The 107,299-nt window shown below is 37.5% G+C and overlaps 1 protein-coding gene across 5 annotated transcripts; it reads right to left on the bottom strand.

Moving 5' to 3' along the window:
• Positions 1 to 13,192: 13,192 nt before the first annotated feature.
• RGS12 (regulator of G protein signaling 12) lies at positions 13,193 to 102,454 on the bottom strand. Of its 5 annotated transcripts, none has more exons than XM_005148514.4 (18): positions 102,394 to 102,454; positions 94,423 to 96,369; positions 78,267 to 78,386; positions 57,901 to 57,922; positions 49,897 to 50,066; positions 46,517 to 46,609; positions 45,209 to 45,352; positions 41,253 to 41,432; positions 39,858 to 40,011; positions 38,790 to 38,866; positions 36,733 to 36,933; positions 35,679 to 35,752; positions 32,801 to 32,927; positions 31,762 to 31,858; positions 30,212 to 30,288; positions 29,542 to 29,695; positions 26,783 to 27,400; positions 13,193 to 15,628 (listed from the first exon to the last, which is right to left on the bottom strand). In XM_005148514.4, the coding sequence occupies exons 2-18, from the start codon at positions 96,277 to 96,279 to the stop codon at positions 15,267 to 15,269; spliced, it is 4,527 nt and encodes a 1,508-aa protein (XP_005148571.1). In that variant the 5' UTR covers positions 96,280 to 96,369; positions 102,394 to 102,454; the 3' UTR covers positions 13,193 to 15,266. The 5 variants fall into 5 exon arrangements, with proteins under 5 accessions (XP_005148571.1, XP_030904229.1, XP_030904231.1 ...); XM_031048369.2 differs by having other exon boundaries at positions 26,822 to 27,400; XM_031048370.2 differs by lacking the exon at positions 13,193 to 15,628 and having other exon boundaries at positions 25,276 to 28,962.
• Positions 102,455 to 107,299: the final 4,845 nt, after the last annotated feature.

Raw genomic sequence — 107,299 nt, 5'->3', positions numbered from 1 at the left:
TTTTCTTCCTGGAATCAGGCAGAGAGAAACAAGCAGAAAGAAAATTCTTTGCCTCTATGCATTGTTTGTTGCCTGAAGATTTGAAGTAAATAAAGCTTCAGAATAGACTCTTTGAATAGATCTGCCTATTTTCATTTATTTTAAACATAGAAATAAGATGTACAGACATTCTGATCTGGCTGGGGACACCTGGCAAAGATGGAACATAGATTTCTACTTCTTACCCTCATTATTGACTTTGACCATTGGGCTTCAAGCTAGCAATGCCTGTATGATGGCTTGTGTACATCTGCTTATCCTACAGGCTACTGAAATTGTGCAAAGAAAGCAAAACAATCCATCAGCTGTTATTCCATTCAGAGTTCCCAAAAGTTCTGCAGAACGAGAGGAATGGGGGATTGAGGACTTGACAAAGAGAAGACAGAGATACTTCTTTAAGAGCTGCAGAAATACCCTCTTCTACCCATTTCCAAAGTAAAACCCATCCACTTCCATGACCAGAAACATATTTCTGTGGTGACCAAGGCAGGTTGTAGGAGAGCATTTTCCCATACCTTAAAGTAAGAGAGGAAAAGCAAGAATTCATTCTTTGTTCATGTGTCTGCTCCTGGTTGCTGTAGTTCGTAGTCATTGAACTACAAGCAGGAGTTGCAGAATGTCTTTCTGAGGAGTCACAACTCTTAAGCATTTAGCTCAAACCAATTCCTCAACATAAGAAAAAGGAAACACCAGTACCAGGAGTTGCTGCAGCAGAAAGCTGTCTTTGTGCTGTCACAAAGCAAAAGCAAAACACATCAAGGCCTGGAGTTGCAACAGCTGCCAGTGATGCACCACCATGCAATGGGAATTACTTCTGAGTAAAGTCTGAATAATGACAGAACAGTGATTTCAGGGCTCAGACAGATATGAATCATTAAAAAACCCTAACCACTACATGTAGACTGCCTGCATTGGGTCAGCAGAGAGGTGCCTGAACAGGTCATGGAGAGGAGATAGAATCTGAGGTGTGTTTTTTTGTAAACTATGTTAAGTGATCAGTGATTCAGTTATTTAGAACCAGGAAAAAGTCTGCCTGCCTTCATCAGGCTTTTCTTAGAATCACTAATTACAAAGTATGCCACATATTTTTTTGAAAAACATCACGTCTCATTGGCAAGAAACTACTCAGAAAAACAAAGATTCAGTTTTGATACTAAGGTCTTTTAAAATTCACAGAATTTCAGGCATTTGAGAGTTCATAGATGTGAAGAATAAGGTCTTGGCTACAGATATTTGTGTTTCATTGTTAAGTTTTTGACTATGAGCAGCACAAGGAGTGTGCGTGGGGAACAAACCTGGGCAAAGAGAGCTGAGATGCAAGAATCATGTGCACTGGTGCCACAGTTACTGCTGCTCAGATGCCTAACAGAAATCACACCTGACTTCAGAAATGGACTAACCAGAGACAAAGGCAAAACCACTGCAGGCAGCCAGCCACCTCCTCAGCACACAGAGGTCCCTCCTCAGCACACAGAGCATCCATGGTCCATGCCTGCAGCAGCCCTCTACAAAGGCCAAAGAACTACCCTCACATTCAAGATATCACTGGATTACATGCTGTTAAGACCTCTGGTGATGCCTACCGTGAGAGAAACGACTTCTGCTGTAAAGAGATGCTGTTTGGTTTGTATTGCTGCAGCAAAGAACCCAACAGCCTGAGAGACCCAGGACACTGCCAAAGCCATCATCCCACAGGTTGAGTCAATAAGGCCACAGAACTTCTCCCCTTAACCTCCTCAAATCAATCCACCTGTGGCCCATTATTTCCTGACTACTAAAAGAAACTTTCCATAGAGGGGGAAGAGAGTCAGGGGTATATGGAGCAAATACTATAACAAGAAAAATAATGAAGATATGGGAACAATCCACATGGCATTCAAAATAAAGTCCCTAGCTTTAGATTTTAAACTTCATTTAGTGCCCATTTCAAATGAGGATATGTAAAATATTAAATAAAAAATAAATGTGTATATATACATATATATATGTGTGTGTATATATATAAGAGAGGAACTCTGGAAATAGGAGCTAGAGGAAAGACCTGGCCTTGGGGTGATGAATATTTGGCAGCTATAAGGCCTGGACCCTGTGCCACAATTCATCTCACCAGTGAAACTGCAGCTAGAGTCTGGGTCTTGTTTTCCAAGAAAATTCCCTTTTCCTTTCAAAGCAAGGCACATTTTGATTCTTAACTTTGCTGCACACAATATTAAACATTTCCTATGGAGCGCACATAATCCAAATGCAGTGGAAGCCAGATTCTGCTACTGCTGAAGTCAATGAAAGGTTTCAAAATAAGACTAGGAAGTCTTCAGTGTGTTTACAGGCTCTAATCCTTATGTATCAAAGACTAAACCCCCTCAATTTCAGCCATCATTTTTCCTTCTATATTGACATCAACATGGGAAAATGAGAAGGAAAATAAACGCACAACAAATGATGAGAAAGAAACAGGAATTTTGCTTCAGGGAATGCTGCCTTTTCCTCGCTTCCCACATTTAATTTCTTTAAACTTAACAATAATTAATAAAGGCACAGACTGAGCCCAGACTCTGAGCTACTTAATAGTAATGAAACAATATTAACAACCAACCTGAATCATTAAATATCAACAAAAACTAAATTAACTGTCAGCCACAAATATGAAATAATAAAATTGCTTTTTTTTTCATCAATTAATTTACTAGACAGAAATGGAAAAGACAAGTTTAAACACACATATATCCATTTGTATTCATTGCTATGTACCAGCTACCAAGCAGCCAGGGGGAGGGCTGTCCCATGACTGCATGTTCATGTGTTTTCCATTTTTACATTTCCTGACCATTGTAAATGTTCCTGAGAAATCTACAGCTCAGATACCACAAAACTGAAGAAAACTTCAATAATGATTTATTCTCCCATGTATTTTTGCAAACTTTTAGGCTTTAACATGGTAATAAGGTTTGCTTCTTTCAAAGCCAGGTTCTTCCTTTGTGAATGTTACATATGTGAATGTAACGTATGACAGCCAAAAACAGGGTGCTTTTGCCTCCTGAGATGATCAGATTTCCAGGCTCCAGTTGCCATTATAGTTATGAAGCCCAAACCATGCTTCCTGGATAAAAGAGAAATGCAGGCTACAGCATCATTGGCACAAGGGACTAACACTAGATCTGAAGTTTCTGCAAGTGTTCAGTGACTAAGGCATTTATACCAACTGATGAGTGCACCTCAATTAAAAGTAATTAGAAGTATTTCTAGCGTGAAAAAGAAAACAGTTTATTTATCTCTCGGGAAGGGGTATGACACAAGTGATCATGTGTGGCAATTCCACTCCTGGTGTACTAGCAAGGAACTCAGTGTCAGCATGAGACTGACACACAGATCCTCCCATATCTTTTCTTCTGGGGGACCTGGAAATGATGCTGAAGACCTTGTTGTCACTGTCAGGTGGGATTGTCTTCATCTCTGTTGCCTGAGATCATTCCCGTTGCCTGGTCCAAGGAGCTGTTACCAAACCTCAGCTGTCTCCATTGCCTAATGACTATCCTAATCAGCAGAACTGAGGCTAATACTAGTGGGCTCCAAGTCTAATGACAGGCATGGAGTCCATGAGGAACTTTTCTCCTTCACTCTAACACCTATTGCTCAGGGCTGTCCTGACACTGGAGGACACAGCTCACACCTGTCTCTGGAAATGGTGCAAACAGAATCTGGTCACTCACATCCGAAACCAGAGTATTCACCACTGGCCAAGAAGTGAGCCTTCCACTTCCTTTTGTCTGTTCTGAAGTGGTGCCTAGAGAAAAGCCATTGCATTCCTATTGCTAAAGCTGCATGCAAAGGAAAAAAGTTGAGACAATTTCACTTGTTTGCTTATTTCAGCAAGAAAAAAGAAAACCCTTGGCTCAAACCAAACTGAAAAGTGGAGTTATTCATATGGGCCTTAAACACTGTAGCACACAGCTTTCCACATAGCCACACTGCAACTGCAAACACCCCCTCCTCTCTGTGGTAGCTTCAGAAATCCCAGGGGAAAAAAATCAACATGGGTTTGGCTTCCCTGTCTGGATCGGGGTGCCGGTCCCTCCCCTCCTGCACCAGACTTTGCTGATAATCTTGGCAGTCCCCAAGCTGCACATAACCTCTGCCACACCATAGCAGAGCAAATAAATCCCTCTACAAACCATCCTCTGCTCTCCTGGAGGCAGCGAGGCTGGAGAAGTGCAGCTGCAGGAGGCTGGTTGCTGGGATCCAGCAAACATGGGTTTGGGGCTGCTGTGCTTAGCAGATAATCCTGGAACAGAAAGAAACGCCTTCACCCAAATGTTTACTCCTCCTCCTCACTCCTCTCACCTCCCACACTCCCTCAACACCTCCAGCAGCTCTCCTGGCTTCCCTCACCCGCAAGCTCACAGCTCTGGGGGTTTCTGCACTGATTTCCTTTCTCTTGTCTCCAGGGACTGAAAGTGTTCTTAGATCTATCACGTTATTCTTTTCATTTCAATCCCTCATTGCCTCCATCACTCCCTCCTCCCCTGATATGTTGGCTGTGGATGCCCCATCCTGGCTCACAGCCTTGCTAGCAGCCTCCACTGCCTCACTACTGCAGAGCAGCAAAGTGAATGTCTTCCTTTCGAGCATGGGGCAGTGTGGCTTTATTGGGTCTTCCTCTTCCCTCTGCCTTCTGCAGGGTTCAAGGCCTTCCTTTGACAGCTCTGCAAACCTCCATGTTACCATCACAGCTCCACATGGAGATGGATCTGACCCTGGACTCCTGGAATTTCTCCTCCTTGGTGTTAAACATCCTTCTTCACCAAACCCCACATTCTGGTGCTTATCTGCCACTTCTACTCTCTTATCTCACTGCTGCCCCCCAGACAGGACCTCTTTGGTCTTGCATCTTTCCACACCACCACGTCCACACTCAGACTAACCTGAAAGTATCAGACCTTGTCAGTCCCCCCCTGCTCAGAGGGTTGCTGTACTCATCTCCCTTCCCTGACCTAGAGCTTCACAGCCTGTCCTCATGGTCAGTGCCCTGCAGGTGTGGGCACAGGACCCTCAGTAGTACAGCACCCAGAAGGTGCAGCCTTTCAAACAGGCTCTGCAAAAGCAGCAAACCCCTGAGGCATCCCCCCTCTGATATCAGCACTCTTAGGAGGACTTCCCACATTTTTTGAGGACTTTCCCCATTTTTTCTGCACTTTCCATGCAGGTGTAATTCCATTTCATGCACTCCTGCACCAGTCTTTCCTGCTAACATTTATGTTATACGTTCAAGAGGAATGTAACATACTGATGAGGCTGCAACTCTGTGAGCATGACCTCTTGTATACTTCTTCCCATTGGTATGGGTGGCTTTGCCCTATCAGGATGCAGTATCAGACAATATCCTGCCTGTCATTTTACTCTTTTCAATTTACCACTATTGTGTGCACTGATTTTGTAATGGCTTCATGCTTTCTTCCTGTGAAATCACATTTTTAGCCCCATTCAGCCACTGCAGTTACAGGTATATACCTGCAGCTGTGCTTACAAATATTTCTTTCATGCATCCAGAGAACTTTAGTTCTGATCTGAAAAATCAAATTGTATAAAAGTAGCAATGGAAGAGCTGGGCTTGAGCTACAGAAACAAAGACAGATTGTGATTTTATACCCCTAATCACACAAATCTGTGAGTGGTTTAAAGCTGCCACAATGCGCAGAACCTTCATGTACACACCTCAGACATTGATCTAGTTGCAAAAACTACCTGAGATTTTAGAAGTCCATTTCAAGATTGCACTTAGTTCATATGCCCAGATGTCATGACATATCTAGAATACTATGCCTGCAACCAGTCTAGGATGTGTTTCCATGAAGAGACTGTTCCTCCTACCGTACGAATAAGAGTGGGAAGTAGGTAACTGCATTTCTCAGGCTTGGGTATAAACCCTTACCGATAACCCTGGCTGAAACAGTAGGCCCATATACAGAGGCGTATGACTTCTTTTTTAGCTGTGTACTCACTGAAAACTGACAAGAAGAGGTGTAGAGGCACCCACCTTCCACTGCTGCCAACCCATTTAGGTAACTTCAGCACAAGCTGATTTGCAATTGTTAGGCATGTACATTTTTAGCTGTGCTCAAATTCCTGCTATTCCACCCACTTTCTTCATTAGCATATTAGACGCCCCCATGGCTTACTTTAAAATGGTCTGTAAGTCAGGCAGGTGTGAGGGAAGGTGGCTCCACTGCTGCAGCTGAAGGCAGCTGAAGTCTTCCTTTTTGAAGTGGGAAAAAGCACTAACAGGGAAGAGACATCCCCAGAGGAAGGACAACAGCCCCACGGCCTGCCTTGACTTCACGGTTATTTCCAGGGTGGAGAGCAGAGTTTGCAAACAGTGATGTAATTATTCCGATTGCAGCCCTAATAATATCCTGTTTGGAAACCTATATATATATATATATGTATATATATAAACACATACATATACCTTTTTCTTTTTTTCATGCATATATATGTATGGGAACCAGATGTCTCATTAAACATTCACTTTCTGCTTCACAGGTAACCCATATGCCACGGATTGAAGTGCCAAGTGACACCCATTGATCAGGCTTTTGACTATGGTGACCAGGAGAAGATGCACAATGAGGTGACCTCTGCTAAACATGCACCTTGCACAGGGAGCACTCCCATCACTTTGTGTCACTGCAGCAGCTGCCCGGGGCAGGCAGGGATGCTTGGACACTGGATGCTGCAATATCATCATAAGGATACTCACCTGGCATTTATCAATCTGTATTGTCAACCTGTTAATCTAGTGCAGTGTCTGCCTAGGCTTTCCCTGGGGTTTTTGCATTACAAATCTGGTGACAAATCTCTAAGGGACTCCTCGGGTTTCTCCTCTCTATCTCCCTGCTGAAGCAGAAGCAGAACCCTTGGAGCTCAGTCCAGTGCCCTGGAGGTGTTTGAGAAAGCTGGTAAGGTGAACAGTAGGCAGAGAAATAAGTTTGTCTCCCGGATGCAGGAACATGGATGACCTTTACCAGGGCTCCCCTCTCATTGCGTACAAAAGCCCCGCTACTGATGGCCTCCCCCTCTCTGTTACCTCCCTCTGCTCTCATCTGTCCATGGTCTCATCCTGTTGGACACCGCTGCACATTTTTTCAGCAAATCAATAGGAATTCTGTCCCTGACAAAATCTAAAGGCCCTTTTCCCCACACTCCCAACAGTTAGGCAGGCAGAGATGTCCCAGGAAGAACCTGAGTCCATCCTGGTGAGCAGCCCTCTCCCCACTGCACAAATCCTGGCTTCAGAAGTGACCTGTGTACCACTCACTACCTCACTGCTGGCCTCAAGAGGAGGCTTAGGCTGAAGATTGCACAGTGTGGCCAATTGTATTTCCTTCTCTTTCTTGCCTCCCCATTCCCCTGTACCTCCTTGCAACTGCTGCAGAAATGTAATTGCTGCTCTGTGTAATTGCTGCAGAAACAATCTGAGCTGTCATTGACTTGCATTGTTCACACATCAGGAGAAACTGGCAGATCAGAGTCACCCCACCTAACTTCAGGGACCTCCTGCATTATGTATTTACATCTGAGGCAGGTATCAGGGCTCTCAGTGTAATTAATGGAGATGTAGACAACATTGAAGAGTGAAATCCAAGGCGTGAGCTGCCTGTCCAAAAGTATGTTTCAACTCACGGATGAAGCAAATCATTCTTTATATGTATGGACAATATTAAACAATTAACTCTTTATATCCATAGACACTATTAACTATATCTAACATATATATAGAGTAATACCTGTGTTTAGAACACAAAGGCAGCTTTGGAATAGACACCTAAAGTTAAGTAAGAAGATCCAAACTGGGTTCTCCTAAAAGAAAAATCATGATTTTCAGATCAGTTCTGTTAAATATATTTTGAATTAAAGCAGACTTTCTTTTGCTCACTTGAGAACCAATCCTGTTAATTTCACAGCTATCTAGCAAGGAAAAGTACATCTTATTGCACTGCAGAGTAAGTCCTTTCATGGTATAAGCTGATATTATTGCAATGAATAACAGCAGAATCTCATCCCTCTGTATCTGTCCCTTTCCCACAGGAGCATAGAAAATACCCAGGCAAGATGCAATGAGAGAACCAGCATTCTCCAGGAGACTGAAGCAGTGCAGTGTGCTACCCATCAACACCTTCCAACAGGAGGATGAACATCTGCCTGCATGTGCTTTCCCCTCCTCACCATGGAGTGAAGCTGCAGCATGTGTTGCTCTGGTTTTTCCAATACACACACATTTTACTCAACACTCAAGTGAGCAAGCACAAGATCACAGATACGTGCCCACCATCACTGATTATCTCCCTGTTGCAAACAAGTTTCAGCTAACTGCTTTGCATACAGAGGGCTGATCTCAGCCAGGCATTGCCTCATCCTGGCCATAGAATTGACTGGAAATTTTTAAAGCATGGAAGAGGTTGCAGCTGCATAGATATTATTGATATTTGAGTTCATGCTGTTTGTATACTGGTGAATACCAGAAAATAGCTACAGAAAAGGATATATGTACATGTCTATAAATGAGGGACAATAATAATTAAAGGGTAGTTTCCACTCATCACGTGTTTTCATCTTTCCAGGAAAGACTCAAATCATCAAGATAGACCCCAGTTACTTCTCTCAGGAATGGGGAGAGACATTAGTTTCATTTTTGTGCCCTGGTTGAAGACTGTGCAACTCCAAGCCTTTAATAAAATGAATTTCTAGCCGGTCTTTCCTTTCTTTATCTGCCTGATCTGGAATAGAGGCTTAAAGATGTACAGCAACGAAGTCATCTACAGTTTTGAGATTGTGAGCAAATCTTTTCAGGCAGAAAATCAAACAAGGCACAGGTTGATGCATTCTGCCAAAGCAGACACAAAGTATTCAAGAATCCATTTCCAAAATCAGGATTTCTTGGCCTTCTCCAGTGAGGTGGGTGAATGGTCATTACAGTACTCAGAATCAGAATAGTTAGGGTTGGAAAGGACCTTAAGATCATCCAGTTCCAACCCCCCTGCCATGGGGCAGGGACACATCACACTAAACCATATCACCCAAGGCTCTGTCCAACCTGGCCTTGAACACCACCAGGGATGGAGCATTCACAGCTTCCCTGGGCAACCCATTCCAGTGCCTCACCACCCTTACAGTAAAGAATTTCTTCCTTATATCCAATCTAAACTTCCCCTGTTTAAGATTTAACCCATCACCCCTTGTCCTATCATTACAGCCCCTGATGAAGAGGGCCACCCCACCATCCTTATAGGCCCCCTAATTGCCCTGACACTTGCTGCAGACTATGTCACTTGGAAAAGTTCTGGAGTACCTGCAGAAGTGGAATTCAGCATTACCACTGGGAACTGGTACAAGATTATCATGGGGAGCAATACAGTGTTGGCAGGGACTTAGAAAAGTTATGTTTCATCCCATTCCCATCAGTAGCTACTTTCTACTATTGGCACTTAAACTTCTGAATGCCCCTTTGCTCTGGCTCAGAGCATTCAAAGAATAGACAACAGGATGGTGAATGAGAAGGGAACGGTTTCAGGACCATTGTGTTATTGTATTCTGGTTAGCACCCACAGACACTGAACCACGGGGCCCCCCACTTTTTTCCATTCTCTCTCTCTGTTAGAGCATTTGTATATTTCACCAGTGCCTGCTGCAAAAGCAGAGTAGTTCTGATGCATTTGTCCACCCAGAAACCACAGAACTGGACAACCCACCAAGACTCTGCAGAAGGGGAGCCAGAGAGGATTATACTGTACCTGGAAAACATTCAGCTACTGCCTTACCTCAGGTTTGCAGTCCCTTTGTGTTGCTAGAATAGAACAAAATGAATTAAAGGCTAAAACCCTAACCCACTATTATTAAATTCCAGAGGATAAGCTATTTATGGGTATACAAATATTTGGCAGAAATTCTTAACAATCTTCTTTTTAAAGGAATTTCTTTATGTAAGCTAGGTTTAAGGAGACATCTTCGCAAAATCTAATAAAATGCAGGCAAGATTCACACTGTCTCATACTTCCATTGAAGCTGTAATGTCCACATGGCAGCAGGTTCATAGAATGGCAGAATCATATAATAGTTAGGGTTGGAAAGGACCTTAAGATTATCTAGTTCCAACCCCCCTGCCATGGGCAGGGATGTCTCAATCTAGACCACATCTTTTCCCTACATTGAAATCAGATATCAATGAAACTTCATCAGTTCCTGTTGTATAAATTATTACTTACTACATACACAATTAACATTCTAAATGAGTTTAACACACTTAAGATACTATAAACATTATTGTGCAGTACAGGATTTCTCAATCAAGGCATGAGAAATAAACCCAATGTGCATTTTCATATTAGAAAAATTGTCTAAAGACAAAACCACAAATAAAGCAAGAATACAAATAAAATTCTGTACAAGAACATTTTAAACTATACAATAGAATGATCCCTTGAGATGAAAAAATATAAAGTATTTTCTTTCCTTATCTTCCACACAAACAACTCAGAAAACATGTTGGGTCATGTGTAACGGATTGGATTTGCTAACATTCAGTGTCATGCAGGCAACATTTGCAGACACCTTACCATCCATCACTTCTCAGAAGATAAAGGTCTTCTGAAAGAAATCAAGAGTAACCTGGTTAAAAGTGACAATTGGTCTACAGTAAGGAAACATTTCAGTAAGATCAATGAAAGTTTTTCCTGTGTTTTAATTGGCATTGGATTAGGGTTCAGTACCCTATGATGCTAAGCTGGGATGCTGTTCCAAGAGCATAGGCAGAGAGAAGTTGAATGTGCCACTTGTTTTTTGCTGCAGGGTAAACACCCACATTATCCACAGAGCAACACCCTTGTTACACGGGCTTGCTACAATCGCACAGAGCTTGGAAACCTGCCTGTTGATGCAGAACATAGGGTTGTTTCCAAACCAAACACAATGAGCTGCGGTTGGGAGTTAGAAGTGCCTTGGACCACAAATGGTTTTGGCTTCTCACACCATTTGATAAGGACCTGCCATTGGGCCCTGGCCTTTGCTTTTGTCTAATTAAGCCCTTGGAATCTTTTCAAAACCTTTGAGAAACTGTGAAAAGATGCCTCTGGGTGTTCACATCACAGATGCTACAGCACCTTACTGCACATCACCAGGCCTCCCAGGTACCAACTACCTCAGGGGAGACCGATTTAGATGACAACGTTCACTGTGCTGGAGAGGTCTGGGATGAGCAGTAGCACCACCGCTGAGAAACAACTACTGGTTTTGTGGTGTAAAACAGGCTACTTCCCAAAAATCCAAATAAGGAAGTCCTGGTTATCTCTGCTACAGTGAACGAGACTACAGGCTGAGCCACATCTTTTAACAGTTTTATGTTGGGAGCAGTGCATTCCAGCATCAGAGGAGAAGGAACAATAAAGCGACACATAGAGCAGCAAAGGCGAGAGGCCAAAACTTTCAGGCAGAGAAGTTGTATGTGAAGGATCCAGCATCCTTGAATGATGCTAGATATCCCCCAGAAGACTTCGGGGGCATGAGAAAGGACATGGCACAGCCAGGTATTGGCTGATTCCCACAGAGCAGTAAATCTCTTGCAAAGTCTCTTTGCAAAGCTTGTTTATGTGATTTCAAAAAACACTGGTTATCTGTCACACAGTCCCCTAGAGCTAAATTGCACAGTGGTTTATTTTGCATGTGTGTAATATCACAGGTTTGTTGACAAGGCACACTGCTAAAGTAACACTAAGGGGGAAGTCCCATTGCAAGTTGGCCTATATGCATATTTTCTGTTCTTCACAGAGTCTTTAAAACCAAAACAACAACAAAACTGCAACTTGTGTTCTGTAGCCCATGGAGCTGACACCACTACCATGTGAAAACCAGATACCATGACAAGTGAAATACAAGACAACCGGTACATTCAGTAAGATTTAGAATGCTGTAGGGTTTTCTAAGTGTAGGGGTTGGGGTTTTTGTACCACTGGTTGTTACAGTTTCAGGTTTCAGTACTGATACAGGTCAGTGGATCCTCCTCTTCCACATAAAAGGATGGGGAGACTGAATTGACCTTCTATTTATCATGATGCAATTAAGGAAGCATAACAGTAATTCTCAATACAATCAGAGTTTTAACAGGGGGAAACTGGGAAAAGTAAAAGAGAAAGTCACATAAAATCTTGTTCTATTTAGGAGCTAGCTGGCGAGCTAAAGGATTAAGCTATTGAGCAGCACTTCAATTGGGCTGGTTTTTTAATTGCAAGTAGATTTTATTAGTAGTGGCAATCACAGTATAATGAGGCAACTTAAAATCATATTACGATGTTGAAGTCACACAGTGATTAAAACTGGACAGCATCCTTAGTAAAATCTTGGAAAACATCAGCCAGAGACAGGCTGTCCACATTCAGCTTTCTTAACTCGATGATCTGTGACAACTGATTCCCACAGGTTTAGATATTATATTCTGCCAGATACTGAATAGAAGAGCTAATATTATTAATTATTTCTAGGTCTAGGAAATTAATCTCCATAAGTCCTCGTTAAGAAGTTATTCTTTCAAACAATATGCCAATAACTGCCATGGCAGTGCAGTGGGGAAGGGAACAGCTTTTCCCATGTCCCTTTGTTTACAGGATTTCCAGGCATTGTGCCAAGATTTTTCCCCATGTTAAAGAAAACTCCATTCTTTCACATCCTTCATTTTCCTGCACACAGCTTGACTCTCCCATTCTGTCAAATTCCCTTTGAATCCTTGAAACAGTCAGATCCAGTTTGCTGCACCCAGAAACTAAAACCCAACATTTTTGTATGCTTTTCTTTCCTGAGCACCACAGCTTGTGGAAAGAAAACAGATGGTGAAGATCCAGCTCTTTGATTTGAACCTGACTTTTACTAGCTTCACCTGATGGCCCCCAGTTCTTGTATTGGAAAAGAATGTGACAGTCAGTCCCTATCCACCTTTTCCATGGCACTCAAGGTTGTCCAGCCTTTATTTTATCTCCCCCTCAGCTGTCCCTTTTTCCAGCTGAAGAACTCTGTATTGCTCACTAAAAGTCTTTTAAGTGCATTTGCACAATATAAGACAAGCAACCTCATTTCATCTCAAAGACTCATCAGAGATTAACAGAGACTGCAATGATTGTATTTGAATTTCAAGCTTTTATCTGTATGTTAGGATTTTATTCTCCAAGACACACAAAAAATGCAAAGAGCATCTATCACAGGTCCAAAAGCCCACTCTTAGTTTGACTGACGTAATGTTGGTCTTGATTAGAACAAAGCTATTGATTTTCCAGAAGATAGGAAAAGATTGTGGCCATTTATTTGTGCAAACAAATACCCTTTTATGGGCAAAATACTACACAAAAAAATAAAAAGTTGGGAAAAGCATTTTAAAAATACACAGATACTTAAATATTTTCATGTTGCTGGGCAATGACTGTTTTGCTACGTTGTGTCCCGCACGAATGATGTATAGGACAATACAAAACAACATATCTTATGGATCCGTATAGAAGCTTTCTCCCTTTATCCTCACCACAGGAAGTCAGAGTGCAGGGGTATACTAGGACTGTATTTTAACAGTGCAGTCCCTTACAGCATGTTAAGCAGCTACATCAGTCTCCATGTCTGTTTACTCATCCCTAGTTCTGCCCAGTTGCTAGTATCATCACACCTCTTGATTCTAGCATGACTGTCAAATTAGTTTTAATCTTGCAAGTTTTAGGAAGAACAGTTATTTTCACATCATACATCCTCATTCAGTCACACATTGAGTTGAGCCTAATGTTAACAAGGATTTTCCTTAATATTAAGAGCAAAATCATGTATCTGTAGGAAAGAATTAAAGTATTAAAACTAATAGATCTTGGGTCCATTTACATCACTGGTATATTGGATGTATAATGCTCAAGCTTTAGGAATCTTACTTTAGTGCTATAAAATCATGTAACTTTCGTGTACTTTTCTCTCATCTTACAGATTTGAGTTAAAGAAACTGAGTGACCACCTCTGCTATCCTCAGTTATTTAGGAAATTCATGATTCTTGGTGTGCTTGAGGAACAAAAAAGAGAAGTTAATGAATAGTTACTGTGATGCTTTAAACTTACTGCCTGTGTGGATCTGCAGTCTAGGATCTAGGATGTTTTAATTATTTCAAAGGAGCGAACCACGAGAAGGTCTCAATATATACACTCAGTACTGTTTCACATTGCTAAGCAGAGGTCCAGTGCTCTCATTCCTTCATGTCCCCTTTTGCATGTCCAGACCCATAACCTCTTCTGAAGAAATGGGAATGGAGGAAAAGAGCAGATAGCAAAAGCAACATGTTCAATAGTCTTAAGTGTCTTTTCTTTCTCAAAACTCCCCCAGGGCTAGAAGATTAACTGAAACTAGAACTGACAACAAGAATGAGGTGTGCTTAACCACTTATCAAAAGAGCAACGTCAAAATCCACCTTTCTCCAAAGCTCAAAGACACCAAGAGCAGTGATGAGGAGGGAACCGGTGACCCTCCCACCACTGTGTAATTAGTATATGCATTTCTGGTATGGGAATGTCACCAGTGCTGGCTACAAAAGCAGCTATTATTTCCAGCAGAGGAAATTCACAGGGGTTTTTTTGCTTCTTACTGCTTGTATAACAATGGTCTTATTGCACATATCCACCCAGGCAGTAAGTAAGACAAGACTGAATTCCACCTGGACCTCTTCCCAAATGTGATGAAACAGAGAGGAAGATAGTAAGAAAGTAATCCCAATCTTTTTAGACCAGTAACTGATTTTACTTCAAAAGCCTATGGACACACAGGGAATCCTGCAGACAAGGAAAAAAAGCATTAGAAGATTAAAGTGAAATTATCTTAAATAAAAGTTTTGGATAGGGGAATTTAAAGTTAGTTTGCCTTTATTAAAGACAAGAAGGGTACAGGTGGAAATCATAATTTTAATTGCACTGTGCAGTGGAATCATCCCCAGGAAAATCATATAGGAACCATAAGAGAACAAAACCAAACAACTCAACACTTTCCTAGAAACATTATTTGTTCGTTCTATGTGTTCTGACTCATATCAGAAGAGATGGTCTGGCAGGCTCATTGAAGGCAACTGGGTACTGAAAACCACTTATAACTTGCAGAAACACGTCTCTAAGGCATATCTCTGTTGCTGCCAATGCCAAGGAAAATACCAGAACTCTTAATTAAAACCAGAGATTTAAACAAAAGTAGCTTTATACTGATTCTCAGTGCTCTTATTCTTCTCACTCTTGACAGTAATCAGAGAGGGAAGGTCTGAGGTCCTATAAACTCCAGTCCTCATCCTCCCTTGGCAAGACCTCAGTTCAGAGATGTAACCTTCAAAGCTGAGGTTCCCTTCGGAATCATCACAGGAGCGTGTGCCAGTGTCTTCCAGTTTGACTCCATCCACATCTATTATTCTGTTCACAGGGAGCTCCGTTCCAGGGCTGTCTCTTACAGCAGGACTAAAGCTTCTGCTGGACTTCGCTTTGTGAGATGTCTGCTCACAAGAGTTTCCTGAAGTCCCCTGTGAATCTTTCTTCTTTCTGTGGTTTGCACCTAACAGAAGAATCAAGAACAAAAAACACAAAACAGAAGTGTTATGTACCCTTTGGTTTTAGCAGTTTTCAATATTGCAACCTCCTCTGAGGTCCCAATGGTAGATAGTCAGCTGGGATATTCCTCCACTCCATCAAGCAGTCTTACTGATGTACAAAGCAGGTAAATAGAGTTGACCTCAAAGATAAATGTAAAACATTACTTTGTATCTGTCTTAATTTAGCATTTTTCAGAGGTTTCTAAAAAACTGCATTAAAAATAGCAACTTAGTAAGAATTTGTACATCTCTAGAACAAAAACCCTCCCACCAGCAAACCCAAAGGTGAACAAGGACAATATAGGGCTTCCACCGGGGCAAAACAAGACATGTTCCTTCACTTGAACTGGCCTCTGACTCCTGCTGAGATCTTATTTTTATGTGGCTAGAGATTAATTCTCCATAAGACTAAGAAAGGATAATTTGAAGTTGCAGTTCACTGTCCTGAATCTCAGCCAAGAAATTATGGGCCATGATTTATAGGACAAAAAGAAAAAACTTGATCTGCTGAAGGATGTTGAATATTAAAGAAATACCAAATTTATGCATGACCTTTTTAACCTTTAGATTTTTTCTTGATACAGTGCTTCTAAAATCACAGTTGTTAGGATTTGGGCAGTCTATTCTTTAGAACTACTCATGCAAACTCATTATGATCCCAAGTTAAACCTACATTAAAACTTTGAGCTCCACAAAAGCTCGTGTTGCATTAGGTGTGATGCTGCAAACTGCTAGACACTTGTTAAAGCAAATGCGCTGTTGAAGCAAATGAAGCTGGTTTGCCTGTTCCAACAGGCAACACGACAAGAAGACTGAAGCACGAACCGATGCCATGATTCACACCAGGCTATCAACATGATTTCTGTAGCTGAGGTACCCCCTCAACTATATACATTTATATAATGATATAAAAGGGGGCAAAATTTTCAGGGAGAGAGAACTGCTTTTATTAGGCCGATATCCAAGAAGAAAGAGGGGTTTTCAAGGCACAAAGGCAGACCTGAGTAAGGGCTTCCATTTAATCCCCTTTTTCCATGTATATCAGCTAGTCTTTTAAAAGACACCATCTTATCCAATGTGCCTGACTTGCACATTTAGCCACACGAATCCCTTGTGTGGTTAAATGCCGTAGCTGGCTTTGAAATATTTTACTTGCATTTGTTCCACAGAGTGATGTGTACAGATTTTTTTTCAAGAAAAATAAATTCCAGTGTGCAATCATCATAATCAAGAACTTTTTGATGCAGAGAAGGGGAAAAAATGCAAATGAAAGGACAAAAAAGCAATTTCAAACTGTTTCAATCAAATCACTCCAGGGTCCTCTCAAGGGTTAAAGCTTTCTATCTAATGAAAACAAGTTAAAATTTTAAGTAGTGCAATATTATTTTAGTGCTCTGGTTAGAATGCAGCCCCATATTAATAATGTGGATGTTCCACATCAGTAATGCTTGCCTTTTTTCACATCCATGGGAATTAGATCAAACTCCAAACCAATCAGCTGAGCAATAGCAGAGAGAAGGCAGAAAGCCCTGCTGGCCCAGCACGACTCCAACCCACTAAATTACAGCTAACATTTAATGGAGCTATATTATGCTTCATGTTTACATCTTCCTCCTGCAGCTGAACATTGGATTAACTTTAACTGCTGTTTGCATGGCTGAAGTGTAAAATGCTATTTTTCTATTCCAAATTGTTTATCTTAACATGAATGTACAGAATTATACTCTTGATCTTTTTAATCTACTATTCTATGCCCTTTGAAGACCAGTGAATCTCTCTCAAGTTGTTTTAAAAGAGATACTGATTTCTAAACAACCAAACTAATGATAAATTACAACAAATAGTTTGCACTGATAGAGTACGAGTTATCCAACTGTGCTGGTATTGAGAACACGTCCTTCTACTAAATGCAGTGTAAAGAAACAACTTTGCTGGTGGTGTCACGTCTCATAGCTCTGTTGACTTGAACTAAGTTGAAACACTTTCCACAGACAAAAGATACAGCCTGCATTAACAGGCTATGACAGATGAAAGAGGTGGAAACTCCTACTAAGGAACGCTATGGAAGGTGTAAGTATTGCTGGTTTTATTTGACTGCTAAGTCTTTCTACAGCTAAATATAAGAAATGCCATTAAGACTTGGAGTTATGGTGCCACTGAGTCATGCCATGAAGCATCTGGGCTTGCAAGTTTTCTAATAAGACCAAAGCAAAAATAAAGCCAATGTCAGCTCTAAGGCTTCACAAGGCACAAGCCCATCTGAAGTCGAATAAATCCATTTTATTTTCTACTAATGCTGTTTTCAGGAGCAATCCCTCTGAAGCAACTTAATAAATAACTACTAGAGGCAACACAGCAACAGAGAATGTCTTACCTAAGATTCTGGTTCAAAAGACTATGGAATTACTAAGGGATGATACCATGAAAATGATTTCTCCTTTCCTGGCAGAGTAGAAAAGATCTTGGCTCATTTACACCAAACAGGAAGATGATTTAAGAGTAGCACTACATTGAAAAAATACTTCAATGTGCCTTTTTTCCCTCATTTTTGAAAACAAAGCATTTATGAAGCAAGGCTGTTTATCACAAGCAATAGTAGAGATTACCCCAAATAACTTGTGTATAAATGTATCCCACAAGATTTAAAATAGGCTCAAGGTTTGCATGTACTCAGTGCAGCTTTATGAGGCTTAAATGCTGGTTACACTTCTGCACTGGTTTCTTTCTCATATTCTCTTTTTGAGTAACACTTGAATAAACTCAGCTACACAGCGCACCGTCTAACATGCTGAGCTTGCACTGATAAAATTTCCCTTCACATATTTATGCACTGAAGTGATGAAAACCTCCACAGATATCTCTGTGGATTGCTTTGCCTTGCACAAATCATGTCAGAAACTACATTTTCCCAAATCTAATCTGTTAAATGTCCTACCTAACTCCAGAAGGGAAAGGAAACCAGTGCTAAGAGCACTAGTTGCCCAGATTAACTTTCAGACTGGAATAGCATCATCATGCCTATTGGTAACCTTCATCTCCCCTGCTCAGCATTCCACAGAGCTCTAAGGGAATTTTCCTGTGCATCTGATTCCATTAATATGTTCCAGCTGGTTTAAAGAAGGGATGATGCATCTCGTCTTCTGTCTTTAAACCGGAGTGGCTAAATGATAGCTTAGGAAGCTGAGTACACTGGTCTGCATCTTTCATAATGTTAATGATCAGGCACAGTTTTGGCTCATCTCCTGACTTGCTTTACCAATATTTCTCTTTTTCTGATATTTTGCTTTTATATATTATTTTAAAGGTTGTTGAATTTAACATTATAGTTATGCAAAAGTGTCTTCACAGAGGAAGACAAAGAGGTTTTTTCTGCTTTGGTATAAAATATTCCTCAAGCTCTAAGTAAGATCTGAGCATGAGATCAGAAGACATTGCCTATTTAGGACCAAGGGAGCATTTGGCCATATTCCAGGTAAAGACAAAGTCACCTGAAAATTTCAGGAGGAGCAGTAACTGTCAAATTTTGATGACAGGATCAAATAAACATAACTCTAATGCAGATGTTTGGGATTTAAAGGTCCACCCACCATATCTTGCAATGTTAATGTTTCTGTACTGTAATAGATACTGGATCTAATTGATTAATTTTCAATGTGCCAAATCTTAGTTATAACTAACTTCTTAATGCATAGTTTAAATCTGATCTGAAACTTGGCACCTGTAGATTTAAATCATCAATACCCAATATAGCTCCATTCACCATATTTACCATTTTTTTAATCAAAGCAAGTAGATGCTTTTTAACTATCCCTGTAAGAGGGGAGCTCTATATTTCAAAGGCCGTAGTCAGTGGATTTCATATATGACAAAATGTTAAATTTTATTGTATCATTTCCCAAACACAATATCATATGGACAGATACCTCTTCCATATAGATTCAGCGCTTCACTGAGCATTCTACCTTTGCTAAAATCCTACTTTTCTGGTCAAAACCATTTACTGTTTAGGTGGTGCTCAGTTCTACTGAAAGATAACAAGAATGCCCTGCTGACTTCTATACCACTGAACCCAGGCATTCAATTTCCTATGTCAGAAAGGTTCAGTTAAAAAGAATGAGCAAAAGTTAAATCTTTTTGTGCTGACTTACAGCAGGTAGGAATCTGAAGTACCCCTGGCAGTGTTCAAGGCCAGGTTGGACAGGACTTAGACAAGCCTTGTTTAGTGAAAGGTGTACCTGCCTGTGGCAGTGGTGTTGGAAAGACATGATCTTTAAGGTTCCCTCCAACCCAAACTATTCTATGATCCTATGATTCCATTATTTCATATTACTTAAAATTCTTGTGAAAGAAATCACCAAAGTTTTCATCAGTTCCTAAAATTTATTTACACCCCCAAATATAACCAGTCATTTTTGGTGTCAAAATTAAGACTCCGGTGCATACCGTAATGCGGGATACTGGGCAGACAGTTCTCATCTCTGATTCCATACAACATATTCTAAGATGATAATATGCTGCCTGAGAGACCATTTGTTCACATGAGACTTAAAACAGAGCTTTGCTACGGTCACTTCTGCAGTGGGTGTTCAATATCCTGGAAATACTTCAGTACAAATATTTTTTTTTGCTTAAGATACATCTACTCTGGCAGTTTCACTCTGGAAAAGACACTTCTCCCTTCCTCTCCTAAACTATTGGGAAACGGTACTGCAAAATCTAAACCTTCTCAGATGTGGATCCTTTAAAGTGGTGGATGAGTTCCACACTGGCTGATATACTGTTAATACTGTTAATCTGCAAGTTTGTAAACTGATTTATGCTTCCGAAGGGAAAATGATGCTTTACATTTCAGATTTCGAATTCTGCAGGTTAAATTTCTTTTAATAGTTTTCTTCCTTTTATCTCTCAACTGATACAACACTGAGGAGAAACAGGATTGAATTAAAGATTCCTACCTACAGTTTATGCTAAATCTTTTCAAAGGAAATTTTACTTTATAAGCTGTATTTCACTTGCATGATGAAACATCAACTGCAGCATATGCTCTGTGCCTTGAAATCTGACTCAGTGACAGTGAAGACATCAAGCTAGGACACAAATTATTCTACAAAGCAGCAACACTCAGCATTACCAGCCTGTTTACTTTTGTCCTGGAAATTTCTGGAATACATTTGCAGCATTAACTTTAGAAAGACAGGGTGGGTAGAAATTCTCTCATCGCACTCATCTCAAAAGCATTCGTAAGAACACAGCACAAAATGTTATTCAGAAAGACAAATTCTGAATATTACATAGGAGAGGAAGCTGGTAGGACTACTGCTGCTCACCAGTGGCTTGTATAGTCAAAATCAGAAATGCTGCAAACTGTGTTTGCTGAGGGCAGTGACCTTTCCTATACACTGCAACAGCTGCTGAAGGGAGCTGCACACAACCTCATTGAAAACCAGGAACAGTCTGAGAATAGATAAAATGCAAAGGCCTGAATTCTGATCCGGACGCACACGCACACCCTCAAGAACACCAGGCAATTTGCTTAAACTTTGTTTCCCCACTGCTAAAATTGAAACAATTTTTAGACTGCTTTCCAAGCACTGACGTGACATCTCTGCAAGTCTACAAGTATTCAGCCCTCAGTGTGATCTTCCAGCAGCTCTTGTTAACATTCATTTTGTTTTTCCATCAGTAGTTGGTAACAACAGGTTTAATTATCCCAGAGAGCAGTATGTTGGGAAATAGAGGATTGGATTACTCGAATCAGTTTTAATTTAATCTGCCTTTCGTTATGCTATTTTTCAATTGAGAAATTTGAAAATGCGGTTTAGCAGGGCTATCGGTTACATTTCAACCAACAATTTAACTAAGTTAATTTCATCATCCAAATGCAAGTCATGTGTTCGCATAGATCTGGTTTTAGCCCATATGCATTTGGTTCAAAGAGCAGCTGTAATTTTTCTAACATTTTATCTAGTTGGTGATAATAGTTGTTATTCTTTCTACAACACATATCTGACTGACTGAAGGCACCTTACACTTCAAATAATCATCCCTCAAGGCCTTCCTTGCTTCCCAGCTGTCTACTCTTCACATAACTCTCCTTCTCCTTTGTTTATTGTTGATCTCCATCATGTCCTACATGTAATTTTCCCATTTAACCATGCTCTGATTAAAAGAGGATTAACAGATTCCAGCCTCAGCATTACTGAATCCCCACGAGGACTTCTCTATATTGATCTAGAATCCAATTATCTTCCATAAAATTACACAGCGCCAGTAAGGATGTAATGAAGTGCAGGACAACAGCCTTGTTAAAAAACAATAATTTGTATTATTTTTACGTCTTTTAAGTCATAATCCCTTCTTTTTCTTAACATTTCAGTTGTGTTTTCCTTTCTGTTGTTATCTTGATTTATATTGGAAACACCACAGCACTGTCTCTAAAATATGTTTTATGTCTGTTTTGTTTTTTTTAATATCTACACATGATTATTTTTAATCTCCTTAACTATAACATAGTTTATTGTATTTGGAATTCATTACCCTGATAAATGAAAAGTATGGCAGCTAAAAAGTGGAAGTCACAGAAATACAACTGATATTATGTGCTCTCTATTCCTCGCCTGTAGCGTACTGCATCCTCTCCCTGAATAATGGAAAAGAGCAGTTGGGAAATGATTTTCTTGTCTTTGGTAACAATAGGCAGCCCCAGGCTCTGGGAGTCCACCCTGCCTTTTATTTCTGCACAATTTCTCTCTCAAAGCAAAACCACCCTAGCACTGGTACTAACTATCCCATTTCTGAAAGGATTCTTTCCAATAAGAAAGGAAGCAAGTTTATTTTGAGGATACAATTGTACTTCTATTTCAGAAACAAATTGGTGGCTTCAGAAAAAGTTATGTAACTTTAAGTAGTCTAAATTCACCCTTTATCTTCCACAGCCATACTATTGAAGTATAATTCCAGAGGTTTCACCAGGCTTTTATTTTCCCTAGCTGGCTCTCTATTTAACCAATACCATTATAAACCTATTAGAAAAGAGATTTGAATAAACTCTTTGACTGAATTGCTGTATCTGGTCTATACATCTACTCAAAAAAATACATTACTTGGCACACAATAACTCCATGGACTGTCATTGTACTTTCATTTTAAGAACATTTCTCATCCTAAATGTTTTTAAAAAAAAAAAAGAGGGGGGAGTGGGGGGACTTTATTTTTTTTTTATATAATGGAATAACTGTTTAATGGAACCAAATTACTGTCTGTGTGTTTCAGGCTGGATTGCTGCAATTGCCCTGTCTAAGGCTGAAATGGTACTCCAATTGCTGGCAAGCCTAAATGCCCACCTAGTTTGTAGTAAAGGTAACAATCACAGTGAACAACTCACAGGCCCCAGTAGAATATCACTGAATAAATAACTTGGTGCAAAGCCCCTGGCTTGATATTCACAGCTCTTGATTGGAGTAAAGGTTTGAAAGACTGCCTCTCCCCCTCACAGCTAATTTACACTTGGGTAATGAACCTACCTAACCCCCTAAGAAAAACTGGACAACATTCAAATTACCTAGACTGTACCGTGCAATTAAAAAAAAAGCATAAACCCAGAGATTAAATCAATATTTTAACACTTTCAAAAAGGAATCCATCACTTCAGGCAAATTACACCACAAAATAATTAGGTTATTTCTTTCACAGATGGGTACCAGCAGCATTATCTGTAGAGACATGAAGAAAGTGCGTTTCAGAATTAGTCTTTAGATTCCAGAAACCCCTGATTTTTTAAAGTGGGAAGTTTGCCAGAACTAGCAGGCTTAAAATAAAGACATTTTCTGTTGATGAGAAACACAACCAGAATCGGTAATGATTCTTGTGTTGCAAGCTGATTTAATATTTAGTTCATGACCAACTATTACTACACCATAAACACATTTGACTTAAGAAAGTTATGATCCATGTTTGAAAAACTGTTCTCAATAGCTCTGAGCGATGCAAACCTCATTTTGCTGGTTTCCATTATTCGTATTTTGCTTTCTAGACCTTTAAATGAAAAAACAAAAACCTCAAGAATCACCCATTACAAGGATGGCTATTGGCCTGGCTTTGCTACACCAAATTGTGGTTAGCAAATTGTCCCCTGCAGCTACATCACTCCCCCACCCCTTTTCCCAGCATATATAAACCCAATGTATAAAAGCCTCATGCATAGTGAAAGCCTACATGTCATTTGCTTCTATACCAATTTGAAACCAAGACCATAGACCACTTCAAATTATACAGTCATTAATGTTTTTATCCAAACCTTTCAATTCAAGAAACCATTGATAGGAGATTATGAATGGACAACCATTAAAGCACTTAAAAAAGCAACCAGTATTAATGATTTAGTCCTTTGAAATATTGATTCTTGACTGGAGATTGCTGCCAGCAGTCTTTATTATAATTATTGCACATCTCTGAATAGTTTTTCCATGCAAACTCCATGAAATCGTGGAAAAAGAAAAGTTTTGCTTCAGCCCACACTTTTTCCATAAATCACTGGTCTTTTGTAGAATAAAGTCCCCATAAAATAGTGTATTGTGAGAGGAATGTAGAATAGTTACTGTATGCAATAAGGTTGTAGCAAAACAGGAAGGTGATTTACATTGTTATTTTAGACTTCTGTTATTCCACAAAAAAAAACATAAAAAAGAAAAAACCCAAAGATTTAAGGGTTTTAGTTCTGAAAAATCATTTTGTTTGATTACTTAAAGGTCTTTCATAGGTGATTATGACAGAGAAATAAAACACAATCACCAGTGAAAGCAGAGAAGACCAGTTGGAATACATAAAAATTAGTAACTGTAAAAACATGAAAGTATGCAGGGTATTAGTTATCTGCCATGGAAAAGTCTGAATAATTTGAAAGGGAACTGCTACAGGTCTTTCAACTGCTTCATTTTCTTTCATGATGGTCCATGACCATGTGAGAACACAGTGACTTTTGGAAAAACTAGTTTTAGCCCCCAGAGCACAATGAGACCTAGGTAACAGCATGACAAGCCTCTGTAATGCTTTCATTTTAGTTCTTTGATATGGCTTCACAGTACTGTTATGTAGGACCCATTTCTGAGAACGGAAAGGGTAATGCAGTCTCCAGCACCCATCCAACCCTTAATTTCTTACCCAAGATTACCAGAGAGGCTGTTATATTGGTTACTTCACATCAAATGAACAGAGATCACCAGCTCATTTCTCAAAGATGAGGGAAGAATTGCTTTAGATTAAAATAAGAAGGAAAGTAATGAATGTAAAGTTTAGCCCAAGAACCCAAAGACAGAAGAGATTCTCCTTTCAGGAGTTCCTGTTATGACCCGTTAGAAAGAAATCCCCTGTCTTATCTGCCTCGTCAATGCCATGGATTTCACATGTGACCCATCAGCATCTCAAGACAGCATTTGCCCTTTGATATCTAAGTCATTAATAAACACAATGTTTGTCAACTTTGTCTCACAGTAATTACTAGTTCATATCTATTAATCTCTTTGTTATTAGAAGATAATTTCAATCAGAATTCTTCATCCAAGACTGAAAGGACTGTTTTTAAATAAGGAAGAAAATCAGAGCTTAAAACCAGTTTGTGTAACTAGGTCTAGAATTTATTACTCCTGAGAGAACAAAGATACAAAATACATGTGAAAGCTACACAAAGATTTCTACAAAGTAAAAAGTAGAAAGTGGGAAAAGGGAAAGCTACAGTTCAGTGGTTACACAGAAATGTATGGCATGCATTAAAATACTGCAAATTCATGAAGTTTTTTTTAAGTGCAAATGGTTTTTTTAACAGTTCTCACTGAAAAATATGCAAATTTATACCTATGTTGTACACTTGTCATATTATTAGAAAGATACCAACACAAATCTATGCATTTACACATCAATATGTCTGAAATACATTTTGTGGTTTTGTTATTCATAGGCACTGGTTACAAGTCTGTTCAATACTCAGCCTCAGAAATTAAGTGGTAGCGCTTATAGAACATTTCTCAAATACTACTAATAATTTGCATTGCCATTTATAAGCATCCAACAACCAAAGAAGTATTTACAAATCATCAACCATACAGATAAAGAACAGTATCAAATACTCTGTGTAAAAAGATAAATAATTAAAATGTATATTCCCACATCACAAAGAAATGTGATCATACAAATTATGGCACCATATGTTTGTGAAACATCAAAAATAAATGTATAGCACATAGATACCTCTTCTTATATTTTACATTAAAATGTACAGTACAGTGACTGTAAAATGTCAATGTCATAACACCCATTGTCTTCAAACTCTTGTTTCTGGCAACAGCAATTATTATTAGAGTCCGTGTTTATAAAGGAATTCCATACTTCAGCCTCGGGCTAATATTGCTCTGTGATATTGCTAGACCATGAAACTTACATCCTAAAAAATGTTACACATTTTCTTTAAAATTATCTAATAGAAAGAGCTGTTTCATATGTGAATATTCTGGGAGAAAGTGTGATAGAAGCAATTTCTCTGTGTAGAAAAGGATGGGTTAAAAAAATCCTGCAACGTTTTTATTTTTAGTCACAAATACCTTATTTATTAGAGAGCTATTTTTTAAATTAAGGTTTATCCATTTCCAATTTCAATCATAAACAGTACTGCAATTTTCAACACATAATTAGGGTTCCTGCTAAAGCACTTAAACTTCCAAACCCCAATCATGTATCTCATTATGACCAATGGATCAGAAAATCTGGAATGCAACAGTTGCGATAGAGCTCAAAGCACTGATCTCCTGTTTTGTGCTCCGAGGGTAAAGAAGGAGATATTGATAGTGTATGGATGTATTTGAAAGGTTTGCCTGCATGTGTCCATTTCTGGCCACATGCCAAATCCAAACAAACATACTTAGTTAAAGGCAACCAGAAATATTACAGTTAGCACAGACTAAGGCAATGAAAATATTTTTCTTTTTTTTCCTTTTTTTCTTTTTGTAAAAAAATTAAGGTGCAGAGAGAATTTCCCTTCTTGTTTTAACGGGTGCCAAATACTGATTAAGAGTGCCAAGGAAAAGTAGTTTTACAGAAAAGAAAAGACTATTAAAATCTAGAAATACCTGAATTGGATCTTTGATATCCAGACTTTTCCTGATTACCTGCAAAAGGAGTTGGGGGTGGGTAGTTGGCTTCTGTGAGTTTACTGATGTCTGACGGTGGTGTTGGTGGTGGCGGTGGTAGCAAAGTGCTGTTAGGGCTACTAATATCTCCTTCAGCCACAAGAGTCAAGTCTGCCACATTCTCATCATCTACCATCTGTATGCCTTCAGCTTGTAACTCTCTTGACTGCCTTTTCCATATTGCTGCATTGTTTTCCTGTGCATGCGGAATTGGAGACAATGCAGTATTAAAAGGAACACTGAAAGTCTTCTGACTGTGGAGTGCTGTCAAAGCAGATTTATGTTTATTTTCTGAGTAACCCTTTTTCTTAACTGAATTTTCATTAAAGTTTTGTACGGACTCCTGTTTTCCACTTGGTGATGTACACCCATCCTTGCCATCATTTTTTGAAACTCGCCTGTTGAGGCCTCTAGGGCCTATGGGAGTAGATGAGGATGGTTCTGGTCCAGTGGGCGGTAAACGAAGGAAGTCAGGAAGAATAAGATCTTCTTTCCTTAGCAGTCCACGTTGGTCATCTGCTCTGTTACTTTGAGCTTTGGATATGAGTTCAAAAAATTCTATTGGGGAAAAACCCAAAATTGACAAGTTTTTGTCAGAAAGTGCAATGTCATTAAAACACAAATTTTCAGCACATTTATTTTCCATGAAGATCTTCAATTCTTTCAATGCTGCCTTGAAATAAGATCCCATGTTAATTAGGAACTTTTTCAATTGCAGCAATGTTCGCTAGCATCACTATAATTAAGACCATCAGGATTGCTATTGTAAGAGGTTTGCAGTTTAAAACAGCTGCAATTCACTGAGCCTTGAACACATCTTCTATTTTACTCAGTTAATAAATCTGCACACACACGCACACACACAGAGGATTTTTTAATTCTTAATACAAAAGGCAGCTCTGGTCTCACTGACAATGGGTGCACATTTTTATATTCTGGATTGTTGTTATCCCATCTTAACTCAAAAATAGCCATGCCATTTGAAAGTTCAATGATCCAGAATGTTGTAAACTTCCTAGTTATATTGACTTTCTCTCAGTTTAATAGTATGTATCACAGTTTAAATTCAATTCACGGTGTAGATTTGATGCAGGATGTTATCATCACAGGACATGATCAGATGATGATTTAAGTACCCCCATTTCATTTTGTGTTGCAATGAATCAGTAGCATATAGGTAGTCAATAACCATTACAGAAGCCATTACTAAAAGCAATGGGGCAGCTTTTTAATAGAATTTTTAACACAATTACAAGGAATTTTCTGATCATGTCCTTAATGATGTCCCATGGTTTAATATGTTTCTATATATAAATAATACCCATAGTAAATCACCACTGTTCTAGAAAGTCTCAAAACTTGGCAACAAGAAACTTATCAATCATAAGCCAGGAATTATACCACTCCTTAAGAAAGAAGCATCACAACAATTAACAAACTCTTTGTTGCAAAACATATAAATATAAAAATATGTAATTCTTAATACAGGGTCTCTGCATGTCCTAATTTTTCAAGAGAGCATCGAAACTACAGAATATTAAAGATGCTTAAAAGGCCATCTCCAACAGATGCATTAAAATCAATAGCTTCAACCAAGCTTATAAATACTGTTTGAAGCCGAAGCCATTACAAAATAAAGCACAGACTATTAGTATCAGTTTTAACTTAGCACAATATGAAGTCATACGCTTGCACTTGTATGACCTTATTCCTATCCTCTATTCATATTTGTCAGGCTTTGCAATGTATTCATAAAAATGACGTTTTAACATGCTTTGTCAAATGCCATAAAACCTGAACGTAGCCAAGATGGAAGCTTCAAAATGCTTCTTATTGCCAAAGTTTTGCAAAAATGGCAGTATGCATATTAAAACATGCAACATTTCTAATATGCGTCATACAAAAATGTTCCTTTCTGAAATAGCAAACTTCATAGAACAGTTGTCTTTTTTTTGGTTTTGGGTTTTGTTTTTCTCTTTTTTTGTTAGTTTTCCATTAAATACGCTCTACAACATTTGATACGCATTTTCCAAACTTGGACAAATTGCACAAAAAAATCAAAATAAAATGTGAAAGCCTCGAATTCTGAAGTTTTCAAATTATGTTACTTTTACTCAGCCCTAGGAAGAAAAATGAAAATATTAAAATATTGAAAACAAGTTAACAAAATAATAAACAACAGAAAATAAGTTAAAATGCACTAAGGTTTTGTAATAACATTTATATTAACAAACATCTATCCTACAATAAAAGTTTCAGCCACAGCTTTTTGTTTTAATCCTAGTCAGTGGACATTTATTCACAGCTGAACATTCATTCACTATATAACTGTGCATAACCATGCTTCGGATATGCACACTATGTAACTTCAGCAGTAAATTTTAATCTATGTGGCTTGCAAAGGGTATCAAATGGGATATTGAACTGCAACTGAGTAATTCCTCTGGATTTGAGCTGCATTAGGTAACTTTCACTGTTGAAAATCCCACTAGGCACCTACATCTACATTTAGGTATTCTTAAAATCTTACCTGCAGCTTCAAAAAGTTCACATTTCAAACACAATATCAAACAAAAACGTAAGCATCACGACTATGATTTCCACAATACAGTATTAAACACATGACATGTTTTGCTACACGTACACAAAATTCTAATTTTTCTAAGACTACTTATGTTAGTACTGTAAAGTTCACATACCCTCTGCTTCATCCAAATTTATTTTCTGACATTTTTTTTTCCCAATCTTTGCAATAGAGTCTTCTCTCTTTGACAGCCGGACTTCCCTAGCATTTTTTCCATTTTCGCCTTTCATTTTGATAGAATTAGACTTTCCTAGACTTCTTCCCTCTCCCTGCATTAGAAGGAAAGTTAAGGTACTACTTACATTTAGACTATATCATTGTATACATAATACGTTCTAAGTGAATAAAAAGATGAGTTTGAAAATACATTTCTCTTTCACCACAACAAATGTTTTAATTTAATCTCGATTGTCGTAAAGAACTTTGCCATAGTAGTACCCAAAAAGTATAAATAAACATAATATGATTTACTCTGAAGAATTCACATAACAGGAAGGGCCTTTGAATTTCCAAGTAATTCATAACTTCAAATATAGATAAGCCAATGAAACACAAAACAACAAACACAACACAGTGAAAGAACTACTTGATTCATCATGAAGACAAAGTTCTCACAAATAAATGCTGCTGACAGTGGGGAAAATATCAAATGAATTACAGCTATACTCAAGCTAGTTACAGAATTTGGCAGATTCAGAATCATGGATGAATGCAGCTTTGAGTATAGAATTCCAGAAGGAAGCAAAAGATGACCTAAAGGACAAAAATCATTGCAGAAGACTTACAGTAAATACTTGATTCCTTGAAGTAGTTACAGTTGCAGTCTGTTTTACTGATGCACCTTTTTGTTTATCTGTAAACACTGAACATAAACATACCTTCTGTAACTACAAATATAACTTCCCAATTAAGAAATATTTAAGTGACAATGATGCACGAAACCGATTTTTTTGCTTTAAAATTTCCCAAAGATGTACTCAGAAAATAAAAAGTGAGCAGAGTTGACATCCCTCATATTTTTCAGTCAAAACCTAACAGAATCTTCCTTTCACCTTCATAGTTTCCTAACATTGGCTATACTTTTAAATTTGAAGATGACATTTCTTTAAAGTTATCCTTAATGTTCAGCTGATTTAGACCAAATAGCTTTTAAAATCTTAGCAAATAATTCAGTTTGCAATTCTCAAATTTAGAATTTAAACAATCAGTCGCAAAGACCATCTAAAGTTCACGTTGAATCTTTTCCAACCTGTTTCATGCATTGTTTTCCAAATGTTGCCGTATCCTCCTCATCTACTTCTAAGTAATTAAATGTCTCCTTCAAATTACATCTGCCTACAACAAATATACTGTTGCAGAGTGAGCTACAAACAGAACCATGGCCCTTTTCCACTGGCATATGCCAAAGAAACAGCCTACTGCTGGAATGATCCTCTATAATTTAGGCTTTTATAGAAATTGACAGCACATAGGATGGCAGTTTTACCTGTAATCCTTAAACTAAATATCTGCAAGAGTATTTAGATTGGTATCTTTTATCAAAATGACAACTGGTTCTGTTTCCTAGAAAAATGACAAATCTGATTCTCTTCAATAAATACTTCCATCTTCATTCTCCTATTTATTTCTCAAAGAGAATTTCTGCTCTAAGTCAATGTAGTTTCATCACATTGCATTTCATTTTTAAAACTAAGCATTCTATGTCCATAAAAAGGTCTCCTAATGAAAGCAAATCTTCACTCTCAAGGCTTCTTACATTAATCTAGCAAAAAGACTGTTAGCTCTTATGCTGATCAAATACTGTTTTTCAAAGTATTTTGTATAGGGAAATCACAAATTATATCCTTTCTAACATTATCTCCAGAAATCACTATTTAAAACTGGAGATGCAGACTCTGCTACTTTATCATGTTAGAGTTTTGCCATAGCAGTACATGCAGCTGGTGCAAAAACTGCATCTGTTTTACTTATAGAGAATGCTTCTCATTGCCAAATTCACAGAAGCTATATGGCATTTTATTCCCATCATTATTACTAGGTTCTGTGTCCCTAAATGGCTGTGTGTAGCTATGGCTGAGTGCCAATAAAACATTCAAGTATTGCTAGTGCAAAATTTCACATAGCAACAGTGAAGGACTTGCTATCAACAGATGAATTTAATCTTCCATCTTTAGAAACTGCACTCCATTTTAGTTAAAAAGAATATATGCTAGATGTGACATATCTAAATTTAATCATATTTACCTCATCTGTGCATCAACAGAAGAACCTAACCAAAGTCAGGGTTTATGAAACTCAATTGACATGATAAATAGAAGCTTTTATGCCAACTTACCTTTACCCTTCGACGGTTCTTTTTCATCTAGAACAACCCGCTGACCATCCAGATTAGAAATAGGGACACCAAGATCAAGTGGTTCCTGCTCACCATTCTAAAGTCGGATCACAGTTTGTATATAATAGAGAAAAAGCTGTTTTCAGAGCAAATTTATGCAGTCCGACATTTTTTGAAGGAAAATATCAAAGCATTTTTAGGTTTCAGTATTATCTCAATAAATCTTTTTATTACCATTCCAAAAATGCTTATTCTGTTTGTGCAAAACTGCCTTGATTACAATGAGTGTAACCCATTTATGTGAGGAGAATGGTATTTGGGGGAAAGAATATACAAGTAGAAAAAAAACATCCAATTTGCAAGATGGCACAAATATCCTAGGATCATCAGTATGTTCAGGAAAACATATCTTTCAGAGGAATTCTGAGATTATTTTATATTCTAAATTACTTGTAATTTGTAATTTAGCTAACTTTATACCGACAAGTTTTTCAGCTGTTTTTAAAACATGGACTGGTTCAGCCAAGACAGTATGCAGCCCAGAAATACCACAAAAGTAACTTTACACTTTTTGAATTTCCAAAATAATAGAATAAAGAAAATGCTGGTCATGTTTATTAGCAGAGAAGTTGAATCAGTTGGATTCTACAAAAATTTTCTGCAAGGGAATTTGAGGCAACTTCCATGATTCCCAGCATAATGGAACAATAGCTTGTTAAAGCTATTAATCTCCATCAACTAACTTACCCTGGCTAATAATGGGAAAAGTTGAGCTTTGGAATAAGCTAAATTCATGCTCTATTATTTAGGATGTTGAATTTATTCTGAAAGAGAATATGAAACAAATGCAGACTGAAGCTTTGAGGTAATTACTATTAAGCATAATGGTTATGACTACTACGCATTTCCATCTCAACATGTAGTTATAAATACAGATTTTAATATCTAATTATAAGGATAGGAATAATTTCAGGGACTACTTTCTGATCTTCTCCAGACAAAAGATATTGCAGCTTGAATTACATCAAAAGATACTTACTAGTCTTGCCACAAGTTCATTAAGATTTAAACCATATTTTGCAACCACAGGCCTTAAGACCTCTGTCACTGGTTTAGTGGGTTTAGCCTTCAAACCAACTGATCGATTGATTGGAACAAGATCCAGGCTGAAACACATCAATTGTAATATGAATATGTAATATGAAATATTCCAATAAACAAAAGGTACAAAATATAAAAAATTCAATCTACAGCAAAGTTGTACTAGTTTACAGCTAGTGACCCTGAACATTCATTAGCACAAATCTATCCTAACCTGAAGGTATAAAGCATTTCTAATACAAATAAGACTTCCACCATTTCTCTCGCCAGAGCTGAGTGAAGGCATGAGCCAGCCTAACTGCAAGGTGATCTTCATACCAACTGGATCCATTCCATACCACTTTCATTTTTATGGTGAGATTGCTCTATTTTGGTCCAGAAGTGCTTCCAACATGATTCCATGACTGTACTATACCTTAGATGCAAGAAAGATATTTCTTTCTATTCCCAGAAGAGACTCACAATGTCCTATTTAATTTCTTGAGGTGAGGTTAGACAGTAATTTTTGGGTTTACTTTAAGCATAGGAACAGATACAAAAGAATTCCAGGTAGTGCTGATTTCTGGCTAGATGACATATCACAAAAATTGTAAGAGAATCTTTCATGCAAAATGCTGTAAAATCATTCAGTTGGAATTTGAAGGATAAAGACTCTTCAGACTCTATTCTGTAATTTTATCTCATCAAAATAGAAAAAAAAAGTCAAATAAGAAGAAAATCTTTAAGCCCAAACAACTATTACATTTCTGTTTATTTCCCTGCACAAATCTGTGGCTAGCTTTGGGCTTGGTTTTCTTTAAATGCTCCTCATCTGTGCCCTGATTCCTCCATAACAGACACATTTGAGTAAAACAGCATTATAGCATGAAAACAAGGGAAGCCTTATTGCTAACAAAAATCTATCAGAAAAAAAAAATAAATATACATTATCAGGAGAAATCAAAACTATTACTGATTTTGTCCAACACAATTCAATGTAAACCCCATCTTTTCTTTTACACAAATTACTTAAATAGGAGATGTTTAGTCTTATTGACTTTTCCTTGCAACAAGGGACCTGGACAACTGAAACTCTGTCTTTCATATTTTCTTTAAATACAACAGCTACTAAATAGAAGTGATCAATTTTAATCATGAACTGGTGTTAGCACAGAAGTGGCAGACATTCAGGTAACCAAATATACCCACATAATACTTCTCTTATGTCTGAAAATATTACAAATATCGGAGTATTTTTGTTTACATAGTGTCTACCCACAGAAGGAAATAATGTAGAACATTTCTACATTTTAATTAGCACACAAGTAACATATGGTGCTGCCTACTTACTGTTTCTTTTTAGTTTGGAAACTCAACAAACTCACACCTAATAAAAGACTGCTCAATCTCCATTTCAAAATTGAATATGCTATGCCATATTCATTAACCTGAAGTACCCACACATAGAAAGAGCCCTGCTTCCTAAAGAAAAGTTATATAAAGGCAAAATGAAGAATGCCTGAAAAAATGCATTTTGTTAACTTCAAAAGCACAACTCAATAATGTAACAAACATTCTACTTCATGACCTTTCCCTCAAATATTTAGTTCAGGTGTTTTCATCGGACTAGTTTGGGGTTTTAGAATCTAGAAACATTAAAACCTTTTCTGGCATTTTGGAAAAAAATAGATTACTGGCAAAAACTGCGTACTATAAACTATTACATAATACAACTATATAATATACTGAATTATATTATATGCATATCAATAATAATAACATTGATTTAAGATTCAGGGTTACAAAACTTTACTCAGATGAATTTTTATACAATTAGTCTTACTGTAATCTGCCAGACACATCATTACAAATGTAACTGCATGGGAGTATGTAATCAATCCATATATCCATTTAGTATCAGAGCCCTGTTCTTTTATTGTTGCATTTAGGATTAGACTAGGAGACTGGCAGTTCAATTTCCCTTTCATTCTTGTGCTGCTTCAAACTACTAAACATGTCTCTTCCTAATGTGGAAGGTCCCTCTGGGCCTCAGATCTGTCCTTAATGCTTGCTCACAACTGCTTCATCTTGAGACATTGTAATAATAATTTAAATATCCCTATAGTGGAATGCTGGCATCAAAATCCCACTTGTATCCAAGACAGCAATCCAGAAAGCTTCCATTTGCATCATTTTAAAACTCACCATATGTTTCTCTACTCAGTTTGAAAGGTTCCTGTAGGACCACATTTCTCCTATTGATCCTTACCCCAGTTGCCCTCATCTGCTGAACTACCTTTTAGAGGTATCCTAATCTCACCATTACCTGTACAGGAAGCATTTAATAGTTGGCTCTAAAACTAAGCAAATCTCAGGGATATCAGTGCCTAAATGTAGGCAAAAAACTTAAGCACTTGTGTAACTCAGAGAATCCCCATGCTAAATGCATCTCTTATATGTGTGTTATAGCAATCTTAAGTAAAAATGGACTTCAACAGAAACTCAAACTGTGAGTTAACAGTGGAAGTCAATCATTTTCAGTAACAAACATTAGGTCACCTTCTTTATTCACATGGGACATTTTGCTTGATATTAAGACCTATTTCTTCTAATATCTCTGTACAATGAATAAGAACCTTAGATCCCTTAATGCTGGATTACAATCTAAAATGCTGCATTACATGACTAATTGGATTCTTTTACTGGATTCAGACAACTTCTTTTCTGCATTAACTACTGCTTTGTTGCACAGGTAAATGACAATATACTTCAGTGCACTTAAAAAGAGTAAAATGGAATGGAAAATGACAGAGGAAGACAGTAATTTTGACTTTTACCGAAATAAAGTGCGTTTTTCTAAACGTAGGTCCCGAGACTCCAGGATGCTACTGTCTTGGTGCAATACAAGTGGCTAAAGTACATGTCAGGAACAAAAGGAGAGAGAGCAAAATTATGTTAAAATACGTTAAGCAAGAACAGCTAAGTGGTTAAAAATTTATTTCAAATAACTCTGAAAATTATTAACATAGGCTGTATGCATTCTAGTGGATATTCATTTACAATATGCAACCTAATTAAAGTGTATTTCACTTTATTTCATATAGTTGTGAGACAATGAGCAAACTTGAATTTCCACTGGAGTCAGCAGGTATGCAGGAGCTCAGTGTTTTAAAACAAACCTAAGTCCTTCAACTTAAATAAATTATTGCATAGAATGATGCATTAGAAAATGTGGCAAGTTAACAATCTTTAAGAGATTTAAAAGAACAGGCACATAACTATGCACATTCATTGATTTATGCGATTGCAATAATCTAGATTGACCATAAGCACAAATTTAAATTCATAAATATTTCATGTCCACAGCTTCTCTTTTAATTGGAGATACTTCTGTTGGCATAAGAACTATCACACACCACCTTCCCCAACACAGACTGCTGTCTTGGAAAATTTCCTCAATATTAAAAAACATACCTTACTTCTAGCATGAATTCCTCTCATTCAGCTTTGAACTACTCAATTTCATTATGTTTCTTTGCTTTAATACAGTTTCATCTACCATGACACATTTGTTTTCTTCGTGGATACTTTCAATTAAGTACAAGCTAACCATTCCCCTGGAGAAACCACATGGGCTAGATTCCTAAATTAACTTCTTATTATAAGGAAATCTTTGTCATCAGCTCCCTTCTGCTTTCTGCAATGTAAACACCACAACCAATCACAACGACCCACCAGTTCTAGTTTTACTAAAGTTCTTCTTCAATTAACTAGGATTGCCAATGTGATAGGTAGACCCATGAGATGTGTATTACAATTGAGAGAACAGACTTCCTTATTTGTAGAATAAGTATGGAAGCAATTTCAAAAAAGCACAGGAATATGTGATACCTTATCACCTCCAACTAAAAAGAGGTCCACTGCAGCTATGTTAATGCCATGTTTCTCACAGACCCCAGAGAGCATCTCTTTGATAGAGAATCCAGATTTAACAGCCATTTTGCTAGATGAACCATCTGGAAGGTTTACACAGCAGTATTTGGGAGATTTCTCTTTATCTGGTACAAATGCTGGCACTCTTGAGGGTTCAGACTGAACAGGAAAAGAAAAAAAAATGTCAGTGCCCAATGGGAAATTTAGGCATATGCATAAACCTTAAGAGTCTGTACAAAGCAACCAAGCCAAGAAGCATACTTTATACTATGTATATCGTTTAGAAATCCTTCTAAATATCTCAAATATGAGATAAATTTAAATTCTGGAGGAAAAAATATTTAGGTAAAAGTAACAGCACTACAAAAGTCTAAATTTATTTTAAAAGAGATGAAGTTTTAGACAAAGTGTGTAAAACAGGTTAGAAGACTCGCGAACTATAGAACAGAACTCTTAATCTAAAAGTGCAAGTAAAGAAGATCGTATTTAGATTCCAACAGTGAAGTTTCTATACTTAATAATGACCTTCTGGTATAAAAATTACTATTGGCACATCACGAATCAACATTTAAGGAGATGAGGAACACCTTTAAACATCAGGATCCCCAAACAAATTTCCTCTTCAACTTAATCTGAATGCTACACATACAAATACACCACAGACAAATTAAAATATTAAAACAATTTACTTCATGACCATGTGCCTTTTTTATTAAAGGGAATAAGAAGCACAATGTTATGGGTAAAGATTAAAGATCGCAGCATTAACCTGTACTCTAGAGTAACACTAGAACAATAACACTACTACAAAATATCAAAAGTATCTCTGAAGTGAATTTCTGTTCCATTTTTTATAACTTAAAAGGACGCTACAGGTTAGATATAAGGAAGAAAATCTTTACTATAAGGGCCATGAGGAACTGGAACAGGTTGCCCAGAGAAGTTGTGGCTGCCCCATCACTGTCAATCTTCAAGGCCAGGCTGGACAGGTCTTGAAGCAACCTGGTCTAGTGGAAGGTGTCCCTGTCCATGGCAGGGGGGTTGGAACTGGCTGATGTTTAAGGTCACTTCTAACACAAACCATTCTATTATTCTATGACTGTTGCTTTAGGGAGGCTTCCCATTTTTTGCAACAGAAATAAACATCACTTTGTCATGCTTGCTTCCCTCATCAATATTTGTAGCATAGGCAAAATGACATAGTTGCTAAAATCTAGTTTATTAGAGGGATATCAAGACTAAGAAAAAACTTTTAAAAATTCCCATTTTATAGCCTTTCTCTATATCAACACAGATAATTTTTTTAATTTTGCACTTATGTTCTACTTTTAATGTTTTAATTTCGCATTTCATTAATTTTACACTGTAAATTTAGAACTCAATGGTTAGAGATCATGTTATACTGCTTAGAAATGGTTAGTGTCTTTCACCCATTATTTTCCTACCCATTATGACAAAATCAGTGTTTGCAATGAAATCCCCTACTTCTCTTTTCTCAAATTTTAGGAACAGAGTTAAGTTATAACTACAAGAATTAAAATTCACAACTTTAAAAGAAACAGAGGGCAAAGAAGCACAACATACACTAGTACCACAGAAATGAGCCTAATATGACTTTTTTTACAGGCAAAGTAGAGGAAAAGCTTTAACATGTTGTTCAGAAAGAAACTCAAAGCTCTAGTAGGTGGAAGAAACTGTTTATAAAGGGCTACAGTAGCTCCCATTGAACAGCAAAGTTTTATTCTGGAAATCTACCAGTGCCCAAAGCTAAGACAAACAAGATGCAACGGATACCTTTTGTTACAAGCACACAATAAGAAGCGGTATATAAATACAACCTCTGTTACATTTCTAGTATTCTGAAATTGCTTAATATTAAACCTTTCCCTCCACCTGTATCACTTAAAAATCCTTTCCAAAGTATTACTTCAAAAAAATCACTTCACACTACTTAAAGAATAAGTAATTAACTGTTTTCACTACTTCCCCCCATCTTTTTAAGAGCCAGCCATTACCAAGTCAAGACTAGCAGTTGATGACATGGAGCCTTGTGATTCCCGTCTGTATGATAATCCATTGGACTGAAGGGAATCTGTGGAAAGAATCAGCAATCAGTAAAAAGGCCTGTTTTTATTATTCATTATAATACAGAAAGCTATTTCAAATATGCTCCTCTGCTCAGAAAAATAATGCTTTCATTAAAGGAAATATTACCCAATCTTCATGCTGTGCAATAAAACAAATGCCTCTGATATCTTTTCACATGTGAGTATAACGAGAACACTTAAACTATCCCTACTATCAAAGGTATCTTGTGGGTCTGGGCCTGTACTAGAAAATAGAGAAGAAGAAACCACAGTAACAATATGGTCCAAATCTAATGTTTCAGTGGAATTTCTCTATTATTTTTAACTCAATGGAAAGAGTATATGCAAAACTTTCAGTTCTTCCTTTAGAGGCCATGTACAGGTGCTTTCACAGAGGAACTCTTCCTTAAACTCTCACAAACAAATGAGTAACAAACCAGCAGATTACAAGGGTTTTCCCAACTCTGATTCTTTGATCATTTTAATCAGGAAAGGTGGAAACAGGTAGTGAGTGTGTTCAAAGTGAATATACCAGTGAGGTACTAATGAAAGAAAGAAACAGAGGGTAATGAAGATGGAGGAATTTTCAAATAGCTGTAACTATGGCACTATTTACATATAGATCTCCTCAACTTCTCTGTAAAGAGCTGAAATTATCCTACTATGAAAACAGTAGCTCTCTGCTTGAAAAAGCATTTTCCACCACAGAGAAAAGCAGAGTCTACTGAAAAGCAGTGAAAAAAGCCAAACAAAAAAAAGACTCTTGAAAGTCAATAAAAATTAATTTAAATATTTTCATACTTTTATCTATTTATTTGTACAACTGCTTCCGCAAAACTTCCAGTGATACTATGGCCACACTATGGCCTCTGACTTGACAGTTTCTTTTCCCTGTGTCACACCCTAGGATACACTTAGACTGAAACTAACCATGATGAGATTAGTCACATCTACTGCTGAAACACCTTTGAAACAAAGTGGAACATGATTACTCACCATTTGGATAATCACCGTTTTCTCTCCTCTTCTGTGATTTCCCCAAACTCTTACTTCTTGACCATGAGAAAAATGTTCCCCTTTTTTTCTTCTCAGTGTCCTCCTCTCCTGACTCTTCATTTAAAGATCTTCCTGACTTCGATTTACCGCTTAACTATCACCAAAACAAAATTAAATCATTGGTTGGATCACAGTTGTAAGTATATTATCTAAAATAAACCTTCCCACGCTTCTTCCCAAAAGAAGAGTGTGATGGTCAGGTTAGCTGTCGTCTTTACCCCACTCACAAGCGTATGTGCCAGCAACCCACTCAGCAGCAAAAAAACAAAGCTCAAAAAAACCCTCAGTGGAAATACAAGGAAATACATAGATGGAAATGTGCTACTTGGTAGGGAGCAGAAAACAGTAGCTGGAAACAAGCCATTGAAAGCTCCTGCACATATGAAAGAGCTCTCCATAGCTCACCAGAATGTCTAAGTTAATGTGGAAAGACCATTTGCCTTGCTTTTAAAACAAAGCATTTCATTTCAGTATTTCAGATGGTTTTCTTAGGCTGGGCTTGAACATGAACTGTATTTAAAGGCAATGAAAAAATTTTGTTTAACATTTACATGTATAGTCTAAGTATTTATTAGTGCTGAAGAATACAAATGTCAGGAATGTTTGATATTAGAGTAAACTTGCTTTTAGCAAGCTATTCCTGTGAGATTATACAAGTATTCCTTAAAATACTACTTTTAAAAAGGTTCCTAGTCATAAAAATACGTGATAGCAGATGGGCTAATGTGTAGTGATTGACATGAAAAATGCAAAGTTATAATTTACCCATGCAGTTATGTAATACTATGGTGGTATTATCTACATGAAGAAAAACTAATCTCTAAATAACTTCAGGAGATCAGTAATACTGCTTGTCTAATTTTAAGCAACTGCATCTGGTTTACACAGAATTATCTTAGTGCAGTGGAGGCTAAGAAATTAAAAAACTATCCTTTGCAAAGGTGAGTTAGATTAGGTTAAGCCTTTCCCCAATACCTTCTGATAAAATACCTGCTCTCAGCAAAGGTTAAAATATTACATCTTAAGCCCACTGTTCAATCAAAATTATCTGCTAAACTGATGTATTAAAAATAATCCTCGTTTTTTATTTTATTTAAATAATAACAAAGATCTAAAATTATATTCAGGAAGTCCATAGCTAGAAATCCAATTCAAAAGTGTGGATTAAAAGACCTAAATATTTTCCTAAATACAGAAAGGTTTTCTAATTCTGTTTGCCAGCACCACTAAACTAACATTCTTAATGGGTTTTATACATTATCTTTGATCTTCCAAAGAACTTTAAAAACATTACTTAAGAACATAGTTTTCAGGTAAGAACAATAAAAAGGTAACCTTTTTTGGTGTTGTGACACTGGACTTCTCTGAACTGATGCTGTGTTTAGAGGTGGGGCTGCTGGGAACATGCTGCGGATCTGGAAGAGGACGACCTTCGACTTCAGCTAAGATGCATTCTTGGTAAAGCGGGGATTTGAGAAAGCGAGTATAGCTATCAAACTTCATCAGGTTAAATATCTGAAATGAAAATGCAGTGGATAATGGTTACATAAGCTAACCTAACATCAAGAAAAATAAGCTATTTCGCAACAGCAAACTCCCACAAAATTAGGACATAACCATACTGTTGTAAACAGCAGTAGGTGTGACTTTGTTTAGACCTGGTTAAATACACCGCACCAGTTTAAAGTGAAATATAATTTGATCTATTCCCTTAGCACAGGTTCAGAAAAATATTATGTTTAGTGCAAAGTGCATGGGAAGCTGAGAGCTGTATCCATGCAAAGTTCATGTGCCCAATCATAAGGAAAACAAGATGAACATCTTTGGAAGATTCAATAATCAAGGTGCTGTCAAATCAAAACCCTGAAAAAGAACAGTATAAATGGCTGCTCTGGGCAAGACCAACATTTGTCTTCAACTACATAGGAAGGAAGCAGCTCTGTACCTGGAGCAAATGTATGAATGCCACCTTCTTTAGACATGACAAATTCCCTAAAATCTAATAAAGGTGTAGGCCACAGAACTCTTTATGGCATTCCCAAGAGTCTACAGGGAAGTCACAGTAGCCCAGTTGCTGATGGAAATCATTCTTCAGATTGTGCAAAGACACCGTTCTCAACAAGCATTAGCCCAAAACTTTTCTGGCAAACAGCAAGATGGCACAGAGATAATTTGATCCTGCAGCATCACAGAAACATTATTCAAACTGAATGCTGACTTCCACAATCTTGCCTTTGCCCCGTATATTCCCATTTCCTGTCATGTTTGTTGGGCTTTTCAATGCACTGTTTTCTGCATGATAAGCTATGGAAAAAACACTTCTGTAGGGTTAGTTTTACCAGCATAACCTACTGGAACAGCTCGGCACAGTCTGATGTGTCCTCAATGAAGTGTCAAATTGATAATCCAGTGTCAAGATGTCCCACTTAAAAAACTGCTCACAAAGGGGAATTTCTCTCTCATGCTATGAAAAATGAGATCTTTCTCTGACTACAGGTACATTGGCAGAACTGAAAAAGGCAACTACAGAACACAAGTAGTCTTCAGGCCATGGCGCAACAAATCACTCAGTACACAACACATAAAGATTTGAAAAATTCCTTGTGTTCTGCTGAGCTCAAAGAATAATACTGCAGTGTACCGCCAAAACAACATTAAATACAGAGGGGCAACTACACGATATCAAAATGCTTCGATCTCAAGGACCCACAGGTGAACGGCAGATGCAAGGTTATTGGGTAAAAATGACACGAAAAATACAAACACTAACACAGATGCAAATCCAGGGTAACTGAAGAATACAAAAGACTTCACCTTTTTTGAGGTTTTAAGAAAATTAAACTTACAGAGGTTACACTCCTTGACAAATAATTGTATTTTAAGCCAAATACAATTTGTGACCTGAAAATATGACATGATTCCACAGTACAGCTGTGGAACAAATACCTTAAATTAAATACAACTTCAGGATGAAAACCAAATCATTTCAGAGTTGCTTCCTGTCACAGAATCTAGCACCAGAAGATGATAAAATTACCATTCTATGTTAGGTCAGAAGAATAAAGGAAAACAATTGCAGAGAACTGAGAGACAGTTACTGCAGAGATGAAGTCTGCAAAGCATACTTAATACAGTAAAAACATTCCAACCTTTGAACTTTCCTGGATGGATTGATGACTATGTTACCTTGAGCTGATCATCATCTGCCCTAGTACGTTGCTAACCCACACTACATCCCCAATTTCCTATATTTAGCATGATTATTAGGATTATTTGGGGGGGAAAAAAAAACTAGCAGATGCTATTTCTTGTTCTTAGAAATGAGAAAAAGAAATATATCTTAAAAAATCATTATTTGAACTTTATACATAAGTAAAGGTAGAAAAGCATACACATGCACCTATGCAACTCTACATGAAGTAAATAATTTTTATTCTTATTTCAGTATCTTCCAGTGGCCTACACTGCCTTGCATCTGGAAACACTCAAAACGTTTGCTCTTGTCCTCAGAAACAGTGAAATCCTAACCAGGTGTTTTGGCTGCATCCACACAGTCATATTACAACACTGCTGATAGGATCAAGGGCAAATTTGTCGGGCTATGGACAGAAAGCAGCTTGTAGCAACATTTCCAACAGGCAGAGTTTGAAAGATAACAGCCTCAGCAATGCTTTCCAAAGCACTTTCCCACACACACTTCTGTAAATCCACAACAGCGTTAGAGCAACACTCCCTATTCTCAAGCATCATAAACACCCAATGGCCACCGCAGATCACTCTATGCTCACTGCTGAAATCTAAAAGCTCTTGTCAGAGATGACAAATGCAGAGCTTTTGCATTATGAAGATGGTGTCGCCACGATGACTTTTTCCCCTTAGTGAAACCAAGATATTAAGGGCTATCAAGACTCCTGATGACTCAGCACTGACCTCAGCCAGGCAACACACCACTAGTAAATCAGCTGTAAATCCAAGTCCACTTTGGCAGAAATAACTCTAATTCTGCTTCACCTAATTTTACACTGTGAGGAACAGGTTTGACTGAGGGTTCTGATGGGAGAACTACAGAGGCATTGACAACTTGAGATAAGCAGGTCAGGTCCACATGGCTGGGATTAGGCTCACAGCAGCACTTCACATCAGCATTTTTGCCCACCACATGAACCTTCAAACCTAAGGACAAGGTGTTTCCAAAGAAGGAAGAAAATGTGCCTCAGCCCAGCCACCATGCTCATAAGAATACCTTCTGCTCCACCAAACAATTCAGGTACGGGCTCCACAAAACCAAGATGAAGAGCGCACAAAAAAATATCTGTGAAGATTGTGGCTGGTAATTCACAGAGAAGCCTCAGGCCTTGGTAGGCGAACTGGGGGTAGCTGTAGTGCTAGAAGCTACTAAACTAGCAATTAGACCTACCTTTCTATCTCCACTTCACAGATGTAGGGAGGTACCATACCCACCTGCTCAGATTGCCTCAAAAGCATGTGATCTGATGCTGCACAAAGACTAAGATTGTGACCTGCTTCATTTATGCAGATTTTTCTGCATAACTGAATTATAATTTATAGATTTATATAATCTATAATTATAAAATTATAGATTTATGCAGTAAAATGTATATTCTAGATGTCTAAATAATATGATCTCAAAATTATTTCTACTAATAAAATGTTAGGGTGGGAGAGTTACCAAAGAGATTATTTAGGAGAATAAAGAAGAAACTTAAATTCTACAGAAAATGTACAATTTATCCTGTTGTTACATAACTGTTCTCTTCTGAACATTAATATACATCCATTTCAGAGGTCTTTAGACACCAGCAGTTTTAACAAGCTCTTTGCCTAACAGTTCTATTAAAGCTTAAGGGAAGGACTCCCTTAACACAACAGACATATTTTACAAACCACTTTAACCAAAATTAGACACTATTTGTGTAAACAACTGTCCGCTACAGAAAAGAATAAGCAACCATATGCAAACACCATATGCAATGGTGTTGCAACACATGGAATTATTTACTTGCACTAAACCTTCATTTCAATAAAAGCATTTTTCATATTATTTTTTAGTTAACAGCAATTTTCTACACATATACAAAAACAAGTCAAGCAGCCTTCCATTGTACAACCTTTTTCTACTCTGCTAACGGGATCTATATTGTCTTTGCTACAATGGCTTTTTATACACAGTAAAACATACAGCATCTGAAACTACTTTTATTGATTTTAAAGTATTTCAAAGGAAAAGATAATTGACATAACTGTACAGCAGTCATGTTTTGTATGGTTACCTGAAGTTGCTGTTCCTTGAACATATCAGGATGTGGAGAATTGAGAATATCATCTGCCAACTGTGCCTGGCTATCGATATTAACAGGGGTTGTAGCTTTGCTACACAAGAATTTACTGAAGATCTCCCGAGCCCTGTAGGAAAGCTACAGAAAAGAAACGTAAAATGTGTGTTTGCTTTAAAACCATATTGTTAGACAGGCATTTCTTACACTGATATATTCCACCCCAAACAGCCGTTCCAGTTTCCTTCACATATAAGCATTTTTTACTTGACAGCTTTTGTTAGTTTAGGCATACAAATAGGGCTTTCCCTTTAAAATTACAAGTATTCATTAAATATTTCTTAAGCAGTAAAAGTTGCCATCTAAATAAAAATTCAAATTATCAAACTATGAAAATAATAAAAGTGAAGCACATCAAATGCTGCCTGAGCAAGGAGAATAGATTTTTCTAGATTTTAGATCTGTTACATAACAGTTACTATTTAAATAAATTCTCTGAGCTTCAAATTCTTGAAGTTAGAGGTAAGTATACAGAAGAATATTTATGGTATAAAACATTCATGTTCTATCTTTACCTTGTTTACTTTGAAACACCCACATTCTGGATATAGTGAGAAAAAAAACACACCAAATCTAGCTCAGAGTCCTTAAGGATGGTGTTCAGAAAATACAGTTCGAAGACAGAAGATAGTAGGGGAAAAGCCTCAGTGGACCACAGTAGATCAAAGAGGGACATAGAAAATTTAAGTGTTTCCACAGTGTAAACCTGAATAGATTTGGCTGTGGTGTAGACAGAAGCTTTGCCAACCTGCACAGATACAAACTTTACTAAAACTGCCTGACCAATGTATGACTATCTTAAAAGGATAAGATGGAGATTCTCGTAACTTGTGAACAAATATGATTACACTTAAGACAGCAGATATAGCTGAGTTTAGTTATAAACGCAGTATCTTGGCTGTGCACAAGATACTGTACAAGAGGCTAATTTACACCTCTTTGAGACGTTAATTGCTTTGCAGTCCATTGCACTGGGCAACTGCAGCTAGCCATTTTTCAACACCCAGTAAACCTTAGCTCATTTTTACAGAGCTAACTCCACACTGCAGTGCAGTCTAATATCAAACATCTTCAACTTGGGACAGTACTCCCAGAGGATTGAGAACAGGAGGCTGAAGCTCCAACCCTATTTTAGTGAAGGTACAGTACAAAGACCAAGCAGAGCTCCAACAATTCCAATAATCTCAAAGAAGTAACAGTTTCTGAAGAAGCAACACCATGTACCGAGATACAACACTGACTTACCTCTTTTTTATCATGTGCAGGTACATGGTTAAAATATTCACAGGCCTGCCAAAATAAAATATTTTCTTCACTAAATTCTTTCCGTAGAAATTCCTAGAGTGAAAAAATGAACAAATAGATGTCTCAGAGGAAAGTTCCTTGGCATTTCAAGTGACATATTTATAATGCTTGGTAAGTTTGCATAAAAGTGCCATTTCAGTCAGTATCACACTCCAGTTTTCTTCTAAAGTAAAAGTTGATGCCTATTTGATATAAGTCTAGTGCCTCTCCTCTTTCTCATTTGCAAGTATAAAGACAAAGTTTGAAACTTTGTGTTAAATAGTATATAAACTATCATAGAATCATAGAATAGTTAGGGTTGGAAAGGACCTTAAGATCATCTAGTTCCAACCCCCAAACTAGTGAATGAACTTTTAATATAAATTTAAGTAACTTATAAAACATTTCAAAATTACACTATAAAACAGCTATCTTTAATAGCTGTCCTGCTAGTAAAATAGAGTAGATGTTTATCAAGCAGTGCCCATAATCAATCCTGTATTTATTAGTATCTTTCTGCATCACATGGCAACTACAAAAAAGTCTTGCATCACTGCTTGCTGATGTGGTTACATGGGTTCACTTTGGAGAATATACACTTAGAGGGGAAAAAAGTACACAATGCCCAGGACAACACAATAATCAGGACGTTTATACGGGACTCCATTCAGCTGGAAAATTGTATAACCACAAACTGCCCCAGTTCAGTTCTGTATAATATGATATTTTCTCATCATATGTTTCTTGAAAGTGTTTTAACCACTGGGGGCAAGAAGGTAAAGACATAAAAACTACAACTTAGTTGTCTAAAAATATTATCTAGGCACTCATATAATTGGAACAGAGCTTGTTTGTATTTCAGAGCTTTAGGTGTCAGTGCTTTATTGGAAATATTATTTTAAGTCAGCCTGCAAGGCACGACCTTGTTTCAGGTGTCACACCGGTATCACTCAAGCTTCCTTCACATCCAAGGAAGTCTCAGAATGCAGTGTGAGGGGAATCTTTGCAAAAATACTGAAAATTTATTTTAATTTATACTTTTAAGATTTGCATGGAGTCCAACTATTAGAATGCAACAAAGGAGCTACAACACCAGGTTTTAAATCTACTAGCGAGCTCTCAATTTAAACTAAAAGTACTTCATGTACCTAACCTGAGACACCAAACATATTAAAGACAACCCAGAGTAGTCAGAGGACATTTCTTCATTTTGCATAAAATTACAGATTAAAAGAGAATTAAATTAGTGAACAGGAACTGGAACTCAACTGCCTACCTCTTCACTCAGCGCCTTCACTATGAAACTACAATCTCCTGCTTGCTTTCTTTAAGGCCACATGATTTGAGCACAGCTGGCTGTACAATTCAGCTTCATCAAGAAGACTGAGTGGTGCCCCTGTTGGAACATTATGTAGTAGCCTAGCAGTTGTCACACATGGCTGGGAAGCTGGAGATGTTGTTCTGAGCCACTTGAGGAGGGAACTTGCAATCAGGTCTCTCACTTCCCAGATGACTGCTCTAATCACCAAACTATTATGCAAAATGTGACTATTTGCAAAACATGCAAAATCTCTTCTTCTTAGAGAGTATTTCCTGCTCTGTGACAAAGCTGTCCTCAGGAAAGGCCTATGCTGAATCCCAAATGCACCAAGATGCTTGCTATGCAATTGTGAATTAAATGCTGATGCTTCAATGTTCTTGAATATTGGCAGAAATCTGTAACTGCACAGTGTCACAATAGTCAGGTTGCAAGCGATTCTAAGCAATGGGTCTGGATTTCCCCCCAGCCTTAAGAAAATGGCGATGCACACAATAAATTTCAACATTCCCTAACTGTTCTTTAAATTGGGTATTTAACACATGCACTTTTGCAGTGTTTATAATATCTAGTTAGAATAAAATACGGTAAAAAAGTTAAACTTCCCAAATATCTGAGGTTGCCTTCTGCTGAAAAGAAATGTAACTTTAACCTTTCAGTACGAAAATTTAATCAAATGATATTAGCTAATTTCTCATTTTTTAATACAAGTTTTGAACTTTCATAGGACTGAAAAATTACTGCAGCTATTTCTAAAGTGCACATAAGTTTACTGATGGCTTAAAAGTAATGAGAAAAGACAACTAAATTTTCAGTACTGCTGCCACAAACTACATCATTTTTCAGATGGACTCTAACATCAGATCAGAATTGGAATTTTTCTTTCAGTCTGATGAGACATCTCAGTATCTAAGCAAAAATACTAATAATTCTTGGGCTACTCTGCTAAGAAAAATGAAGAGACAGGGAATATAATATCCAGGACATATTATTTGCTTTCATCATCTCTGTTTTCTCAAACAGATGTTCACTGTTAATGTGTTCTTTGGGTCCACACGCCAGCAATGATGGAAGTCTGCTTATTAATCATTTTTATATTGTAATACTTTTATATCAAGTAAAGGAGTCTTTCTGCAGTACTGCAGGTTCCAGTATTCTACATCTACACCACAGGTTTCTTTACATTTCTCTGTGTACAAATGTGTCGCACAAGGACAGGCTGTCCTTGTGCGACACATTTGGGACCCACAATATACTCTCAGTACATTTGCGCAAAAATATATGAACCTTAATTTCCTTACATATCATAGAATCATAGAATAGCTAGGGTTGGAAAGGACCTTAAGATCATCCAGTTCCAACCCCCCTCCTATGGGCAGGGACACCTCACACTAAACCATGCCACCCAATATAAAACAATCATGGTATTTACAACTTCATAAATGTGCTGTGAAGAAGCTTTATTTATACTTTGTTAATACTCAGCACTATCCTGCAAGCTGCAGCTTTAACAATGCTTTTAGCTACCACAATTGTTTCCAGAGAATATTTCTAAAAGCATTTTGCAGTAACACAAGCAACTGTATCACTGAAAAACATCTCCTGTCTGGCATCTGACATTTCAGTAGGTAAATGTGAATATATTGCCAATTCTTGGGAAACTACTGAAACTGCTGCCTTTTTTTTTTTTTTTGTACAAAGGCTATAGATACAAATACAATAAAATGTAATTGCGTTACAAAACAGGGAAGCTTTCTAACAGCTTAGGTACAAAGCAAAATATAGCTTCCATTTTCATCTGACTTTCACCATTCAGAAATATATGGCAATATGTGTATTGCTATGAACTCTTAGTTAACTGTGAACAAGTTCAAACTTCGAAACATGCTCAGATAACAACTATGCAAGGATGAATCTCTTGTCCTGTGTAAGGATGGTGCCATGAAAGAAGAAAGAATACAGGAAGATTACCGCAGCAGTATCAGATATTTTGAAAGGCATCTTACAGTCCCTCAGAACTTACCGAGAAATATTTAACACCAATAGGATCCTGAAGAAGACGCTCAAATGAAACAGCCCAGCTTGCAACTCTTCTTTCTTGAAGTCGTCGACAGCTCTGTACACTGGGAAGACTAGCATTGCTACTGAGGCTGTTTTCACTGATGCAGTCTTTTAGATCAGTACTATTCAGCTCTGTTAGAAAGAATGAACAAATCTGTCAATAAAGGATTACTCACTTTTACTCTTCAGCATTGTTTACTGGATTTATTACACCTCCTGCTCAAGCTCACAGTAGTGCTTTTTTATTAGGAGCATCAGCATAGAAAAAACAACCCCAAACATCTCTGAATTTTCGTCTGTTCCACTGCAAAGAAAATGAGTGTCTTCAAAGCAACCCTCTGCCAGAAACAAAAGGGGCAGGCACAAAAGGAGATCTTTTCTTCTTGCTTCGCAAAATAAAGTATTTTAGACAAAATTTTGTGCTTACATTCCTCACCCTGTGGACTGCACCAAGGAAGGTAGACCTTCCCTTAAACAGGAACTCTGAAGTTTTTCATGGAAATGAAAGACTTCTGTTAAATCCTGAAAATTTAGGAAAAGTCATCTATGGAAAAGGACACTACGTAATAGCTGTCTTCCTCATCCACAGCAAGTACATGCATCAATTTATTGTGGTTTTTGATAAAAATTGGAATCTGTGACTCCCTTCCAGACCCAAGTTAATATAGTGCAATGATCTAGGGGCTGGAAGCTGAGAAACAACCAGATTCTTTAGATCTTGACAAAAACAGAAGTGCTGTTTGTATTCTGAAAACAAATTAACAAGAACTCACAGAAAATTCAGGAAAAGACAACCTTGTGCAGCAGCCCAACTAATAATTTCAAGTGTTAACCCAAGATCGTCTTTATCACATACTAACAGACAGAATATGTACAACAATATTCTTAAAGTGACCACCTGCTCATGAAAGGGCAAAAGTGAAAGAAATGGCTGCTATAAGCAGAAGGATCTGTAGATAACAGGCTCCTATTCACAAATTTGCTACTTGTTTGTTGCATGACCTTTTACAAACCACCATTCACCCCATCTCTCAGTAAACACAAGTATAAAACTGCTATAGTTGTACACAGAGGTAAACTGAGGTTTAATTAATTGTGAAGACACAATTAAATAAAGCCCTGAGCTATCTACTGTAAGGGTGGTGAGGCACTGGAATGGGCTGTCCAGGGAAGCTGTGAATGTTCCACCCCTGGTGGTGTTCAAGGCCAGGTTGGACAGAGCATGGGGTGATATGGTTTAGTGTGAGGTGTCACTGCCCATGGCAGGCGGGTTGAAACTAGATGATCTTAAGGTCCTTTCCAACCCTAACCATTCTATGATTCTATGTTTTGATCTCCTAATGGACCCTGCTTGGAGCAGGAGAGGTTGCACTAGAGAGATGCCAAACTGGATGCGATTCTGTGATGATGGGGTAAAAAAATGCAGACATTAAATTATTTGAAAAATTAGTAGTAATTGATGTGAGAAAATAACATGTTCAAGTAAAATAGGTGGTATCTTCAGTTGTTCTATGCCAAATGGAAAAGCAAATGTATAGCTCGCTATAAATGTAAACTGATTGAGAAAGCTGAATTCACAACCAGTAAGAAATGGCCTGTTCTTCACAGGGGCATTTTTTATTGGTATTTATCTCCCTCAGTTAATTACCTGGACTAACTAAAGCAAGGAGTAATTTCACCAAAATTACTACTTTATAAAACCTCCTGAGATCTCATTTTCTTACATATATATATATATATAGTTACATACATATATATTCAAAGCACTTTGCATTTCCAATTTCTGTGTTACAAAGCATTACTGCATAGAATGTTTTGTATACCTCCCTGGAAGTATAAATTTTGATGAATGGACCATTCAAAGATATAAGATTAGAAAAAAAGTTATAAAATAGTTGTAAAAATAAGATATTTTTTAAAAAAGAAAGTTTTAAAGTTTCATTTTTAAATTTATCCCATAGCTCGGAAATATTTACTAAGATGTAAGAGTCAGCTACTGAGAATTTCTATGAGCAAAGCTGTTGTTTAAGACAAAGATACAGAATTAGACTAGGGAAGAATGAAAACGTAACTTTGTAGTTTCAATAATGATTAACATTTCAGGACCATAATAACACATAAGGTTTATAAACATTTTTCTTTGCCTGATTATCATATAAATTCAAACTAATTAAAAGCACTTGGCAAATAATGCCGAATTTTCTTATAGCAAATACTTTTTCCTTTAACACATATGAAAGACTATAACCAAATCAACTCTCAGCTTCATTAGAGAATACCTGTCACCACAGTGAAACTATTGTGAAAGAAGTTAATGTGAATCTGAAGAGAATGATATCTAAATTTATAATCTGAAGTATTTTGCGTTAACTCTGCAGGGGGATACATTTTATTTTACAGTCCAGGATATAAATAGACACCAACTTCTTGATAGATCTGTAACAGTTTCAGATACTGCTTCACTCCTAGAGGGTTCAATCCCAAGTGTTCTCCAATGATGAATGATGAACATTTCCTAGTTCCTCTCAGGCAAAATGAGAGGTAAACTCATCCCACAACCCAAACCATTTAAACCTACTTGGCTGACAGGGAAATTAGGGAGTAGCCACACAAAGTGGTCAATTGTAAATCCACAAGTGACAGCACCTTAGGACTCAGAAGGGATTTCAAAACAGTTGTATGCCCAGCAGTCATTAACAGGTCAACTTTGCCTTTCTCCTTCCCAGTGGTGGCTGTTCAATTTCCCTATGGCAGGCAGGAAGGCCAAACTGCAATTACAGTCTGAGTGTTGACACCAGTGGGTGACTGCTAACTACCTTTAACTGCCAGCAGCTGCTTGCTCTCTAGCTTGTCAGAGTTACACTTGCTCTTAACTACCTTGGGTTCTTATTCCTCTGTTACGCTGCCCACTATGGAGATCCCATGAAAACAAATGAACCAAAATCAGGCTACATTTTCGACAATTTTGAGAGCTACCAGCACAGGTCTTCCCAGTGTGTTACGGCAGCATTAAAGGATTACTCATTCACAGTAAATTGTCTCTGCTTGGGTGAATTTTATTCAGCTAATTCAGATTTTTTCAGAAAGAGCTGTTCAAGTTCATACTTAACCCTGACACTACTTTGTTTCCCCTTTAAGCAAAAATGCGATCAGTTTGCTTTTAAAATCTGTACAGATTTCTGCTGGGGTACCTGTCAACCTGAAAACAATGCAGAAAAAGGTTGTTTCCCAGGAAAGGCTTAGTTATCCTAGTTTCTTTTATGACACAGATAACTGTTGCAATTAAACCTAGTGCAGGTACACCAGTTAGAATCTGAGAAAAAGAAACGTCAGATAGGAAGAAAAACTCACCAACTATAACACTAATACAAAATTTATCTAATTTATGCTTAAATGAAGACTGTATAAGCTGTAACTCCTGCTCCACTCCTCTTGCAGAGGAATGTTTCCAGTGTAAGACTTCAGTATCAGGTTTCCTGACTCTCAACAACTCCCGCATTCCTAACCCTAACCCTATACACAGCCCACCTTGGAAAGCAGGAAAGGAGAAACTTTCCAACCGAGTCACATATTTTGTCTAATGAGCACTGTGATAATCATTAGAGGAAGCTAAGAGCTCTGATTCTCACATGCAAACGTTCTAACCACAAGGCTGCTGTGCAAAGCGACCTCCTGCTTCTTGTAAAGCATTTAAAAAGAGAAAAACAGCTATCAGGAACCACAGGATGCCAGAGAAGTTTACTGTAAAAATCCCAGCTTAAGTGCATGGACAACTTGGCAGTGTTGGGAAGTTTCCTAATGCCTGCCTTTCTTTCTCTTTGCTGTGGAGAAGCACCAACTGATCTTACAACACGTGTAAAAGGAGTCTCCATACTCAAGCATCCCAAATCCCAGGGACCTAAATTTATATCTCTTCTGTTTGAGAACCACCACACCTAGCAAGGAAGTACTACTTTCTGTGCTAACTTATTTGATTTAATTTATTGCCTTCTTCAAATACAGAATTGATGCAGAATGCTGCATAAAAATCCTCAAAACCCCATATTTTACACATTTTGTATTTACGTATTCAGTGCATAAATTATTACCTTTATTTTACAAAAATAGCACTAGGTAAGAAAATGTAGGCATTTAATCAACTAAATTCTTGAAAATATTCAGGATAAGATGGATCTGAAGGTTTTTATTTAAATCATATGAAGAAGCAAGTCCAAATATTAGATTAAGGATATAAGGATTAAGGATATTTTTGTATGGATTTGTTTATAATATCCATATATTTTTTCAACCCTCTAAGACCTTTTATTATTGTGAGAAGTTACACGTCTTGCTTGTAATCATGAGAACGTGTACATTCGTATAATTAAGATAATCCAGTTAATCACTCAATACATTACCTGGATAAAGCTGATAAGAACCACTGTGGTGCCACTTAATCAAATACTTCAAGGCATTCACTGAAAGCCATCTTTCTGAATCCATACCAAGTTCAGCTGTAACGTCCCGGAACCCATTGGGTGCAGATTAGCCTTATTGTACGGCTCATCGCTCCTCTGCAACTTTGGGATAAGGGAAGTTCATGCATTCCCCTTCAGCAATTCCTGGTAGCCTCTAACACCATTCTAAACAAATTGATTCTTTACCCTCATGGCTTCAAGCAGAAGAAAGCAATAGTATACTTAACACAAAGCATTATAAAATGCTACATGAATAATTTAAAGAAAAGACCTTTTGCCACTGCTGCTAAAGGAACTTGAATTATTTATGTTACGGTGGAACACAGCTACACAAGCATGTGCTGACAACATAACTGACAAATAAGTCATATACCTGTTGGAGGATACAATCCTGTATTTGTAGTGTACAAAAGTATAAACAGTGTTTTATTTTATTTTGGGCTTCATTGTGCGTATTTGCTCTACCTTCTCGAATTACTTTTCAGAATAGAGTTTTACATTATTTATTATTGTAAACATCAGATTCCTTTAAAAAAAAAATCTTAAAGCTTTTCCTTATGAAAATTCCTTCCAGGTGATGAACATTAAAAACAAAAGCAGCAGAAACTACAGCAAAGTAGTATCTTCAGAAAAAGACACATTTTGTAATGTGTCTGTTCTGCTTAAGCATTTGGAAATAATAGATCAGCATTGTGGAACTGATCTCTGTAGGGAATAGCAGGTAAGAGCAGACTTAGAAATTCTCAGTAGCTCAAATACCTCGCCACATGTCTATCTGGGATATGAACAATCAAATAGTTCTATCATATGTCCTTTGACCTTAAGGTTTCCCCTTAGGATCAATGTAAAGGTGCCATCCGGGCAAGATAAAGTGCCATCTAGTTATCAATAGCCAAAGTCAGACATTAACTGGGGACTACTGACCATCCCTGTGATGATTTAGATGGCACAGTGCTCAAAACATCAGCCACACAGCCACAGCCTGCATGCTGTGTATGCACTCACTATTACCACAGGAGCAGGAATGGACAGCTTCCAAAATGGGAAGTAGGAGAAATCAACTAATCAGAAGTTGTTTAGTAACAGAAAATGGTTTCTGTGATTCTGGAGCACAGGTGCTGCAGATTAATTGATCCATAGCAGTTATCCTGCACCTAAACAGTATCACAGCTTGCATTCTGACTTTCTGCAATTCATTAAGCAAATCAGTTACAGTTAAGAGTTGCTACTGGTCAGCATCTCTGGAAACAACACTAGTTCAAGAATCTGTATCTTTTACATGTTACCTATCTTGCAAAGCCCAAGCAAACAGTTTTGGCATCCCATGCTTGCGCAAACTGAATTACATGTAAAGTAAATGCATCAAGAGGTAGATGGTTCCCAGTGCCTGGCTCTAATGAAATAAAAGCCATATGTCATGAAGCTTTATTGACCTTCAAAATAAAATGTACAGGGAGCTGTCATGCCTCCTATTATACTGAAGGGATGTACACACAATAATTACTTTTTATGCATAAATTTCCCTTCCCAGACTAAAGCTTAACAACAGGATTTCTAGTACCTAGTTATGTATCAGCCTTACAGTATCTGAAGTGGGCCTACAAGGATGCTGGAGAGGGACTCACCAGGGGCTGTAGTGATAGGACAAGGAGTGATGGGTCTAAACAGGGGAAGTTGAGGTTAGGGGTGAGGAAGAAATTCTTTACTGTGACAGTGGTGAGGCACTGGAATAGGTTGCTCAGTAAGTTGTGGCTGCTCCATCCCTGCCAATGTTCAAGGGCCTTGAGCAACCTCGTCAATTGGAAGATGTCCCTGTCAATGGCAGGAGGTTAGAACAAGAGGACCTTAAGGTCCTTTCTAACCTAAACCACTCTATGATTCTATATGCACAAATACTAACATTAGCATTTAGTCTAGGAAGGAAATTATGGACTACTATACTAATAGTTGCACTAGTGAAAATTTCTCTAATCTAGACATGCCCTAACACATGTAAATCTGTGGATCCACTAATGAATTAGTGAGATTAGAGAAGATTGAAACAAATTCAGTGCTGTGACATATTCAATAAAAGTGAAAGCCTGAAAATGTAATTCAGAAATTAAACAGAGCTTTTCACTCAATGCAGCTTGAAGTGAAACTAGTAAGGATTTTATTTCATTTCACTTTCCCAGGTTGCAGTCTCTCTGGTTCTTATTTTGCAAATCCACTTTCTAGGTACTTAAGCATTGATTTAATATTACTCAGTATAGTTCAACTACCACTTTTTATACAAATTACACCCCCCCTATTTTATAGCATTTAACAATGAAGAGAGAGTCCATGTTAAACCTTCAATACTAGCTGACAAAATAGGTCATACAACTCAGCAGAAAAATGCATATAATTTATTGCCTGTTCTTTCACCTCTGTAACCTGCATGGCCTTCAGATTCATTACTTCACAAAACTATAAAATTTATTGTGAAAACATGGAAATGGAATTGGAATGACCTACAAAACTTGTATTGGAAGAACTGAAAATAAGTCAGTAAAAACTACAGGTTTTGTAGTTTAAGTTTTGCAAGGAATCAGAAATTAGGGCACAATGGAGTTTTGTGAATAGTATTTCTAATTTTGCATTTACATAGAAAAAAATTATCTTTACCTTTCAAAATATTTCATCAATTTCGTTGCACTGGGGCAACACAGATTGTCCCCTTTTTATACCATAAAACTGTCTTGTACTGTTGTGGAAGAATAGCAAACATAAAAATATGTATGTGAGTTTCTCTGCAGGATCTAGTAAACCAGCTCCTGCCAAGCAAGAAAAGTGAGAAAAGCCATCTCCTGTATACCCTAAACAGATTCCTTTATTCCATTAAGGAAGCATACTTAACTGTTTCAATTAACTTCAAAGGTTCAGAGAAATCATCTTCTAATGTTTAACAAAGAGTGAATGTCCTTTATAAAGCCATGTGAAAATCAAAACAAACAAGGTTAGGTGACATAAAGAGGTGTTTATTTAGAAGTACACCAGAACTGCAAAACCTCCATACTGGGATTTTCCAAGTATCAAATTACTTACCCCCTTCTCAAAATGCATCACTCTGCAAAGAAATTTCAACCTCATAACATGCACCAATACAGCTTATAACTTAGGAGCTAGAGCATTATCTCTTCAAAAGCAAACAGTATATGTAAAGGGCAATAAAATAGAGACCAAGATTCTATCTACCATCCTATTATACAATAGTCTACCTCTTTATTAGTATAAATGAAGAAGCCTAGTTACAATAAAAACATGCATATAGAGATGTGCCACCAAAAAATTATGCGAATAAATCAGTGAAAGGATGTGAACACAATCCTGCAGTATTTTCATTAGCACAATTCCCAAAGAAGGCACAGAGTTCTGCACCACTTTGGACAACTGTCTTGTAATATGTCACCTTATGTACCATATATTGTACTGTTTAATGTTGAAAATCGTTTTTTTCATTATAAAAGTAAAAATAAGCTTCAGCTTACCTCCATCAGAAACAGTTGCTGACTGCAATAAGAAAGAGAAAAATAAGTGTTACTTAAGTTTCATGGTATTAGAAATCTCTGAGCTTCACATAGCATTTGAAATGTTAGCCACTTTTATCATCTTATTAACAACAGACAACACAAGAGAGGAAAATCTAAAGAAACCAGCTGTTACTTTGTCATAGGTGTTTCCTCCCAACCATGAAATTCATCCCAGGCCTTTTAACCACTGTCCTGGAATTTGATCTCACTAGTATTTATTGCACAAAGTACTTCCTGCTGTGAATAGCCACACTGCTTCCAGCAGTCCTTCTTAGATGAATAGAGTCAATCAGTTGGCGTATGTGACAAAGCGGGTATCTTAAAACTGACCTGCAAAGACTTAAAATGAAAACACCTCATTAACTTTATTTTGCTGCAGATGGGAATCAAAACTAAAATTCAATATTTTGTCAGTCAGGTGACTCTGAAAACTTGCCCTACTGATCATTTCTGACTTCCACAGAGCCAGAAAGATGTTAAGAGTGTTTCCAATAAGCTAGGCAAGAGCTCCCCACCTCCTCTACTAGTACATCAGATTTTCAAGGACAAATAATGTCCTAGTGACATGCAAAAGGTTATGTGCTTATCTGCCCTAAAATTTTCATCTTTGATCACAAAATACCACCAGGCAGCTAGTATTTCTACACCACCATATAGGTGACCACTTCCCAAACATGTACCCCAGTGTTTATACCTTGACAGTCAGCTGAGTGAAAGACTGGAAGGACAGCTCATTCTTGGATTGATTTCTAATGGCTATTAAAAATTGCTATTTTCTATTTCACTGCAAGATCTCGCACTGTTGTTAACACTATCTGAAGAACATCACACATTATAAACTGTTGAGTCCTCACCGTTCACAGCAGCAGATCTATTTAATGCAAGTCTAAATTAGTCTCTATTGACATCATCTGTCTCACACTAATTGTTCATCTGAACACACATCTTTCATGGGTAAGATTAAAAAAATGATGGCTCTTCTTCTTTAACTACACAAAAATAAATGTTTCTGAATCTGTGAAGCATATTAATGTATTCAGAAGTGTATTCAGGCCTCTCACTGTTTTTAATAGCACTGTTTCAGGTATCAAAAAAGTGTTTCTGGTTTGGGTACCATTCTTCAGTGAGGCTTTGGACATCTTCCTACTTCTACTTTGCACCTAAGTCTAGTAAGCATACTGTGCATTCAGAAGCTGTAACTTAATTCATGTTTGTAATTTAGAAAATCTAATTTACATTACTGAAATCTGCATTATAAATGTGATTGTTTCCAATTTCTTATTCACGTACTGTACAGAAAAGCTGATGAATAAACAATCTCAATGTCATTACTCAAATAATGAAAAGAAGGATGACTCAAAGTCAAGTAATAGTATCAGTTTGCACATTAGACAGAAAAAAAGTAAAAATACTTTCAAACTATATACATTTCAGGAAGGTTCATTTACTTTTGCAGTTTGCATGAATCTATTCAAACATCAAGTATAATTCTTGTTGAAAGTTATGAAGTAAAAAGAATAGGATTGTCATGATGTAAAAATAAAAGTTACACTACTATTTTTCAAAACCTGGGAAGTTAACAATTGTGAAGTATCATTTTTAAAGGAAAAATGATGTGATTTCATGGAAAAGCTCAAACACTACACTAATAGTACTGCTTAATTAAGTTCTATGGACATGAGATACAGTTTTACCGCAATCCATTTGGCATCACTTAATACAGTGAGCTTTCTACACACCATGGGTTGGGTTTGCATGTTTGTGTTAAATGCTCCAGCTAATACGCATTACATTACATGTATCAACATCTTAAAATCTCTCCTCGCAAGGTCTAAGTAATATTACTTTTAAACCTTTTTTCATGTAGTACCCATATGAAGGAAAAAATTAGTATCAAAATATCAACCACCTACTTCAGTGCTATTTAGATATTTGAAATACTACACTTCTGTAGATCACAGAATAATTTAAGAACATTTCTTTAAATTCATCTATGTAATTGAATTAAATCCACTTAATTCAACAAAAGCAGCTAGAAACTAAAGTGTGATTACTGTGTAAAAATTCACAGTATTATGTTCACAATATGTTTGTGAGTACTTAGAAATCTTAGAACTATAAACCTGTCAGAAACTGTGTGCAATTCATAATTAGACAAAGCAGTTTCTATTCTAAACTCTTCAGCTGAAACTTGTCTAGATTTGTCCAAAGGTGTAAGTTGCAGGACCAGATTTTTTAAAATACTATGATGATCTCATTTTAAGAATTCACTGTGTGTTGGGGGCTGTTTTTGTTCTTCAGTACTCACGGCTTAACCACCACTGGAGGCTCTCCAGGATAAAATCTGAGCCACTATACATATAATGTCTGATTATTCGATGAAATTTAACACCACATACATACTAATAACTATCTATTAAAAACTATATGTATTAAAAAGCTATGAAATTAAACAGATCCTGTGTGTAGCCATTTCTGAAAGATAAGAAAGGACAGGGTATGACCCCATGACAGTTAGGGCTGATGTGAATGTTACAGAAAAAGTATTTTAGTATTTCATTCCAAATGACAGGACATGTATGTATTCACTTTATGAATGTACATGTGAACTATCACCCAGAGATAAAATCTAATCGCATTCCACGATCAAATCTTTCACAACCAGATAAGTACTGAAATTAATACTTCAAATTACCCTGACTTCCAAATTGGTTTAGGAAAGGGCCCATGGTAGATGTCTGATGGTAACAAATTACCAACATTTAAAAAATAAACCTAGTTTAGGAAGACTAAAATGTCTTCAAGTGTATCTCTTCAATGGAACTTTGCTTGCTCATCTAGCTGGATTAGCAACTGAGGCATACAGGCACACACACAGCCCCTGCAAGACTGGAGGATGCAACTTTCTCCCTCCAGACTTCAAGGCAAGATCGTGATCCCAGTGAGGAGCTCAGTGTCAGGGCCAGCAAGCTGAACAGTGGCTTCCCAGTTATCACACATCATAAAAGATGTCTCAGGTCTCTGTAAACTGGCAAATGCACCGGCATATATTAGATAACATAAAGTTCTGTTTAAGAGAAAACATGATAATTTATTTTTGTATCATCTCTTTGGTAGGTGGAAAAACCAGAAGGGCCCATGAGTTTTTTGATGTTGTGTTCAGAATCTGCTTGCAACAAATCTGAAAAGGTATTAGCTTACAATAATTAGCAAGAAGAAAACTACTTTGTGAGTACATTAATTCATCTTCCAGAATAGAAATAGACAACATAGTATCTTGCACCAACAACATGGTACAAAGGGAGATAGGACATAAAGAAGAATAATTCATAAGGTTGAAACAGCCTGTATCTTCCAGCTTTCATGGTATACAACCTGCTAGATGTTTACCCCACTGCACAAAACCAGTCTGATGACATCTTTCAGTTGACAGAAACTCTTATCCAGAAAATCCACTTAGCTCCATTTTACAGAGATCAGGTCCCAAGAAAGAAACTAAGTACTGTCAAAGTCTGCCATAATAACAGCACACAGAAAAAACAGAAAATACCCTACCTATATCCCAGATATTACACAGAGCAAATAAATCCATGTGTGCAGAATGCCCAGATAACACAATACAAAAATATCCTTTTTCTCCACCTCAAGATTTGTCATTCAAGTCAAAGTCATGCTCAAGTACTTGAGTAGAACAAAGAGAAATATGCGGACACTGGGAGGGGTGACACATACTAGGAAATGCCAGGCCTTAGCAATAAATGAAGCAACATGAAATCATCTGTGCTAATCGAATGTGGGCGAGTGCCTTCCTGAGGCAAAAAAGGCTTATCTATTTCCAACTCCTTCTGAGATGTGGAGGAATAAAATCTATTAGCCTAAGAATGACAGAATCACAAACTAAACAGAAACACCTATTTATTTCCTGGACATCCAAGAAGATACAGAGAAAAAGGGATTCAAAATGACCTTTCTCTGTGCCCTTTTAAAAGTACAGTTCCTTCTAATGCAGGCATCGACCTTTTGCTGCATGCAATGAATTCTCTGACTGCTGCCTTCCGAATCTGTTAGACTTGCCTTGCACAATATTATACTACACAGACTCTTTTACAAAATCCCCTCTAATTAAGTCTGTCCCCTTGGAATAGCATACCTCACTCCACCATCCTTCTAAACTGATTCTCCCATATGATTTCAACATATAGAATAAGTTTGGGAAACTTGTGTTCTATAAGGGATGAAGCACTGAATATTTACAGACTACAGAATAAAAATAGCCAACTTTCAAACATTCTGCCACTTAGCTCAGGAAAAGCCTATCACTCAGTCAACTGTCTGCTTGAATCCTACTGTGTTCAAACTCCTTATTAAATCACCTGAAGCAACTTCTCCTTTTGCCAAGGTATGAATTGTGAGCAGATCCCTAGATCTTCAGTTACATTACTCCAGGACTTACATTACATGCACGTATTTTTATCCTTTTAAATACATTGCAGCATGAGCATTGTACAAATGCCATGGACTCAAATGATCTCTGGGAGGGAGATCATGTCTCAAAATATGACAGGCACTGTTCTAACATTTTAAATAAAAAATAAAGCCATAAGACTTCTAAACTATTGCTAGATTTTCCTCCTAATCGATGTTCTCAGATGTACTTCTCACCAAAATCTTAGAGTAATATTATAGTATTTTATCCTCATTTCAAAATACTATTGTGATTAATTTCAGGACTTAGAATTCTACGAGAAGGATGTCCTTTCAGAGTGCCACTTCAAGGAGGGCTATTACATAATTTGCCTTTCCAATTCTCTACCACTAAAGAAGTGCATTTATAAGAATTAATACAAAAGTCTTATAGATGGAAGAATTCACAAGTTAAAAAGAAATACAGTACAACTACTGTACAAGAATTTTGCTGAATACATTCTTCTCTGAAGGTTACAGGTTTTGTCAAATATTTGAGTCTATAAAAACAATATATGAACTATAAACAATGAGACATTTGGAATTCCTTTAAGAAATAAATGTTCAACTTTCTACCCAAAACAAAACCAACCTTATCACACACAAGCATAGTGCCTTAAATACCAAATCCATTCCTAAAATGATCTGGAGAGAGACATATACAACACATATACAGTTTCACCTAAAGATATATTGATGTAATGGTACAGAAAGCATATACACAATACATTGCACAGAACTGAAAGACAGGCACAGATTATAAACATACTGATTATTTTAGCTTTACATATACTGGGCACAGTTCATAAATACATCTCAAAACCTGACTGCTGGTTGGTACAATAAGCTTCTCTTTTCTCTGACAATGAAACACAATGTTTGCATTTACAAAGGAATTTTAACTCAATTACTTTAAAGTTAAAAAGCTTAAAGGCTAAGCAAAAAGCATTCTGAAGCTGATAAGATTCTTCTCCGATTTCTTGCCAATAACAATAGTCTCTTCTAATATCTCACTACAACGATGCCTTGCTTTTGCTAAATATAATTCGTATCACTTACCCGCTCTTCATAAGAAACGGCAGTTATTTTTCCTAACAGTACTTTTCCTAAATTCATCTTCACTTAATAGGGAAAAAACATTTCCTCAACACAGCAGCTTCTCAAAGATTAAACTAAAAAATTCAGTCCTGTTCCATGCCTGTACATGCCAGTAAAGTTTAAAAGCATTTCGTATGAAGTTCTATTTTACTCCCTTTATGTTACCCATAGCAACAGGCCAATGCAGGAAGCTGTGGTTCGTCAGGGATTCAGATTAGATCTCAATTATCTCTCACTAGAAAATCTAGATCATTTTATATAAATCATTCCAATCGTATTTTAAAGCGTTTCCTATAACAAATCAGGAAAATAAAATGACGATGAATTGTGTGATAGTCCTGTATCCAATAAAACAGATTTCCAAGACAGTTTTCAGGAAAACATTAGTTAATCACCCTAACATTAGTTATAGAAATATTTACATAGTAAACCACTATTTTCAGAGGTTTACATAATGCAAGCCAGAAAAAAAGTAAGACCTCAAATGGTCTATTCTGCTTAACTTTTCAGTGGTTATCACTAGAAATTGCTTGTAAAAATCCACAGCACAAGGAAACCTGGCATATTTCGTTAAAGCCAGGAGCAGCCCATTGTCACTAAAGACAAAATTCTCCTTCCAGAAACCAAGTGATATTCTCCCTTCCTTCCTTGCTTCCTGAGCCTGTGCTCAACTGATGTTAAGGCAGTTCTGTGCACAGCCCCTTAGGAACAGAGAGCAAAATAGGCTACTTGTAATGCAAGAGGGAAGTGCTATTAACTTGCCTGTGACAGCAGTGTCTTCAAAAGACTGTATATGGAAAGTATAAGATTTCATGAAGTTTACTGCTATTCACAAGTAAGTAGCAACAGCATCTAAACCATTCTTTGCTGTTATTATTTTTAAGCAATCAGAATACAATTTTCTGCTAAAAATAAACACCAGAATTGCAAACTGGGAATGATTAGTGGGCATTTTTATGCTAGAGGGATCTCCTTGAAGCCAAGGTGGACTTACTAGTAGTAGTTTAGGAAAGAGGAATCTTCTCCCTTCCTCAGTGCAGCACTTCCATACAGTTCCTAAGTTGAGCCCCTAATATAAAAACAACCCTAAGAAGAAGGAATATATTACTCTGAACTTGTATAGAGAGAAATGAAGCAAAAAAAGTCAAGAACCTTTACTCCAGATCTCACATTAAGACTGGTTTGCAAAAGACAGTCCAAGTCTGCACACATTCCTACTTTTGGGCTTAGGATGAAGAGACTTAGTTAACAGAAAAATTCAATCTTCTCAATTTAATTTGGAGTGATGAGAGAAGAAATTTTAAGCTAATTGCATAAGCATACTTTAACAAGCATTCCGGAGACATAAGCAAATTGCTGCAGTGGACAAAGTTCATTTTATGATTGATGACTTGTTTGAGTAGGCACACCACTGCACTTTTGAATGCTGTTTTCAACAAGAATTTAATACAGTGAAGAAATGCAATGGAAACAAATGGGTGGTCAGACAGGAAGGAGTGTGTTTTACAAATTATACCCTCCATTATTTTACTACTTAAGAAGCTAATGCCCTGTGATATTTCCACACTGCAGAGAAGTATTCAAATTGTATAATTCTATAAAAGAAAAATGTCAAGGCTGTTTACATACTGCATTTTGCTGGACACCAAACAAGGGGGATGCAAAATGTATTTTCAGTGTCAATACCTTAGCTAAACAGCAACACCATTACAAATATGCAGGTAACCAGGTGAATAATAATTCTTCCATTGGGTAAGTGAAAAGCATAAATGGATCAGGAATGCCTGGAGAACTTCCCTGTGAACACCTCTTTGGGTAACACAAAAAAGGACTCATCTATAGTTTTTACTATTTGAACGTTAACTCAACCTAAATCCGCTAGGAATCACCTAGAAGGACCAAATGTACTACCAGAGTTTTAATAGGTGAATATGTCCACCATAAGAGCAAAAGAATGACTAGGAGGAAAAAACCCTCCTAAAAATGCAATGGGATGTAGCTGCAAGAGTAGCAGCTCACCGGAGCAACTGCAATGAACATTGCTAGGAACGCTGTGGGTGGGCAATGTTTTATACATTCTAGGCACATGCACTTGGCATTATAAACCTAATAATCCTTTCATTTAAACAGACCTTTCAAGTTGTTGATTTTATTCCATTGAACTAAGCATTGCACATCCACATTTTTTCCATACAGTGACTCTACCAGCACCACAAACAAGCTCTACCAATTAGACAGTAGCAGTTAATGGTAATGGCTACAAAATGTCATGTGACTCTGAAAGGCCTTCAAAAACCTCAGATCCCTCTATATTTTCATTTTCACAAGTCATTTCGGCAGCTGCCAAATTCAAAATCTTGTGATTTTGCGTACCATATTTGTAAACCAGGCAGACAACTCAAAGTTCAAAGGTCAAAAGCAGAAGGAATGTTAATTTGCAAAGTTATTAATGGAAAGTGTTAAAATATAACACAACAGCTTTAAAAGCCTTGTTCAGATATACCAAAGATGACATTTGTAAACCCACATCCATCTGCTTATAGAAGGTAAACTGCTGAAAGGGGTAGAGACCCCAGATACTGCTGATCTGTTTTTCTCTTCTACCCTCCCTCCACTTCCTGCTCATATTTTCTTTTCTACATTTGTTTTCAGAGCAGAAAAAAACTAAAGAGAAAGGCAGAGTGACAGGAAGCCTGGATAAGATTTAACTTGTCAAAAGATTAATAGGATTTCATCTATCCCTGACTCCTAAAGAAGAATACACACACCAAACCCATCAGGCAACTAGAAAGAGGCAATCCCTTTGACCAGCTCTCAGTCACACAGATTCCTACAGTAAATTTTACACTGGCAAAATGCACCATCAAAAACCTTGAATCTCAACAAGTATTTCTTTTCTTATCTCATATTAAAGAAAGTAACAACTATTTGCATGAAAGAAAGAGAAAAAATATATATGTTAAGAGTGTAATTTATCTCACTGACCTTAGGTATGGAAATAAAAAGCAGGAGTATCAAAAAGCCTAACACAAGAAAACTTTGCTATAAGATGGGAGGGGGAGATTTTCCTAATTCTCCAAATTTTCTATAATCTGTCTAGATATATTAGATATATTTTTGTCAATGGTTTGTCAGCTACTCAATAATAAACAGATCCCATATATGCTACTGATTAAGAGGGAAGATTCTGTTATTTACAATGCTGCAGTTTCTTTCCATGTATTTTAAAGATAAAAGCCTTTTCTATTCCAGGAATATTGTAATGAAAAATGTTTTCAAGACAAACCATTTGGAATCTGCTTGTGTATAAATAACCGGAATAGAAGCTTCCTTGTCAAACACTTAAGAATTCCCACAAAATAAATTCAGTGAAAGGAATGGAAGCAAACTGCTGTTCCGGGTGCCCCCTGCTGTCTGCCTGCACCTCTGAGAGTGATGGACACATTTTAAAGTGACGTTCAGGAAGATTTGCCATCCATAAATGTACTCTAAAACCAAGTATTTGGCTTTTAAAGCAGTATTGCAAACTTTGAAAAACGCTTCCATATATCCTGATTGTAAATGGATTATAAAAAAATACAACTTTTCCAAAATGTTTTTGAAATAATTACTATTTTTATCCTTCTGTTGATCAACATTTTAAGGCAAATGAATTTTCTCTACTAATAAAAACATGTAGAAACAGTATAACTTGCACATCCAGATGGAAGGTGATTTGCAGCCCAATAGTAAATTAAAATCAAATTACATATGGTTAAGTCACAGGTAACTGAAACACATTAAGCCACTTGTGAATTTCTTACTACTACAGGCAGAACCTTTAAGAATCAATAGTTTTGAAGGAAAGCAATGTAAAACTAAGCATATAGCCTACTAATGTTTAAGTAAATAATGCATATATATCTTCCTGAGCTTTTCAACTGTTTCTTTCCCTTTTCATTTTAAAAAATTATAGTTTTGCTGCTATACTTGTAGCATTAAAGACATTTATACTCTGAGGCATATGTACTTAAAGATAAGGACTATAATGTAAAAAACTGATAATACAGCCAGTAAGTACCTTTACTTAAAAAAAAAATAAAGGATTTCTGAGCAACAAAAAGCTAAAACTCATCTGAAGTTTTGTATCAAAAATTTTGTATTTTACACTTTTCATCTATTTTCAGTTATTTTAATAATTCCTACCATCTGGATCCTGGTTTATCGGATAAAAAAAAACAGCTGGAAGAAAATGAAAAAATCACTGCAACTGCACAACGTAGGAAACACTGTAACAATTAAAAGGTTAACATAGCTATAACCTGACACTCTTGCTTTACAGAAACACGTGCAAGTGTAGTGAAAATTATGTGAAAGATTAATAAGTCTTTGTTAGAGAAGTATCTGTATATCTACTATACTCATTCCACACTTAAAAACAATACAGTGCTAAATAAAGATTTAAAACATGTCTATAAAAATGGTGTGTTAATTTAATAATAAAGCTTATACAGAAAGTCAACTTAAATACTTATACTTACAAACTTTGTCTCTTTAAAACCTCATTGAATCCTTAGAAGCATTATTTATCACATTTCACTGCAAGATTTCTTAGCTCAGTAGACCACTCATAAACCATATTCCTGTTTTCTGTTCGCTTTAGACAAACAAAACTTTATACTTACAGACACTTGACTATCAGTAAAAGTTTTCTCCATGTATAAATAGTTTAACAGCTCATTGTTAAGAAACAGTCCCTTCAACTTTATTATTACGTTCCTTCTGAACACATATTTACTTCTTCCAGAGTCCAGTAAAAAATGAGGCTTCTCTGTCTGTTGCCCTATCACCACCTCTCCCATTCTCCTCCCTCCCCAGCATATTCTCCGCCCTCAATACTGGTTCTGTATCTTCTCATCAAAAGGAACAGGCAGCTTTTAAAATGGTGTTTAGGCAGGTCCTGTGTAACAATAAAGCTTCTGTGAAGACAACAGCATGCTGCTGAGGAATCTGCTAATGTAAAATGCATTCGCTAAGGGCCTAGAGGACTCTGCCTTAAACGTTTGTCCAAACTTGTTTTAAGCTTTGAGTCAACATCATTTACTCCTCCAAAGTATTCTGTTTCTTAGTACATTCCCCTTTGATGAGTATATTATCTGAATGAATTAGGTCATCAATCCGTATTAAAAATACTTACAATATAAACTAAAAATATCTTTCAAAAAATTGTTAAAACTTGTAAGACTCACAGAGAATTTCTTTCAGTTTCTGGCATGTAGGTACGTGTCTCGGTATGATTACAATCACATGCATGCATATTGTGCAATCTACCCCATCCTACCAAAACGCTCCGCGTTCCTTTGAGTAAGCAGGGCATTGGCATTTACAAGGATTGTATTTCAAGTGAAACACGATTCTCCTAATTTTCAGTACCACACCTACCCTCCAGACAGAGCAGCAAAAGCTGTGTATTCTCAGAAAGAAACACACACACTTTCTGCCCAACAGATAATGCTCAAATACCATCCTTGCGTAGCTCCTCAGACCAGATGGAAGTAGAGGAAGGAATTTTTACTGTATTTCTTTAAGTATCAGAAGAACAGATGAAATGTTCTGATGATTTAATACTGTAGAAGCTCCATAGGTGACTCGGTTTTTTAAACTTCACTGGACTGATAAATCCATGAAAATTAAATGGTAACAACTCATAGCCAAGATCACAGCGTTTTAAGCATAGATATGGGGTAGGAAACAATTCATGCAGAGCTACAGTGCTATCATTTGTGCCATATGCATTCTGTGATTATACCCGAGAAATACCAATTCACTTCATTCAATGGGTCCTTAATTCATTCCCTAACACTGACCAGGTCTCATAGAACAAAACTCTCTCCTTATCCCCCATTAACAGACGACACGACAAAAAGACATACCAGGTAACAGGAAGAACAGCCAAGGGAGGGCAGGAACAGCGAGGCATGAATCCAGTCACCCAGTTCCTCATTGCCATCAGGGAATCGCATGGGCACGCCGTGTTGCAGCAGAAGTTTTAACCCGGAAAGCTGCAGATGCCCTCTCTCTCCAACAGCTCTGGCACGAGCAGTAAATGCTCTCAGAGCCCACGGCAGTTACACTGCACTAGGAGGTATTATGGTCTGTGAGCCCTTTACTTTACAAGCAAACCAGTTTACACCAAGTGAAAGGTAACTCAGCTTCCTGTGCCGAGAGGATGATCCGTAATCCCACGGTTAAAGAGAAGCTATGTCCATCCTTGATTCTAAGAACATAATCAGTTCAGAACATGGGTTTATCAAACCCAGGATTATGTTTCCAGCAGTGGCCACACATGGATGTCTACCAACAAGTAGCACAGGGTAACATACAGAACATATCCCTGACTACATTCTCCCAGACTCCAGGTATCTTTAGTTCAGGAGATCTGCTGAACCCGGCATGGCTTGTCTCCTTAATGATCCCCAGTGGCTCTCTTTTCCAAATACCTGTCCACTTTCCCCCCAGGACATGCAAATTTCTTGCATCCACAGCACTCAGGGATGAGGCGTCCCACAGACCGACTCACTTCCGGCATGAACAATTGCGTTCCTCTGTTGTTTGTTTTGCTCCTGGCTCCAGCTACCTTTAATTAATGGGGCTGACTTCTTATCCCAAAGGAGACAGGGAGAAGTCAATCCCAACTCCTTTTCCATGCCATCCATGATTTTGTACTCTTTCTGACAACTTTCTGAACATTTTCTACCTCTAATATAGCATATTTGAACTAAAGAGAGCAGGTGTGGGCAAATCAGAGATGTTTACAATGAAATAATTATTGTTTATATCATTATTGTTTATATTGTTTATCATTTTATCTCTATTCCTTCCCTCGTAATTCATAACACAGGACTGTTTCACTGCTAGTGTACTAAGCTGATGTTTTCATGCAACTCTCCCTTATAACTCAAAGACCTCCCTTATGAGAAGAAGCAACTCAGAGACATACCTATCATTTGATATAGGAAGCTAGGGTTATTTTGCCTCATTTACATTGCTTTACATTTCTCTGCATATATTTTCATCTGCCATTTTGTTGTCCAGTCATTCAGTCTTAAAAGAGCAGCCTGCTCTCATCTTCAGAGAATGTTGTTGGCCTTATTACCTTGAGTAACTTCACCTCACTGTTCACCTTCTTGGGAGGAGCTTTAAAAGCAACAAGTGTAACATAAGGTACTGAAGCAAGGGCCAGCCTCAAAGGGCAAATAATGTTGTGTTTCAGTAACAGACCCCAGTGCAGTAAACTCCTATTCTGCCCTAACATCATGTGCCTCATGAATTAGACCCAGAAAAGCAAGCAGTTTCAGTTAAAAGAGAGTAAGCCTGATTTTAAAAGAATACTGGGTACCAAAGGTTACAGAGAAAGACACTCTTGAGATACTGCCCACCTACCAGAAGTCCCAGCTCTGTGAGCAGAACCAAAAGGTTAGAGCCAAAAGCAAGGTCTGATAATTATATTACTGAATTAATGGATATGAGCCCTCTGCAGCTTCAGGTAGTTACTTTGACTTGTTCAGTGTGGCTGATCCTTGTAGTTCCACAAAAGTAACTGCAGCAGAGATGTTGACAACTTAAGAATTCACCTGTATCCGTTTAATTGCACATCTTAAGAATGGCAGTACTGCTGCTGACAAGAAGTAATGCCTGGTGCCTGAAGATTTATGCAGAATACAAGTTCATGTCTAGTTCCTGAAAGCATATACTGTGCCTCTTGTTCTATAACAGAAATCTGCTTGCGTTAGAGAGCCAAGCCCAGAGGCTATAACGCTTGGACAGCACTTGAGTGGCAGGGTCAGACAATGTACTGACTGCTTCCTCAGGGAGAAATTTCTCCATACAGTGCCAACGGTCTTTTCACAAAGGGGGACTGAATTCCCTATGAAATCCATCCTAGACAACACTGTTGACTCCTTATCAGGCACCAAAGTAAAGGATGAGCACTGCCATATGCACCTCACAGAGAAAGCAGAGATCAGATCTAGCCCTCAGCACATTCTCTGACTGCTCCACATTTTACATGCATATTTGCATGACAGATTTCTCCAGAATCTGAAATAAAGAAAATAACCCAAAGGCAGAAGAAAAGACTAAACAGTAAAATTATCAAGTATGGTCATTTTACCAATTACAACAACAGAAAACAAATCTCATTATTCTCAGGGTCTGGAAAAAACCCACACACGTTAACATTCTGGATTGTATCTAGAAATAAGTATCTCCAATTCACAATAAAGAGGTTGCACACAACTGTACTCATCTGTTGATCAAACTACCTTTGTCAAATACTTTATAAATCAATGGGAAAAGCATAGGAACTTTACAGGAAAAAGTCTACAAATGCAAGGAAGACTTAGGAACATATATTGGTAATCTCTTAGAAATTATGGTACAGTACAGAATAACAGCAAAGGCCTAACATTATTTCTATTGCCTAATCTGTGGGAAAAATATATGTATACTGCTAATATTTTGTTTTCTTTTTTGGGAGTAACAATGGATATAACTAAAGTACCTGGTAAGATCACACATGCCAAAGTAAAAGCCTGATGATCCTCTAGAGTATGCTGAAGAGTTTGAAATTCTTAATAGAGCAGTCTAGAGAACCAAATGTGAATAAAATATGCTGTTGGAAGTCTTTAAGACATACTAAGAATGATGACACCAAATAAAAATTTCTAAGGGATAACACAGGCATCATCCAGAATGAGATGATGATAACCCACATAGTGGCTGCACCTGTATTTGTCACATAAACAGCACCATAAGCTACTGTTATAGTTCCAAAGACAGCTGGTACTTTCTGGCCCCTATCATACCACCAAGCCCTCCCAGTCTCCTATCAATCACGTTGTTTGCATCCAAACTGCCTGCTGGGCACAGTGATGCTAGCTATTAGAGACAACCTCTAAACTAGGTCTGAAAATACATACTGGCCCAGGACAAAGCCACATAAATTACAACCCTAACAGTGTGACAGTACAACCATTGCAATCCCCTGTCTGATCAGTGTCCTGGCACTACCAGCACGGAAGGTAAACGACTCCAGCAGGACTGTAACAGCCAAAGGTCTGAACAGAGCAGAATGCCTGGCAGAAACCACTGGATGCTTTCAAAACCTTATAGTTATCAGCTTCATGATCACATACACTACAGTAATTCAAGGTAAATTGTCATAACTAACTTTCATTATTTAAAGCTAGATATTACAGTTTAAAAGGGCTTGAGCTATTATAGGAAGTGGCTGTAAAATCATTAAGCACATATCTTACACTTTGTACTGCCAGAAAAGATGACCCGTGACAGCACTCTAAGAAGCACAATCTGTCATTCATTGCTACTGCACCCACCAACACCAGACAAGTTCTAGCAAAAGGAAAACAGAAACAAAGACCCCAGACTGTGGTCACAGATCCATAGGGCATCCAAATCAGCAGTGTTAGGAGCTTGACTTGAGAATATCCGTATAGGAGACAGGAGTAGCCCTTTAATAGCCCTATAATTAGCATGCTAGAAATACAGAACTACCTTTTGCATACAGAAATGGAGATGTCATTCTTGCACACAGTTTTATTCATACTTGGCCTTTTCTCCATGTTCATAAAAGCAGACAGCAAAACTGTCAATTCGTCAGTTACATCTTAGATAAAAAATAGAACAAAATACATGCAAAAGATCCAATGCTTAAAGGGAGTACATAGTAGAACCTGTGTATACTGGAAGCCCATGGCAAATTATCATGGCTTAAAAAAAACAATGAAGCCTAAGACAAAATAGATGTTTTTAAATTCACAATTATAAGCTGAGAACGAACAGGACTCCTGATTTAAATCACATAATTATACTGGCCAGTGGTGGCATTATGGCGTTGGAGATGATCTAAGGACATCAGCAAAGCAAGCTCTGCAGGGAGAGTTAAATAGATAAATAGTTTTTATCAGACCAACCAGGGTCAGAAAAGTTAGGAGCATGTTTAGCTCTTCTTATCAGATTCTCCCAGTATACTAGTTGGTCTAATGCAAGCTATTATCTCCCTGTGTAAGCTTTGTCTGATTATTTAAATCAGTCAAACAAAGACAGGTACCTACTTAAAAACACATTATTAAGTCAAATGAGCATTTAGGGGGTTTTGCCACCCACAGATGCCAAAGCTAATATCCAGCAGAGACATGTCATTCATTAGTATAAAGCCATCATACCAAAGAGATGTGTTGTGTGCTTTCAATTAGCAGATGAAATGTAAAAAAAAAAAAAAAAATGTTGTTTCAGTAAAATTAACAAAACAGGGGGAAAAAATCAAGCATTATCATCTGAAATAACAGCTAATAATACTACATTATTAATGGTATTATTAAGAGAGAACATTCTACCAAAACTCCTCACACTGATTTTTAAAATCTGCCAAACATTCCAACTTTGAAAATATCACTAAACTCTAAAAATTTGCTCCAACAAATGTTCTTTTTCATATAGGATATAGCTTTAAGGTTTCCAAAATAGGGTGAAGACAAGAAGAAAAGCATCAACAGCCATCTATTTTGTGCTGGTATTTAGTTAGAAGAATTAAATAGTCTTTAATTTTAAAAGGATCTCTACATTGAAAGAGTATTTAACAATATTCAAAGACCGTGACACTTGTTTGCTGAAGATATTATACCTCTCAAGATGCTATTCTGCCTTACTTTTAAGCACAGAGTAATACCAAATGTACAAGTGCCACAGAGATTTTCAGGAAAAACAGCAGCTTTGAATGTTCTCCTTGTCAAGGAGGAACCTAAATTTGTTGACTTTGTGGGAATACTGCAAAGGTCCCCTCTTTTTACAGACCTCAAGAAAAATTAAAATATGAACAGAATGACCTATAGCTGAAAGTGTTAAAGAATCTGGTTCCAAAATTGTTAAAGAATAAAAGGATTACTCAGTCTAATGTAATTTTTTTACAAAGGCAATGTCCTAGTCTCTGCAGTCTCACAGATTCACATATAATGTATTTATAAATCCATAAATAATGTCTTTGCCCAGATAGAATAATGCAAGAGGAGAGCATTGGCACTTACCTACAGGGAATAAAAGTAGGAAGAAAGATAGGATCGTGCTCAGACACTTAAATAATCCTAAATCATGGCAAGTTTCAATCAGATTAAGCTACACCTTGCAAATATGAACCAGCAAACATGCTATAAAGTAAAATTGGTGGAAATCACAGAATTTCAATGTGGCTATTAATAGACACTATTTCGTAACAACAAACAAGCCACATAAGAAAATGTATTACTACACAGGAAATAGGAATCTGTTCTTAATGAAACCAGATTTCTTGTAATCTAATAAAAAGTTTTTAATGCATTTCTTGGGAAAACAACATAATTAAGGTATATACTAGACATGTTGATTTTCTGATTTAAATTCCAACTTACAAGACAGTCGTATTCAGCCTAGTGTGAAAAAGCACAACTTCCACAGTTCAGAAATAAAATTGCATGTTTTCTGAGACATTTTCTGTACCATTTTCATAGTATAACTGCACCCACTGACTTTGCCCTCTCATCCTATTTCAATCAATGCAAATTTAAAACACTCTTGTATACAGGTTCTATTAGTAAAAACAGTACCTAGAGGTTAATCCTACAAACTTGTCTGTTTTCTTTTATGCATACTACAGCTTCTTACAGGTAAGAGGAAAATGCTTAAGGTGAAGGCAACTATCATCAGAGCTAATTCTAACCTGATAAGAATATTGTCTGGGAATGTATAGCCAGCCATAATCTAATAGTTTAAAAGAAAAATCAAATGTTTTCTTTCAATTATTTGTTTTATTTCTTAAAATAATATATATTAATGTGCTTTATTCTTGCATAGATTAAATAAACTGCAAAGAAATCACGCCACCTTATGGCAGAAGACAGCAGAACCGACGGCTGGTATTCCACACACCACAGCTCCCAGAATGAGAAGAGGAAGTTCATGCTTTCACAAAAAATCCAAATACAGCCTTCTTCAGACCCATAAGCAAATGCAAAGTGTTCAGCATATGCCCATAAAAGAAACTACATGGAACCTACTTATACTGCTCAATTTAGAAGACTAAGTTAGATGCCAGCAGGAATCAAACCCACAAGCTCAAAGAAGCATATTAATTTCCCAAGTTCACGTTTGGGTTAGTACTTTATCCATTCTGCTAAGATAACTAGGAAGAACACAAAAGCAAACAAGTAGCCTATATAATACGTTCATAATCATTATTCCAAAGGTGGAGTCTCTAAGAATTTCCTGGTATTGTTGTTTCTTCTTCCAGCAACTCTAAATAGATGGTCTGGAATAATCTAAACACGTACTAACAACATTGTGTTCTAGCACACTTAGTATAACAGTACTTTGGGAGAGTGCTGCAGTACCAATGTTGAAGTTAGAACCAAAATCAAAACAGCTTAAAACTGTTTGATTTATGGAGTTTTTTTAATTCTTCTCTCGATTGATATTTCTCCTGGTGGCTAGGATATCAGCCTCTTATGGCATGCAGAAGGAAAAAAGAGACTTCAAAGTCAAAAGAAGCTACTGACAGAGAGCAGTCCACACCCAAATAGTTACATGTAGTAAGGGCAATCATCCAAATACAAATTTTAATACAAATTGCTTCCTGTCCGATTCACATCCTGACCTAGAATGTAAGTTTCCCCATCCAAAGTAACAGCTCTAAGAGCTAGGACACTGCGTAACAGAGAGAGCCTCTCAATTCCTCTCGTTCATGTTCTTCAATTTATATACATTGCTGAATACCAACTAAAGCATAATGGAGAAAAATTGACTTTTTAGGCCAGTAACTATAACACATCTTTGAAATTAATGGAAAGTATCAAGTCCCTATTATAATGAATATTTATGTATGTAAAGCAGCTCCAACAACAGAAATTAAATTATATCCTTGGTGTTTAAAACACTTTCTCAAATACAACATGTGCACATAAATCTGTATGAAATTTTAATCTGGAAGAACATATTATGAACTGGTTTTCCTATTGCACATGAATTACTTGCACTAGGCTATTAGATATTCTGAGAGGATTCTCTCCTACTGTGATCAGAAATTCTGTCAAAACTAGTAATATATAGTAACAAGCTTTTTTAATTTAGAAGAATCACCATTTTCTGATTAAGAAAGATGTAACTAAACCGGTAGGTCCCAAACAGCTTTATCCAGAGGATCTTGCTCTGTTAAAGTTATGCACTTACTGCACTGAAGTTATGAGTGCAAAGAAAAGACAAAGTATTTTCCATTACTAGAAAAAAATGCAAGACACTTAAAAGCTTCAGACAAGAAGATAGAAATAGACCACAATGAAAAACACTCTTTAAAACATATGAGAAATAACTAATTACAGTTCTTACCTGCATTCCCTAAGCACACCAAAAGATCCTTCCATATATTGTCTTCCCTAAAAATCCAGTGCCCTGAGCTCCCCTTTAGTTCAGTGTCAGTGAAATGCCGTTCTTCCTACATTTTCCCACAGCAGGAAACTCAGAATATCTCCTTCTTCCCTCCACCCATCACAAACACTTTTTAAACACCTCCTTCCCATGTAGAGGACTTACTGTGCCACATTCCCTCCCATGCTGAAGAGAGGTATAATCTGTATTACATGGCTCCTATGCCAAGAGCTCTGCATATATTTTTGTTTCTCCCCAACCACAAACCTCCTTTCAAGATAAGCATGACAAAGGGGTAAGGGTAAAATTCCTCCATTCACCTTCACATCACTACAGGTCAGTTTTTTCCAAGGAAGCACACCAGAGAAGAAGATATAAAGAAGCCATATGCTTACAGCTGGTTGAACAAGGCTTTTAGCAGAGCAGCTTTTTAAATTCAGATGGTTTTTCATTCTTTGTTTTTACCAAAATTGACAAGGTTTGGCCATTAAGGCTCAGGCATCAGCTGATGTTATACCACATGTGAAACAGCATTATAATATTACATCAGAGGCCAAAAATCACCATACCCAATGACCAACACCAAGTAGATTAGAAATTCCCTTTTATTAACTGCTGACATATAAGAAGGAGAAACATATTTAAGTATTTTTAAAAACTTTTCCATACTCAGTAGATAACATTCTTAGGAAGTTATATGAAGAGCCTGGTCCAGAAACAAATTTAACCCCCCAAGATTTCCTTAATGTAATGATCATTAGCTGAACAAAAAACTAGAATATAATAAAGCATGAGCATTTGATTTTTTATATGATACCATGACATGATTTCTAGGATATTATGAACGTTTTGATCAGCAAAACTGTATTGTTTTGCTTTAAATGACCAGCTGTGATCACAGAATCATAGAATAGTTAGTGTTGGCAAGGACCCTTTCCAATGAAAGATCATCTAGTTCCAACCCCCCTGCCACGGGGATGGACACCTCACACTGGACCATGTCACCCAAGACTCCAACCAAACTGGCCTTGAACACTGCCAAGGATGGAGCATTTATCACTTCTTTGGTAAAATAAAGTCAAAGTTCCTCACAGAAAGAACGGCTGCTGCTGGCACTAAGTTAAACTACTAAAGAAACACTGGAAAAATCAGGTGATACATGAAACCTGTATTCCCCTCACCTAAATGCCATATGATGATTAGTAACTTTATTACACTACAGATAATACTTTCTCTCTTTAATGATCAGCATTAACTACTGCAGGTTCCTCTCTAAGACTTACTGTAAGTTTTAAGTGAAAGTTACTTACCTCAAGGTCATCCAGGGAGCGAGTAATACTAAATCGCTTAGATCTTCCAAATGATCTTCGAACAGAAGAACGTGGGGGAGGAGCCTGATTTAATCCCATTGGGTGTCCAAATTTTGCACCCTGAATTAAACAGAAAATATGTATTATTATTTTACTTATTCAGCTTTAGTACATTGCTGATCATAGTGACAGCACCTGAATTGTAAGCATTGATAGGTACAGAATTCCAAGGAGATGGATTGCAGACCTGTAAGAGGACCACAATTTCAACACAAGCTGGTCACTTCCCATGCCCCTGCAAAATCAGGTATTGACTTTTCCAGTATCAAGTCAAATATCATAAATATTCAGCATTCAGTTACTGTATAAACATGAGTCATCAATTAGGTTGCTAAAGTGTACATATGCTACATGTCAGTATTAATAGAGATGGCTTAATTAAAAACAAGACAATCCTAAGCTCTTCACTGTCTTAACTGAAAAACATGGACAATGACAAAATATGTGTCTTTCTATAGGAAATTACCATCCTAGAGATCATCTCACCCAGCTGCTGTTAGAATCTTTCTCCACACTTCTAAAAATCCTACTTTTGCTACTTTTTTTGTCTTTTAAAAACACTTGCTAGTGTGAAGTCCAACATTTTAAATCACACAGTACAAAATGCAGGAACTTTTATTCTGAAGAAAGAAACTGCCTCACTTGGATGTTCTATGACTAGAACTGGTGCTGCAATAATTACATCTAATGGCTTTCTCTTTTCCCCGTAATAATACTCTTCCTCTTTAAAGAGTCACCAGATGTCAGTTAAGTTATGACAGCTCAGCATGTACGTATTTGGCTTATGCCAAATGGCAAAACGTAAACTTAAACTGAAGAGTAGGCACATAGTGACTGGTGCTAAGCAGATGTACATAAACTCACTGCATTATGAAAACTTGTGATTATGTGCCTGAAATTTTGGATTCCTTTCACTGTAACTCTCAATGTAAAGAAAATTCCTTCCTGCCTTCTGATGCTTTTTTGCTTTAGAAAGTAAAGGTTTTTAATTCAGAGTAAATTTTCTTCTATTTCATTTCAGCATCTTTCTTCATCACAGTAAGCTTAAAAATGCATTTGTCCTTTTATAATTGCTTATTAAATTTTGTATTTGTGTTTTATTAAATTTTATATTTGTATTTATTTCTTCCTTTGGGCAGGTTGCTGTGCTCTCAATTCTGAAATACTTTAGTATCCCTTTGATCATTTGTTTGAAAGTCTATATACATCACAGTAACCAAAAGGACAATCATAAATTTCATATTCTTCTAATCTCATGCAAATGGTGAGTAGGGAAGAGCACTGAAAGTATTATAAAGCCTTCTTACTGCAATTTAAAAAAGGGATCCAGCAGAAGGTATCTGCTTGTTTGCTTATTCCCATGGAGTAAACACTACTCTTTAGCAACAGGGCTCTGACTGCCACCAGTATTCACAACACATTCTGTTTACAAGCTCTCAGAAATGTCAGGACATAACACAGCATAGAGGAATCTGGATCCCAAGTATGTAGCAGGGTTCAGCACTGCAACAGGCTGAGACTCAAACTTCATTCAGTATTAAAAGTGGTATATTTTTATATGAAATCTCAAAATCTCCTTCCCTCCCAATTTTCAATTTACTATGGGGTTTTATTAATTGGTTGAGAAGAAAACTGGGCAGTTTCTGAGATGAAAAACTCAGAATTTGGCAACTAGAGATTAGCTTCTGAGGTTTTAAGAAAATATTTATAAAGTACAGTATAAACAAGGAAAGATGGCTTTTGCTAAAATGATCAGCCACATGTGTGGTAAGGAAAGATGCTGTCAATGTTCACAGATAGCACCACAGGAATGAGGATAGTTCCTGGGTTTTTGAGCAACTTTTCAAAGTTCATCCAGGCGGATACCACTGAGGTGGCTCACACTTGGCTCAGACCTTATAGTCACAGAAGTCTTTCCTGTCTGAACTGAAAGCTTATAGCTAATGCAGTAATCTGTGTCCAACAGTGAACTCCACATTAACCCCTGACTAAATTCAGCAGTATCCATTACTATTACAGCATAACATACCAAAACACTAACACGGTTCCTCCTGGTTATATTCCTGTTAAAACAGCATTAATACATGTGTATTAATCACTAGATATCACTTGTCGAGTACGACCGCACTAGTTTTGCATTCTTTAAGTTTTTAATCTATGAATTAGTAAAAAAAAACCTATCAGACTGCAAACAGCTCAGCAAATTCTAAGACAGGTGAAATTAATGGCATCGTTAGTGCAAGTACAACTGCTATTTTGAAACTAATAAACTGGTGTAACTATTACTGGCTTGATGGTCTTTCATGTATTTCTCAAAATAAGATGCATCCCTCAGAGGACTTCATCTTTCATAAAAGAAAAATGGTGAAAGGAAACAAAGGCAAAACACTATCAATAACAGTCAGATCTATTTTGAATAACAAATAGACTTTCACTTTTCTTTCTCATTCAGCTCAAAAAGAATACAAACCCTCCAGTGTATGTTTGAATACTGGAGATTGCTGTATACAATTCTGGAAGATTAAAACATACAATCAGAGAACACACACTCAAAAAAAATCTTGAAACAGTAACATTACAAATTGGAGGAAGAGGAGCAAATTGCCTGAAGACAAATCTAATTAGATTCCACTGAGAAGCAGATTTTACATAAGATTAATTATCACCAGATGCCCCATTTTAGAAGCAAATGCTGCTTACCTATTTATAGTCAGAAACATAACAAAGAGAAAGAGTGGACAAAAATACTTGCAAATTGTGTGGTAATAGGAAAAAAATAGCAAATTAGTATCCAATCAAAGTTTTTATTTACAGCTTTTGATATTCTTATACAAAACTCACTACTAAACACTGTATTTAATGGTAAAGATAAGACCAGGAAAAAAGAGACATTGAGACTAAAACGGTGCTTAAGAAACAATTACAAAATCTAAAAATTCATTGAACTAACCATTTCCCCAACCCAACTTTGTTTTCCCCCACAACTGCAATTAGGAAAATGTTTTCAGCTGACAAAAAAAATCTCTTTCTTGCTCGGAAGAATCAAATTAATAATCTAGGAAATTAGGACATTGCTAAAAAAGAAAAAGGAAAAGACTGCAGTTCACAAAGTATTTAATTTTGTGGTAATGATGCTGAGAAGTCTCCCTTTTCATCTTTTCTTGACTCTATTCCAGACATTCAGACTGATCTCCTTCTGCAGATCAGTCTGAAAAAGTGCCTTGTATACACACATGGACACAAATAAAGAACTGTGTACCTTAAGCAAATAACAGCATCAGTTTGGCAAATGGTTTTCATGGGACTTTGAAGAGCTGGAAATAAAAGCTTCTAAGACTTGAAGACAGAACCATTGCAACTGTAATGTACTAATCAGCATGCCTAAAGAAATACAAAGTATTTGACCAAAAAGATATTGCTTGTGCAATGACTGGTATTAATATAAATTTTGCAGTCTATTAGCTATAAAAAACCATACTTCTAAAAGCCTTTATTACACTATTAAAGAGATACTAAAAAAACATTAAATGGACCTAAAAAAATTTCAAAACACTGCACTACAGGACCAACAAAAAGCTGTTCTGTTCATTGTTATCTCCCAAACTAAAACACTGAAATTTGACAAATCAACATTGGGCTGTGGGTTTTTTAAACACAGATTGCCTGTAAACCTTAGAACTACTTACTATCATATCATTAATATTCTATTCTGGAAAAACTGTGTTGCTGAATCTATAAAATAAAACTCTAAATAAAATAAATAAAGCTCTAAAAATAGATATTCAAGAAAATCTATGTCCTTTCACAAAACTGTATTAGAAACTAAAGTCCATCTGATATTTCACTAAGTCTCTTTATTTTAAGAATCCAGAAACAAACAGAAAAGCACAGAAACTTGTGAAAACAAGTTAATTAGTGGAAAGCATGTGCTACAGCAAGACATCCTTTGCATTTTGCAATACTGATATTTACAACCCTGCTACTACTATTATGGTGAAAGTACAAAAGAGCATATCTCTAAAAGTCTTTATCCTGTTATGACTTGGCAGATGGAGAGGAAAAACAACAAAGGATTAAAGGAATTAACACACTGATGATCTAAAAAACAACATTTCTTTCTATTCTTATAACAAAGTAAAAATTATGAACTAGTTTGGACTGAAATACCAGTTAGACATATAAATCGTAAGAGAAAAGCAGGACAATTAATGGGTCTGCATAATTTTATTTTAACGTACGACTAGATCACCCCTTTTCCTTAGGCTAATAGGAAGTGGCAAGTGCAAATACATTTCCCTAAATTAAGCATCAATCACTGACCAAACTGTAGTCCTTCCCTTCAAATGCATATTTTTAATTATTTTTATTTAACTTTTAACCTGTTATTTGGCCTTGTAGAAGAGCTACCTCCTAATCTACTTGACAAGAAAAGCATTGAAAACAAAAGTCCACATGGGGGATGGACATAGCAGCAGTTTGTGAATGTGTCCAAGTTAGAACAGTTTATGTCTGGTAACAGGAAAGGTTTACAAGAAAAGTACAAATCAGAGAGTGGAAAACATTGTATTTCCTGTACTAGAAGACGGAGTGAAGAAGCATATGGGCTTATGACAGACTGCAAACAGTGGGAGAGAAAGTACAAAAATGTTTCAATACAAGGTGACTTGCATAAATCTAGTTATTTAAAGTTATTTAAAGACAGAAAGAAAAAGTAATTCTGATAAACAGGTTAGGTTGAAGTTCCATATAGTATTATTTTGAGCAGTTGTGCCAGCTCTTTGCATGTACCTCTGACCACTCTTGCAGTTCCCAAAATGCAGCAGGCTCCCCCCTCACCTCCAATAACAATAAATTGTAGTTTACAAAATGAAATAATCCTGTTTGTAACACAGATCCACAGACAGTCATGCTAACACAACTGATGTTGCTCCCTGCCAATCCAGCCTGAGCATGGCAGGAACTCTTTAAGTTGGTACTACCAAGGAATCACAGAATGGTAGAATAGTTAGGGTTAGAAAGGACCTTAATATCGTCCAGTTCCAGCCCCCCTGCCATGGGCAGGGACACCTCACACTAAACCATATCACCCAAGGCTCTGTCCATCCTGGCATTGAACACTGCCAGGGATGAAGCATTCACAACTTCCTTGGGCAACCCATTCCAGTGTCTCACCACCCTTACAGTAAAGAACTTCTTCCTTATATCTAACCTGATCTTCCCCTGTTGATGTTTGAACCCGTTACCCTTGTCCTACCACTACAGTCTCTGATCGAGAGTCCCTCTCTGGCACCCAAAGAAATGCAATGTGAAACTATGATAGTCAACATGATACTCTAACCTGAGCATGAGTGCACGGAAGGAGGCTGATGAAACCCTATCAATTATTCAGAACCCAAAGAAACCAAACACCTTTAGAAAGCATCTTCAACTGCCTTAAAGAAATTCCCAGCTATAGATATAAGCTCTATCATGCTCTTTCTTATTCTAGAAAATGCACTTATCAAGTATTGCAACTCTGAACAAATTGTCACGCTTAACAACCTAAAATTTCCATTTTGTACTACACAGTCTTTGTATCTTTCCACAGTTAAACATATAATGTCCTCTCATTCAAATACCTGGATGTTATATATATATAATAAACAATTATACTCCTCTCCTCTGTTTTAAAGCTACAGGAGCAGGATGGAGGTAGCAAGGAAAGGAGACTCGCAGCTCTGGGATTACAAGGGGCTAAGGAAGTGGGAGATTTTTGCTAGGTGCTCAAGCATCTTTGACAATGACAAAATGCAGGAAGCTGGCAGCAAGAATCAAGAAATGGGGGAAAAAAGGAGAAAAACTGTGAGGCCTAGGCCAGCTTTACAACATCTAACAAATTTAATCTCTTAATGGAAAACACAGTACTGTTTGTGACCTTGAGAGGAAACTAAAGGGCCTGAATCTTATGGGACAGAGATTTTGGCTGCTGTTTGGAAAAGCAGGAAGAAGGAAAGATAAAATATACAAGGAAGAGGGACTAATCTAAAGAGTTAGAAAAAACATTAACAAGCCTGATCACCTGCTTTTACAGAAGGATGCTTTCACACGCTTTCACAACTGTTTCACAATGAAATCTAATCTGACAAGTTTCACAGGCATGAGTAAAATAATCGTTTTAAATGTTTGTGGAAAAAAATAAATAAAAAAGTGATTGAATGACATGAACAAACTTATAAGAGCTGTAAAACAAATTAAAAATACCTCGTGACTGATATCTAGTAATTTGTATAGAAATTGTTTTCTCCTCCTGTGTAGGTAGAACAAGTCTATCATTTTGTGTCCTGAGCATTTAAGAGAATACCAAAGCACCAAGCACATGTCAGAACAGTCTCATAAAACCACTTGCCAGCTGGATTAGAAAAATTCACCAGAACAACAGTTCATGGAGTCTTATACAACCCAGTTAAACCCTGCTTAAAAGCAAAACAACCATCACTACTCAGACAGCAACTGGCCATCCTGCTCCAGAGTCAAATCCCCAGATAAGCATCTCCCTATATTAAAAGGTCAAAGAAATTAGATTCTTTTAACAAAAACATTGTGTCTGTACAAAAAGTGTCAATTTAAGTACTGATTCTGATTAATTGCCTCTAAAAGAATGTAACAAAAGGAGGGTGCTTTTATTAACAGATTTTATTGGGGAAAAAAGGAACAGCACCATTTAAAAAGCCTCAATTTAAGGAGCTCAACTAATACAGAATTTTCTACTTTTTATGTGCCACAGAGCTTAATCACACTAACCATAAAATTATCAAATTAGTTTGTCCTACTCCTATTTCATCATTAGGGACTGTAGTGATAGGACAAGGGTAATGGGTTTAAACTAAGACCAAAGAAGTTCAGATTAGGCTAAGAAGTTCAGATAAGGAAGAAGCTCTTTACTGTGAGGGTGGTGAGGCACTGGAACAGGTTGCCCAAAGAAGGCAACCCAAGGCCAGGCTGGACAGAGCTTTGGGTAACATGGTTTAGTGTGAGGTGCTCCTGCCCATGGTAAGGGGGTCGGAACTGGATAATCTTAAGGTCCTTTCCAACCCTGACTATTCTATTATTCTATTTTCAGCTATTAAAGCTTTTAAAAACTCTCACTGTTTTTAGGTTTAGACTCTATGACTTTGTATGGTAAAGCACATAACAGTTCAGAATCCAGACACAGAGACCACATAATTTGAAACTTCTGCGGCTATTCAAAACATGCCAAATTTACTCTCGGATGATAAACAGCAGAAGGGTCAGTCTGGAGCAGCAGTTCATCTTTACCAAAAAATGTAGGTTTAGGACTTCAGAAAGAAAAGTTCCTAACTTAGACCCTTCTGAAAAGCGATGGGGAACAGAGATGCCACAGTAATACCAATATAGTCAGAGCCCAAGATCTAAAAGAATACTGAAAGTCTTGGAGCAAAGTGGTTGATACAAACATTATTCTGTCATCAATATTGGTCCCAAATCCTGCTCTGGAACATCTGGCTTTGTCTTCCTCTGCTGTTCACTACCATCCGTAAGTGCCCGTTCTTCCAGCTACCAGCCCAGTCAGCTGACTGCCCCACTATAGTAGGGAGAGCAGGCAAGTCTGCAGGCCAGACCTCCCTCATCCCATCAGCCAGCATCACATGCTCCTCCACCCAAGAACTGACAGTGCTGACTTGCAGGACTTGTAAAGTGAGGGTCTAAGGGCCTGGGAATGGGACAGATTGAAATGCAGGACATTCTGGGTTAGGGCCTCTCATACTCTGAAAGTGATAAAAAAATACGTGAGGGAAATAGGAAAAGAGCTTGCTGTGGTTGTCCCCTGGACCACAACAGGAACAGAAGCACTAAGTCCTGGGTACAGGTAGGCATGCTGCTAAGCAGAACTCCATATGCTATGGATCAAAAAAGGAATGAAGTAACACTCTCCAGGCTGTCGTGCACTGCTGCCATCACCTTGGATCGGCATTGCCTCACAAAACTGGATTACATGGATGAGGGTTAATTCAAAAAGCTCTAACATCATGCAAATTTTACTGACAGCTTTTCCACAGGCTTTAATTACACTACAATTCCTAAAATCAGAGAATGGTTTGGGTTGAAAGGGACCTTAAAGCTCATCCACTTCCAACCGCCTGCCATGGGCAAGGATACCTTTCCCCAGACCAGGTTGCTCCAAGCCTCTGTGTCCAACCTGGCCTTGAGCACGGCCAGGGATGGAGCAGCCACAACCAGCACCTCAGCACCCTCACAGGGAAGAAACTTTTCCTAAAATCTAATCTAAATCTCCCCTTTTTCAGGCCTTTCCCCTTTAAGGTCATCCCCCCTTGTTCTGTGGCTTCATGCCCTTGTAAAAGTCCCTGTCCAGATTTCTTGTAGGCCCCTTTAGGTACTGGGAGGCTGCTTTAATGTCTCGCTGTAGCCTTCTCTTCTCCAGATTGAACAACTTAATGATTGTTTGATCATTATATATATATATTTATAAATAGTTTCGGTTGGATTGGGGTTTGGGGTTTTTTTGGCACCATTATGACAAGTGATTTAAATAGTATTCTCTATTACTGGTCAATAGATTTGATCACTTTTAAGAATACCTCTTTATTAATCAGACGATAATGACACATTTCACTGTGTTATGACTATTACAGAGGAATCTGTGGCCATAATATCATCAAGAATGGCATACAGTGTAAGATCTTTATATACTCCAGGAAGACATAGAAAAGAGGCTGTCCTGCCAAGTATGCAAGTAAATTAAATTTCTTGCTTTTCTCATGTAGTAAGGATAGCAGGCACAAAACACTGACCACCTACATTTCAGTACTATCCTAATCCCTTTTCAAACAAGAAAACACAAGTTAATGGTATTAATGCAGATGGAATAGTAAGATCATTTTCTCAGTATAACTAGATAACAGTATCTTTTATAAGCTGGAAGCCTGTTAATTGGAAATTGCAGAGGAACAGAAAGACCTGAGTACACTAGGGAAAAACGTGAAGAAAATAACAAGTACAAGCATTACAATTGGTTCTAAATCATCCTGAACATTAGGCTGGCATTAGCTGGGAACATTAAGTCAGTATAGGCTAGTAATCAATAACAAAGAAAAAAGCAAATGAATAATCAACATAAAAGCAAGAGTAATCAAGAAATAAGCTTTAGGAATACATTGCCTGCTTACACATTTTAAAAACTGCTTATAGTTCTGGTTAAACCTCCTCAAAAGTAATATAGTACAACTGATGAACATTACAGTCATGAAAAAGCTTTTGTACAGCAGGAGACTAAATTGACTTCTGCTTGGAAAGTAAGTGATTGGTGGTGAGATTTAAAACAAAACAAAATGAGAAAATAAAGTGAGATTGTTTGGTATTTCTCATAACAAACATTAGCAAGTATGAAATTAAACTATTATACAAATTAAAATTATGCACCATTTTCTCTCCATAATATTAAACTGCAAAATATATAATTCAAGTGATACCAAGAATGCCAAAAGTACAACTGAGTTTAAGAAAAAACAAATTCAAGGACAAAGGTTCACAAAGGTTATTATGCACAATGATGTGAAAGTCTCTTAATCACATGCTGCTGAAAATTAGAATATATTTTTCACTCCTTTTCTGTGGTTTTTCTAAGCAGCTGTTCCTGGACAATGTCTAAACCAGGATATTGACCTCAATACTGGATATCTCATCTGATATATGTGGAGGTTTTCACTGACTAATTATAAAATAAGTATAAACCACCAGTGGTATTTGCTATGAAAAAGCATAAGGAGAGGCAGGCTGCAAACACACTGGTTTTTTGAAGGTACAGCTTCTAGGTGTGTGGAAAGTATAACACTACAAGTTTGCCAAAAAGAGATGAAATTTGGTTTGCTGATGCAGAATATCCTTCTGTGGTACCATCATGGCAGACTTAATGATGTCTTAATGGACATCTTTTAGTGGGAATAATTTTCAAGTCTTTGTCTCAAGGTTTCATTTTTTCATGTTTCTGTTTAGACACTTTAGGTAAGCTTTAGCAATTCCATATTTATTTTTGTTAATTAAGGACCTTTATTCCATATTGATCTATTTCTTCTCTAGTGAAGAGCTGGTATTTTGCAGCTCCTTTTCTTCCCTAAATCTCCACAGCTGCAAGGAACTGAGGTCTATCTATATACAACTGAACACTCAGACAATAATTTTATAATTTCTTATCTCAAAGCTTCTACATTCAAAACTTAAAGCCATTTTTCATTATTTCAACTCATTCTGTGCTAATTATGTTTCTCCACACTGTTTTCTTCATTGATTCTCTTTGTTTTTCAAGATGATACCTTCTCCTGTGACTCTGCAACTCAAAACTAGCTCAGAAATACTTGCCTTCATCTCCCCTTAATTGTCATGATGTTAATTGGAGTCCAAGCCTATGCTTGATTTAGAAAACATTTAAAGTCAGGTGTGATGAAAAAATCTAGCTCTCTAGGACATAAATTTGAATTGAGAAAGTTCCACAAAATCAGTACTGCTCTACAGACATTTACTGTCCAGATGTTATCCAACTTCTTTTTCAGAGAAAAGTACCCAGCATTATTTTGGTTTTTTTTTTTCAGATATAATTAAAAATCCTAGAACTGATGATTTGTTTTAAATCATTGTTTTAGAAGATTACAATACATATGAAAAGGCTGTATGAAATTACTAAACATTTAACTGCTTTTCATTTTCTTCCAGCAAAATCTATCAGAGCACCTATTTCATATAAATGCCTCTTTGCATATTAATTCACATTAGCACATTCTCAGATCTAGCTTGGTGTTCGGGATTTCACTTCAGTTCCCTTTAAGGTATATATGTACATCTCAAATCAGACCAAAGCCTATAATTCCAAAGGTTAGCATTAAATTGTACTGTGTGAGAATAGCAATCCAGCTGCCATTAATTCTGCTTTATAAACAGCTGGGGTGGAACAATTTAAGCTAGTGAGCAAACAGAATTGTAGAGGAAAGGGAAAAAAACATGTAATTATACAACAAAAAACAAATATGGGAACGACACAGCTTTGCCAACATTGTCTTTGCATCTAAAATATCTGCCTTCAGTTGGTTCACCATCCAGTTACCAACATTAAAAACTGCAACTCTTGGATTTGAAGCAAATTACAAATTTTCACCAAAAAAAATCTGTTCCATTTTTAACTTGAACAGTGTATCTTTTTCAGTAATACTTGCTTTGGAAACAAAGACAACTCTGAAGTAGTTACAGTTAAACTAATCAAAACAGACTAATACTCATAGTAACCCAGAAAACATAATAGCAATGAGAGATGCAGTACTGAACCCCATAATATTGCTTACCTGGCTCCTCTCTTCCACAATTTTTACAATACTTAAGTCATGAAGATTACAAAGCTTTTGGTTTAAAAAAAAACAAGCACACAAAAAAGTATTTACAATACCATTTCCCAGTGAATCTCAGACAATAAGATTATCTAGTTTTTTATTCCTCTAAGGTCTGCAAATAGATCTACAAATCCATAGTCTTTAAGACCACAAACAATAAAGTCATCAAGACAGAGGTCCTACAACAAATATGAAGCAGAAAAGAGTTTCTAAAAAAGAATCAATACCTAAAATTTTAAACAGCTTTTTAATTACTTTCTAATGGATTTATTATTTTGGAATAAACCTAGTACCCAAATACTGTGTATTAAGATCAGGTTGTAAAACCTCCTGTGATCTTAAATGCTACACTTACCTCCACAATAATAAAAGCAGACTTTGAAAAAGAATGGTCAGAGGTCAATGCCTACAATTCTGTCCTCATGAAGAGAAAACTCAAAGACTAAACTGCCTGTTACAAAGCTTTTTAGTGGAAAAAGGAGTATTTTCACAGTAAAACTTAATTTAAAACAGTAATGGGTAGACACATTTTTGGCCAGGCACTAGCCCAAAAAAAGAGAGTGAGGGCTGAACAAAATCAAATGTATTATACTAATTTAGTCTAGAGGGAAAGGAATGCTTCCCTGTTCAGCAATTTCTCAAGTCCCTTGCCAATCCTAACATCCCCTGATGTTTTCATATTGCTTATGGTGTTTTTCTTTTGCGTAACCCAAAATCATGCAAAAGGGTGAGTAGGTAAGTGTCTGGGACTTAGTGAAATGCTGAAAAGGTGGAAGTAACAGTGCAACAGCAAAGTTAATACAGTACAAAAGGAATAACAAACAAAAAAGCAGGAATTATTCCATTCCCACCGAAACCATAACCAGACTCTTCATCTGCTAGTCTCCCAGACCGTATGAGACCACACACCCCTCCCTACCCGGTATCAATCTTAAAGCAATTCACCTTCCTGAGTCATTCTGAGACTAGAAGCCACCTTACCTCCCACTACTTGTTTTAGTCTAAGGACTACAGAAGTCAAGGAGATCCCCCAGACAGTCTCATAAGATGCTTCAGTGGAAAACTGTTCACATGAAGCTTTTAAGAAATACAGGAATTGTGAAGCTCAGCACAGCAAATCATTTTAGAGGTGCATAGGGCCAGAGATACCTCCCAGTGAATCTGTCAGAAGAGAGGTAATAGAACAAAAATTTCCCTGATATAGTTCTCCTCTTCCCAAATTCATCAACAGTGTTAAAAGAAAAGATTAAATAAATAACACACAGCAATTGTGAAAGTATGAGCTCAGTAATTTAGGGATAAATTTCTTACATTTTAAAGTAAAACAAAAATCCTCCTGCCATCCAGTAACATTTAATCAAATTAAGTGTTTTTAATTTTTTTCAGCTATTCACACACTGAAGTTTAAAATGTAGCAGTGTCAAGAAGATTAATATTTGTAAATGTTTTTGCTAATCATTACAAAATTAACCACAATTTTAATTTGTGAGATGAACAAATCATCATTAAAGAAACTCCAACACTAAAGGGGAAACAAAGCTTGGTAAACATGTTTAGTTCCTTGTAACCCAAAGTCTGGAACACCATATCTATTCCTACCCACAAGAAACACTTCCAAAGTCCAGTTCTGAAAGTGCCATTTTAAATACCTATATTCACTCCTGCTTTCTCACATCTGTTCTTGGCATTGTGTACAATTCACAAATGTTTTATCAGTGCAGCTATAAAATCAGGAGTTTATGTCCCTCTTACTCCCCACTAGCACTGTACAGTACAGCATATTTTCCTGAATTACATGCTGTGATCATCACTGTTTAGCTGCACAGCAGTTCTGCTACATCAGAGCTGCATCCAGGAACTCATGCTCTTTCCCCAGGGTGTAATGAAAGCTCCAAGGAAGACAATATGCAATATGGATGTGCAGAGTCCATGACAAAAAAAAACCCTGTAGCTTTGGTAACCTTTCCTCCCTCTAGTGGCTTCTCCGCATTCCCACTTGTAGGATATATTACCCTTCAGTATTAATGTAAAAGACAAAAAAAAACCCACACCTTAATTAAAAACCAATTTGAGGACTGCCCTGCCAAACGAAGCATTAGACTCAGCCACTACATTATAAAAATAAGAATGTGATCCCATGTGACCACTTTAGATACTTTATTCCATAACTGGAATGTGTCTGAGTGTGCTGTGTAAAATCAGTCCTTACCACTTAAAAAGGTCACAGGACGCTGAGGTCGTATAGTTTTATAGAAGGCAGCATCTAATCGATCTGAATAATGCCTTGCAATAGACAATCTTACCTCTTCTCTTCATGCAAAGCAGAAAGAGAGTCTGGATTTCTGAATATCATTCCCTAACAGAAGCAAATTAGTGCTCTAATATGGGAAAGTATAGATTTCCCCTATTTCTGCAGTACCTAAAGTACAGAGGTACGATCATCAATAATGACATCCCCTGACTATTTTCATTAAAGATTTAAGATGAGAACATAGCACTGCTTCATCTGTGTGAATTATTCTGAATAATGCTAAGTGCTTGCAACTCATGCTTGCAAATTGTTTTAAGACTTTCATGAGCTTTTCTTATCAGTTTCAACAGCCTTCAATAATACTGAAAAACAAAGTTAAAATGTAAAAGAGGTTCTGAAACCTTAATGAGGAGACGAAATGCTAAAGCCATGCAGGAAAGTTTTAAATGTGTCTTGCAATCAAATTTGTTATTAATCAAAGGACATAATGCCTATCTTATTAGTAAATAGAGTTAAAAGGGAAGATTAACGGAGATGTTAATTTAGCGTTGGAACATATATTCTGGCATAGACTGATCTGAGTGATACAGTAGGTAAAATGTTATTACTGTTTACCCAGATATAGGAAATCTTTATGTGTAAAATTATCTATGAGATTTTCATTAGTATATTCCTGATTTCCATGAAATAAAGGTCTCAAACATTTCAGAATCTGTTTTTGTAATTTTAAATCTCAGGGGGAAAAAGAAAACAATCTATATTACTATAATGGACAATACTGCAGACACAAACTTGTTGCAGACCCTGAAGGAATTTCAACAGCATTCCTTGCAGCTGGTCTGGTTCCCAAAGAGGACCTGGGACCAACACCCATCTGCACCAGGTGGCCTTTTCCTTGGTCCATAAGCAAAGAGATCATGAAGCATGTAGTTGTCAGGGTAGCAGACAGAATTGGTTGTTAGGTGTTTTGCATGGGCAATACTTACAGATCTAGAGTTTCTGCTTGGATAACTTCTATTTGTTTTTTGAAAAGTGTTAATCAACTTGTATTTAAGACCACTTGAAATATAATACATTACTGTGGGTCTGGGAAGCATTGCTGCCTGTAGCAGTCACTTCATCTTAAAATACACCAGTGTATTTCAGCACAAAAAACATACAGAAGAATGTATGTGAGAACTGTTGGCTTCACAGTGCAAGAAAAGCAATAAAAAAATAATTTCTCCTTCCACAGAAAAAACAAATGTTCTAAAGTTCTGCAATTTAATACCCAAAAAAGTCAATGCCTGAGTGTTATGCCAATGCAAAGTTTTCATTAAAGTATGAAACAACTAATGAATCTCCACTGTCATCCACCTGAGCAGTAGCTGGATATTTTAATCAGGTGAAAAAACATTTCAAAGCCAGATTTGTATAGCATGATGGACACTTAAATCAACCATATAACCAATACTTCTGCATGGAAGGACAACACTTCTTGAAGGCTAAGGTGGAATATAAGGTTCTGTCTCTCCCTGTAGTCAACAAGTTTCAGATACAACACTGTTACTATCTCTTTTAGTATAAGACCAATGACTTCCACTTCACTAGAATCCCAGTTATCAACAGCAGACTCCCGTGAGATTAGTTCCCTCAGCAGCAACACATGTATGTGACAAAGGGAACAGTATGTCATTATCTTGGATGCTCCTCCCATACTTTCTTTTTCACATATCTTTTCTATTTGGAAGCCTAATAGTAGACAAAACAATTAGATGAAACAGTAACTTGGAATAAAATTTTAATTATATCTTATTGGCAGAGTGTTAGATTTGCAACCTTATACTGGACATTATAATCACCATGAACAACTATCCTTTTAAACAGATAGTAGTGTTAAATAGAGTTTTAACACTACTTGTATTGAGAAATTTGCTGGAGTGAATTTTTACTATAAAATTGTCTTATTTGGTTAAAGTTAAATGTGTATAACACAGGGTTTTGACTGATTATTAGAGTATGTCTCTATAAAAATAGGTATCACTAAAACAATAACATTTGCAAGCCAGCCTTCCATAAAAAAGGAATCAGGCTGAAGATCCACACTGTTCCCATTCTTTTGCTGCTGGAGGTCAGAAGGAGCTGAAGTTACTAGAATGTCATGTCTCCTTTTGTTGCAATGCCATTGCAACATTTGGAAACAATGAAAAGACAAGAAGAAATGTGAGAAAGCTCTAACAGACAACACTTCCAGGAGAAGTACAATTCCAGAGCTGCACTCAATTAAACAGGAATATACAAAGCCTCTGCAAAGGAGAGAGAACCATATTACTTTCTTAATCTGAAACTTTGTAAGTGACACAATACATGTTTTAATTTTAGTATGCAAGTATCATGGTGTAAAAATATCACAGGCTGATGGGTTTGGAGTTTTTATGGTTTTCAGAACCAGTATCAAACATATTCTTCTTACCTTTTTATCTTCTTTAGACTTCCGAATACTGTGCGGAGGGCCAAATTTGTTCTGTATGCAAAACATCTTCTTAGACCATTCATTTTTATGCGATTTTAACTGTGGCTGACCAAAGTTGCCATCAACTCTGTATCTGTCAGCTGGAATCTTACTCATTGGCGGGGGAAGAGTTCCACAGTTAACACTCGACCAGCCATCCGTAGAATCAGTGTACGACTCCTGGTCACTTGCGTTCCCATGCTGCCATTCCTGTAAAACATGCACAGGCAACCACCTTTGATTGCCCATGCCAGCGGTGTTTTTCTTTGATGGGGGTACTGAATTCCGGGAGGAAACCAGCGGAACTTCAATACGAGCAGAAGGACTTAAGTGTTTGCTTACATTTGGGGGCTTATCATTCTGAATTACTTCTAAAGGAATGTTTCCTTCTTGTTCATGACAGAAGCCATTCCAGTGGGAAGCAGGCTGATTTGGTCCCCTTCCCACTGGATTTTCCCATATGCTGTTAGGAATGTGCTTACTGGGATTGCTTCCTAAATCAACCACCAGAACTCTGTTATTCTTCTCCTCTTGGTTAAAATTTCCAATTCCACTATCACTGTTGCTGCTTGTGCTATTGTTCTGGTGAGCATCTTGATCACCATCAAGAAAAGCCCTTGCACGCATTCCCTCAATCAATTCTCCCATATCCCTGTACAGGACAGAAATAAACTGAAGAACAGGTAGAGATGATGTTGGAAACTCCAGACATCCATTTGTGTCTGGATCTGCTGTACATTCTAGTCCAAAGCGTCTTGCTATGCCCTGGTGAATTTTATGATGAAATAATTCAGGATCCACCATAAACACATGACAAGAAGTCCTCAGAACCCCTTCATCCTCCTGAGCCAAGCTTGCGTCATCATTTGTCTGCATCGTAACTAGTCCAAAGAACCTTCTATCATCTGGGCAAACAGCACTGAATGCCAGTTTTTCTGCAGGGTATTCTGCCAGTATACCTGATTTGTCACTGCAGAGCTGAATACAGTCATGCATTATCTTCATCATCACCAGTGAATGGATTTTTTGTTCTGCCCGCAGACGTCTCATGCATCCACGAATAGCCTGCAAACTCTCATTTTCCAAATTCAAGGTTGTTGAAGGAAGCTCAATTGAGCCCAGGTAACCTACAATCATGGCAACATTTAAAATGCTTGCATCTAATCCAAATTCTTCTGCACTCTCCAGTCCAATTCTAAAAACTGAATCATCATTCAGGGGTTTGGATATTTCTTCCTTTGACAGTAGGTTTGGATTGCTTGCACTTTCATTGCCAGTATCAAATTTGATAGCAGCAGAAGCCGAAAATGATCTTTGTTTTGGTCCAGAATTATCTGAGTTACCAGCACAAAGAGTAGGATTCTCAAAGATCATGTTGAAAATGCCACCAGACTGCATTTCTTCAACAACTTTCTCTGCTCTGTTTATACCCAGAGCTTTAGAGTCAGGTTTGGGTTTCAGCCACCCCTTCCCATCATAAAAACCAACTTCTTCATCACTTGAACATGAATCTATGTGACTAATCCCTTCAGCAATAACCATGTGTAGGACTCCAGAGCATTTTCCTATAAGTTTCACTACATCTTCATGAGAGGCTTTTTTCACATTGATTTCATTAACTGCAAATATCTGATCTCCTGCTTTAAGTCCAACATAATCTGCAGGGCTTCCTTTCATAACACAACTAAGAACACAAGGAGCTTGTCCAGAAAGGGTAAACCCATAACCTGCTCTTCCTCTAGCAACTTCCACACTTCTTATCCGAGGAGGAGCATGCATATTGAGTCGACGTTTGACTGTTTCCCCTGGTCTAAACATTTTGGTTGGTTTTCCAAACAAAGGAAAACTCTTAATTAGTCCATTTTTTGGTCATGTTGCAAGAGTATCGCTCCTTCATCTGATGAAGCCCTAAAGAAAGAAATTAAAAAAGAAAAAGAAAAAAAACATTTTAATTCTCAGTCATATTTCAGGGGTTTTAGTATCCAGTTACCCCTTACTGTTCAGAAATATTGCTAGTCAACTATATCAAAAACTATTGCTAGAGAATTAACACAATACTCAAAGCAATTTGAAAAGAACAAGTATAGCAGTCTTAAATTTACTGATCAGAAAGCAATAGCAAATGCAAATAAAGTGTCTGTCCAAAATGACAAAGTGAATGGAAAAGCATCAAAACCAGAATCGAAGTCTTCTGATGGACAGCCAGTGTTTTTATACTACAGCATGTTTCACCTTACCCAACTCCATCACATTACCTTCTATTCATTTAACTTCTGGCTTACAGCACCACTGAAATACCATGACATTTTACAGCACAGCTCATCTATCCTTTCCCAGCAACATAAAAATTAGAGCTCAAATGTACCTACTCAGCTGTAGCCTACCCCCTTTTATACTCAATATACAGAAACAGGTACCAAATGTAAACATGTAAAACAGGATAGAGAAATTACCCCTAGTTGCCTGCATTTCTCCATTGACCAACTACAAAAGCAACTTAAAACAAGTATCTCAAACTTCAACTTTGGCACGTATGTTTCAGTTACATATGCAACAACAAATGGGCATTCAGTCGTGCATTTGACCAAAGGGGTCCAAAATCATATTTACTCTTAAACCAAGCAATTAACCTGCTCAAAAATAATTTGTCAGAAGGCAAACACTATTTGAAATACATTTCAGTCATTCCAGCATCCATGTGTTTTAGTTTAGCCTAAAATTTAAAAAAGAGGAAAAAAGGGGGAGCCCCACATGCTGCAAGTATTAATGTAGCAATGAATTTACAATTAGGATGAAGCAGCTTTATATGAACAAATATATGAAGAAAAAGTAGATTTCATTACATTTTGGTGTTGATTCTGAATCTGGATATCTTGTTCTAATTATACTCAGGTAAATTCCATTGTTTTAGAGAGGTTTCCTCCACTAAGCAAGTTAAAATGTGCAAAAAAGCTTCAACACAAAGAAGAGAAATGATAACTTGTTCAACTTTTGAAACTATTCCCTTGTGGCATGATAGGATCCCTTCCACAGGTCTGAAGGAAGACTGACTAAACAACCCCAGGACTACAGCTACATAAAACCGCAATAAACACAGCCTGAGCAAGTGAGAACTAATCTGAAAGTAATTACTGCTTTGAGCTGGTCCCCTGGCTTACTTGTAACTCTGCCACATTGTAACATATTTAAAGTGTACAAGGTACTTGAAAGCAAGTATCTAGTGTATGTGGGCAAAGAACCCGCAATATTTTAGATAGATACACATAAAATATACACACACAAGGAGATGCACATTGTTATATTAGTAGAGCCCAACCCAGTACTTGCATGAAAGAAAAATGACCAAGAAATCTTTCTGACATTGGTCTCAGCTACAGAAATAACAAAATACCCAACACTCAAAATATGCTGCAATTCACAGCACTCTACTTTCACAGTATTTCTGCCTGGAATAACGAACCGAAGTTCCACACTACAGAAAACACCTAAAATACAATTTAAGATTGTCTTGACTACATTACTACATATGAGCTGATTACCAGATATCTTGGATACTCTAATATCTTGAGTATTCTGTTAAATACTCAACTACAGGATGCGATTCCCTTAGGATCCTTCCAAATCCTAAACAGGACAGTCTTCAACATACTGGAAGACATTCACTTGGCTTTACTTTTGGGTTTTAATTTATATTTTTTATGAACAAAGCAACATCAGGTTTTTATATCTCCATGGTGCAGCTGTGACTGTTCAGTGCAGTATGGTTTTTGCAAATTGTTTTAATATAGCAATTATCTAGCTTAAATAACAACAGTTCCCCTATAATTTGAGGAAGAAAATCTCTTAGTTTTAAGAAGTAATGAAACTTCACACTTAACCTTTGAATGGAAATCATAACATAAGAATGCTTTGCAAATGTTTAACCAAACTCACATGTCGCCGTATAAGACCCCTGCAAACTCGCATCCAATCTCATGCCTTAAACATAGATTGACCTTTTCCTGACAAGGCTAAACTTGTGAACCAAGAGATCACTGTGCATTCAGCTATCTCAAATTAGGTCTGGTACTTTCTGAGAACCATCATTTCAAACATTTCAAGATACAGTTCTCTAGCAAAAAAAAAAAAAAAAAGAAAAAGACACAAAAATGCCCAACAATAAATAAAAGTCTATGAGCTTGAATATATACATGGTTTAGTTTGCTTCACAGTGAATATTTCTATTCTTGATTGTCTGGAGAATAGCCCAATGTGTCCCACAGGTATCCTCCAAAACTGTGCTGCTAACCTGGTCAACATAAAGCACTGCAGTATGTGGCACCAGAAAGTGTGGTCCTAGCTTACAAAAGGAAAACAAACAATTAGGAATATTAATATATAAATAATTTGATTTTAAAAAATATAATAAAAAGCAGTCATTAAAAAAAAACATTAAATACTCTAATTTTGAAGTAGCTCATAAGAACAGATTTTTTTTCAGCTACATTTCTAATCTATAACAAAAATACCCTAAATGTAACTATAAAAAAACAACAATGAAAGTGTAGTTAGACTGCTCTAGAGAAGAAGCAAAACCCAGAGCTGTCTTAACTCATGATTCCACACTTGCTACTTTAACTCTATTCGTGAGTCAATTTATCTATTTGCTTTCCTAACCGACACCCCTTACACATAAAGCATTATTCCACACGATAACCACTGATAAGGGAACTTCATATCAAAACCTGACCATTATGAAACCAAACCAGCAGCTGCTAATACATTACTTTTCTCAAAAGTGAGTTCCAGAAATGTGAAAACTTCTAGTCATATCAATGTATTTGCATAATTCTGTGAGTGCTAACTTAGGAAGTAATTCAACATTAAAAGTTTCTTTGCTATTAAAGTGTATTTACACTAAAAATAAAGGAAGAAAAATTTGTGGTTTATCCCTGGAAAAGTGATTTCCTCCCTGCCTCACTGAATATTCTTGTGCAATTTTTGTGCCAAGTACATTCATGACAAATAACAGCTCACTGAAATTATCTAGGAAACTTTAAGACACAGGACAAATGCAGCTCCTCTGCAAGAACCCTCAGCATTTAAATGCACTTTACTCAACAGCAGTATGCCAGGCAAATGGAAAAGTCATGAAAATAACATTTCTCATAATTAGAGAGGTTCCAACAGAGATTAGTTGAGTGACAAACTGTTAAAAAACATCATATTGTCTAACTGCCTAAGTTTTCATTGCTTTGCAGATCTGAAACCTGGAGCTAAAGAGATATGGCACAAAAACGGCACAAACCTCCAGTTTCAAAGTAACACACAATTGAATACCCTTTTCCTGCAATAAATTACAGAATGTGTAGTGCATCCAGTGAAACAACGGCATCATTTAGTCGCACTGTTGCAGGTGTCTGCATGTTTACTAATCCATGGAATTGTTAGAGAACTATATAACCTGCAGTAACTGTCACAAGTAACCAAAGACAAAATTGAGCTGTTTTCAGTTCAAAATACTGACTCTTACTGAGCCTACCAATAATACACTATTGTAATTATCCTAATAATTATAGCACTGAATTTTATTAATTTGATAGCATAACTACATTTGGTTACATACAGTAGGTCAGAGGAAAGGTTACACCACAATACTACATATGGCAAAGCTTACTTTGACTTTCTGCTATCGCCAAGTATGATAAAGTAAGTCTTAAAGCCTGTACAATACCAGAACATGATAGTGAATATAAGTCAGGAGGATATGTGCATTTAAAAGGAGAAAACAGTCCTGTAAAGGTAGAACAATTTGTAACCAATAATAACTAAACCTTAAACAAATAACACAGTTTTGTGACATTTCAATATATTTATTACACATACTAAAAATACGGAAATCCTACTACCATTTGAAGCACCCTGCAAATATAAAATACTATGATTTCAGAAAGTTCATCAAAATTTGAATCAACCCAGCTTAGTAATACAACACAGAATACTGTTTAATACTTCAAAATATTTCATATGGTATTTCAGACAGAAGCACTAACATCTACAAATTAAGAGTCATTCAATATGTGAAATAATGTAATTTACCCCTATACATCAGCTTTGTCACAGAACTGCGAAAAAAAAGAAAGACTCCACTTTCCTGCCAGCATTCATTCTAGTCTAACGTTTCAATCAATTGTTTTGTATAAAACACAAAAAAAAATACTGGTTATATTTAAACTGCACTTTATCCCACAAACACTGCATTTCTTTATGTAGTGTTTTTACATATCCACCCTAGCTTTCCATGTCACTTTCAAACCCTATACTCCCTAGAAAATAATACTTATTTGCTTACTTTCAAGAGAGAGAGGTGGTTTGTTTCCTGCTTCTGCTCTTACTAACTCATAGCAACAAAACTAACAGACACAGGAGGAGGCATTCTCCTGTGTTAGACTCTAACCTTAACAGTTACAGAGGGCAGTGAGGGAGCATGCGGAAGTTAAAGAGCGTGTTAGTGACCACCAGTTCATTTTGTGGCAATGAGCTGATACTCAGCACTACAGGATCCGTATTAATGTGCTTCACTTCGGTTTTCAATAGTGAGACTGTAAGAGGATAAAGCATGTAAAGTGAAAGCACACAGAGGAGACTGTTCCCTCACCCCTCACTTGCGTCTTAAAGTATTGCAGAAGACTCTTCAGCATAGGTGCCACCCATTAAGGACTGACTTTTGCAAATGATGCCACTACAAAGCTCAAATGAAGCTATAAAATTTGAATTCCACTCACTATTCAAATGTGGTACACGTTTACAGACAAGTTACACGAGAAATGTAACAGCACAACCCATTGAAGACAGCTACCAGTTGTTTGAGAACTTGGGCGGGACAGTATTTTACTAAAAAACCTTATCAGCATTTCCCAATTGGCAAAACATACCATTAAGCTTCCTGTATAAGCAGCAACTGCTCTGGCAGAAAACAATTAGGTGCACCTACTGCAATCATTCAAAAGCTACTGACTTCAATTAGTAACAGCAGGCTAAAACGACTCTTCTCACACCGAAGCACTTGTACAAAGTGTAAAGAACACTAACAGGACATTGGCTGTTTTGTCTGACTAGACTAAGCATCTGAAGACAAAATTTTCTGAAGCTGTCGTATGAAGTCGTGTGTTTACAATTCAGATTAAACTTTTTGGGTGTATTTAAAGTGGTGAAGAGGTTTTGGGTAGTTTGGCGTGTTCTTCCCCTTCTCTTGCAAACACGTTCCACAACGGCGAGAAGGGGCAGCGTTTGAGGCTGAAGCAGAGACACGCGAGGTCTGCTCGGGGATAAAAGCGCTCGGGAACAGGCTCGGGATGGTCCGCGCTCCACGGCGCTTCCAGGAGAGCGGGGCGCCAGGAGAGGGGCACCCGGAGCAGCCGCTCTGCGAGTTCCGCTGCGGGCTCCGGCAGCACCGGCGTAGCCGCGTCCCTGGGAGGGCTCGCACCTGGCGGCGGTGGAAGCGGCAGGCCGCGGAGGGGGGCGAGGGGAGCGGGGTCAGAGCCATCCTGAGCAACGGTCCGCAGGGTTACACATTAACAGCCGCTTCCCGGGAGGGTGGAGCCGCGGGGAGGGGACAGGCGGCACCTGAGCCCGCAGGGACGGTTTGAAAACTCAAGCGGTAACAGGATGGGTGCGAGGAGTGCCCGAGACCCCCCCTCCGCTCCCCGCCCCGGTGGTGCCCGCCGGGGGTCGCGGGCAGCACCGCAGCCGAGGGGCGCGCAGAGGGGGCGGCGCGGCCGCTGCCCTCCCCCGGCTCCGTCCGCGGCGCTCCCCTCCCCCCGGATCCCCTCAGGCCGCCCATCGGCTGCCCCCCTCCTCCCGCCACACCCCGAGCGGGGTCCCAGGCCGGGCGCTCGGCGGCGAGGAGCCAGGGAGAGCCGGGCGGGAGCTCCCCGCCCCGGACCCACTCACCTCCGTGTCCCGGGACTCCGGCCACTCCAGTGAGGCACCAGCTCCCCTGGTCACCGAGGAGACGGGTGCCGGGCTGCGCCGCAGAGCGCCCCGGCCACTGGCTGCACGGAGCTGTCAGTCACCGCGCTCGCACGGCAGGGGTGGCGGTCGGGTTCCCGGACAGAGAAAGGGGAGAGACAATACCCAGCGCTAAAGAACTACAACTCCCGGCGTGCTCTGCGAGGGCGGCTCTCGGTGTGGCCGCAGTGAAGGTGCCTCATGGGCATGCCGGGACTCGTAGTTCCTCCGTTTACCCCAAGCCTCCTCGCCGGGGCGCGGTGGGCAGCGGGCGCTCCGCCTTCTCGCTTCGCGCCGGGGGGGGCAGTGCGCAGGCGCGTGTTGCCGGCAGCCTTTCGAACGAGGCTGTGGGGATGTGAGGAGCGGCCGAAACCGGGGTGAAGGGAGGGATTAAATGGTCAATATCATTCATCAGCGACAGCTTGCTCGGTTTTGTTGGAGCCGGGAGAACAAAGTGGAGCCAGTATTCACTTAAACAGCGTTGTGACGTTAGGTCTTAGGGGAAAGACCGGTTACAATAACCAGCAGTTCTGTGGCGGCACTGAGGAGAAGTGCCAGGTTGGTCAGGGAGGATGGGCTGGGAAGCTTTCAGAGGTGCACCAAACAGGTATGCCGTGCCTTTGAAGGCCGGGAAGAAAGTGAGACAGCTTACAAGGCAAGGGTAGAAGTGGGAGGGAGCAGGGTGGCACCAGGTTCAACAATCCCATGAGGGTGAGGGGGTAGGTGAGGCGTTTCATAGTAATTGAGTGTCCAAAGGGCAAGAGTATGTGTAAAGGGGAAGTTTTACCGCCTGTATAGAGCAGAGCACAAGCAACAAGTTCTCAAAATACACTGGGAACAGCTCTTTTTCTAAAGGGAAATACTAGAAAACCTTATTTTAAATAGGAGAAATAGAAAGAAGGGAAGATAGTACACATAAAGTGAACATCAGTTAAGAGACTTGTGAGGAAACTGGTGTCCAGAAAAAGGGAACAATTACCCAAACCTCTTTGGCTTTCCTACAGAACCTGGAAAAAAAATTGTTATATTTGCTGAAAATTGCAATCTTCAGTTGTTAGCAAGGACTTGTAGAAATCCTTTATAAGTGGGGGTTTTCTTCATGTAAGTGTCTCTCTGTGTACTGGAAATCTGAAACAGAAGTGAGCATACCAGTCACTATCTGAAGGAATATCCACTTCCCTTTTCTGTCTGATTTGGCTTTGGGTTTGGTTTGGGTGTTTGGGTTTGGGTTTTTTTTTAGTCTCCAGAGTAAGATATTTATCCTACAACTCACTGTTGCTGTTATACCTGTAAGGTAACTTTTAAACTGCAAAACTGTGGCTTGATGGTTTGAGTTCAGTAAGTTGTTTGATTTTTATCCAATCAAGGCAATTGTTTCTTAGTATCTCCTCCCCCTTTCTGAAACACAGTATACTGGAGTCTTCAGGCAAAACAAAAACACAGGCCAAGAGAAAAAGCTCTTTGGAGAAATAGAGGATCCTGCTCTTTTACTCTAGCCTCCACCTTCTTATTCTGCTATTTTTGTCAGTCTGTCCTAAGGAGGTTTCTACCAACATGGAACACTCCAGATCATTTTAGGTCCCAGTTTTGTTATCTCTCTCACTAGGTTTTATAGGAAAAGCTTCTGAAGGGGAAAATAACCAAATAAAAAAAGCACTATCTCTTTTCTTCATCCTCACAGAAAACATCTTGGCAGATGAATGTAAAATTGCAAGGTCGTAGACCTCCTATCTTATGCAGACACACTGGGCTCTATAAAAGTAGGTGCTGATCCTTTAGAGAGGCTAAAATTCAAAACGAATAAAGAAGAAAATTGACTGTTTGATTTTAAGCCTCACATGTTTGTTTCTTCTGGGTGTGGTGCTGTTATTTAAACAAATACTGTAGAGATCTGGATTTGCCCAAAGAAGCAACACTTCTTTGTCCCTTTGACTTGGAGGAAGTTGCAGGGACAAGAATTGTATTCCACAAACAAAAGATGGTGTTTTGGGTTGTCATCACTTAACAGTCTAATTATTTCTGCATGAGGCTGTTAAGGCTGTATGTCTTTTGCAACTGTTTCTGTTGCCTGTGTTACCCCACCAGATCTAGCACTGGCTTGCACTACCTCCATGACTACAAGGAGATAAGATTGGTCAATCTGGTATTTCTAACATCCTTGCCCTGTATATAACTGCAACAGAAGAAAATCTCTTTCAAAGTGAGAAGTAAAGTGAGATTATAACTATTCCACAGTGGTATTTGCAGGTCTTTATGGAGTTAACAGAAATTATGCCTTATTTTGTTTTCATGCTAAGAAGTGGCATCAGCATCTCCTAACTATAAAATAATTACTCCATGGCAGTGTCAGATTACCTCTTTCACAGATACTGAAGCTATTCTATTTGTGATAGCCAACAGAGTTCATTGAACTTTTGTAATAGCACAGGAGTATGTAATTTGTCCTTGCAGGCAACTTTCTGTAGTAGAGCAGAATTTCCTACATGAGTATTGCTCAGCAAGGAAGAAGTGAACACCGAAGGCTGACGTGGAAAGAGGTGTGCTCACACAGCCCACTTTCAGTCAGAAATACCCATCTCTTCACTACTTAATTTAGTCCTTAAGTGTTTTTGGAAATGGTGATTAAGTCTTTATGTTGCACTCTTGATCAAGGTGGTTAATGATCCTTCAAAAATCCACACAAAGTCTCAGCTGTAACTTTTCTTACTGTTTTCATCTCTGTTGGAGACAAAGGAAGAAAGAGTGTGAAACAAAGTGATAAGGATTTATGGCTTTTAGGCTGTAACAGCTTTGGTTTATAAGCCTAAGGAGCTTAACACTGGGTGTACAGACATCTCAATCACACCAAGGGTGGCTGTCACAAAACAGCTTGTCAGATTTGATCTGGAGGGGTTTACAGTGCATCCTGTAATGAAGTGTGATTACTGCAGTCACAAACCCTAGATGAGAAGTCAGAAAATAAACTTGGTCCAAGTATTTGTTGTATACAAAAATTGGAAATACTTGTATACAGTGGAGCTCCTTGAGCTCCATTTTTCTTCCCTTACTTGTGATTACATATGGTTAAAGTTGATGTCATCTTAAACCTCCAGTGCTGATGAGCAGCCCTAACGTATGTAACCAAAACATGTACTTCATGATGCAAAGTCCATTATTTTAATCACCACTGTTAAATTACCTTGGTTAAAAGAATGAAAGTGCTGGTTGCTCCTAAAAGGTTTATTTTAGACAAAAATATTCTCATGTAAATGTCAATTTTCTTATTTAATGTTATCAACTTACTTCTTAAATTCCAAAACCTTATCCTCCTTCAGTTAACTGTCAGAATCCAATCCAAGGGATCAGTGAGGATCATGTTTTCCGCACTGAGGACTGCATATGAGCAGCTAGACATCAATATCTAGCTTGGGTTACTAGTTAATCTGATCTTTAGAAAAATCTTTTCCTTTATTTTAACCATGGTCTTCTCCCTAGTAGGAGACACTTGTGGCAGTGGGAAAAGGAAGAATAAATGTATTTTGGTTTGGAGGATGGTGTCTGCCACCCTAGCATATGGTTGTAAAAAAAACTTTACAAGGAACTGTGAAGTAGTAGAACAAGGATACTGATCTTGTTAAACCTGGACAGACCAATAGAGAATATATCCTCTTAAATCCTGCTTAGACTTAGAAGGATCTATCTATATACCTTGTGCATCTACTTGGCTTTGTAATTGTGTCCTTACCTACTATGTTATTTAATTAAAATATGATTAAATGGGGGGGGGTTGTGTTGACAGATTCTTATGTGTACTTACTCTTAAATATACTCTTTTGTGAACAGTACCATCTGCAAAAGTGAAGGTTTACAAGGTAAACAGCCTGGAACATCTTTCTCAGTGTGAAAGCAGGCACAGCTAAGCCATGGTCCTGACTGCACCTTTGCATAACACTGCAATATGAATAAATTATTTCATATCTTCAGAAAACTTATCTCCCTGCAATACAGTATGCTGTATTTATTTTCCCAAATTCAGTAACATAAATCAAATTAAGCGTTTTGGTTTATACAAAACCTGGAAATACTATTGCTCTTTGACCTCCATTTTATTTCCCTTACCTATGATTACATATGGTTAAAGGTGGTGTCATGTTAAACCTCCAATGCTGATGAGCATGGTATATATATGTGTGTATATATACAATGTATATAACCAAAGCTTCTACTCCAAGTGCTCGAGTGTACATAATTACTGCTGCCAAGAACTGGAGACCCAAGAATTAGGTTTGGCCCTAGGGGTGTCAGTGGAAGCACAGAAACCTCTACTGCCCCTTTCTTGTGGGCAAATAGCATATGTCCTAAATTCCTCATTTTCTGAAGAATACCTCACTGAGCCAGAATGATGTTAAACTTTCAATTTCATATTGTGTCACAGACACCTAGTATTGTTAAAACACATACACTAGACTTTTTTATTTCTGGGGTTGTTTTTTCTTGTTTTACTCTGAAGGAATATCTGAGACATTACTGAAGCATTTGTTGGTTTTGTGATTTGGTTTTCTTTTTCTTTAAGCCTTGGAGCTTTAACCTTATAGTTAACATTGCCTAATTAACCTGTCATGGCCTTGCTGCTCCATTTAAGCTTTGTCTTCTGTTGCATTGGACTGATTTAAGCAGAGTGTCTTCAGTCCCACTGGGCTTAAAAATGTGTGTTATTTAGCAGCTACATGTACTAAAGAAGCAATGTGTATTTTTGGTGCTGTAAGGAAAAGGGTTATCTCAGGCAGGTGTTCCTTGTGGCTCTAAGGAAATGCCAAAAAAGTCATTGTCATCATATTCAGCAATAGCTCCTCACAGGGCAAGCAAGCTT

This window comes from Melopsittacus undulatus, chromosome 7 (assembly GCF_012275295.1).
Source record: "Melopsittacus undulatus isolate bMelUnd1 chromosome 7, bMelUnd1.mat.Z, whole genome shotgun sequence".
Taxonomy (NCBI): Eukaryota; Metazoa; Chordata; class Aves; order Psittaciformes; family Psittaculidae; genus Melopsittacus; species Melopsittacus undulatus.
This window is presented reverse-complemented; position numbering and strand designations above follow the sequence as displayed.

Bases quoted from the DNA above. Each gene is read 5' to 3' on its own strand.
- RGS12 (XM_005148514.4), bottom strand. From the start codon at position 96,279: ATGTTTAGACCAGGGGAAACAGTCAAACGTCGACTCAATATGCATGCT. The intron at 40,012-41,252 runs GTTACCTTTTTA...TTTTGGTGATAG, and splicing joins GTGTCACAACACCAAAAAAG to TTAAGCGGTAAATCGAAGTC. The intron at 27,401-29,541 runs GTATGTGAACTT...TTTCCCCAATAG, and splicing joins AAATTTGGATGAAGCAGAGG to AATTTTTTGAACTCATATCC.